The sequence below is a fragment of the Anoplolepis gracilipes genome, chromosome 1 (genome assembly GCF_047496725.1).
Source record: "Anoplolepis gracilipes chromosome 1, ASM4749672v1, whole genome shotgun sequence".
NCBI lineage: Eukaryota > Metazoa > Arthropoda > Insecta > Hymenoptera > Formicidae > Anoplolepis > Anoplolepis gracilipes.
This window is the reverse complement of record NC_132970.1, coordinates 11,175,618-11,303,285: the sequence shown is the minus strand read 5'-3', so window position 1 is coordinate 11,303,285 and position 127,668 is coordinate 11,175,618. Positions and strand designations below refer to the sequence as shown.

Genomic DNA, 127,668 nt, shown 5'->3' with positions numbered 1-127,668 from the left:
TTTAATGGTTGAGATATTTAATATACATATAATATCAATAATTTAATGAGAGTTGTAAAAATATGATAGCCGGTAAAAAAATTTTATTAGTAAATGATTAATACGTTTCAATTTCTCGAACTCACAATTTGAATATGCGATATTTGAATCTTATTTTAATAAAAATAAGCACAGTTTAACAAGAAAAGATGCATATCTTTTATTACGTTTTTTACATAAAGATTTCTTTGGACAATTAAATCCCTGAAAATGTTACATGACAAGCGCAACGTTCCGGTTTATGATTCTTAGCGGGACTTTAGCGCCAGACGTGCGATTATATTAACCAGCTTATTGTATATGGTGTAATATACATCTACAATACATTGTGCGAGTCATATTACTGCAAGTTTTCATAACATCTTGTCGTACATTTTTTCAACATTCTTTTAATATGTACAATATAATATAGCGATCATTTTGTTTTTATATATTTGTATATTATATATATATATATATATATGACAATTTAAAAATATAATAGAAAAAATATTATATAAAAATAACATACTAAAAGAATATTGAATGTACGACAAGATATTATGAATGTGCAATAAAACTTTTTTATCGGCTATCATATTTTTACAACTCTTGTTAAATTATTATATGTTAAATATCTCGGTCATTGAATTGTTTTCTATACACTTGCAATTTTATTTTACCGTAAAACTAACGAAATAAATTGTCTGGGTGAAATCGCAAAAACTCTTATTCTTATATAAATATATATAGAATAATAAAAAAGTTATTATAAAAATTTTATTGTACAATTATACTATTCTTGTCATATATTCAACATTCTTGTAGTATGTACAAAATACATACACACACACACATATACGTATCTATAAATAGTATCTGTATTATTTATATATTTATATATTTAAATAAGAATATGAAGAATTTTGTTTGAAGAGGAGATGAGCGTCTACCGGATCCAAGGGAAATTGTATGGATCACGTGATACACCAAACATTTCTCATTCAAACAAGTTGGCCTCCTTTCCTACGTCCGCTTTCTCCATCCTGATCCATAAGGATCAGAAGGAAGATATCCGCAAGAGAAGAGACATGGTGTGGCAGAAAGAGAAAATCGTTTATCTTGTACCGTTCAGGAAATCGACTTTCGATTTCCGACATACGAGGGATCCGATACGGATTTGACCCAATTTCTTCATTTTCTTTAATTTTATTTCCGAAAAACGTTCTTGTGCACACACGTGTGTTGCGGAGAAAGAAATTATAGTTTGGTGTGTCCAAAACCTCGTTCGTACACGGATATCGCTCTGGTATTTACTAATAAATATGTTTTCAAATTTGATTTAATTATGACTACTATCATTACTAATTTTTTTATTTGTAGATTTTAATCGTACACTATGTATCAGGCAAATGATTAACACTATCGTTATCGGAAAAAGAAGAAAACAAATGACGGATCTGGAATTAACCGTTGATTTCTGATATGTAGGTCGATCACTGCCAGTAACCTGGATTCTTGTTTATTTGAAACGCAATTTTACTTACAGGCTGGAAAAATTAATATCAAAACACAATGATAAAAATTAATAAATTTTATTACAAACCTGTTGTCGCCTGATGTCGACTTATTTTATAAATTTTGCTTTTAAAATGACAAATAGCTTCCTAATTTACAATTTTTAAAATAATGTTAAATTCTACTAATGTTACTTTATTAAAGCAGTAAAATTTTACTAATCATTATTTACAAATTATTCTCATTTTATATCAACAAAAGATTATTACAAAATATTCTTATTGTATGTACTTACGATTATCATACCTAATTAAATTAACTGCATTAATTGATATTGGTAGTATTTTTCATTTATAATTGTGTATTTTAATTTAGAAATTTACTACATTAATTTACAAAGGAAAAGGTTGCTCAAATTTTTAAAACGTTTTTAATTTAATTGCTATTTTATCAAATATATTTTAAGAAAATAAAGAATAATGAGTTGATAAAACAAAAGTGTAATGGTGTAGTTTTCCCTTTAAGCTAACGTCTAGTGTGAAAATCTCGTAATATGATAACGTCACAATAACACGATCTTTGATATGACCTCTTACATCCTTAATGTGATTGTTTATCGGAAGAAAAATTTGCAATAAACCTCAATCTCTTATGAATGGAGCGAAATACAATGTACGTATGGTTGTAAATCCTCGCGCTTTAAAATAAACAGAGCATAGCTTAGTGTGTACACTAATTAAAACTATCATGCCACGTGTGTACTTGAAAAATATACAGGCGATAGAGTACACGATTGCTCGTTCCGAGGACTAATTTTAATCGATTAAATTTCGAGCGACCTTTGGAGTTACGCGAGCTACGCTGAAGCTGGAAAATGGTTGATCGTCCGTATGCGATCGAGTCGTCCTGAAGAACGGAAGAATGATTTCGAATCGGCTGTAGTTATACCTACCAGCCTCTACTACGTATATATTGGTAGTATCGAGTAGTGCGAGGGGAAGTGGAACAGAAGAGAAAGGCATGAGATGAACTAGATTTGTAGATTAAATCATCTCTTCTTTTTCCTTCCTCAATGTTTCTATCTCTTTCTCGTTTTCTTCACAGACTCTGTCCCTTCCTTTTCCCCCTCCCTCCATGCACATTTGCATTTCTCACATTCTTCGGCATGGTAAGAGGTTGATCCGCTTGTTGTCCCGTGTATATTGACATGATCTACCTATCGGAATAAAGATCGGCAATAATTGGCTATCGACAATAGAAATGCGTAAAATTCTACGTTGGTTTCTTGAATATCATGTATGCTTGCGTGTATTATTTATGCGAAACGCTCCTTGCGTACGGGGATGTAATCACGATTCGAAATCGGCACGAATCTCTTCCGCTCCACTAAAGCACGGAAGAAGAGAAAGGATGGCGAACCGGAGGAGAGGCGCGGTATCGAATGATCCGGGAGGCGATAGTATGTGATCTAGAATGGCAGATCATGCTCTAAGCTCGTCAGGATTACGTCTGGTTGCACGGACTGGCTGCGAGAGACGGAGGGGAGGGAAGGCGTGAAAAGGCGTCGTTCGCGTCGATGATGATTGTCGAGCCTCGCTCTCGCGAGCCGACCTCGCCGTAACGCTCTGAAACACGTCGGAAATAAGAATTAAACGAATCGTCGAAGAGACCGACGTCTAGGTGAACGAAAAATTACCGGCTTATGCACAGCAAGAGCAGAGAACGGCAGCCACCGTACCGATGCTCTCCTTGCTTTTTTCTTAGTACAATCACCGACCGTCAAGTAGATCTATATAAATGGGAATTGCAAGCACTTACATTGCAGCATTCGAACCTCCGCCGTAGGTTCCACAGCTTCACGGTATTACACGCGGGATTCCCTTTAACCATTTGTTTTCCGCACGGCGGTCTTACGACGCGAAAGGGAGAGGATCCTCCAGTGGTCTCGACGGCGAGCCCAGACATTTCGTTAGGTGACATTCGTTTCCGGGCGAAACGATGCTTCGGTTAGGCATGCCGGCAATCGGTCGTCGACGTTTGCACATCTGTCTGACGTTGGTGATTTACGCGTTGTGGATTGTCAATACGATTGACGCCGCCACTACGGAAAACGCGAAGGACGAGTGGACAGGATTCTCAACGTCGTGCGTGACCGACGATTCGAAGAACGCGTCGCTTTCTTGTCATGGAGTGCGAATCGTTCGAAAGATCGTACAGCAGTTATTGGAGAACACCATCAAGGAACGAAACATCGAGTTATTCGACGGCGTATCCTTGGTCGAGGTACCGGGTTCTTTCCGAAAATCCAGAGTGTTGAAGGGCTTCGGAGGCCTTGGGCCCTTCGTGCAGTTTCTGGAAGGTAGAGAACTCAGAATCAAGCTGCCGTCTTTGTTCCCTCCGAATATGGAGACTGCATTGAAGGAGAGCTTGCCTTCTGATTTTGAAGGTTGGTAATTTCTAGTTAGAACAACACCAATAATATGTCGTGAGAATTTTGTGACGATTGCTGAAAATTTATATTTTACAGCGAGAAAGGAGGGAGGTGGTTTTGGCGGCGGCGGTGGTGGTTTTGGTGGCGGCAAAGGTGGAAAGAAAGGCGGCGGCGGCGGAATCTTAATAATGGCTCTTATGATGGGTAAGCATTCACAACTGTGATTAGCATTACATAAAGAGATGATTATGCGAAATCGATTGTTACATATCATTTACGTGTCTGCATATTAAATAACACGATCAATTTTATGTAAATATTTTGTACATTTTGTTAAAAGATTCCGCATAATGATTATTTAATTATTGTATTTGATTTATATATATATTTTTTTTTTTATATATATTTATTATATTCTTTAAAAAAATATAAATATATATACGTTATATTTTGCCAATTTTTATATCAATATTGTCAAAATACAATTTTTAATAAGTTTATTTAATATGATCAAGATATAATTAAGTTTCTTATTTAAGGCACGTTTACGCATATTAATTATTATTATTACGCATATCATAATTATTACGTTTTACTATACAATCGTTTCGATATAATCTTACGTTATGTTCTATTATAACTTAAATTCCCCATTAATTTAACATCTATTTTTTTCAAATTTATCCAGGTAAGATGATGGCCGCTATGGGCTTTGGCGCGTTGGGTCTTTTGGCCATGAAAGCGTTGATGGTTTCGGCCATGGCTTTGATGCTGTCACTAATCATAGCCGTGAAAAAACTAGCGAGTGGCGGTGAAGATCACGGTGGTCACCATGTCGTTTACGCGCAAGAAGTTGGTCATCATCATCGCAAGAAGAGATCAATTGGAGACGACGATTCCACACAGTTGCCTTACAGAGGATACGCTAATCTTTACGCTAACTTGCGAACATCTTGATACCTTTGCTAATTCCAGTGTTTTAATCACAAAATTGAATTGATTATCGAGCTTCTTAACTCTTCTACCGTATTATTATAGCTATTTATTCAGATAGACACAGCTAGACATATCACGTTGACAGTGGCGCGTTGTGTTCATGTAATTTGCATTTCAGTCACATCATCATTATCCCTTCATCATCATTTTTCATTCATTTAACTCAACGTATGCTTTTTTCAACGTGGCTCTTTCATATCTTCTTGGCTATAAAACTGTAAACGTTAATCACGTAGGAGGGTTAATAAGCACGGAAAATTGACCAGCGACGTGACGTGAGAAGATATTAGTGACAGTGACATCGACAAGACGACAGTGACGAAGAGAGACTAATTGACAGTTATATTAGAAAGTGATGTTTAACAAATGTTTACTCGCGAGAAATGCGATAATCGATCTCTATTGGTCTATTACTTTTGACAGGATTCTCAGTGAAATATCACAAAGACGCACCGAAGAAACCAAAGTATGTTGTTGGATTTTTTATTTATTTTATTTATTTTTTTACACACGTGTTTATTTATTGTTGTGTGCGACACATATTAATAAAAGCATACGTGTTTGGAATATATGAAATAACGTGTTTGCATTTATTACCATCTCGATTTTTGAGGCAAGATTAATCATGTTTTTCGGGATGATATTATTAATGACATGATAATTAATAATATTTTAATATAGAAAGAAGTAAAAAAAGAAAGGGTCTAAAATAATAAACCATGAAATCGGCTTAAACGAAGGCAGTATTTAGTGCATGGTTTTCAAACGAGCATGCGTAACGTCGTTATTACCGGGAATTAATAAGGCATTTAAAATAATAGACTTAAAAATGAAACGATACGGTTTGCTGAAGTCGAGCCGGTCGACACGATGTTTCCCGTTTGATCGTACACGGAACATTGGAAAATCGCAGGAACGAGGTAACGAATCGAGCCAATGAGGAAAGTGTGTCAGCGACCTGCCGTGTCGCATGTTGCATATTCACCTGTGTATGGATGCGCGTTTACCCAACTAACGTTCGTTACAACGCTAATAATAGTTCGCGCGGATCTCACTTAAGTGGATTAACGGCGATAGAGAGCGTGCACGCCGAAAGTTAAGTGTGTGCCTTCTAAGACACATCACGGATATCGCGCCGCAAAAAAATTCGATTAATGATACGCGGCTGACGTTCACAATCATGCATTTCATATATACATTCAGGTATTTTATGAGAGATCTAAATTCGTTTTAAACAGCAATTATTAATGTATAAAAAAATTATTTTTTAATTTCTCAAAACAAAATTTCTTATTGCGAAAATATGTCTAGGATTCAAATCGGCATCCTTTTTTTATTCGCAGCGTTTCCCTCGGATGCGTGTGTGAATCTCGGCCCAGAGCGAAGGGCTTGATGAAAGAAAAACACCGAGAGAGAAAGAGGTAAAGAAGAGTCGTACTTAATGGAAGGAAGGTTCAGCTGAGCGCGAGACGGCGAGATGTAAGAGGAACAGTTCTTTCTTTCTTTCTGTGCATCTCTCCGTCCTGTGCCTTCTCCGCGTCGGATTCCTCCCACTGCAACTTCTCTTGGCTCCTTCTTTCTCCACGTGGAAGGGGACGGAAAGAGCTCCGGCTATAAGACCCACTGGCATACATACCGATCGTTTCCTTTTTTACGTTTCGAATATCATAAAACCTGGAGAGCCGCATTGAAAGCAGCTCAGACGGCGATGCAGTCTCGAACGGAGCCGGTCGCTAGCGCAGTCTGCGATGCAGCTTGCTGCAACTCCGTTTATGTAAAATGCGAGAGCATTTATTGACAATTCGTTGCGTTATAAGATTACCGAATGTTTTACAAAATATTCTGTTATCAAAAATGTAATTGGGTATATCGCATTTAGTTTTCTTTTTTTTTTTTTTTTTTTTTGCATAAGATGCTACTTTCATGACGAAAAGGTACTGTATTATACGCATAAATAATTGAATATTGTCCACTTTATTATATCTAATAATGAAAGTTGTAATGAATCGTAATTATTCTGAGCACGATGATTAATGAAAGAGCGAATGATTCATTACTTTTTCTTTGATTCCTTTTGATATCTTTAATGAGTCTCTGCGAAGAATAAACGGGCAACGTATTTGTTATTACTTTAACGGTTTAATTTTCTTTTGTTCTCTATTTTTCTTGATAAATTATTAATTATTTAATATATATTTAATTAAATATAAGTAATTTAAATATAGTTTCTTTTGTCTATCATTAATAATATTATAATATTATTAATCATTAATGTAAATGCAATTTCTTTCTATCAACATGATAAATATGTAGTTCATTTGAATAGTACATTGCGTTACAATGTATGTTTAGTATTGCAAGGGTTAATGTCGCGTTTTCTGGCACACGAACCGCGTTATGGTCCATAGATGAGAAGAACCAGTTGGGCGCGGAAGAGTACCCCGTTACATTCCACGCTCATTACGAACCTCTCGTAAGGAAATTTAAAATTCAAATTCGAGTTGCTTCGGCTACCGGTCGAATTTTCAGGTCGTACGCATGTCGATGGCCTGCGAGGATCGTAGAATTAATCGAACATTGCATCAGAAATTCCTAGCACAGTTCATTGAGAGACATTAAACCAGTTTCTGACAAGAGTTTGAAGGCTAGAATATCGAAAAAACCGCTATGTAGTCCTTTTTCAATATAGGGCAAGTAACAATTGTGTGCACTTTTATGAATATTTATTGCCTTAATGATACGCTTTTTAAGTAGCTCTGTATTCGTTCACTGAATTCTAGATACCGTGAGAACATTTTAACCCATTAGCATATTTGTCTGGAAAAATACCGTTCGAAAGTTGCCGAATATCTTTGGCATAAAATTAAAACTGATAATATTCAAATTTTTTATTAAATATCATTAATTAAATATAATTTAACTTTAAGAATTATTTTATGTATTCTAATAATTATTTTAATATTATACATATAAATATTAATTTCGTTAAAAAAATTAATTAACAAATTAAGTTGGTATATAAGCTATATATATGTGTGTGTGTGTGTGTGTGTGTGTGTGTGTGTGTGTGTGTGTGTGTGTGTGTGCGTGCGTGCGTGTGTGTGTGTGCGTGTGTGTGCGTGCGTGCGTGCGTGCGTGCGTGCGTGCGTGCGTGCGTGCGTGCGTGCGTGCGTGCGTGCGTGCGTGCGTGCGTGCGTGCGTGCGTGCGTGCGTGCGTGCGTGCGTGCGTGTGTGTGTGTGTGTGTGTGTGTGTGTGTGTGTGTGTGTGTGTGTGTGTGTGTGTGTGTGCGTAAGATCTATCTAAATTTAATACAGTTTGTCTATTCAATTCTCTGTATCAATTTTACTTTTATAATGAAATTAATATTTATATGTATAATATTAAAACAATTATAGTTATTAAAAGCTGTATACATTTATATATATATTTATAGGATAAAAAATGTATATAATTATCCACATACTACAATATGTCGCTGTCTTATATACGTATACATATACATTTTACATATATTTAGCACGTTAGTATTTGATAAACTTGCGATGCGGTATACATCTATAAAAATTACAATAACAGTTCCTCTTTTCTCGCTTGTTATCTTACATTGATTTAATCTGTGTAACATGTTAATAACAATCTACATGACAAGAGCGAGAGTTAGCGCGTAATCCATTTAACGGAAATATTCGTTTTTAATTCGCGTTTCACTGAGCAAAATCATACGTTTGATCTGCAATGTAGTTATTCCTCGTGTAAAGCATAGTGATTTTACCGCCATAGGCGTACCCGTAGCTTAACGATCGTCGCTATCGTTGAGCGTAAAGGAGAAACTTTGGTTTTACTTTTTAAGGCTTGCTCTTCTGATGGGAGTGAAGGATCGACGAAAGGATTCTGAGCGCTACCCAATGACCGAGAAAAGATGAATGAGCACTGACGTAAGGTCGGGAATGGGAACTGCTGTTATTGCTTATATTTAACTTGCTTTTCATTCAATCCCTTCTTAAGATGAGAAGAATCATCGGCCGAGTTTAAGACGAGAATTGCTTCTTCGTTACTTCGTAATAATTATGTATGTGAACTAACAATGAAACGCGTGTGTGACTTTTAATAACAGCAGAGAATGGACACATAATAAAGCATAATGTACACAGAGTTCTTTCACTTCCTCTTTTCTATCTTGAATAATCACATTTTATCGAATATATAAATGATGAAGGAAAATAACGGATGTAATGTGTACTATATAAATAATGAAAGAAAAGCAAATTTTACAAAAGTTTTTTTACGGAAAGTTGTGTAATTATAACATATCAGACGTATAATAAATAAACTGCGCAAGGCCTTTGTTTTCAGTTTTAAGGATGTACAAACTTTAAAAAGAGAAAGATGCTGTGAGCTCCTTTTTATCCTCGTCTAATAACGCTAATATCCAATAAAATTTTCTTTGAAGAGGACGTCTTGAAACGTAATCTAAATCAGAAAAATAAAGATTCTTCAAGGGTAAATATAAATTTTATTTGTTATTGATTCTTAAATAAAACAAGTTTTGTGTATTTCGAGCGGATTCGTTCAATTTTAGTATTTCTCGAAGCAGTATAATAAAGAAAAAAAAATATTTTTTTAACAAAATTTGAACCAATTGAGTGCTTCTATGGTTCATCAACGGTGCTTAGTCGAAAGCATGCTCTGCTACTGTAAATAAATCATTAGTTAATAGGTTCATAGGTTAATAGGTTAATGTTAAAAATTTTTAATTATATACATATGTCACGATACTGTCTATGACTGTCTCACAAACTGTTAAAACCGCGGCCATTATTAAATTTCTACTTCTATCCCCTACTTTTATCCCCACTCTAGCATTGTTAGACAAAGAGAGCATTGATGTTCAAAGCATCTTTCTCTTTCTAAAGTTTGTACACTTTTACAACCAAACACGCAGTCTATTCATTATACGTCTATGAATCATAATTATTCTTATATCTTTATATTTTCATTTTTTATAAAATTATAATCAAAGTTATATCCTCTATATATTTTTTTTTCTTTATAACAATTTTCTTTTTAACACGCAGTCTATTCATTATACGTCTATGAATCATAATTATTCTTATATCTTTATATTTTCATTTTTTATAAAATTATAATCAAAGTTATATCCTCTATATATTTTTTTTTCTTTATAATGATATATATATATATATTTTTTTTTTATGTAAAAAGCGTTAGTTTTTCCAAACGTTTGTAAAAAATGTTTCACATTTATTTTTTGAGTCGCATACATTCAACGGTTTGTTAAAAATAGAAAAACTATAAATAGTATATAAGGAGAAAAAACACTGCACAAAAAACACTTATATAATCATATAATATTTTCAAAGTAAAAAAAAACCTGTATATTATATTATAATCAACAGTTCTCCGATGTGTAAATAAAACGCTGTATACATCCTTGTTAGATACTTGGATAGTTTTAGTCGCAGACCACCTACGTGATTTCACTTTCTTAAAATTTGACCTCACGCCGTTCGCTGAATACAAAGATTTCCTTGATTGTTGCGTGTCCGTTTCGCACCTTCCAGTCGGTAGGTCGGGAGGAACGGAATGAAAACGACAAGAGAGGTGTTATCCAGTGGCGTGGTTCGTGAGAGTCGCAGGGTCAGAGAAGAAAGTGGTGTCCGCGATGAAGGTCGGATCCGGGATGTTTGAATTTGATCTATACCAGTTGTCTGGTCATTCATGCCAGGATTGTGCCTCGTATTCGCATCGTACGGTAATCTAGCTACGGAGGCTCTATTATTATCTATACGAGGAGAGTACGATAATTTCAAGGCTTTTCTCCTTGAACTGTGATGACGATTGTCGTTTCGAATTGACGGCGAATCTAGTTGAGCTACTTAAGTTATCGCTCGTTACTCGCTTGTAGATACGATACGAGTTTCGTATTCTTGATTTACCTGAGGCGAATGAGGTTTTCAGTAGTAAGAGTGTGGGATTTAATCAGACGCGTTGAGGTCGCGCTTGATCATTTATGTATAATTATTTCGTTCATCATGATTCCTTTTCCTTTTTCCTTTTTTTTTTTTTTTTTTTTTTTTTTTTACGTACGCAATGCGAAAGGCTGTAACATGAGTTAATTAAATACAGTTTATTGCTATTTGTAGAAATTATAGTGTATGCATTATTGCCACGTGTTCTTTGCAACTGGTTCTTTAAATGTTAATTTATCTACGCTTTCTATCCAGTTGTAGTAACATTCGCTTAAAACGAATACACCGAACGATCCTTTCCCATCAAGTCTTTTATTGTCTTTCATTGAATATGATAATAAATACCAAAATGGAGAAAAAAATACACGTTGACATGTATTCAAAGTCGGTTAGTATTAAGGCTGGAATTTAAAATCGCTGAAACGCCGATTTCTCGAGAGTGTGTTTACATGAGATTTAACACATTCTTGAAATTCGGGTCCCATCCGTTTTTAGATTTTGCATACCGAAGTATGTAAAGTAATCAGGACAAGCGAAAATATTGTCAAATCCGACCAAAAATAAGTCTGTCTCACGGACATTAATAATTTATAGTTTTTTTTTTTTGTAACACCTGTGTAAGATTACATTAAACCAATTATATTATGTCATAAGATTTAAGGAACATATAAATAAATTATCTGTTTTATGAGAAGAAGAAAACTTTATTATCGAAAATATATAAAGTCAATCGTATCAGCTGCAATTTTCACTTATTCTAAAATAGAATTTCTCTGAGAAGTATTATTAAATTTATTATTATTAAAATCAAGTTATATTAAAGTGTTAAATTTAAGTGATAAATAAAGTGCAGTTCACACAGTTATAAATATGAAAATGGAAATATCGTATGGTTAATGTGCTTTATTCTATCATTTACAACCCAACCGCGTTACAACATTAGAGTTCTTTGAGATAGAAGTTTCTGTTTTATTACCCCACACATACTCGCATTTTTGGTCGGATATTCAAAGTGTATTCAATGAAAAATTGCATATCCTGTGCAATGCAAAGTTAGTCCCGTATGCTTAAGAAGTACGTTATTGAAAGAAAGCGTTTTTACTAGCGTTCAAGGCGTTGTCCCTCACAACTCCTATACACCCGGCCTCTATTTGCTCTGCCGTAGGTAGGTCGCAGGTCGCGTCGCGGTTGGCGGCGTGGTCGAACCTCGTCATAGGTATAGACCTATCGTCCATTGAACCAACACATCTATATACATTGGTTGTGTGCCGGTTAAATGGATACGCGACGCACGCGATGCTCACGCATTCACGCACGTCAAATGGACAGAAAAAAAGAGGCAGTGGGGCGGTCACAACGGTGGAGACGGTAGAGGAGGGGTCCGCCAAATATAAGCTAAAGAGATTGTCCGATGGACCACACGAAATTTCACTACGCACGGAACGGCTTTCGGAAAAGGGAGATTCTAAACGTAGATCCATCGAACGCGTCGTGCCGCGATCTAGTGCTCATCTTCATCCCGTTTTGTGGAATTTCTCGCACGCAGTCATGCAGATGCTGAAGAAGCTGTTGATTTTGACAACCGCGGTCGTCCTAACTGCCGGACAGAGCATCGACGAATGCCTCAAGCAAGACAGCATATCCTGCGTGCAGAAGACCCTCTACAGAACTGCTAAAGAATTCTTCGCCAAGGATAAACTTGAGCTTGTGAACGGAGTGAGCCTTGTGAAAAGTAATACCGATGACAGGAGTGCCAAATCCGGTAAGGGACTCGTGTACGATCAAGAAATTGACGCTGCCAACGATATCGTGGAGAGACAAAATACCCTCGAGAACTTTATTAGCGATGAAGCTGAACAGCTCCTGACCGGTCGCAGTCTTAGGGTAAATCAAGAATTATACTGAAATACACATAGTGAAATAAAATACGCTTACGACGATTAATTATTTCAAAAAATTTTACAGCTGTTTTACGTACAGTTATATTAACATATATATATAAATGTGGTTTAATTTCAATCAATTCTTTCAGATCAATCTCGCCCCCGCCTTCGAAAAAATGCGTGAATCGGCTCGTGCCATCAGCGAGTCTGTGCCACCAGAAATTCGTCAGGCCGTCGATGACGTTGTCGAAGGTAATGTCAGAATTAATAGACATTACGATTACTGATAATTTTGAAGACACGAGTCTTCACATTAATGTTTAATCGATGATAAAATTAATTTGCTATTATACATGTCTTACGCAACTATTTAAACAATTAATTAAATAATAAATCTCTTGTCTTATTTTAGGTCGAGGCAAGAAGAAAGGAATAAAAGCACTTATACCTCTTGTGATCGCCGCAAAAGTAAAGCTCGGTCTTTTAGCGACTCTCGCGTACTTTGCCCTCTCAATCATAGCGAAAAAGGCGATCTTCGCGTCCCTCATTTCCCTCGCCATTTCTGCCTTTATCGGTTTGAAGGCCCTCTGGGCGAAGAAAGGCAGCTACCACGATGTTACCTCTTACAATAGCGGTTGGAGCGGACCCGTTGCATCTGGTGGATGGTCTGGTCCTATCAGCGGTGGATGGTCAGCTCCCGTTGCGTCCGGTGGATGGGCCAACGGCGGATCTTCCGGTTGGGAAGATCCTCACGCTTACTCGCACAGCCAGGCGTACTCTGGATATCATCCTCATTAACGATAGTCGTTAATGTTTTCTTCTATATCTTTTCTTTTTTCTCTTCTTATTTTTCACCGAATAATGGACGACGAAAAGGGTGAGTTACCGACAAAGGTCGAGTGACTCAAGCTTCACTGTTGATCCTCCACTGTTCGCGATATTATGAAGATATTTATTTTTATTTATATCATTAAATAGTAAATAGGGTGTCTAACCCTTCCGCGCAATGTACATAAAGTTATATATTAATACTTGCTCGCATACGCGTTTGCGAATAGATCGAGCAAATGAAATGTGAAATCGCATTAAGCTGAGAAGCTAGTCGCAACACGTTCGATCGGCGGAGCCGTAAATCGCTAATTATGTCTTTGTGTTAATCATCGAGAGATATACAATGTTACATATTACCATTTTGCCATCACAACTTAGCGCGAGCTTCGATCACGATCACGATCTGTAGCAGAACTCACTTGAGAAGCAGTTGGTGAATCATGATTACATCTAGTCCAATACGATGTATATGCAACACAGTTACATTTTTACGAATCTGTATGTTTCGTAATATGCATGCTCATTAATATTAATTTATAAACAAGATTTTAATGTATCAATTATTGAGAAATCCTTTCTTTCCTATTTTTCCTACGCCGCGAAATACCATCTTGTAAACGTGACAGACATATGTTTTTTTTTTTTTACAGATTATAATAAATACATGTAGCAAAATATTTTCGTAACTAAATGATATATAATACGATAATCGTTAATCCTAAGAAGCAATCTAATGAGAGCTCTTTCATTTGATCAGTGAAAGTTTCAATAACTGATACATGAATGATTTGATCACTGATATTCCTCTAGTTTAAACAAGCACTTCTCGCGTATTATTCATTATGTTTTCATTCTTGATGTTGAATCCGCAAATCATTCATGAGTCGAGCTTCGAAAAAGAGAAATCATCGTAACGGCAGCAACAACTTTCCAGTCTTCCAGGAAGGTCCGAAACACATTTTTTTTCTTTTTTTTTTCCGCGAGCGAAACTCTTCGCGGCGGCCGCATTGCATAAAGAGTAAATTCGAAATCGTTAATGTATCGCGAGTATAATGTTCTGCTTCCCCGGACGAGTCATCCGGTCGGCGGCGGCTCGAAATCGAGCCGACGAGATGGAAATGCCGGCTGACTCTCGACCGCGTCATGCGGCTGCGGGGGAAAGTGCATGTCTCAGGTGCATCCGGCCGGAGTCAGTTGTTTCCTCAAGCCCGAGGTCGAGGAGAGGTCACAACTCACGTACATCATTCTCAATCGGGTCGAGGAGGCACTGGTTTACTACACTAAATGTTTCGAGACCGATGTCCTTAAGTCCCACATAGAAGAAAAATAAATAGCTGGAAAGGAGGTTGAGACAAAATACCGCATTTCTTCTCCACGTGCCACGCACTAAAATTCTACCGAAAACGGTAAAAAGAATTTTACTTTGACAATAAATGTGTCAATCTGATGTTTTCTAGGACGATATGTCAAGAAAAAAAGATGAGATAAATTGACAGAGTAAACCGGGAGATAGAATAAATCTTTGATTTTCACTTCATTATACTCTTTCGACAGGTACTATTATTATAATTTATTCAGGTAATTTACATCAAATGAGCGCAGATAGTGCGCAAACTCGCGCGAATAAAACACATCAAAAAACAAATTATTTGCAAGAGACAAAATAGTACATGAGCTAGAACTTTTTAAAGAAAAACGAAAATACGCTGCAAAGAGTCAATTGTCATGCTTCGTTACTCATTTCTCTGTAACAACGGTAATCACAACATTGTTGCCAACAAAAGAAAAAGATGCGAAATTACTTCGAGAGCAAGAGGAATTACTTTCATTTGCGGTAAAGCTGTGCTGAATGATAATATAACTATATTAATACCATAAAGATTGAAAAGCGCGAATGTCTTGATTCATAAGGAGTTTTACAAACAACAACAACAAACAGTTCTCTTTTTCAATTAAATTTTTGCAATTTATTTTGCACAGTTTAAAATTTTTTCTTTATTTTATATTTCAATAAAAAATATTTTTCTTTATATTTAGATTGTTTACATTTTTTTCACATAATGTGGATACTTTTAACGTTAATTTTCACTGTGTGATACATTTTTTGTTTTTAATAATCAATTTTAATTGTTTTTATTTTTTATATAATCATAAATTTGTGAAATATTTTATAAGCGAGAAAATAATTCCTCCCTCTGTGATGATAGATGCGTGGCGAGTAGAAATAAAAAATGACGTGAAAATTGGCACTGCTGCCTGTCACGGATGTGCAAGCGGATGAATAAAGCTGTTCTTCGAGCTCACAAAAGCAGAATTTCTCCGCGATTGCAGCGTCGAGTTGTTCGTCGTTTCATTATTAGAGAGTCGTAAAGTTCCATGCCGAACGCGTCTTTTACCGGCGTCTAGATCCAGGTACGCGATTCTCACATTATGATTAGTTTTAAGAGTCACTGGGTTACTAGATTTCCTAGCGATGGCTCGACTTCCTAAAACATTATTAAGAGCGTGTATCGCTGCATCGTCGCAATTCGTGTCATTTTGCATAATGACTTGATCAATTTTGCATACAATAAATATATTTTTTTTTCGGCAAAGTCACAGAGACATTTAGCTTAAAATATTCCAAATATTTTTCTAAATCTCTTCACGTTCTCTTTATTTATTTATAACATTAGAGATAATAAAAAATGTTTATTTTAATAAAATAATAAAAAGTAATAAAAAAATAACAAAATAATAAGGAATAATGAAATAATAAAAAAAAATTTCGTTTTAATACCGCTTGCTTAAGAAGTTAAGCCGCTTGATTCAAAATTCATTATACTTCATCTACTTTCTAATCTTCTATCATTACGCATCCAATCGTGCATATTTCATGAGATAAATTTCATTCATGAGATGCATTTCTACTTGGCAGATAAAATGAGCTACGATCTGCGGCACATGCCGCCTATGTTTCCATTATAAGACATTCGTATCGCACGTGCATACATACACAGACGTTACAAATTGGTCTGTGAGATGCTGGCTGGTATACCTTGAACTACCTAACCGAGCGCTGCGATTTTGAAACAATCAACGAGCGACCGTTACCTTTCTCATAACTTTCAACGTTCCACGGTCAGGGTCACATTGTTGCACGGAATGGATATATCTGCCACAACGAAATTTAATTGGTGCTCTTGTACTTAATTGCTCTCTGCGGCTGACTAATTGGTATCACAGGAGCATCGCGACGTTTGACTCCCTGGTTCTCCACGTCCTCTTCATTCGCCAGCATCGATCTCTCTTTCTGTTTCGCCTGCGGCATTTTTTGATTATTCTTAAAGAACTTTATCAAAACGCTCTGACACTTTCAGTAATTTTCTTGATGATTTGGTGCTCCGATTCTGAAGTAAAAAACATTAATAAAATATTTTGACGCATTTCTGTTTATAAAGCATCGTTTAGTTCCGATAATTATTTTCATATTACTGTCACTTCTGCAGATTTGACAAGTGAGTATCTGATGAATTGTTGTTCGCACGACAGTATTGCTTGTGTGAGAGATAAATATGTTGAATATTTATGTTGACTTTTATATGTACATATTTAAATTTTTTTATATAATATTTGTAATAAGAAAAGAAAGATTTAAGTTAGACAGTAATCTCTCTCTCTCTCTCTCTCTCTCTCTCTCTCTCTCTCTCTCTTTAGAATGAATTACAATGCTAAATGTGAGTTTAAATACGTCAATTATTTTTTTAATTATGCGAGACATTCGCTTTTGTTTAAGAGTGCGTGATTCTTGTTCATCTCGCTTGAAATTTTAAAGAACCCAGATCGCGTCAGGTGTGCGATTTCGCTCAAGGCGACATTCGCTCTCGCGTACCGGGGGATCTTGATCTCTTCCCGAGTGAAGTCGGGATCGAGAACGTCGTTACCGTGGAAAGGAGCAAGAAAACGAGAAAGAGAGACAGATGTAAAGAAGAGGGAGATAATATAAAAGAGAGAGAAAGAGAGACCAAAACGATCGCTCAACTCTCGACCTAGTTAAAAATAGGTTAGTGACCTCGTTCCAGGGATAATCTTGTGTTCATCATCTACCGATGAATTTTTCGGAGGTGGACCGAGAGATCACCTGCAACAATTAATCGCCGCTGATACTACGAACTTCCGTAGAAAACGCGTGTGTTTTGTCTCTATATATTTTGATCGATAATCGCCAAAACTGGACGATTAAATGGCAAGATAATTTCCATTGTACTTCCACAATTCACCATTGTAGTCAGGAAAATAATGTAAAGGAATGAAAAAAAGAAATTTTTAGTTTACCAGGTATCTTAACTCTTCGTGTGCTACATCGTGCCACTTCTAGCACAAAGAATTAATCGACCCGAAGTGATAAGATGAGTCACCAGTCGTTGCTAACAGAGGTTGTAAAATGCATCCGCCAGCGATTCATCATTGATCACGCGACGCTTCGTGTATCTATTGAAACTGTACGACCTCGTTGAATTAAAAGTATCTGGAGCGCTTCTCTGATTATTTGAATAAACGAAGAGAAATATCAAATATAGTTGTAATTCGTTTCATGAGCCTAGAAACATTCACATTCCGTGAATTGCATACCGGCAAATGACCATCGTGGAATCTCACAGTTGACCAGAATTTTCTTGATTAGCCGTCTCGAATCAACGTCAATGCACGGAACGTACGTGGACTTGGACTCCCGCACGCGCGATGGTCATTCAAGTCGCACAACACTCTCATAATAATCATAGGTGGGTAAACGCGGGCGAAGTGGTGCGGCAAATCATATAGGACCCACGTATACTTTTTTTGTCGTCCTGGATGTCTACAGGTTTCCCTCGTGTTGTAAGTTTCTCTCATCGAATCTGGTTTCGACTGTATTGGAGGGGCTTCCCTTCTGTCACCAGTTAATATGTTTTAAAGTAGGTCCACATAGCGTGAGAACATGTCGATGCAACAAGAAGCGTGGGCGAAGAAAAATACACGAAGAAGATACACATGAAGAAAGTATACATATTAATTCGAAAATTCGAGAATATATTAATCTTGTGTAAAAAATCTTGGATATCGTGAGACTACAGAAATCATTTCTTCTTCATTATATATTCCTCTTTCTTCTTTTTTCTTCGTGTTTTTTTCTTTCTCATAATTTGCAGTTTTTAATAAACGGGCTTTGCCGAAATAAACGGGCTGACAAGAGGAAGGTCGATGAAAGGGGAGGAAGCCAGCGTGGGGAATTTCTGTGATACTCGACACACTCGATAAAGCAAGAGAGAGAAAGGGGTGGGGGGGGTGACGAGAGAGGAACAGCAAAAGGAGGGAGACGAGAGAGCGTATGCGGACCCCCGATGGCCCGCGAACCCACGAAGGTTCCCCTCGTGCGATACTTTGGTATAAAAGCAAAGCAACCTCTTTTAGATGTAACACACGAGGCAGCATCGGCGCATCCTGGCGTGCTTGACTACGTACGAACGCGGCTGCACGTTGTTGGGCCACGAAGGAGTCAAGAAACGCACCGCACGTGAGGCACGCGACTGTAGGATATCTTTGGCTTCGTTCGCACAAGACGCGTAGAACGCGGTGGAGTCGCACACGGTGACCATGGCCAAGCATTTCGTGACGTTACTGTGGGTGTCGGCGGCGCTGACCGCGACCCTGGCATTGCCGACCAGCGAGAAGGTCAGCGGAAGTGAGAACGACCTGATGACGAACATATATGCCGATTGCCTGAAAAAAGAGTCCATCAACTGCATCAAGTACAAAGTATTTACCTTCGTCGACAAGATGCTGTCCGACAAAGAGGATATCACGCTATCCGAGGGCATCACCGTCGTGAAAACGTCCAGCGCCGAGGGCGAGGGTGCGCCCAGGTTGGTTGTCGGGCATTCTGTGTGAGAAAACTCCGAGAATTACGTGATTACGAAAATCTAAACTTTGACCTTCGTTCAATAATTCTTAGAAAATATTTATGATTACATTTTTTGCCAGATCTATCGAATCCACCGATTTTGATACGCTCTTATTCGACCGTCTTGGAAGATTCCTAAGGACGCACTCCGTTAAAGTTGACCTCAAGGGCAGCGACATTTTGGGAGCGATCGAGTCTGCTGGACGCAGTTTCGAAGACTTCAGCGATAACGCTGTCGAGAGCCGTGGAAAAAAGAGTGAGTATATTATAATATGAAACTTATGCAAATTTCATATAGTGATGTAAGAAGATCAATTTATAAATGCATATAAATTATGTGGTGTCAAACCGATTACGATATATAGTATTGCTAGTCTCTAATTGTATTTTATCGTGTTTATTATTCGCGAACAAATTTCGTTACAGCGATTGCTCGCACTTGCTAAATAGAAGATCGTCTTGAAAGTGAGACTAGCGTAATAATTGAGTACTTCTTATTCAAGGTGTAAATCAATTCTCATAACGTTGTTTGCAGTATTAGAACGCTTGCGCTTCTTACGAATATCAGAATTTTGAATAATCATGATCACTGATCTGTAATATAGCAAAAAGAAATTAATAACTTTATACGTTTATATAAATATATATATAAAATTATGATTTATATATTAATAATTATATTCATACATTAACATATAAATTTTATTGTAAATATATATAATATTATAATAATATTATACATATTATAATAATATTATACACACACATATATATATATATATATATATATAAATATATATTTATATTACTTTATTTATATATATTATTAATATATAAATCATAAAAATGTCATAAAAATTTTTCATATAAATTTTTTTTTGTTACTAACTTACATTTTGCTTTTAAGAAAGATTTTTACATTATAAACATACAATATAAAGAAAAAAAGAGATATACGGGCTTGTTGGGCCAACGTCAGCTGCGATACGAGAGTCTTCGGCGTTCATCGTCGTCGTGTGAACACGCGACGATGATGACGACGAAGCCAATACCGGTCGCAGACGTTGACCCACTGAAGAACTGGTTCCACTCCTCTTGAACCTCCTCGACTGAAGAGGATCGGGAGGAGAGTGCCGGGGATATTGAAAGATCGGGAGAGAGATACGCAGATATAAGGAGTGAGAGAAAGAACTCACCGCACGAGATTTTTGACATACTTTCCATCCTGGTACTTCGCCTTGACCTTCGGCGCTATTCCACTTTAAAAGTACTGTGCGTCTCCATATTTGGCGCGATGTGATTTACGGAAGACCATTATTATCGAATTTACAATGATTTACCTGCGTGTACGTGTTGTATTTTAGCGTCTGCTTATCTACTTACGAGTTGCTATACTGTTATTCAATGATTAATTACCGTACGAAAATAAAGTGAAATTTAAATTTTATACAGGATTAATTCAGGAGATTATACTATATATCACGTTATTTATAAATGCACTCACATTTCACTAATTATCTTGATCGTTGTATTATAATGTTATAATTAAAAAAAATTTTTTAGATATTTTTTACATTAATTTTTTCAATATCGCATTAAATTTATGAATTATTTGATCACCTTTAATTTATTGCTATTACATATCACGTGTGATATTATAGCCTTCCAACTCAATTTGTGCCAACGGTTTCTCCTAGTTATAGATTGGTATCTTTATCAAGTTATGTATAATTACAGCATAAAAAGAAGTGTATGTAAAACAGCATTTCTTGTCTAAACGAATCACTATATATCTTATAATTTTTTAGTTGTTTGATGAAAATATATGTCTTGATAGTCATCGCGTAATAGGATAATTGCGAGGCTTCATGGAGCAAAACCGTATATTCAAACATAAACCGACTACATCTCGTGATGTAGTATTCAAATTCCCGTTCTCCGCAGAAGTGTAAAGAGAGAATAATGATAGCATTAACCTCCGCGGCCCGAATCCTACATTTAGCGATAAGTGAATACGTAAATGTATATGCTTTACTTTACACAAAATCGAACGCGTTAAAACAATTAATTTGATATACAATATTATAATTAAAGAATCTATCAACATGTAGAGAAAAAACTTTTTCTTATCATAAAAGCACATTTTTAAGTATTTATTATTCATTAATGCGAAATGCAAGCGAGACAGGGCAAATTCTTGTGCGATGATAAGAATTGTATATTTAAAAAATTATTAAAAAAGAAAAAAAAAAATACTGACGGTTGAAATATACAATACAAGAACGTTTATTTTTATCTCAAAGTAATATGTTTGAAACGTTACAGAGAAGGCGCAGAAGATCTTAGGACCTCTGCTGCTCGCCATAGCCCTGAAAGCGGCCGCTTTGTTGCCTCTGGCGCTCGGCGCAATTGCCCTGATAGCCGGTAAGGCCCTGCTCATTGGCAAGATCGCTCTCGTGATCTCGGCCATCATCGGACTGAAGAAGCTCCTCAGCTCTCAAAAACACGTGACCTACGAGGTAGTCTCGCATCCGCATCACAGCAGCAGCCACGTTGTCAGCCACGACGATGGTGGCCACGGTGGTGGTTACGGCGGCGGTGGTGGCGACTACGGTGGTGGTTACGGCAGCAGCGGACACGGATGGGCCAGGAGTTTGCCGCAGGACGCCCATGAAATTGCTTATCGCGCCCACCAACCCCAGGCATAAGCTTAATCCGTACCATAGAAAGTTTCTCCATCTTGTTTCTTGCAATTCTCTCCAATGATTCGATGTTCCCTTTCGTTCCACTTATGTCCGCTTCACTCTCTCTCTCTCTCTCTCTTTTTTTCTCGCTCTCTCTCTATTTATCTCTCTCTCTCACATTTCTTCATTATTTCCTTCCTTTCTTACTTATACTACCGTCATGTACAAAACTGCCTAGTCTATCGTGTATTTGAAGAAAAATTGCCGAGACCTGTCTGCAGTTTCCTTGATGTCCGCTATTTTAACTGTAAAATTATCGAGCTTGAAATCTCTTCGAACCTAACCTTTCTATCCTTTTTCCTTACGTTTATATAATCTTTTATATTTTGATTCTATTCTTTTTGCTTTGTTCGATATTACGGTCGATTTATTCTACGGCCAGTCACTAGTACCTCTGGAAAATGCTCATTGTTTTATGTATGTATATTTACGCGAACTCGTTATTTATTCGTTACATCTTATATTAATATTTATTTAATGTTTGACTGTGTGCTTCCATTATGACATCTCCTGTTTTCTTTTATAATAAAAAGACGACAAATTGACGCCTCAGAGTCTTGTCCTAATAAAAGAGACTTCAATGCCCGCAGCCTCCGTCGACGAGAATCCAACGTTTCCTTCGGCTCTCGTAAGAGTGACCGCCGTCCGTGACCGAGTACTTCTATTTATACAACACCGCACTTGCACTCGTAATCGTAAGCCGTAACGTAAGACCGTGAAATACGGTCTATTGAGTTAGAAACAGCGATCGCGCACCGGATGCAACGATGTACCACATTTTCCATACATAAATAGATACGTAATGGAAAAATAAAGCTCAGGAACATGAGCGAAAGTAGTCGAGAACTCGCAGCACGGCCGCTTTATTAAGGAATGCAAATTGCATATATACTATATATGAGATTGTGAGTGATTTATACAACTTACGGTATATGTTTTCGGAGCTTTCTTCACATTCGTTACATTGCTCTTTCTCTTTATTCTTATAATCAAGTATTTAGAGAATCTCAAAACAATTTCTTTGGTCGAGAAAAAACTGGAACAAAGAAATATTAATATATTAAATTCAAATTAAATCTACATTATATTAGTTAAGTGTATATGCGTAAGGGAAAGTTTTGATTTATTTTTACAAAATCAGGACTTCATTTAAATTTTAATTTTTAGAATCTCTCTTTACAGTTTTTAAATTTATATATATTTAAAATTATATATATATATATATATATATATTCTTCTAAAAAAGAAAAAGACAAGTAAATACCATTAAAATTTGTACACAACAATTATAGCGAATTAATATTACATTATATTAATATCATAAATATTTTTTTCCATATCGCAAATGCCATTAACATAATTAACTATTAGTTTTACAAAGATAACAACTAAAACATTTGAAAATTCAGAGTAAAATTTTCCCCGCCAAAGATAATATACTACAATCTATCTAAATACTTGATAATATGTATCTAAATACTTGATAATACGTATCTCCCAATGATTGCCCCCCTCCAAAAGCGGGACGCACGCGTAGCCTAGGTACTGGTAACCTGCATACCGCGGGTTCCGTTCTTACCGAAGTGGCTTTAAGGAAGAAAAAGGAGGTATACAATAACGACAGTTTCATTGGCCGAGTAGTCCACGCGTATCGAGCCGTCGAGAAAATCACCGGTCGTACAAAATGGAATTCAGGCCCGATGGTTCCGCGAACCGGAAACGACAAAGTCCCAGGCAACACGTTTATTAGCCGCGTGACGTATGGTGGTGATCCGTCTCGCGAGATCCGTCGCTTTCGTCATGCCGCGGGGGGATCATTTTCACGGCACGTATACGTGTACGAGAAATCGGTAACGCGACATTATGCTGCAAATAAGTTCCGGCAGCATCGCAGTCGCGTGGATCCACGAGAACGCGAGGGGGGAGTGGGGGGGGGGGGGGAGGAAGACGCGAAGACGAGAAGAAGACCGAGAAGAAGACCGACTCTCCTTCTTCCGTATCCGTTAGCTGGTCGCGATGCTTTCTTGCACATTCACGTGCAGCTCAATGAAAACGTCATACGCCGGCAATCTCGATGCGATGTTAACGAAGGCGAAGGGAGTAGTAATACGGTAAAACAAGCTATGTTTTAATGATAACTCTGAATGAGAGATGACAGGATATTTCGCTTTTTTTCCTTTGCGTGAGAGTCTCCGTTTCGTTTCTCTCCTTCTGGAAACACGTTTTAATTCGTTAAATGGTCTAAGTGTATCTGCACGCAACGGCGTTTTCACTTGGTATGACCTAGTTAAAACCACGTCCGCTGGCGTATATCGAATTGAGCAGGGAATGAAAAGTTAAGGTTGCAAGGGATACTAGGAATGAAACATCATTGAATTAGAAGCATCAGTGAATTAAATGATTAATTGAATAAAGAAATTGTGCCTAACGCACGTAACGGTATACGTTAATTTGCCGATTCATCGTTTCTCCTTTTTCGATGACATGATTATGTTGGCGCGTAGAGGAAAACGATCTTTTATAGAAAAGTAGAACGTACATTGTCACATTAATTATAATAGCTGAAGACGTTTTAAGAAATCCCAAATTTAATGTCAGAAGTATAACTGCGTATCCAATCCTTAATACGCAATGAGAAATACAAATTACATATCCAATCGTACATATGTGATGATAATAATTCCGTATCAGTAAATAATTCTTTAAACCATCTTGATTGACATTCGAAAAGATTTTTTTCGTCGCACTCGAAAATTATATTCGGAAGCCTTTCTTATGTGAAATTTATTCTGAATATCATATTCTGATATAATCACGAAATTTGACGTAAATAATTAAGGCAGCCTAGAAAGTAACAGCTGGAACAACGGATCCTCCAGCTCGCGATCTCTCGCCACTTAACGAATGAACGATTTTACAGTATCGTAAATACAGGATAAATCTGAGTATGTATAAGCTCGTGCCAATAACACACTTTATATTTTATTGCGCTTCCTGTTATCAAATATATCAATGACCGTGAACGTTGGTTCAAAGCGCTTTCTACGCATTCGACGTTTGTTGTCTCAATATTTTTCGTTCGGTTCGCGCCGTTTCCGCGATACATCGTATTGTTTTCCGGCGCGCCTTTCATTTTCGATCTTATTCGAATCGAAGCAACCTCGGTGAGAAATTGGAGCCACGAAAATAAAAACGCCGAACGGCGGGAGCATCGAACCGCGTCGGTCGATGTGCGTAGACGGTCGGCCTACGCGCCCACGCGCAAAAAGGAACAACGGAACCACGATACGGACGAAAAATGCGGTTAGATCGGTCAAATTAAATCCGTATGAGGAATGAACATTAGGAAGACGAGGACAGCCCGTGTGTAAGAGCGGCAAAACTCGCTCGGATGCACCGCTGGTGGGAGATAAAATCCCCGGGGGGAGTGCCGCGATTATGACGCGCGTTCCGCGGAGATGAATTCTGCTCTCTACTTTCGTCCCCCGGGTGGTTGTCTAGGTGCAAAGCGACCGCTCTCAAATCAATGGTATGAAAATAGTCGCGATAGTGGTGTACATACACCGGCGCCGACCATAGTGGGGGGAATATCGCCCAGTACGGAGGTATACCTGGCTAGATATATAGAGCTAGGGCAGGGCTTCCGTTACGTACAGTCTACTTAGAGTGCTCACAGCTATACACGCATCTCGCAGTGATACACAGCGTGTTAAATTAACCAGAAGCCGGCAGCCGCGTGCGGACGTAAGGACTTTTCTCGAGGAAGAAGGAAAGGACGAGACGTTTGATTTTCCCCTATCAAGTGGAAGGTACAGTGTCTTGATTGAGGCTTTCGTAGTTTGAACCTTTGGTGACCGCATTAAGTGCTGGATTTTGTAGACTTTTGTGATAAAACAATATGTATGAAAAGATTTCTGTAAGAACATTTTAGAATCAATTGCAAAATAGACGAAAAATTGTACGACTAATATAATTTCGAGGAATTATTTGGGTAGAGACTATATTTTGAAAAGTCATTGTTAATTGTAAGTGGCGTAAACAACTTTAGCAATTTTAAAAATTGAAATTTTTTTAAGTTTATCAAATTTAAAAAAAATTTTTAATAATAATTTGTGATGACGTAAACTTTTTCATCTTTTCGGTTTGGTATTTAAAAAGCGGTTTATTAGCGTTTAATAAAGAAATAAAACATTTGTTTAATTATTTATTCAACTAATTAATTTAATTGATTTAATGATTTAATAATTTAATTCACTTACGCTATTATTTGCGTTACATGTTTTTGTTATGTACTATTTAATTATAAAATTAAATTGTTAATAAATTAATTATTTAATAAATATTTTTTTATCGAATTAATTATATTTCACAGATATTTACTTCAAAAAAAAAAAATGAAACAATTTGCACACTATTACGTATGCCTGGCTGTATTAGTGACGGCGGTCTATGCGAGATCGGCCGAAATTAATCCCACATCCAATTCCATTAATGAACAACAAACCGCAAGGTCAAGTGGACTGGGCGTATTTGGAGAGTTGCGTTACGTCTATCAAGTGTATAAAGAATGTGCCGGCGCGGAAATGAGTCCTTGTCTGAAGTTAAAGCTCTTATCGGCCATGGATAGGATCTCTCGAAACGTACAATTGAATGTAGCCGATGGCGTTACTCTGGTTCACGACGAATCAGCTGCTAACGAATCCGAGCCAGAAAAATCTCTGCAAGAAATTGAAGCCAGTTTACCGCGAGCATTAGCAGATAAAGAAGATGTTCTTAATAACATGATTTTCGACAGGATTCTCAAATTCTTCCAAAGTCACACTCTCAAGCTAAAATTGCCAAATGTGGAGGAAGTTCAACGTAGCCTTACAGAGGAAGGTAAGAAACTCAGTATTATTAATAAACAGTATCATTAATAATATTAACAAATGTATATGAATTAATAATAATTTAATAGATAATAAATATCTAATTATTATTAATTTTTTTCAAATGTAATTAATTTGATTTATATAATTTTATGAACAATTTAAATTAATATTCGCATTAATAAAAAGAGTTTTAATTTTGTTTAACGAATATATATTAAACAGAATTAAAATTTAACTGTTTTATTAATGCCTAGATTAATTTAAATTGTTCATAAAAATGGTTTACTATTTTATATTACTTTTCTTTAAACATAATTACGTTATTTTCTCTAGGTCGCAAGAAGAAGAATAAAATGGGCCTTCTCGCTATTCCTCTGTTAATTGGCGGCACATTAGTACCTTTAGCTCTTGGCGCTCTCGCATTGTTGGCTGGCAAAGCGCTGATAGTGAGCAAACTTGCGCTAGTACTTGCCGCTATCATTGGATTAAAGAAACTCGTGTCAGGCGGCCACGACCACGGACATGAAGTCGTTCAAGTCGGAGGAGGACACGGATCGAGCGGATGGGGAAGATCTGGACACGAGCTGGCTTACTCCGCGTACAAACCATCGTCAACCTAGGAAAAGAAAAATTGTACGAACGTCATTGTGGCATCTCTTCAGTCTCTCATCTCTTTCCCTTTTATCCCTCGTGAAATATTTTCTTCTCTATTGTCGCGCGTAACTTTTATTTATTTTCATCCTGTGAATAATTCGATCTCTTCTCACTGTATTCTCCCGTTGTGTTCACTTTATGATCATTGCACACACGAGAACGCTCCTATACGGATCATCCTCAGTATTTATTATGTAGCGATATGCTCATCGCGTCACATGTGTGAACACAATATGTATATTTATAAATATGCAAATAAATTAAGATTATAATAATCGAAAGATCGTATATTATTTCTTCATTTTATTTCGCATTAATGAAATTCTTGCGTTTCATGAATTAAATTTGCACGACACGTGCGTATGCATGTTAATTATTTCTAAAAATAGTTTGCCAACGTGTTAATTGCGTGCGATTATAATTTAAAATTTAGCACTCGCGTGCTGAAATTCCGTCGTCGTACCTTCCTTCGTTACGAGATGCTTAAAATTCGGGTGAAACTAACGGAAGTCACCGATACGCTAAAATCGTAGAGTCGCAAAGAGAGAGGCCCACGGACGAAAGAAAGAAGGAGCGAGGAATGAGAAGGATGCGAGAAAAGACGGCGGGGATGAGGCGTGCGAAAGAATTGGAGCCTGACCGACTGATGGCCCGTCGATTCGGGACTCGATCGAAAGTAAGGCTCAACGAGATACGGTGGAAGATGGAGGGGGTGTGCGAAAACCGGAGGTAAAGAGACGAGACACAAATATCTGAGACAGAGAAATGCTTTTATATAGACATAGATCCCGCCGTGTCTATTTGGACGACGATTTAACGTCCCGATGCAGACGACATGAATGGACATACGTCTTCGAGTGTCCGGTTAATTCTCTGAGAAAAATGAAGAGAGACCATCGATCTCGATGACGAGCGACGGTATAGATACTACATAGGTAGAGGGACCGAGAGATAGAGAGAGAGAAAGAGAGAAGAAACGGCATCACCTACATACGAGAAACGCACGAATGCGAAATCTGACGTTTTCGCGCGGGGGCATCTTACGCACTTGTTTGATCCGTCCACGACGGTCGTGTGCGTATTCGAGCGTGCCACCATACGCGCGCGAGCGCGAGAGAGTTTCTGCGTGTACGTAGGACGGACGTACACGCGGAGACCAGTCGGTGGACACACACTTCGGGAAGTAAACCAGGCCGAGCAGACCGATCGGGCCAGTCAGCATCCGCACGGAGTCTTTTCAAGGTGCGCCTAACACTCTCTACCGTATCGGAGAAAAAGTCGCTGCCTGGTCCTCCCCCCCCTCCTGTCTTTCCCAGTATCCGCGGGCCCATGTCTCTTCGTCTTTTTCTCTCTACGTTCGATCTCGTCCCGCAGACCCGAAAATTCGTTCAAAAAAATCTTCAAGATCGCATCGCTGGTGGTACCGTTTCTGATACGTTAGCAAGGCCCTTCTACATTCAAGTTCGGAAAGTCACCTCGATGAATCGAGATACCGAGATCCTTCGCCTTTTTTTTTTTTTTTTTTTTTTTTTTCTCATCTTCCTCGAGATTAAATGGTAGGTATTAAATGCATATTGTGTTTATGCATTTTTGGAGTAGGAGTATATTATTTTGTCGTAAATTTTCACTCTGTTCCATTATTCGTGCCATGATATTCCGTGATAGAAATTGCAGTCGTAATTGTACGGCAATGTAAAATAGGCTGAAGAGCGGACCGTGAGTGTCCTCATATGTAGGTCGTCACGCGGGAATTAGCACTAACTGAGTTTACATTAAGCACAAATTTATTCACGTGAAAGTACTAATATCGCTACTTTCTTCGGTGGCGCGTAAACAATTTAGAACAGTGCGTAGACGATACCCGTATTTACGGTATCATACGCGTTATTATTAAGAGGTAGTTATTAACCATTTAAATTACTCGCTTCTCATTATTTCTGAATTCTGGCGAGTGTATCATTCCGACTGGTTTCATTCATCCGTGCAGCTTCATTGCTTTTTTAATGACCCGACTTATCTTTCTTAAATGAGTCGTATGCAGAGAGAAGTTAATTACTAGGCAAAAAGCCACAGAATCCCGAGTGAGTGTGAACAAAAAGAAAAAAAAAGAAACGAGGTGAGAAAGAAAGATTCGAGAACTTTCGTTTCATTCATTCATTCATTCGTGCTTCCAGCGTGCAAAACTTCTTTTCTCTCTTTCTTCAAGTACTTACAACGATATGGAGAAAAGTAAGATATATCGATATACGGTTTTACTAACCCGCATAACGACATATACATATATATAACAGCTATACATAATAGCTGTGCAAAATCATACACCTGCATATATGATGTTTCACTTACTTTTTGCATTCTACTTAAAAGAAGAGGATACGCTCTAATGATGTAAATAATCGATGAAGATGAAGGCAGAAACGAGTTTCGTTAAACGTAGCAAAGACGTTCTCCTTCATTTTCCGTCGCTTTTTACGTCTTTGATTGCTTCGTAAGCATCAACGAAGCAATCGACGCACACATGGGACGAACAGAGTTGGTAGAACGAGGCGAGAAACAACACGAGGGGAAGCAGAACAAGCAGGAGATGGAGAATTCTCAGATACGAAGGCTTCGCTTCGTGGGGGCCTTGACCTGACCTCGATCCTCGGACGAGTTCACTCTCGCCGGCGTCGACGAGAGGAAAGTGTTCCATCACCAAGAGCGCGCATGGCTGCCACCCGACTCGACGTATCGCCGGATTAGCGTCTTAGTTTGCGATGCTGTATGTTTACGCGATTCGATTTGTTGTATATATGTAATACATGTACGAAGGGGACGGTAAAACTTTCAGATTCTTACTTGCTTGTTGTAAGTGAGGCACGTGGACGTTGACGCGTCTGCAATATCAAATCTGATGAGCGGATAGAATAAATACGCGATGAACACTGAGAAAAAACATAGCGGAAACAAAGTGAAAGTTTCTTGAGATCCGTCGTATATTATATGTATATCATGTCGCGAAAAAATCACGAATAGTTGAAAAAAAGAAAGCAACAGTATTTTTATTAGAATGCTAAAATATACGGATTAATTTACGTTTACATTATTTTCTTATATCTTGCGATAATTTTTATACGAAATTTCTGTCAAATTTCGACACTTTGAACATTTTCGTACTTACATTTTTAATAGAACTTTTGATAGAACACCTAAAAAATTAAATTAAATAATAATATTCAAGATATTAAGACATGAAAAAATTCTCAACATTTTAAATACATTATAGACAGCAAAAATGCTTTAAAAATTTTAATCTTTCAATCAAGTAATTCGAAAAACATTTTTCTTGATTTTTATGTTCATGAGATTACTTCAAAGTCACATACCATTCGTTAAAATACTTTGTTGCGTGTTAAAATATGACGTTTCGGCAAATTCTTCGATAAGACGCGTGAGAACGCAATCTGGACCGATGCAGAGATTCGGCTGACCACCTTCGGGTCCGTACAGGCGGTCAACACGGAGAAAGTCAGCCGCACGTCTTTTCCTCGCGTATGAATACATCGTCGCAGGCCTTAATATATAAAATATTTTTGCGTATGTCTCCTGTGTTTTTTCATCTTTTTTTTTTTTCTAGGCAAGAAATCATCAGGTCACGACGACGCGGAGGCGAGGCGAGATAAGGCGAGGTAAGGCGCGGCTCGCACTCCTGGAAGAAGTCTGGCTTAGGCCCAACTCACACACATGATGAGGACGTCGATGCGTCCACGCACATTCCATGTGAAAAACCGTTAAACGTTTCGCGCGACAGCCACTGGAATACATTAATTTCAAAGACCATTGACTAGTTGTATCGGCCGGCGTCGGCACCGTACCATCCAGAAGAAGATGATTTTAATTCAGCTTTTAGACTTAATATGATGAATGGAGCAGAAAGCGATGAGAAAATTGGAGGTGAACAAGCAGAATGAAGAATCGATAGGAGTGTAGAATGTCAAGAGCTACTTAATCCAAAAGTAACTGTTACTTACAGCCGAAATCGGGTCGTATTATTAGAAAATACATGGTGGTTTAAGTTAGGCTAAAAATACGATCCTGATAATGCGAGAAAGCTTTGATGAAGAGACAATTAATGATTGAAGTGTTTTCGGAATTTCATGTAATAATAAAATAATAAATCACGCGACGCTAGCTAATAAATGACGATCACGCAAGTGTTTAAACCATCGCAGGCTCGTGTAACATTATAAGCACGTTGGAAAGTTGTGTGGAGGCGTATGACCGAAGCATCTACGTGATAGTATAGATGTATCCTATGTAATATACCTTGTCGAAAGCGAAATCATAAACCAACTTATTCCGAGTGGTTGACCAAATAAAACACATCGCTTCTCTCTAAGAGTATGATATGAGATCCTTCGTTGACGTGACATTTTTCAAAGAATATTTCAAAAATTTCCAGGATAAACTACTTATAATTCGCAATGCATTTATAGTGCATAATCATGTAAGAGAAAGAAAAAAAAAAAGAAAGATAGACACAATTCAATAATAAAAATAAATATCGAGACATAGTCTCTTATCTTGTCCTAGAAACTAATTATGACAAGTGACTCAATTGAACAAGTCATTTCAAGAATCACCCGGAGAGATGCCAAATAATATATGCTACCGCAGATAATTCATCTTTAATGCATAAGCATTGCACATGTGTCTCTCTTTGAAAGTTCTGACAAGTAGGCAATTTCTGTCGCAGCTGCTGTATCTTCACCGATATATTTAGCATGTACAAAAGAGACATAATATCTAAATCCTTTTACGAGAGCAGTTTCGCGTAGATTTCCCGGATTATTTATGCGCATAGCGCGAAATTGTTAAATCAATAAGAAAACCTAATGTATGACAATACACCGATTGTACAAGATCCGTCTTCTTATCTCCATTATCGATTCGAATCTTCAAAGAGCACCCACATTCCATCTTCTACCGTTTAGTATCGGTACTTTTCGTGCCTTTGACCCATGTCGAAATAATCTCTCTCGATTCGATCGTGTTCCGATCTCGTCCAAAAGAAGAGGCCAGTGGTGCGTAGGCACACATCATCTTTCTCTCGTTTTTTCTCTCTCTCTCTCTCTCTCTCTCTCTTTTCTTTCTTGTTTTCTCCCTCTCGCGTTCTCGTGCGCGCGTGTGTATGTGTGTATATTTTACGCATACGCACAGGGCGGGTTTGTCGGGAGTCAACACACCCGTTGTGTACACAAACGACCTAAGTAAGTAAGCACACACAGGCACAGGAGAGGAGAACCAATGGAGAAGGATCGGTGGTGTGCAAAGACGCGTCAACGAGAGACACACACGACACGAACGGAATGACCGCCTGAAGGAGAACCAATAGCTCGTATGGATTGTAACCCGGCGGGGGCCACCCGGTGGGGGCCATCAAAATTTCAAAAACGTACGCGGGCCCCTTTCGCGACGAGGATAAAAGGCAGCAATCGTGATTCTTTCGGGCAGTGTCGATACGATCGCCGTACTCGTTCGAGCGTTAACGTGCAAGAGACGGAAAAGGGAGACGAGAATAGAAGAGAAGGAGAGGAAGTGAAGGAGAGCAGTTTCGACAAGTTGGAGTAATCGTCGTCTTCTTTCGTCGCCCGGAAAATCTCAAAGAATTAACACGTCAACATGTATAAATTCGCAATAATCGGCGCACTCTTCGTGGTATCCTCTCTCGCTGCACCGGCGTCGCAGGATGCGGCGGCGGCACCGCCGTCTTCGATCCTCGAGGAAGCCCTCGACGTGTACGCTTCTTGTTCCGGGGAATCAAGCATCGCGGTGTGTCTTAAGCTGAAGGCTCTGCGCTATGTTGACCGAGTCGTCCGTTCGGCTGACATCGAAGTCGTCGATGGATTCAAGATCGTGCAGACCGAGGAGGCTAAAAACAGGTAAGGACAGCGAGGATTTGCTCGGGATAGTGATCGCTACACTTGCGGTGATCGAGCATTAAAACGACGATGGTCCGCATCGAGTGAAATTGAGACGTGAGAAACGCGGCAGGTGATTCGTGTGAAATCGTGAACGCGTGAAATTGTATTTAAAGTATTGTATTATACTTTTTATACCATGCCAAAGTGTATGAGATCATCTGTACATAGTACATTAACGTAGACAAAGCGATTATTGTATGATTTGATTCAATTAATTAATTTCTTTATAAAATTCAATATTCTTGAGATTTTGGTTTACTTGAGGTATAATTTGAATAATTTGAATGATAGGTAATTTATAAACTTATCATTTAAATGATAAACTGTCTGGAGATAAACTCTCTTTAATCCCACTTTATTACTTTAATTGATGAAGGATGTAATGCTATTTTATTACAAGAGAGTTAAATGTCCAGTCATAAAATTAGCATAGAAAGTTGTTAACGAACATCAAAGGATATCTTGAAACGCTTATGTAAATGATAAGCGCATACTTCTTTCTTTTCAGCCGGGCTGACAATGCAAGGTCTCTTAATGACATTGAAAATACCTTACCAGCTGAGACCGAAGCTAAAGAGGCTGCAATTGATCAGGCCCTTGTCGACAGAGCCGCCAAGTTCTTATCTACACACACTGTTGAATTGAGTCTCCCGGAAGACGTTGCCCGTTCCTTTGACGAAGGTAAAATTAAATTAAATAAAACAGACTTATATATATTGTTTTAACTATATATTAATATTTATTTTAAATATATAAAAATATTTTTAAACTTTAAATCATAAACCTCCATCATATCGTATGTTCATCATTTACATAAAATGAGATATATCACTGAAATATATTTTAATATCAAAGGTGGAAGAAATTTTAACACGCACATTATTAAAAAAAATCAGAAGACTTATATTTCGGAATTTTATTTATGTTTTTCAGCTCGTGGTAAGAAGAAGAAGATTGTTAAATCTTTGTTGCCCATCCTTCTCCTTCTGAAACTTAAGGCTGCTGCCCTTATCCCGATTGCTCTGGGTGCTTTGGCTTTGATTGCCGTTAAGGCTCTCATCATCGGCAAGATCGCTCTTGTCATCAGCTTGATCATCGCCCTGCAGAAATTGCTCGCTTACAAGAGCCAAAGTTATGAGGTAGTCTCCCATCCCGTCCACGATTATGGACACGAGGTGCACCACGATCATCACGGCTGGGCAAGATCGGCGAGCGGCTCTGATCTCGCGTATAACGCGTACAAACCCGCTGAATAGCCCAATGTCACGTACAACTTCTCTTCTTTCTAACTTTCTACCTTTATTCGCCAAAATGATCGTCCTTAACCCGGCGATCACATCTACTTGAGGGAGGCGTGGCTCAGCTTCTCAGGGATCCGCTCGACAAGCTCAGCTCGACAACGTGGACACTTGTCGGTGCAAGAACAAATGCAATTATTACACGGACAAGCAAATTACGACTGTTAAACGAGGACGCTTACCGGATTTTTTGTGCGGACTGTATTTTTAACCATACGTGACTCGACGACTCGACAATACCGAAGCCAACGATCTATAGAGATGCTACCAATCGTCATAGATGAAAGTTTGACGTTACATTACGGCGATTTTACGACGGAACTCATCATTTTATCAACCACGACGAAAGACGGTATCCAGAGATTATGAGAATCGCAAGATTCTCAAAATAGTAGAACCTGACAGAATAGTAGAAATCACGCCCCCTCGATCACATACTCGTGCGGTATCCTTTCAGGGTCATCCGTGTCTATTGCACGCGGAACGAACTCGTAGTCAGTACTCGCGCGGGACCACCAGATTTAATCCAATGATTATTTATATATCGATCACCCCGTTGGGATCATCATGTAACTTATCATATTATTTATAAATAAATTGTAATTTTTGTATAATATTAAAAAATAAGTTTTTTAATTTTAATTTTTCCTCATATTCCTTTCCATGAGAATATCCTTTATTACAAAAAAAAAGTTTGTAAATTTTACCTAATATAAATATAAAACTATTATTATAAAAAAATAAAACATTAATATAAAAGTCATACAAATTATATAAATAGTTCAAATATATATTTCGAATTGTATATAAGGCTCTTAATATTTACAAACAAGTAACTATCAACTTGGCGAATAAGAGCCATACGCGAATGTTAATGCGTAAATTTCTTTTTAGAAATTAATTCTTTTCGCGAAAATTTTACCCCGATATTTTTTCTCGCCTACATTTCTTTAGAGCGGGGGGGGGGGGAGGGCGAGAGTAAAGAGGTTATTGAATTCTCAAAAATGAGACTCTATTTCTTGGTAAAAAATGTGCCCTGTGCACGTTTCAATTTTCGCGAAAAGAATTAATTTCTAAAAAGAAATTTACGCATTAACATCCGCTCTTATTCGCCAAGTTGATAGTTACTTGTATATAAATAGTATTTTTACAATAAGGAACTTGCATGCCAAAGAAAAAGAAAGATAAAGGAAAGATGAGGGATTTCCAGACATGATTTTACAATAGATTAAAAAAAGAAAGATATTAAAGTAGAACCTGCGTTTAAGCTCAGCAGTCTGTATCTCAACAGAAATTATGTATATTATCGCCGAAAATAATCAGGCATCCTGTCCAAATGTTGTATGATATCTTTAGATTTCATTTGTGCCCTAAATTCACTACACAAATTTGATAATTATATTCGCGCTACATACGCTGTCTCAATTTTCCTTGTCGAGCCAAGAAGCTTGTCTCTCATCAATCTGACGATATAACGATCTTTCCGACGCTCCATTCTTCGACTGGCGGAAATTATTCTCCCCGGTGCATCCGGTGTATCGACCAAGCGCACGAAATACGAACCAAGTATACTTTCGCTTCTGTAAAATCTTCGGAGTGAAACCAATTGTTCTGTCGTGTGTGAACGCCCCCTTGTCGTCTATATAGGAGAGCGACCACAGGTACCGAATGAACAGTATTTTGCGGGACCTTCATTGCTCTGTGTCCTTTAGGCGCGACAAAAACAGGGTTCTCTAAGACAGTAGAAAATATTCATGTTATGATAATTCAAAAATGTGAGAAATATTGTAGAAACTGAATTCTAGGTGCTTTTGAAACGCACGTCATTTTATAGTGTCGACGATTTTTTGTGCCTGCCACTTCAAAAAACGGAATAACTTCAGCTGTGCAAAAGCTCCCACCTGCATAATATTTTTCAGTTTATTTCAACTTTTTTATCAACTTTCTCCTTGATGTTTTATTTAATCTGAATATACTTATATACATGAGGGACCGGTTAAAGTCGGTAGGTCGAGGATGAAAAGCAAATTTCGTTATCTATGTCTGCTTATTCTCGTGTCGACGAGTTTTACAGTGATCACGGAGCCTAAAGAGCATGCCACTTTAGATAATGAATATTCCTATAGCTTCAATGAAGCTTTCGGAACATGTCTGTCGAAGAAGGAACACAACACATTCGAATGTGTAAATCGTGGTATTTTAAGTGTTTTACAATCCTGGCACGATAAGGACACCTTGGAGTTTGGAGAGATGCGACTGGACCGTTCGGAAGGTTACAGCAGAGATTTTTTGGATTTAGACTACGATCCGAAAAATTTCGGAAACATCGTCAAGGCAGCCGCCAGATTGATGGAGCGCCGAAACATCAAATGGAATCTCGATAATCTATATCCAGGATTGCAAATGCGCGTTGGACCAATATTAAACGGAGATGGAATACTGGAATTTGTTCTCAACGAAAGAGCTGCTTCGTATGACGACAGACAAGCTGGCAGTACAGGTAAACTATAATATTAAGAAATTAACTATTTTTCAGCATAGTTCAATTAAACAAGAGTTCTTTTTGATATTATTTAGAAATTTTATATAAAAAAATCATTCAAGTTTATTAACTTGAAAAAAATTTGTTCTGCGTAAATAATTGTGTGCTTTATTCAAAAATTTATTTTTTTTGTAAAATACACAGAGATAAATATAGCAAATTTTTGGAAATAATTTTCTAATAATTTTGTAATTTTTGGATGAATATATTTTTATTTTCTTTTAATCTATTCTTTTAATATTTTTCACGTATTATACATATGTCGTAATATTCTAACATAACTATGTGAATAATGTAATCTGAGTATTACCTGTTAGTATTACAGATTCTTTTATTCAAAAGAATGATGACGTAAAATAGAGAATGCAAAAATGGCTTGCTTTAAAAAATTGTAGCTTATTACATGCAGAATTACCTCTCTTGTTACCTTAGCAGAGAATCAAACCTTACGCTCAGGTTCTTGTCCTGGATAAGCCGTTACGTGTGCCAACTGGTTTCAAGAACGTCCTCCAGTAGGCAGCACGGCCAAGGCTACGCAACTGGTTGTAAATTCAAGGGCAATTTCTATCATTTCAGGAAGGCAGTTAACCAGACACATATTATTGCCATTTCTCTTGGGTTTCAAATTCAACTTGGCATCTCTAATTCCTCTTATATTTGGTTTCCTGCTGATTGTGACCAAGAAGGCCCTGTTGTTGACCAAAGTGGCGCTGTTTCTAAGTGGTCTTTTAGGATGGAATACGTTCTTTTCCGGAACACCTGTAGCGTCTTATCCGGCAAACCCGTTCAATGACTTCCATGCTTACGGACACGGAATACCGGCAGGTGTTTACTCCAATTATGACCATTATTATCCGCAACGACCTTACAAAACGCTACAAGATTATGCTCCTTATGATCAACACGTCATTAGAGAAGTCGTAAATGTTTACGAAGGAAATAATGATTCGGGACAGAGTAGACGAAATGCAAAGAATTTTGTTTGGACTGAAAATGATTAATTAATTGTACGATTTAAAAATAATAATGTAGTAAAATTTGAATAAATTATTAGTTTAGAAATCATGATTAAGATAGCTGCTCTAGATCTAGATCTAGTATTGTTTCTAATATTTCATTTAATTATTGTAAAATATAAGAAATGTTCTATCAATTTTTATGATATTCATAGAAACAGATATTGTTGAGAATTTTTATTTCTTAATGTAATAATTAATGTAATATTGATTTGTTTTATGACATTATGATTAAAGATCTTTTTTATTTATAGTATTCATTTGTTATATAAATGTAGATAAAAATGATTAATAATTGAATATATAAACAAGTTAAGTGTTAAAACTAATATATTTCTTTTAAATGATTAAATAATATTAAACAATAAAAAAAGAAAAAGAGAGAATAATTGTGGAACATTTTTTATAATAAATGTTATCATTATACTTCTACTTCTCATTATACATGCATTAATTATATAATTAAACACAGGATTTAATAAAAACTGATTTAAACATATCGAGTAACACTTTATTTCTTTTATTAAATTTAGATTTACATAATATGAGCACAGTGTTATATTTTTTGATATTATTTTCTTATAAATAATTGATTTATTTTATTTATATTATGAAACTCTAAATTACATATATATCATATAATATAACATTTAATTTTTAACATTTTTAATAATCTTTTGTCAAAATTATATTTTTATTTTATACATACATATATTATTATAGTAGATAGCTTTTAGTATAACGTTATAGTCTCTTGAAACAAATTATGCGAGAAAAAGGATGTATTGAATTATTTCAACCGAACGTTTATAATCACTTTTTTATCTGCATTATGCAATAATCTTTATTACGAGTTCACTATCGGTTTCGAATACCTGTCTATTAACAAGGATTGTCATTGGGATTCTGGCGTTTTCACTTAGTGATATCATTAGTCTCGGTCCATTATTGTATGATCCTTTCTTTCGGTCGTATAACTGTACCAGCAATTCTCTTTTTCTCCGTTGATCTTACCTTACACCATCCGCAGGAGCGGTAATGGTTACATCCGGGAAACGCATTTGCTCGTAAAGGAAAATACTACCGTGTCTTTACGGTCATGCGAATACATGTACAAATATGTACAACACGTGTTCATAACATCCTCATGTCAACCGTAACAACTGTATTGTAACAACTATATCGTAATAAAGTTAAAAAATTTTTGTTTGTTTAATTATTTGTACAATGGAAATGTATATAGTCTGAAAAATAAATAATAATAATGTTAATAAAGGAAACTTTTATTAAAAGTGCACGTTTGTAAATACAAACTTTTTTGACAAGTAGGAAAAGTGGATTATATGGAGATATAATGTTTTACATGGAACAGTAATGTTATTGTTGAGACAGTGCTATTGGGTAAAGAGACCATGACAAAACCTTACGTTTGTACGTACGCTTTCTTCTTAATAATTACTCCTACTATATCATTAGAATGGTGGAGAGTGAAGTGGATAATGAATACTTGACTTCGTATAATGAGCAATGTGTAATCACGGAATTTACCAAGATGATGCGGAACTGTAAAAACATGGACTGCAATGATAAGTATCGTATATTTAAAAGAAATTTCGAAAATTAAATGCATTGAACACAGTAGACAGCGTTAATAAAATCTATTACTGTTGTAATTGCTCAGTTTCTTTTTAAATGTAGCTCGTCACGGAGCGTAATCTGTGTCGAATTAACAGTACCCTAAGTGCTATGTTAAGTTCCTTGGCCTTGATTAATCATATTGTATAATACATGTAACTTACACTTTATATAATAATTTTATTTTTTCAATATAATTACTTAATAATTAATAATTTAAATAATATAATATATCTAATTAATAATTTAAATAATAATTCTAAATTAATAATTCTAAATTCATATAGTATTATAGTGAATTATATATATTTCCTTTTTTATTGGGCATTGATTTGAGTAAAATGCATGTTTCTTTTTACGTTAAAAAATATATAAAACAATATATTAATCAGCAAAGTAAAATAATTCTTCAACACATTTATGAATTGGCATTACAGGTGATTGTTATTCATATTCATATCTACTTGTATGACATTCGACAATCTCTTCTATAGCAAATGTTGTTGTAATACATATTTCAATGATTTTTTACGATCTATAACTAAAATCTAACCAAGTGGTCCTTATACTTAACAAGCTCAAATTTTGTTGCTTTTTTTATTACTATAAATAGGTTAATGATTATTAAATTACACATTATTTTAAATATCTGCGATAAAAAATATCTGAGAGAAATAAAGAAACGAAAAGAGAGAGATTTGATCTAAATTCCGAAATTAGTAATCAAAACAAATAATTGGTTTCGAAACAAGGGAAAATGATGTTATATGATTCTGTAGCATGTAAAATTACTCGTGCATGTAAATTAGTGGATTATCTTCAACTGTTTCTTTGGTTTTGCACTCACAGTTACGCCCGGGTAAATAATGTCGCTTGTTTTATCTACATTCCTATGTTCTTGATATGTAGCTATTAATGTTGGTGCGGCAGAGTTTTAAGGATCGTTTGACAAGCAGGTCAAAGCGATACTTACTTACGGGGCTGTACGACATTGTTTTGGTTGAGAGGGTCTCTTCTTCCGTTGTTGTGGCGTTAAACAGCGCGTGGATCAAGTACTAGTGTATACTAAGAATTTTAATGCGTTAGGTAGGAGAGACCAAATGGGTGCACACTTATATAAATCACAATGCAACCAGATTCTTCAAGTAGTCGGGATTTACCGAGCTGACCAGCTGACCAGTGGAAAGAACGTAGGATAGGACGTAATAGAGAAAAAAAAACCTTTGGTCATTCTGTTTGAGACAGCTAAAGGATAAAAAAAATCGACCACGTGAATGATACAATCGATTAGGATGGAAAAGCGACGTTCAACAATTTGGATATTACGTTTCTTTCATTTCGCGATTTTCTTCAACTTAGTGACCGCCAAAAGTGAATATACGAAATTGTTCGAACGATGCGCGAATGAGAATTACACCTTCGACTGCTTTAAACGGCGTGCTTTGGAGATCCTTGATGAGGCGATCTATGACAACTCTGTATATAAGATCAACGACTACATTTCGATCACCAAAGAAGCAACCGCGAGAAACTACAACTCGATGTCACCTGAAAATGATACAGCGTTAAGTCTTGATGAGAGATTGGATAATAAGTTTTACGAATATCTGTCATCGAGAAGTGTGAAGCTGACAGTACCTAACAATGTTTTTGAAGGTAACCATACGCACATTTAAAAATTATTATTAATAAATTGTGATATTAAAACGCTTTGAATGTTTTAAATTAGATTATTGTATGTGACATATATGTATATCATAATTTAAAATATCTTATTATTATCGTTTCATGCTAAGATAGTAAGCTACAATGAAAAATCGACAGAGAAAATTGTTTTAAAGAAAAAAATTGGCAATATTTAAATAAATATTTTATAATTTTTCAGGCAGAAAGAAAAAGGGTCGTCATGGATATTTACTAATAGCAGGTGCCGTATTAGCAGGTAAGCCTAGAGCTACAAAATATTTTAATATTGAGAAGAAAGAATTAACTTTGATATCAGAGTTGAGCTTTAATATAATCTAGAAAAACAAATAAAAAGTTTAATTAGTTTTATAAAACTTTTAAACAATACTGCTCATCTTTTTCTAATCAAAATCAAGGTCAGAGTAATGCAAAAATAATAAATAAACTGTCTTCTTCTATTGTTTCAAAAGGTTTTTATCTTAAAGGGTTCCTCATTTTGATATTTGAGAGAAACGAATAAAAATTCGAATTATTACAATTCTTATTTCTTATTATTCTTATAATATTCTTACAATTCTGAAATCAACCATCGTAAGGAAACAAAACTTTTTCAGTCTTGCTTATGGAAATATTAATTATTTGTTTAGGCATGATGGCGCAATTAGCTTATGGCAAAATAGCTTTCCTCGCCGGTACGGCTTTGTTGACAGCGAAAATGGCCTTAGTTTTAAGTGCGATAGTTGGCTTAAAAAAGCTCGTATCGAGCGGAGGAGGTGGTCATGAAGTAATCTATGCAACAGCATCGGAACATCATGGTAGCGGTGGTGGTGGATACGGTGGTTGGCAACGAGCAATGGAAGTTGTTCCACCAACCTGAATTACATTCGACTCATATCACAAATTCAAAACTTTATGATATAGTTACCGCATGTAATACGTCTTTTTTGATGTATCTAAAAAAAGTTCTGTAAAAAACATTATTTATTATAAATAATTTTATATTTTTAATATTTATTATTTATTATTTATTATTTATACATTATTTATTTAACAGAATTACACACATTATACATGCATATATATATTTTGTATATTATTTTCTTCTTCGACTCGGCATATGAACGTATTATTCCACAAAAAATAAACAATACACAATACCGTTGATTTATAAACATGTTTTTGTGTTTTTGATTATTTATCAACATTTCGTTAATCTACATTATTTATTTGTTAAAAATCTATTTACCAATTATTTACTTTATTAATCTACATTAATTAGAATACAAATGTAAAATTAAGAATAATAATTTTGTTTGTATATTTTTAAATTATTATATATTTTAAATTTATAATTTATTGTTATTATAATTTAATTTTAATTAGTTTATAAAATAAAAAATATAACATTATGATTAAAATAATATCAGATATAAAATAATGTGTTTATATTAATTATTTTATAGAAACTCAATGTATATTGTATAAAAAAATTTTAAATACATAAAAGAGAAAAATAAAGCAATACTTTTTATTTAAATATTGTTTGTGATTAATAGAATATCATATGTTACTTTATTACAATGTATCGATACTTTTACTCTTAAAAAGATTTACAAACTACTATGATGTACAATTTTGAATGTACAGATCAATTTTCTGTTGCACGATAATTACTACTTAAAGGACCCCGCAGATTTTATAGATGAAACACTTGCCCCGGTCAAATTGGCTAAAATTTTAATATGTTATAGTTTATATGGTGCTGATGAAAAATCTATAAAGTCTAATCAAATATTTTCAGACAAAAGTTGTTTGATTTGAAGAGGACCATAAAATGGTGCTATTAGTTTGACTTTCATTAGATATTCTTATAGTTTATATCGAGAGCTTTCCAAACGCCATAATAAATATTTTTTGTTAAGAACTTTTTGAGTTATAATATCTAATGAAAGATAGGTATTCTATTTAATAAATTAAAGGTAACCTTCACGTGACCTACAAATTATTCAAGGTCAAACCAATAGCACTATCTTATGGTCCTCTTCAAATCAAACAACTTTTGTCTAAAAATATTTTTGATTAGACTTTATTCTGCAAAGATATAATAAAAGGAATAATAGATTAAAATGGGACACTTTGTATAACATACGTACACGCATATTATATATATATTTTAAGCATTTACATCAAGTATATACATATATTTATATGTTAACTTAATATATGTATTGAGAAACAGGCATTTTTGAAGCTTTAATTTTACTCACTTTAAGCTATTTTATCTTTTATAGTTTTGATTTTTGGACTCTATGCTCGTAGATTTTTTTATCAACACCACCTAAACTGCAACATATTAAAATTTCAGCCAATTTGACCGGGGAAAGTGTTTCATTTATAAAATTTGCGGAGTTCTTTATTAAATATATATAAGGTGTTTCAGAAATAAGTAATCAAACTTTAACAGCTTTACTCTTTAAGGATAAAAAAAGTTATATAAACGTAGATCCGAAAATGCTTTTTTTTTCAAGTTATAAACATTTTATTTATCACAGATAATATGCCTTCTGCTGTTACTGTGGAAGTACTCCGAAATCGTATTGGCGCTTTGTATAACAAAATACTTCGCGAATTTTTGAACATCTTCGACAATTTATAAAACATCGATGCGAGGCATGCATTGATATGAAAGGAAATAATTTCCAGCAATTTTGTTATTGAAATATTTTTACCACAGTCGTAAATAAAAAATAAATACTTTTATATTAAATAATCTGGAAAAAAAAGTATTTCCGGATGTATATTTATATGATGATAATGCCTTTTTTCATCCGTACAGTGAGTGGAATGTGCTTTTAAAGTTTGGCCACCTTTCTGAAACACCCTGTATATTGAATTTGATAACTTGTTAACGTCAAATTTTTCTAGTAAAATATATTAAAATAAATAGTTTGTATATAAATATATAAATAGTTTGCCTTATACATATTTTTATAAATAATTTAATAAATAATTTACTTTATTTGATATAATATTTTTTGTTACAATCACACACATAAAATCTATTTTTATCGAATAATCCGACGCCGCTTTCGATGTTCATAGACATAATCACTACGTTCATCTCCATAATCATTCCGATGATCGTAATCAACGCTTGAGCTATGGGTTTGTACATAGCTAGTATGTGGATGTTTCACTACTTCAAGAGAAACACTTTCATGATCTGAAAAAAGTTCATTAAATAAGACATTTGATTTAAATTAATAGCCTATCTTTTTATTACATAATAAATGCATAAAATCATGAAATTTATATCGCATACAAACATTTTAAAAGTTTTTAAATTTTTGTGATCAGCAAAGTTTGCAAATATATATGTCAAATTTGGAAAATAGTTATAAAATATATTACTATCAAAGATTTTAAACATATGTGTTGCTGGAGAAATGATTATACATTCGGCCAGACAGATCCATCGATCGCGAGAGTCGACATAATAAGTCGTGATGAATTAATATTTCATGTTTGCTGTCGAGAGAAGAAGTAGAAATCGATGATCTATGATATACTGGATGAGAGAAGACTTGAGAGCTTTGAAAGAAAAGCGGAAGAGTTTCAATAAGAAGTATGATACAATTGATCGTAGTATTTTGGCAACTGAAAAATAAACATCACATAAAAGATGTATAAATTTATAAATTAGTATAAATTGATTCTCTTAAAATTTATTTTTTTCTTTAATTATTTTAATTAAATTTAATTGTTTTCTTTAATTATAATTTATAATAATTGTACTCAAATTTACAGCTTTTAAAGAAAAGTACGTTTCGTCATACAAAATGTTCTTTATGTACTTTTCTTTAAAGACTGTACATTTGAGTATAATTAAATTATAATTAAAGAAAACAATTCAATTCAATTAAAACAATTAAAGAAAAAAAATAGAATTTAATAGAATCGATTTATATTAGTTCACAAATTTATACATCTTTTATATGGTATTTATTTTCAATATTTTTCATATTTTATGTACGTTCTTCAAAAATTTAAGTAACTGTAATTTCATCATTTTCTATAAAATTACTCCTTATAAAATCGCTATAAAAACGATATATTTGTATGCATTTTTTTGATTATAAAGGTTCGAATTTGTAATAAATATAAAGAAGAATGTGAGCGTATAAAAAAATTGAATTATACATTTTAATTTGATTTACCTACCATATCTTTACGTACCATATCTTTACCTACCATTCTTTTTTAGAATTGCGGCAATAGCAACTGCTAAAGCTATTTTGGCAACCAATACTGCCTTTCCTGCAAGAACTGCAACTCCATGTAACAATCCATAAATCAATGCTGCTTTCATAGCTGCAAAAAAATATAATAATACTCTGCCATCTTTTTTATTTTTCTTCCGAGCAGAAACTGAAATTAAAAATTAGCGAATATTAATCACATTATCTACTTCAAGATCATAATATTATATATAAACATTATTAAATTATTTTAATAATAGTATAACAAAATTGAGATTAACATTGTAAACATCTTCTATATACATATACGTTGTTCTAAATATGTAAATAAATAATATTATTTTTTGAAAAAAATAAAAAATATTTGTTAAAATTATTTACAATTTATTTACAATTCATTTACATATTTACAATTTCTCGTTAAATATATTATCTTAATTTAATTATTTTATTTAATTGCTTATCTGAATTAAAATTATCGATGCTTAATATAAAATTAGTAAAAATTATTATTAAATGATAATTTTAAAAAAATTTAAAAATTTTTACTTTTTCTCGTATTTATAATAATTTCGCATTTTTTACAAGTTAAATATATCAAGTACAAAGTTTTAAAATTATGCACAGTGAATAAATAAAAACAAATACATATCTCTACACTTTTTTTAATAATATATTGTTTTTCTTTATAAAAAAAAAGAATGTTATTAAAAACAATATTTTTTTCTCTTTTTACTTAATATATTAGTATAAAGTATTCTAATCAAAATTCTCTTTGCAATATTTTTTTTCTGTATAAAATTGCTTCACGAAATATGAGAGATGCAAATACATTCATTTTCAATTGTGTTGTAGATAAACTTGCAAATTTATTTAAGGGCAAAATTTCTCGCTCACCTTCAGCTACGTTATCATCATCTAGGAATTCTTGTTTAATTTCTTTTATAATTTCTCTGCTAGTCCGTGTTTGATTTTTGCGATCGGACGTGGAAGTTTTGACCGCCTCATTGGTATCACACGTTTTATTTTCATGGTCGATACACTCGATTGTCTCCGAAGTTTTCTGCAAAAGCTTTCTGTTTAAGGGCTCGCAACCACAAATGGCGATAAAACCGCCCAATATAAAAAATCCGAGGAGCCGCCAAAGCATGTTCGACAAGAACTGACGGTTTGCCCAGATCGTCATCATTTATAGGCGCTAGCAATTAGTTGTAATGGCGGAGCAAAGTGTTGTTACGACATACAGAGCGTGAATGCATCTATGGTAAAATGCATCATGCGCGAAAAATTATTCCAACCAGTGCTACAGAACCGGTATTCCGTATGTTTTACACGCATGTGATGGCTACGTATATAGCCAATACATAATACCGTAATTATCTCAAAGTTAAAGTACGTGAAACGCAATGAAAGAATAAATTTTCAGTACCATCATTGTGTTGATCAATCCGAAGTATTGAATAATGTATACATGTGAAGATGTACGATATGTAAAAGTTTGGCTCGCATTCTGAACATTCGGTCGATTTTACGCTTAGTGAGATAGATAGATAAAGAAAGAAAAAAAACCAAGAAGAGAATATTGTAAAGAATGTTAAGTAGATGAAATTTTAAATTCGAAATCGAACAACAAGCATCAATGAATATGTTGGCCAGAGTAGCTAGTTTTATGCAAATATTATTATTATTGAGCTTTTCTGTTTACATAATTAATAATGATATAGACTTGTAACTATATGCAAGAAAGATAAGTTATTTTTGACATTAAATAGGCCGATAATAGAAACTTTACTAAAGAAAGTAGAGAGTAATTTGAAATATATAATTATAAGTTAGCTGTTATTTTAAGTGCTTAATTTACCCTAAACACGCAAATTTTCTCCAATATTTTTGAATTAATTAGTTAATTCAAGATATCTATTATTAAAGAAATATCAGAATTAATTAATTAACCTTTCAAGTCAATACTGACGTTACATCTCAGCGATTTTTCAAAAAATATTTTAATTGTAAGTAAATAATTTTAATGTTTACCTCTCACACACATATATGCATTATTCTCAATTATATGTCACCAAACAGGAAATGACAGAAGAAATCATTACGTTACGACAAAAAAGTTGCTCTGATTTTATTATCCATTCTGATATTAAACGCACGTGAACTGAATTAAACAGATAAGTAGATTGTCACCAAGTGAATGAGAAGCTTGCTTTTCACTAGTTGCAGCTCCCACGATTCTTGTGCGCCGGAAAGTGGAGAATAAGGTCTAAAAAGCATGATCTTTTTCTTCGACGAGTGTTTTGTATGCCACTGGGCCAATCGAGCATCCTCGATTCACCACTCAGAATGTGCAGGGTTACAGCCTCCGAAGGTTACCGGCTATACGCATCCTAACATGACATGAAGAATGCAACTGCCGCACTTTAGTATCTGGCGTCTGAAATTCTTCGTATATTCTTAACATTAATACAAGCCGCCATATAACTCAAACTGTGATTTTCTCTCAAATAAATCTTTAGTAATTAATAATATTTTCAACAATATTATCTTACACATCCATTTATGTTAAATTTTATTTTACGTAAATTTAATTTCTTGATATTATTTCCTTTTCGCTTGGTGATATCTGTGTCGAGTAATTATGTTTGAGATTATTAAAATAATTCTTTCAATTATATTCACACTTGTCTTTTTAATTACATTGATTCTAAGGATACTATGAATTGTAATATAAATTCCCTCATTCTTTACTCCTAAATCGCACTAGATTTTCGCGAACAAGCATGATCTGGTAATGAGCTAGTTCAGAATCCTCCGCGTGTGAATCGCTAGAACCACCTGTTGCTGATCGTTGACCTGAATCTAATAACAGGCAGAAACGTCCTATTCTTGTCTAAAATATCTCTCGAGAAAATCATGACGGTATAACCTATTGCCTCACTTTTATTGTTCCAAATTATGTTCTATCATTGACGCGCTTCTGCTCAGATAAAATCTTTATTACGTGAGTCGCTTTTTTTTTACTTGACTAGACTACTATTTATTTGTATTCTGATTTAGTAGGATTGATCCAATGAAATATGGAACTTATTTTAATTTTTAGTTTTCTGCAGAAAGAACAATATATTATCGTGATACACAATAGTGATTCAGAAAGTATTTCTTTCGACAAGCTTCCGCAAATTAGACGCCTAGAGACCGACCGGGATTATTAAAATAAATGTTTCGGTTGAAATGTCCTACTTTTAAACAATCGAAAGTCCAACGCGTTTCCGACTTAAAAATTGGACGGTATAAGATAATTAGAAATAATAGTGGGATCCAACCGTGCGTAGACTCATTGCGGTGGAATTCATTTCTCGCGCCATTCGTGAGAATATAACTGCGCGCTCGAATGTGGCACGGGCTTTAATACAGTTAAACACCGTCTATGTGGGCCCGTGGCACTGATTATGGGATAATCGCGAAGTAGGTAACAGTATGGAAGATGCATCGTTGGCTGTTGTCGCATTAGAGAAGCGCTAACCTCGATTGAGTTTGTCGGTGGTGTGTCGCACGCTCAGCTTCACGCACCTAACAAAATGTGATACAAGAAAATAAAATAAAAAATTTAATCTGGCAATATATATATATATATTATTAATCTTTTCGAATAATATACTTTTGTACTTAAAAGATATTTTTTACTGATATTTTTCACATCTTTTGTATATAATTTATATCGATTTGTTGCAAGGAATATAAAAGATTTATTTCTATTATGATTAATAATAAATGGTATTAAAATAATTGTGTGTTTTATAAGAAATATAATTTTTGTAAAATTCCTAAATTTTACTTTTTTAACTGCTTAAAAATGATATTTAGCTTCTTCTAATCGCAAATCGGTATAAAAGCAACCAATGAATATCTTAATGTAATCAATATACGAATGCAACGTACGTTAAAATTGACCACAATTGAGTAAATGAGCTAATTATATGCTATAAAGCTTGTGCTTTCATGTTTCATACTCGTCATTCGTTTATAGCAATTTCCATTTGCATTAATAATTTTCCATTTATTGCTATTGTGACGAAAATGAATGTTAGTTGATTTATATAACACATGCTAACGATTATATACAACATGTATACTGTATACAATTAAAATGCAATTTGTGCAAAAGTGAGACGTAATGCAATTATAAATTTACTGTTATGTAACGTAATAGTATCATAATTATAGAGCGTGTTATTTATGTTTCGCTCGTCTCAGTTTACTGTCAATAAATGCTGTTAATAAATTTGTGGAACAAAATATATTTCTCCTTTAAAAACATATCTAACTGAAGAAATAATCAGTGAAAATAATTTCTTATACAATAACTATTTATTTAAATTTAGAGTAATAATTGAGAGTTAGCTGATAAAAAAAGCAATCGATGATAAACCATTCGCAACGATTCGCTATATTTATATATTTATAAATACGTAACCGGTTTATTATTATTGTTTATACGAGAAATATCGTATAAACGAGAATGATGTACATATTCAGGGAAAGTAGATCATCCTTGTCGATAATTCTTCACCCATTTCGTGCCGCAGGAAAACCTACGATAGGAAGGTCACGGTTGTCCGCAACCTGGAACTAGTTTCTAGCATCCTCACGTTATGCGGGGGTCAGCGAGATCACGGTGCCAGGTACGTTGCCAATGAAATCCACGACGCTCCCCTCTGGTCTCATCTCAACTGCCTCTCCTCCCGCGTGAGATACGAATCTCGATGCGGTTGAATACAAACATCGCGCGGGAAAACACATACACAGAGCTCTTCTTCGATGTACATATGTAGCCGCTGCGGCGAAATTTAATGAACGAATCGCGTGGCGGCTGTTGAACAACGATGTCTCGATCTCGAGACGCGAGTGGGTCTCTGTGTCAGGAAGGGTCATATGCTCTTGGCGCACTACCATCATGAGAATTTTTATCCCGTCCCCATCCCCGTCCCGCGCCGCGATAGCAGCTGTCTAGCGTGCTGAAAGAGAAAGAAGAGGATGAAAGGACAAGAGCTCGCGAAGAGAAGAGGAGAGGATAGAAGAGGATCATCCACTCATACAGTGTAAGGTCGTGTCGTCACGTGTACTGACACATCCGTGTGTTTATACGAGACAGAGATACCTTCACCCCCTTCATGAAGGATGGCATCTAGATGGATGGCTTCTCGCTGGTATATATCGGTCCGGCGACTTCGTCCTGGTGCCAGTTCTCTCTAGTCGAGGATCCTCCAGCACGTGGGTGCGCGCAGCCTCTTGTAGTATCTCTGGCTGCGAATTTCGAGTCGCGTGTCCCGTGTGATCTCGACGAAAGCGAGGTGTCTGTGATTTAGTCTCCGACTTGTTTTTTGCCCAGTCAAGCATTCGCGAGTTTTGGGGTCCAGGATGTCGGCGATTAAGAATTTATCGAAGTGCGTGCTGCTCTTGTTAGTATGCAGTGCAATTATTCACGCCGATGAGGACAGCGGATTCCTTGAGCGAGGATACCGTGCTCTTTATCGCGTCTACGAGGAGTGCCAGCATCGCAATGTAGCCGTATCGCCGTGTTTGAAGAAGAAGGCAATCACCTTCTTCGAAAGGCTTGGTCGTATACAGACTTTACCGATTGGTGACAATCTCGAACTCGTTAGAGTCGCGCCCTTGGCGAATGATAGCTCTAAGGGCACAGCTTCTGATTTGGAGAAAACCTTGGCCAGGACCAACGGAGGTGCCACGGATGATATCCTCAACGATATTTTGTTCGAGCGCGTGGCCGCGCTGTTGAACAGTTTCAACGTACAGATCAGCTTACCAAAGACAACTTCCGGCGACTTGAAACGAAGCGTCGAGGAAGGTCGTGGAAAGATGAAGAAGATGATGGGCATGATGATGATGGGAATGGCAATGAAGCTCGCTGCGCTAGTTCCAATCGCCATAGGTGTACTTTTCCTTCTAGCTGGCAAAGCGCTCATCATCAGCAAGATCGCCTTAGTGTTGTCGTTGATTATTGGACTGAAGAAATTACTGAGCCAGAAACAGAGCCACGATCATGGCGGCTGGCAACAAGGAGGAGGCGGCTGGGACAGGAGTCTGAAAGGAATCATAAACACACCTGTTCCGTTAATGACGGAAGCCGATCGTGAATACGCTCAGACTTTGGCATATGGTGCGCGGCAGCAGCATTGAACAATTAACAGCTGAACTGAAAGGAGGAAGATCTTCAGGTATCCGGGAGAGAGCAACGCCTGTATCAAAGGAGCAGATAATACGCGATACCCGAGACAGTTTAAGACATTGAAATAGATTTATTTAATTATTTTTGCGATAATATATTTTATATACATTATGCAATCTGTCTGTAAAATTTACACTTATTCAGACGCAACCGCATAAATTGTGAGAAAAGAAAGAGTGTAAGAATGAAATGTGTGACATTATAATGTTGGAATAACAAATTGTGAGAAAGAAAATACGATGAAAATCTGAAAAATATTAAAAGTAAAAAAAGACACTCTGATGAACGCGAACTGTCTCATTCGTGTAAATTTTTTTTAGAAGTCTGATCGCTTTTTGGATGATTGTTGATATAATAATTGTACCGTAATTTTTCATATTTTCAAATTAACGGTTCTGTCATAATGTAATTTGCCGCAATGGAGTAATGTAAAAAAAATTTTCTGTAAATAGCGAAAAATACGTGAATCACAGCTGGAATATAAATAGCTGTGTCGAGCGAACGTAAAGCAAAAAAAGTTGTAACAGCAGGTGTTTGTATTTCCACTACTGACTGCCTCGGTAAATAGTCCAGCGAAATGATAGCGAAAGAGTAATTTTCGCGCACGCGAACTTCTAACGGCGCCGGTCAAGAATTTTTATATTAACAATCGGAACACGATCAATCTCGAGGTCGAGCAAAAAGATGATATAGACTTCATCGTTATTTATTAGCCGAATTTGCAGTCGTTTCTCAGCACTTACGATATTTATATTTATTTATTTATTTATAGTACTACCACGTGTAGGAGGCAAAATATTTATTTTAGAATTATATAAAATAACCTTAGAGAGAGAGAGAGAGTTTTTAGAATGTGTAGCTTGCGACAAGTACTTATATATTATACATATATATACATGAATATGTTTATCGACGTTACTAAAACCGTGTGTTCAGTAGAATAAGTATGACGACTAAAACACTTGAATATTAAAATGTAGCGAATAAGATATACTAATTTAATTTTCTCTGTCGCATATTTATTAATAATGCATATATATGTAACATTTTAGAAGACTTAACATACTTATTTCGTAATAGATGTGCTATCGTTTCGCATAGCGTTTCTTCACTCTTACGGTCTCTAGAACGTCGGAAAATAATTTTGGCTTAAGTTTATAAGTACACACTTGGCGATGCGACGCATTCTACGAGATGTATACGAGATGTATACGTTTAATTCCCGAGAAGCGATTATAAATTCGGTCTTGAGTGTAACTTTGTGCACACAGGCGTTCAATATTCTTTCTCAAAGGAAATATTAATTAATTACACAAGTTTTACCTGACTGTAAATTATTACGAAATAAAGTCATATGTCATTTCAGACTTCTTTATGCATTCTTGATGCGCAACCTCCCCAGAAATTATCTAAGAATTGGACTTTCTTGTCAGTGTACTTTTAATCCTAGAACAGCGGCGAATAGAGCGAAGAAAAATCCCGCAAGAAGCGTCGTCCCTTTGAGAAGAAACAGACCACCGAGTATTGCTGGTATCAGGGCAATGAATTTCAGCTTGTACGCCATTAGCAACGCCATTATTGTACGGTCATACCTTCGTCTACGTTGTCTTGCTTCACCTAAAACTTGTCACAAACAATATTATTAGAATATATAACGTGCAATCTAAGTTATTAAAATAAAGTTATTAAATTACAGAAACACTGAATTATGTATTTTTAAATATACTATTATTTCTCATTATTCAACTTTGTATTAAATAATAATTTTACGTATATTACAAATTTACATCTAATCATTGTGCAAATGTAATACTGATCGTTAACAAGGTAGTTGAATACGTATAAAGTTCTCTCTTTACCATATCGTTACGATAAAGTTAGAACTTATAAAATTTATATATAAACTTAATTGGCATTGATAAATTGTGATTTCTGAGATATCACTTATTAATGCGAAAATATATTCTGAAAGTACCGAGAAATAAGAACATTTGCCATATCATGTTTAATAAAAGCCATATCACGTTATAATAAAAGGCATCATGATATCAAAAAAACCGTTATACAACGGTATTGTTCATCACGCTTCGTCAAAAGACGACACGATTCAAACGTAATGCTTGCTACTATATTTTTTTGGTCAGCGTTATATAGCGGCTGGATAGAAGCGTTTCTGTCATTAAACACTTTATGACGCTGATTGTGATTAGTTACCTCGTTCCTCCATTCCGCTTCTAGGCTGTACACTATGAACATCTTGAACGTGCGTCTTGGCGATGCGATCATCAGTTGAAGAAATAAGATTTTCGAACGTGACATTGTTATACCTGAGGATCTTCCTGCTGGAAGTGACAGCTTTCTCCTCCTCCTGTTGCCGTTTCTCCTGCAGCGATCTCGAATAGTCTATCGTACAGCTGACACAGTTTAAGGTCAGCAAAATCGTAATCAGATTAACTCTTGATAGCATCTTTTCCCGCGTTCATGAAGAACGGGCTTGACGACTAAAGGTCCACTGACAAAATCTGCTCACGGTTTTGTTCACGATCTCGCTCCTTAAAAATCTTATTTTATCGTCATGGCATCATCACGCACTGGCTGTTTGTTCAGACTACGCAGCATCCGAGGAATATTTTCTCGAATCATCCGAATGGATAGACACTTCTTTTTCTTTGGTTTGATGATGCAGCGATTGACGAGAGATCAGTGCTATGGTTCGTCACAACATACCTCTTCTGTTAATCGTGTTGTAATTTTCTTAGTCTATACGTTTTATTCCGTATATATGCGGGATTTTCGAATTAATTTTTGACGCAGATAATGGGCACCAAGTACGAACAATGTAGAAAGATAGAATGAACGGTGCAACGAACAACCGTGAACTAACTGATTCACGGTTGATTCCTCGACGACAAACCAACCGGACCTCGTGGATACCGCGTCGGGTACGCTTCAGTTGCCGAGAAAATCGGCAGTCCGTGAAAAATGAGCTCCGACCAGCAAGCCAGCAATATATACGCGTGTGGTAAACACTATGATCCAAATTGTCAGTACCGATATATATATGTCGACTATACTGTAGAAAGGTACACGATGGAGGTGGACGTCATAGATAAGGAAGTCTCTGCGGGTGTTTTCGCCGTGCAAGAGAAAGGGAGTCGAGGCATATCTGCGACCGGGTGTGTCATAGGGGAGGAAATAGCCTTGCAAAATATAAAGCAACGCATCGGCGTCGTTTTGTGACGAATACGGCTTTTTCACTTACGCAGATATCTGGACTGATAAGAACTTGACGAATGATTCTCATGTCTCGTTAGATACTATCGTGATTTTAATTTCTGTTGAATATTCCTATCTCGAGAAAAGTCAGTTCATAAATTTGATTAGAAATAATTTTCAAACGTGATAAAGCACTGATAAAATTCTACATTTCTACACCGTTATATGCTAGGTGATATTTAACCTAATATTTTTCTCTGTTTAGATATACGTAAAATATTCTTCAATTTTCTTGTGATTAATTATTAGAAAATTTCAAATATTTGAACAAGTAATTAACGTCTTTTCCATAGATAAAAATTTCGAAATTGGTTAAAAGATTACATTTATATTTTATTGAAATGTCATTCAATTTTTTACAAATAAATAATTACGTTTTTTAAGTTAAAATAACCGATATTTTATTTAGTTTGGTTTTAAGTTAATTCTGTTAGAAACGACATCCGGTACTCTTGTAAAAACTGTATTCCGTTTCACTTCACTCTATCCGCTTTTTAATTCTATTACGTTACAGAACCTTTTCTAAATCTCATCGATTGCTTCTTTCAGAGCGTCTTACACTTATCACAGATCATCGTAGACTGCACTATTACCTACATTTGACTACATATTTATCTGAACCATCTGAAGTACTGAAGCACGTAGTTCACGTTTCAGTGCATACTAGGATGTTGCATATTACTGTAGTAAAAATGAGCATCTTGTCCATTGCAGGATACGAAACTAGAAATTTGTGTTTAACACGCGGAGATTAGAAATGATTGATCGTACATAATTTCAACGAAGTCTATTTTTTAAATTATGTTCAACAAACATGCTGGCTGCTAATAAGCCACAACAGCTTTAAATGATCCTTGTAACCTGAGCGTTCTCTTCTTGCGTTTAATGTACCAGTCTACGTATCTAGGTATATGGGTCCGAAAATATTTATACATATATCTTGTTTAGCCAGTCACTTTCCATTTGCGAGAGTTTAAAATAATGCAAAAAGTTACAATATATATTGACATATTAAGAAAATTGATTAACTAATTTATTAATTAGTTTAATAGATTTTCCACTTTCTTTCTCAACAAAATCATTCAGAATCTCTGTAATATAATAAAACATTGATATTTAAATAAAACGGCGATTATATTGTGCTATTAAAATGATAAAACAATGTGATTATTTAAAATTGTTTATAACTGCATTAAATTGATCCATACCAATAATTCCGCGAAAATTTAATTCAAATTATTTAACACTTAAATAATAGACAGATTTTCATGGATACCAAATTATGAAAAAGTGATAACAATATAACAACTGTGCATAATTAAGCTGAAACATTTGAATTATGTTTGCGCACGAGATTGATGAAATAGGAGTGTTGCGCAGCGTGAAACATTTGTATTTTATCATAGCCCAGCGTTTTCCAGCAATTATCACCTTCTTATCTGCTCTGAAAATCATGAGTCGCACTCTCCACATCGAACAACCGATGTTTAATAGTCATTATCACGCGTATATACTCTCTCCGCGACTTTCTTCATCCTCACAACAGATATTGCAGTCAGTCAATTTCACCAGTAATAAGCCTATATGTTTACAATAGTAGGAAATCTACATGCACTAATTATTACTTACCGGTGTTAATATTGTCTTTTATTAAATGCAACATTTCTAACTGGCATTACTAATAAGAATATCTCCTATTAATTAACAAAAATATAGTGTTACTTGTACGTTATTTTAGCCATATTAGTATTAGTTCCAATGTGCTTATCGCTCTTGAAACTGTCAGACTAATTATTTGAAGACAAATGATACCAGCGCATTAGTAGAGTCTCTCGTGTATGAAGCCGGGAAGCCACATATCGGTACAATAATTTTATTCATGTGCCACTTAGATGTATTACCTCAGATTTCTTAGAAAAAGAGTAAGGGATAATTTGACTGTTTCCTTTACAAACTTGAATCCAAATGACATTGGCCGCGACGAATAGAAGGGATACCGGAAGATAAAATGAAGAAGACGAATACGCTGTTGATTATATCTTTTAAATTGCTATTATTATAACACCGTTATTTTTTTTTTTTTGAGAACATGTTAAATTTATATAATAATTATTGCTACAGTTTGTAACTAATAAAATATAATAATGTTTTTACATGTATATTACTATTATAATTAATTTTGAATTATTATAAATTATAAATTTATAAATTTTCAAAGAATACCTCAATTATTAATTATTTTATCTTAAGCACAAAAAATATTATTTTTATAAATAATAAAAGAATTTTGCTAATATATCGATAAATGATATCGCAAATTACTGTAAATTTTATGATCATAATGGAAATTATTTGCCAAATTTTCTTACATAAAACGGTTATTATTGCTGCTAGTTATGGTCTTATTTTTTATGAATAGCAAATGTTCACAAAGGAGGAGTTCGTCATTAGCGACATAGTAGCTCTATTCGTAAAGTAAATTTTTTTTAGTATGTATAACGGTATAAAATAATGGTACTTAACTATAAATTGAAACACGCATGAGAGTCTATTTCAACTCAAAAAAATGATCTCTTGATAATGAATATATAAATATGTCTATATAAATGTCTATATAAATTGTAGATCGATTTACTAGTCATTTATTAATATTAATAATGACACTTTTTTTGTATGTCTTAGAATTATTTTAAAAAGTGTTGACTAATTTTAGTAATTTATCGATAAATAAAATTTTAACAAATTTTTTTGCAGTTTTTTTACTTACTAATTAGTAAATCTTATTTCCTAAAAGCATACTGTGTAATTAATAATTGGTACTTAATTTATCTATTGGAATAAAAATGATATTATTCAGCAATATATCAGTAGTATTATTTATTAAAATCTTATTTAGTAATTTATCGATAAATTCATCAAAAAATTTAATTTCTTTCAATGACAACGATGCGTTTGTGTCTAAATCAATAAAAGATTTATAAAAATAATATATATATATATATATATATATATATATATATATATATATATATATATACACATATATATAAATCTTTTATATACATATATATATATATGTGTGTGTACATATTATTTTTATAAATATTAATAAAAGAATTATAATAACATTTAGCAATATATATATTTACCGCTTCGATGTTTAACTATCATGGTCAGGCGTGTGCAGCATTATTTTTCTTATTTGATAAATCGATTAATCAGCATAGAGGCAGATTTTTTTGCAGCCTTTTTACGTACTAATTAGTAAATCTTACTTCCTAAAAGCAAACTGTGTGATTAATAATTGATAAATACTCAATTTATCTATTGGAATAAAAATGATATTATTCAGTAATATGTCAGTATTATTTGTTAAAATCTTTAATTAATATTATTATTTTAACTTCTGCGGCTATGTAGCAAATCTACTTTAAGTGATTTATAATTTGTGACAAGATTTGGGAAAAAATCTATAATATTTATAATTTTATGTGTATATAGATATTCTATAATTATATATACATATATGTGTATCTTAATATATATTTTATTTCTTTTAACATTGTGTTGCAATTATAAATCACTTAAATTGAGGAATTATACGACAGTATAATTTTTGTATAAAAATGTAGTAAATTTTTTTGATACATTGATTATTACTATTGCAATGTTCAATATTATTTAATTACCTTTAATAATAGATTCGCTTTCCGAATAAATTGGCGTAATTTGAATTATTTCTGGTTTACTTTTTAGATAAGCAGGCCGTAGGAAATGAGAATTAGCGCGTCTCTTGTGCTGTAACTACTCGAACGTGAAACAAATTTAACTGATAATAGGTGCCACATCCTCTCACAACAGAAAATAATAATGGTGAAAACGTTCGACGGGGAGAACAATCAATTTACTCCGGTCGAAATATTTCAGGGAAGATCCTTCGACGCAAATAACGACCCAATGATGGAGGTAGACTATAGCTCAAGTGGTACGGGAGTGGACGTTGGATCCTTCGTTACGCATCAGTACCAGGTTAGATGGACAGTCTCCTCCTCTAAGCTTTTCACGGTCCTAGTATATAAACTAATGGCCCGGTCTGGTATGAATATCAGTTAAAATATTATTAGCCAACAAGTCGGTTGCGATCGTGAGATACTCACGCAGTTGTCGTTTTTTTGGGGGGATAAAACGTGATAGTAGGGTGTGTTGCAAAAGAAGAAAAAGAAAAGAACTCCAGATGCTAGAATGTTACTGCCATACGTGATGCTTTTACTACCCGTTTTCGTCGCAGCGCAAGAATCACAATCAATGAATATGGTGGATCGAGGAATGCAACGAAATGACGGTTCTAAAGACGCTTTAAATCGGATTAGTGAAAACTTTTTAAACGCCGTTGATGAACTTTTTTCTAGTTTGAAATTGTATGGTGTAGAAGGTACATTGACAATAATTTAAATATTCGTGATTGGACAAACTTCTCTTTTCAATGCATCTTTGATATTTAGATTTTGTTTTATTCTAGATCGTTTAGTGCATGATAGATGATAAAATGATAAAATAATTTTTTTAATAAAAAATAACACTATTAAAATATACTAACTTATTATTGTTAAGTTTGATCAGCGTTTAATAATATTTTTAGCAAAGGTTTAAATCTTTTGCGTCCCAAAAAATTGACATTTTAACTTTTATTTTTTTATATCAAGCATCAAAAAGAAATACTAAGTTGATTTATACAAATAGCTAAAATACGTTAACATTGAAAGAAGAGATGTTATTAATATTTTTATATTAATATATTTTAATATGTTGTTACAAATTTATTTTTAATAAAAAATTAATTCTTTATTTTTACTATATTAATGTTAGACAGAATAAAATTAAAATTAAAATAATTAATTTATGTGCAATATCAAATAATTTGCGAAAAGAAATTATGAGACACCGCGTGTTAATCAAATTCCGTTAGAGAAGCGTGTAATTGCACATATTATCCATTAAATATGATGCTTTTAGATTTACGACATGAAGTCTCTCGGTACGAAAACATAAGTGCTCTCTTTCTACTCTACTTCCTTTTATTAACTTCCATGATGATCGTACTTAATGAAGAAAGTATACTTCGATAAAACTTACTATATATTATACATCCCGGTTGTCGTGAGAAAGCAAGAGATTCTTCTATAATATTTAATATAATATTTTAAACTAACGTGGTTAATAGAACGTTACAAACAATATAGTACAATACGTTGAGAGAGAGAGAGAGAGAGAGAGAGAGAGAGAGAGAGAGACATGTGATACGTGTACATATATGTTATACATGTACATTCTACCATGCTTTTTTTATACAATATAAAAAAAATGTAAATACAAAGACCTTATAATATGCTTACATACAATTTTTTGTTAAATCTATTTTTGTTTACTGAAATATTGATATATGAATATTTGTTTTATTGCAGAAGGTAAAAAAATTAGGGCTGGTCGGCTGGGTCGGCTGGGCAAGTATATTATTCCTTTGATCATTGGAATTATACTAATAAAAGCGCTTCTGCTGCCTTTGACATTGAAGACATTGGCTGTTTTAAGTGGAAAAGCTGTCGTGCTGAGTTTAATGAGTTTGATACTGGCAGCCATAGTCGGATTGAAAAAAGTTGCCCATGAAAGCAGTTACGAAATAAACAAGTATAGGCGACAGGACCCGTATGATGTCGTCGAACAGACTTCATATGATGTACAAGAGTTTGAACCTTACAGAATTTACACAAAACAAAATAAAAATAAGTGAAAAACATATTAGCATCAAATTTTGTCAGTTATAGTTCCTCATTCTTATTTTTATATTAATATTTGTCCTACTTGAGAATATTAATTACATATTTTAATACTTTGATCAAAGCAATAGGAAAAAAACAATGTTATATTAAAAATGAAGAATTATTTATTCTTCTTTGTAATTATTTATTACTTAATTAAGGTTTATTTATTTTTCTCTGTACTCTTAATATAGTATTTTTTAATAATTACTTTAATAATTTATTTATTTACTTTAATAGCCAAGTATAATAAAATTAAATAAAATTAAAATCAGATATTGTAAATATAATGTATACAGAAAAAGCAAAATATATGTTATCGAATATACCAAGTATTGTAAAAGTCTCTCATTCAAATTGATATCACTGAAAGAGAATTTCACGACGGAAATGTGTTACTTGTCCATGCTAATTGTGTTAACTGCAACATATGATAATCAAAGACATACATTTGTGAAAGTTGCGAGAAACAATGGAAATTTATAGAGAGAAACATACAAATACGTACAATGCACTTATTTATTTACTATGTCTCGATATAATAATAGAAATAGAGAAATTTTAAGATGAGTTATTCGAATGTATTCTGACTCATTTCACTAGCATGATGTAAGAAAGAGAGAAAGTTCCTTGATTCCGTAAGGAACTAGTTTGCAAGCACCGTATCCATTTCCTAGTGTAACCATCAAAGTTAAATTATTCAGTTATAAAAAAATAAATACGTTTTTAACATAAATTTGAGCTATACTTATAATGTATATAAAGTAATGTAATCAAAGTACAAATGTTAACTATATCAATTATAAAGGAATAATTGATTACAACTACAAAAAGATATTTATTTATTATCGTATAATATATGTTAGAATTGTTCTTTTTTGACTTGCGTATTTTTTATAGATATAACTTTAATGAAATATTAAAATTAAACAATATATATTGTATGACATTAAAATTAAACAATATACATTGTACGACAAAAGATTGAGAGAAAGCGAGAAAAGGAACCATCAGTTCTATTCATGTGAAGAATAAGACAGGAAAAAATAAAGATAAGGTTGGAACTCTCTTTTGACCCGAATATAGGTTGTCGACCTTTAATTCTCTAAATCTTATTGAATGCATTCTTAAAGGGATTTTATGTATTATGTAATCAAACTTTTCCATATCTACTTTATCATATTTATAATATAAATAAGAAGATGTGAACAAATATATAATTGTGTATATAATAATTTATATTAATTAAATGAGATTACGAAAATAAAAATTCTTCAATTATTATGTAAATACTTAACTTTCTATATCGTATTGCAAATAAGTTAGTAGAATATTTTTCTAACAAAGAAAAAAAATATATTTTTAAAATATCGATAAATTCCACAATTAACGATTGCCGTATGAATTCTTCTAAAGTATCATATTTTTTTTATTGCAGTAGAGGAAGTAAATGATGGTATCGACGATATTTGTAACCCAGAAAATTAATTGTAAAATTGTCTCTGCTCCTTTCAAGTCAGATACCGTTATACGAAGATGACGAAAGAAGTCCCCTCATACCTGTTAAATATTTAAAGAGATTCACGTGGAGCACAATGGAATGCCTCCCGCGAATAAGGTATCTGTTACCTTTCTAAGTAGTTGCTTAAAAAGTAACGTGATGATGACTTTACTGCGGATTATTATTTTGCATATGACACGAATTTCTATTAATTGAGCATATATTATTTTTAGAATAAATTTTAATAAAATCAATAGATGACAAAGCCAAGAAGAATATGTAATCATCACAAGAACCAATTATTAACTTCCTATTTTACAGTGAAAGTGTGTCACAAACGTCGCTTTCTTACATAACAATTTAAGACAAATTTGGATTGCTTTCTCTATTTAAATTTTAATTATTTTAGAATACTTAACCCACGATGTAATAAAATAATGGAAAAGAAAACAAAAAAATTAACGAATAAAAAATTTTATTAACTCGAGTTATATCAGAAAACCTGTCAAAGACGTAATCTGTAGTTCACTGTATTACCAATGACCATGTGTCTGGGTCAAGGTAAGCAGCTTGATGCACGTGGTTCTACGGGAATGCATCGAATCATTCTCCAAAGGAGATAGAATTCTGGTGCTTAAAAGAAATTTTAATTGGCGCCTTAAAAAGAAATTTTTAATTAAATCGATTTATTGAATTACAATTAAAGATATAATTTGAAATATTTTCATTAAAATTTAAAATTAAATATCCTAAAAATTAAAAGTTAAATATCCTGCAATACATGTATGTGTTTATTCTATTCACAGTTCTAAGAAAAATTACTACTAGAAATTGTCAACATTAAGTGTCACCTAAATGCACACGCACACTCTATTTGTAAGAAAATTGTATATTCGTGATCATGAAACGTGTGCAATTGTGAATGGTGGTGAGGCGCGAAATGTATGCAAATCTCTCGTCTCCATTGTTGTTGATTTTCTAAGCAATCTGTTAAATGTGTTAGAAAATATAGAAAGTGCCGTTTGTCAAAATGTTATTAATGCTACAATTTCGATAAAAGAAAGAAAGAAAATTTTACGTCTTTTAAAATAAAAAGCCATAATTATAAACAAACGTACGAAATTAAATTATGCTTTCCCTAATTGATTTATTGAAGATTCCATTAGATTTTACTCAGATCTTTCAAATGTTCTTTTCTTATATAGATAATCTCTGTAAATCCCTAATGGATATTATTTCCCCTATTGACCTGAATACTAAGTGGTTACTGTGGTAAACACAATAATGTCTACCAGTGATTAAAAAGAACGACTATACTAGGTCCGCCCAAACGGTGACGCGTCTCTCGGCGTAGCCGTGCGTTTGTTTAAAAAATTATCGAAGAAAGTTTTCTGGGGAGGTGGCCACAGCCGACATCTATAATGATGAGTCGTTCGTTTCATACGTCGTCATACACGTTGTCGTCCATCAGAGTGGGGGATATCGAGGAGAGTTCGGTACATGGTGCACACCTATAAAGATTGAAGCAACGCAGGGCCAGGTCACACTTTGTTCCGAAAATTTTCCGGGGAGTAGTTCGCTCCGTCTCGCCGACTGCTGTATCTTGGTGTTTTGTTTTACAACGACTTGGAGAGCGACTAGACAAAAAAGATGAACACATTGTTGGCAGTAATACTTCTCGCTGCGTGTGTCGCAGCTGGATCTACGAATGATTTCAAGGATTCGCTTTGTCTGAATTCTGACGAATCGTTCATCGACTGCGTCTTCATCAAATCGATCAGCGCTCTCGATAGAGCGAGTAAATCGAACGACATCGAGATCGCCAACGGCGTGACTTTTCTACGAGACGTACCGAGTAAGTTTTCATATTTATTTTATATCTTAACTATTTAGTTGTATTTTGAAGATTAGCTAAAATATTAAAATGTTGCTATATTTTTAGTGACATTTTATTTGACCATCTTTTTAAAAATAATATTAGAACGCATTACACATACTGTGTTAATTAATATTATATAACATTAATTTTAAGTGACATAAGATTTTTGTCATTGTGACATTACAATATAAAATATAACAAATATAATATCACACGCATATGTATATACATATACTATAATTTAATATAATATAAACAATACTTATATAAAATAAATATAAAATAATATAAAAATATATAATTACAAAAAATTATTTAGTTGCTTTTTCACGTATCTAATGTATATAATAAAATAAGCAAAACACGTACATGTTTTGGTTAATTAATGTACATTATACAGTATAAATATACGTTGAATTTTGTGTGAGAATATTGTAAAGAAAATAGCAGGTTTTATAGAAAATTGATACTTTATTTTACCAATAAAAAATGATTGTTATAGTGGAACGCACTGGCAGAAGTTCACAAAAGTCCGAGTCGGAGATCCTAAATGAATTACCACGCGATATGACTGACAGAACGATAAAACTTTTTAGCATGTTATATGATTCAACTGTCGCTTTTTTCAAGAGTCATAGTTTGAAACTTAACATGCCCGAGGGCTCGGTCTCTCGCTCTCTGGGTGAAGGTAAGTCCTTTCGTCTTTATTAAGTATTTTGATTACGCAATCATTCATGTTTCCATAACTATATCTAGACGATGAACGTCACGGATTCGCGATGTCATAAGTATAAAAGAATAAACATACCTTTCACCTTCGTGATATCTATATGTACGGCGTCAAACCTGTTCCGGGTAAACTCGTTCTCTTCGAGGAAGCTTGAGATTCACTTTCTTTCGCAAATATGTTTGAAAAATTGAGAAAATTATTGTTTATTAAAATTAGCATGTAATATTCCTATATTTGTAAAATTTCTCTAAATGTATTTAATTTTTTAATTTCCAAATTTTTCGAGCACATATAGATAATTACTTATCTCATTAATTTAAATCTTTCTTTTTCTTTATACATTAAAAATTTTAATATAGTAAATACAAATATAATGTTAAATTCGTAATTATATCTTTTTTATTTAGCAAGTGTTTAATAAGTTATAAATAACAAGTTTTGTCTTGTTACGTATTGAAGTATATATATATATAATTATTAATAATAATTAATTTTATCTCTTTTGAATTGGTTGTATATTTCTTAGATTATACAATAAAATCTCATAATTTTCAATATTAATTAATTTAACTTCTTTCTCAATTAGGACGTGCAAAGATCAAGAAAATGATTTTGCCGTTGATTGCTGCAGCGGGTTTCAAAATCTTTGCGTTAGTGCCAATCTTGTTGGGCGGTTTAGGTCTGCTGGCTTTGAAAGCCTTGTTCTTTGGTAAAATCGCCCTGCTGGTCGCCGGCATCATAGCATTCCAGAAGCTTTTCGGTGGTAGCAACGTGTCAGGAAGTTTCCTCAACAAGAATCCGGCATCTTTCTTTTATGACGCAGCAAGCGGCTCAGGAAATTGGCCTGCTGCTGGTTCCGCAGGGTATCATCAAGGATACTCGAGGAACCTCGACACTGCTGACGCAAAGGTCGACGCTCACAATTTGGCATATTCTGCTCACGCACCAGTTGCTAGCACAAATTAAACGAGGTTTCTTACTCGAGAGTGCCACGTTTATGAAATTATCAAAAGCCATATCCCGGGGAGCCAAAATATCTCCTCGAAGCCATTGGACCCACCTACGACTGCTAGATTAATATTTATTATATATGTACGTCGTAATGTAATTTATTGATTATATAAATTATTTAATAATAATCTTATATATTAAAATAATTAAATTGTTTGTACTTAATAAATTATTTTTAGAAAAAATATCTATATATTTGTAGGATTATGCTATTCCATTTTCTTGTGCAGATATAAGAATTTATCATATAACATAAGTTCGTTTTCTTTTAGAAGACATAAAAAAATTATAATTTTAATGTAGAGAAATTATATCATAACAAATACTCGACATAGTAAGGTGTATTAGAAAATGTCATACGTGATTATTTTCTGGTAGCGCGAAATGTTGACAATTCGCTTTGCAATCGAAGTCGTCCCGAGCTCATATGAGATTCCAATCGGATATGGACATACCTACAGGTCATTTACACTCCCACTTCTGTCTTGTTCGATCTTTCTTTCTCTTCGGTCGTCACCTCTGTCACTCGTTCCATTTCTCTTGTTCGAGTGACTTCCGACTACACGATTCGGGACACAAGTTTTACATACCATACCGTGTCACCAAGAGACACGGAAATCTAATTTTCACCAGAAAGTACGTGAAATGCGGCGATGCATGTAATTGTAAATATAAAGATGATATTCAAATCCAATTATAGCCCAGACTATTGTATGCATACGTAGTGCAAATAAATTGTAGATATATGTAAATGTGAAGTTTCTTAATGAGAAATTGCTTAACTAAACTCATTTTTTTCAGTAATTAATGCAAAGATGCAGAATATATATTGAAAAGAGTAATTGATTGATAAAATATGATTATACTTTTAAAATATAATTTTTTATTGCAAAATTTTAATCTTTAATTCTATAAAATGTTGTAGTTAGATGTTTATATACTCGTATGTAGATATATATTAAAATAAGATTTTGACTCAAATTAATTAAAACAATTTAAATTCTATATTTGATTTTAATTCAAATTTAATTTAATTTTAATTTATTTCATTTAATTTTAATTCATCATATTAAAGAATTTTTTTTTAAAATACCACGTTTTCACATAGGCTGTTGTGGTGTTTTTATATAGAATGTAGGTTTTATAGAGATGCATTTTCTTAATTACATAGTTAATTTTGTACATATAATTAATAAATATTGTAAATAATTGCAAAAAGATAAAAATTTACGTATGTCTATAGTAAAAATAGATAGAACTCATTTTTTAACAGAAAAATCTGTTTGAGTCTGAAAAATACGTAGAAACTCCTAGATCCGAAAGTGATCATGAGTAAAAGGAAAATTTACTTGTACTCTACGTCACGCGATTCTTGTGCGGTGCATGTTTATATTCGCTCTTCAGAGAGTCGGCAGAATTAAAATTCTTGACACTGCTGCCCTTGTACGTTGCTTGCCAAATAGTTCAGCATGGCCCCACCACCCATCGATTGCGAGTCGTATAAAAGAAAAATTGTCCTGGGGCCAAACAGTCAAAAACGTTTCTTCGAAGTTGCACTATATATAAAGCACTTCGCCGACAATGAAGACTAGAGTAATCATCCTCCTGGCGCTGCAACTCGTGACGTTGGTGGTAACTGAACCAATCCAAGAAAATGGAAACAGTTTGGAACATTTAGAAGGAAAGCTCACGAGGGCAATGGACGAACTCAATAAAAAGAACATTATCGACATTTATGGTGATATGGTTACTCTGCGGAAGATCCCGGACGACGGAAATTCGTCGCAAGAGAGTGCAGATCCGCTCGTGAGCAGAATCGAGAAATTTCTAAAAACTCGAAGAATAGAAATTAATTTCCCTAATGATGCTTCAACCGCCGGTTTATTCGGACGCGCCCTCGGCCAGAAGAACATCGACATAGAACTCAAAAGTCTGACAAGCGGAGCGTCTGAAGGTAAACAATACATCAGAAAAGAGTTAATATTATGCTTAAAGAGAAAAAATATATTAGCATTGTTTTATGTTTAATAGGTGAAGTAAATGTTTTCAAGTTAAAAATTAAAGAAAATTGGAGCACTTATCTCTTTGTAAATTTGCATAAAAAAATTATGATCCGAATAATCTAGGAAAATATACTAGTAATGTAGCAAATATTATCTTTTGATATTATTGAAACTTTTTCATGTGATAGTTTTGATGGCGTGCAATCCAAAATATTCAATATGAATAAAATAATAAAGATCGCATTTTTAAAAAATTATTTTAGTTAATTCAAGAAACAATTTCAATAACTTTCAATTAATAAAAAATAATAAAGGTCAATTACGAACACAATAGAGAAATGCTTGATAAAAAGTGTTATTTTTTTAAAACAATCAAATGATCGTGATATTTCCATATGTATTTTAAGAAAATAAAAATTTTTGCTTTTAATACGCACCTCTTACTGAGTTCAGACTCGTATTAGTTTATTATTTTTTATTATTTTATTTTAATCACGTGAGTCTATCTTATATTTTTGTTTTATTATTTTTAACTTTTAACTATTTCTTTTTAATTATATATATATATATATATATATATTTCTAATTATATATATATAAAACTAAAAAAAAAATAATTTAAAGTTTGAGGCTAACACAGATAAAAGAAAATGATAGTACGGAAAATAGAAAGGAAAAAATAATATAATTTTCACTATAGATTATTATAATAAGTAATATTTGCTCGCGTACAAAATATATTTTTAACCATTACAAATAATTTAAAATATTTGACAATATTTTATTAATATTAGCTTTATATAAATTGTTAGAATAATAATTTATATATATATATATATATATATATATATATAAATTTATTAAATCTATAAGTCTAATTTTGTTTAATGCTATAGTTACATTTTTCTACATTACATCTTCGTGTGTATTATTGGGTTAAACAGTATTTCTTATATAGTTAATATATAATTGTATAATTTAATTTTTTTATACTAGATGAATTTATCGGGATTTGATTTTGCGCTTTATTTTTTTTATATAGAATTAAATTTTTCCGCAAATTTTAATAACAATAAGCTATTAATAATAGCATTAAATCTAAGATTTGTGTTAGACCTTAATTCCAACACAAAAGTTTCTTGTTCTTGCCTAACGTACGGATCTGGTATGAATACATCATTCGACATCATGGGCGCAAACTTATAGCGTCTCACCTTTCTAAAGTCTTACCAATGAGGTTTAAGTAGTCCATGAATCTCGCTATTCATTGGTTGGAAAGTATAACTTGCAGCATCTTCCTTTTCGAATCAGTCGTGACCGAAATACCATTCACTCATTTTCTACATCTCTTTAGCATAGTTCCATCTTTTTTTTCATATTTCCTCAAATTCTTTTATTTGTATATTCAAAATATTTGAAATATGTGTTGTGTCTAAAAATATTCAAAAATTCGGATTGTATATATATTATTATTATTATTGTTCATTAATAGCCGGGCTGAGAAAGAGAGACCGAAACGAGAAAATACATATACATAGAAAGCTGTAACGATGTGTTCCACTTCTATCATATCCGTGAAAACAGATACCGGAGGTGGGAGTGGATCGAAGTGGGTTACCGTTTGATAGGTTTGGTGGGATTCCGGGTTTCTGGGACGGCTACTGCGAGATGTCTAAGAAAGACCTTGAACGAGAGTGTCGCGTGTCGAAGAAAGTAGATTGGAAGATGAATGTCAATTATAGTATTTTAGAAATGCTCCTCGTTTATTTAAACATCCTATATAATTATTAATATTTAAGTTTTAATCGATGTGCTCTACATTTATATCATATTCAATACAAAAAAAATTATATATGTTTCGATGTATTATGAATCTTTTTTTATAATATAATTTGCTATAATTTGATTTTTACACATTATCCTTTTTCTTCTCAAGTGTGTGTGTTTTCATTATAATTATTAAATATTAAATATATTATAACTACATGTAATTAATTAAAAAATGTTAATAAGGAATATAATTATTTACAAAATAAAATATGTGATATATATTACTTACAGCTCGTACAAGGTTGAAGAAGCTGATTGTACCACTCTTACTTCTGTTGGGTCTAAAGACAATAATTATTTTGCCTATCGTGATCTCCGCAATCGGTCTGATAGGCTTCAAGGGCTTGGGCGCAGGTCTTATGTCGCTTGTGCTTTCTGGCGCGGTAGCCTTAAGGGCCCTTATTACACCACCGCCTCTACCAAGAGTCAGCTATGGCATTGTGAGACCGCACGAAATTCATCACGATCACTGGCATAGGTCAGAACAAGAAATTAATCAACCCTATAAAGGCTGGACTCCGGAATTCAATGGAGAACAATATCCATATCAAGACATTCCATAAAATGCAATGTCCTTGCCACTTGTTCATTCATTCATTTATTTATTTATTACGTGTCTCTGACACATACTTGCTTTATATATAAAATAAAATAAATCGTTTTTTTTTTTATACAATTTTGTCTTGATTATTGTACAATATTATTGATTGAATTATCAAAGATGTCATATCATCGTGAATTATCGGCGCGAATTGTCAAAAACGTCATATCATTGCGACATCGGCAAATTACTAGACTCAGATGTCATATCTTACTAATGCTCGACCTAAATATGAAATCGACAATACGGATTATTTTTTACAATGAGAGGATATTAAATAAATAATTACATATATAACATATCGAAGGATTGAGATATATATGTACAGATATATATATATATATATATATATATATATATATATATATATTATATATATATATATATATACATATATATATATATATGTGTGTGTGTGTGTGTGTGTGTGTGTGTGTGTGTGTGTGTGTGTGTGTGTGTGTGTGTGTGTGTATATATGTGTGTATGTATGTATATCATATAAACGGGTTACTCACTCAGTCGGTTAGACGAGAAGGCTAATGACCTAGATGGAAGTTCACGGACGGAGAGAAGATAGAATGCTGTTGCGAGGGTGGGAGAGATAGCGGAGAAAGACCGGATCAAGGTGGGGAACTAGGAAGAGGAAGGAAACGAGGTCACTGTGTCACGCAAGGTAGGAAAGCGGATCGTAGCTATGATTGGTCTACCGAGTTCCCCCTCAACGTTGCGTACGTATCAAGGGCAGTGGGTCATTGTCTCCACGTGGTTCTCCACTTCCACTGCCAAGGTACGACCGTGGCCTTCTTGGTGGGAGCTGGAATAACGGCATCGGTTGTGATTAGTTGAGTCGTTCGAGAGGAGTGGGACGGGAAATACGGGTATATATGAACTGTATGAGAGGACAGCACCGTCGAGAAGTGACGAACACGATGAATAACGCAGGTTCCAACTTTCATGCATATTTTTTTTTAATGTATATTATTGTTTATAAGACGCCATAAGTTTATGTTTTTATCTCGCCAAAATCGTGGAAAGTTTTAACATGTATATTCTATATACTTAAAATATTAGCAATTATACATTATTTGTTTAAATTTATAATTAGTTTTTTGTATTTCTAATTATAATGAAAAAATGCAACAAAATATCTAGACTTGATTAGATTTGGAAATATTATTTTGCCTAAGTTTGTCTTCTCTTCTCTTATGTAATATTAAAAGTTACAAATATTCTATTACATAAGCTTGTCAAATCGCAAATGTACTTTTTATAAATACATTTTTGTGTAAGTAGTTTCAAAAACTTTCTCTCTTTACACGTATACTTCATTTTTATAATATTATTATTTACTGTGATTTTTTAAAAATATAATTCTATAAATATAAAAAATATAAAACTACATGTGTCTAATTAATGTTTTGAATATTGATAAGTATGTACTTTTAAAAAATAAAATTTTTTATGTGTTTTTTAATAGGTGCTCATTGTTTTCTTTATATATATATATTTTTTTTTTCTTTTAATTACAAATATTTATATGCAAAAAAGACATTAATGTAATAATATTTTATTATTACATTAATGTGTATTTTTTTAAATCTATGTATATATAAATAAACTATATACCACTTAAAACTTTGGCATTTTCTTATGTTAAATAAATTAAATTAATATATTAATTCACATATATATTACAGAAACAAAATGTTGAAAAAAGTATTTCACAAATATACTGTTTGAAATATAATTATATATCTATCTATATACCTCTAAATATAGTACTATTAGTTTATAAAAATCGAAAATTTTGTCACAAATATTATAAAATTTATATATATTATTTTTAATATATTACATTTTTGCAGTACAGAAAGATAGTTTGTCAGAAATAATCTTCTTTATTAATTAAGAAATTAGATTTAGATATCTCTAAATTTATTAATCTACATTAGTACAGTTTCTAAACATTATTTGAATGTAATATCAAGTAAAGATTATGATTGCGGCAATCAATTATTTCGCACCTTGATATGATTGGACCAACAACGACCCGACTGTTAGAAATGTAACTCATTGAGAAAACCACAGCGTAATCGTGATAGCAGATCACTATACTCTTACAAATTTCGCCGCGTAAAAGAAATTTGTAACTTTTAACATTCACTTCGAATTGCCACGAGAAAAATGCAAAAGTATAAACGCACGCAATGCATTTTTAGTACATAACGGATATGCGTTCTCGAATTAACGAGGTCTATGCAATCACTCGGGCAGCACCAAGTGTATCAGAAGCAGTAATTTCACCTTTCTTCTTTTCTTTTTGTTTGACACCTGACGCATAAATCATATATGCACTACATACATATGCTCATATTATACATTTCTCTAAAATGAATTCATGCATTCTTTAAAATTACTAAGTTTGAAATTTTCGACATTTTTGACAACAAATTGATGTAAATAATGTATATACAATAAGAAATATATAAAATTTTTATAATATATGTAACTAGCTGGACACATTTTAAACAACTGATTAACGAAAATATATAATATTTTTAAGTTTATTTATTAAGTATACATACTTCTTATCAAGTATGTTATATTATATCATTTCCTGTCTAATGATGTGTATCAAGAAGAGCAAAGATATTACAGTGAGATTTATAAAGGTTTTAGAGGAAAATAAATACAATAAAATAAATAGGTCAGATTTTTCTGTTAAAGCAATAGAATCTTATTTTTCCTAAAAGAAGATATCTAGTGACACAATATTATATAATTTATAGAATAAAACAATAATTTATATGCTTGTGCATACGTGTGTCAAAGTAAAGAACGACAAAGATTGTTTTCTTAGAAGCAAAAGAATCGTCTATAAAAATGTTAGAGATACGTTCATTAGTAATGCGGTAAACACACAACGTTCATAAACAAACAATGTAGTTTTTAACTTTCTAGTATAATTTTTCTAATTTTTCCAAGTTATGTGTATTTTTCTAAATTTTTAACAGTATCAGTATTGATACTTCAATAGTTTAAATTTTTGAGATTATGATTCGCTGTGATAACTGTCAAGGAGAAAAATTATTGACACATTTTCTTCGATAATCCTGCGTGAACGTTCCCTGAATTGTGGCAAATTGTTAGGTAAATGTGAGCGATTTTCTTGGAATAACGCCTGTCTCAATTTCAATTGAAAATAGGCTAATTATAGTGTTCTGGAACGCACAATCATTGTCTTTATACGAATTCACTCACTGCAACATTATGTTCGCACTTACAAATGCATACTATAATCTATTATTTTTGAAATATTCCATAATCAAAAAAATTTATATTTCTTTGTCATGGATTTCACATATTATTATCACGATAATAAGAATTTAATTTGAAAGATTCTTTTACTTTTATTCAAAAGAAATTTTAAGAGGTTATTATTTATTTTGTATATAATGTGCTCTATTTGTTTTAAAGTATAATATAAAAATTTGATACCTGGAAAATTTAAATTTAAGTGGAAATAAACGTATTAACTTTTCTTTTCTCTATCTTTATCTGTTATAGGCTATTTGATGATGAATCGTGAGATTAAATGGCATTATTTTTTTATCAGATGTCCCAAATACAGGATAATATTGCGGTTTCAGTTAATGCCTTTCTAAAAACCAGGAATCATAGATTACATTACGGATAGTTCTGGTTTAGGTTTGAAAAAAAAGACAATAAAATCATAATGTCAGAATGAGTGCATAAACGAACGTGAGTGAATCGAATCTGCATCAAATTTTTAAATATTTTCTTTCACTATAAAATTTTTTATTCAATTAGCGATGAAGATAAATGCAAAATATTTTGATTTTATTACAAAATTTTCGATTTAATTAGTGATAAAGATAAATGTAAAATATTTCTTTCCAATTTATCCCTTTCGTCGATGTTTACGACTGTAAAACGCCTACCATTGGCTCGATCTGTCGCACGTAGCTTAGCGAGAACAGGAACAGCGTGACGCGTTTGAGATCGTGAGATTATTAACGAAAGGAAGGCATCGTATGAAAAAAGAAGCAATAAATGGCGAAATGAATGCTTCGAGAAGAAGGCTAGTCCGTTCTAAGTCGACACACCTGCCGCGTGGTATGCAAGCGCGTCATATCAAGACGTGCATGCGTTCACCGCATACAGATACATACGTGCATGCTACGATAAGATCCTATCAAGTTGCTCGTGAAAATCGACTACGTACTTTCACATTGGCAGATCCGTCTGAAGCGCCGTTGCTCGAGCGTAGCGCGCGAAAATCGGATCTCCTACGAGCTAGCTAAACTGGACTGATTTAAAGTAGGACTCCCGTCTCGTTTCGCCTCGCCCGCAATAATATTTTCACGATATACTCCTATCGATCAATTTTTCAACTTGCAATTCTTGCTTGCTTGCGTCCGGCTCGCAAACTTCGTAAAATTTGGCCTCTTGGTTTCATTCATGAAATCGAAAGTGACCTTGCGCTGGTTGATTGAGCGTCCATGATACCAGCGATCATTGATCAAATAATTTATACGTGTTTAGGACGATTAATTCAAATGATTAAATCCTTATGTCATGTCATTATTTCTATAATAATTAGAGATTTTTTTTTGTTCTATTCTTATAAAATTACATTTTTGTAATAACGCAACAACAATTTCCAGATTATTTCGATTAAATATATAGACACTCTATACATATTATATTTTTTGCTTAATATAATATTATATATCCTATATAGTGGAAAATCTTATTATATTTCTTATTTTGTAAAATAAAAAATATTATGTGACAATAGATAAGAATCTATAAACATAATTTTATAAATTTTTATAAATTAAACTATATATAATATATTATATATTACATGTATATGTATATATATATACATCTATGTATATATAATCAGGTGAAAAGAGATAATATAATTAATATATTTAATTATGCAAAAATTTGATTTATATATTTTTTTCAATCTTATCTTATAGTAGTAAATAAATATATATAATATATTAAATTATATGATTATATGATAAATTATAAAATTATAAACTTTTCTAAATAAAAGAGATATGGAGAAATTCTCTATGGATTGTAGATAAAAAATGCCTAAAAAATAATTAATTGCAGACACATAACGTATTGTTAACAATTAAATTGATAATCGAGACGATGAGCATTTGTTCTCATTCATCATTTATCGTACTCGTTTATTAGTAGTTTTTTTCTTACGTTTAATAATAGTTTTTTTCTTGCGTAAATTTGACTCAGATTCGAATTCTCCGCTCTATTTGACGCTCCCTCTCGCTGCAGCTACTGGGCGGCTGCGAAAGGCCCCTGCCTCCTCTTCGGCATCCACAAAGAAGAGAGTTCCGTCGCTGGTACTCTCAACTATGGAGAATGTATGAAACGACCGAAAGGCAAAAAGGAAAAAGGACTATCTGTTGACTCGCTCTATATATACTGCAAGTATCCGAGGGTATGCCCAGTGCACGATACGCGTCTCATCCGTCAGCTTCCTTCGTCTTCGAGGATATCGCGCTGCTGGCGATCCGTAGACCTAGAACGAAAAAAATTCACAAATTCTTCTTACTCCAACCAAGTTTCAAGGGAACATCCAAAAAATCGCGATGAAAGGAATTACGCACGACGCCCAATTGTCACGTTGTCATCTTCTTCTTCTTCTGGTACTTTTTCTTTCGGGATGCGTCAGCGCCGAGATCGACAGACGCACTTCGAGGCAAACGGTGGAAGAAGCGCCGGAAAATCTGGCGTCTAATTTAAACAAAGATTGCGGAAAGTCATACAGTGCCACATGCCTCAAACTGGACGTGGTGTCTTTCCTCGATAAATTGTCGGAGCAGGAGAACATCGGTATCCTGCCGGGTGTATCTGTGATCAAGGAGAACAGTTCCGATGTTCCGGCATCGGAAGTAGTCGCCAACTTGGCGAGGGACTTCCCGAACGATGTTGAGAAAAGGTTGGATGCCTACTTGGTTCACAAGGTCCGCAGTTACCTTAACAGCCACTCAATCTCTATCAAGCTTTTCGATCCTAGGACCTTTGAAGCTGCCAGAAGCTTTAACGAAAATGCACTTTCGCAACTTGGCTTGGGTGGCAATCAAAATGTTGAAACAGGTTAGAATTTATTTTCATTATTTATTAAGTAATAAAAGAAATAATATCAAGAAGATTATTATATGATCAAACACTTTAAACTCAGAGAGCTTATCTTACAAAAATATATTATTCGAATTAGTATTTTATCTCAATCGTTCACGTTTTAAAATTTTAATTAACATTTTATATTCCACACAGGACGTAAAAAGGACAAAGGTCACGGTGGCCTAATGGCTGGTCTGCTGATGATGAAGGGCACTCTCGGCGCGATGGGATTCGGTGCGTTGGCACTCCTCGCCGGAAAAGCTCTGATGACCGGTCTATTGGCATTAATGTTGTCTGCCATTATCGGTCTCAAGTCTTTAAGCCACCATGAGAAAAAGACCACGTACGAAATTGTCAGCAAACCAGTGTACAGCAGCTCGCATACGCATAGCTCGGAGGAGCATCACGGACACGGATTCGGCCATTCCGGATACGGAAGATCCCTCGATTCCGTTCACGACTCGCTTCAACAGGCAGTGCTGAAATATGGCAACGCACGCGATCGCAGATCGATCTTATAGAATTAATCTCAGCCCGATGATCTAATCCGATGAGTAGTCCGCACTCGTCGGTACACGACAGAACCATTTTTAGCACATCTCTACCTCACCGAGTTTCTTCTTTTCCTTCCTGGTCTTTTAACGCTATATCACACTATCGCGTCTTGTCCTCATGTCTATATTTCTATGTCTCCTCATCATCTCGCTACGTCTCTTTCTCTCTCTCTTCTCTTTCTATCTCGCCATCATCATACTTTTTATCCGCCACTCTAAGATCTCATTTGGCTTCATTTGTCGTTTCATAAATTATCATACTCTTATTATTATTTATAGTTACCTACGTATATTTATTGCGGTCGCCCCGTTGCATTTTCGACCAGTGTCTATTGAGAAAGCGTACCATCGTCGTGCACGCGGATTACCCAAGATCATGTACATGATTTTTGAATATTTATTTTGTTACTGTTAAAGTTGTAATAATAAAGAATATTGTAAAGATATATATGTAAATGTCTTGTCATTATTATTGTAATAATTGCAGCAATCATCAAGAATGTATAATCGCGAAATACGTATGCTGCAATAAGAATATGCTTGTCATAGTGCTTAGCGATAATCATCAGGAATTTCGTTAATTTAAATGAAAAAGTTACGTTGAACTCTTTCTAACTAGCCCGCAGAAATGCATCGTATAACCGCATCACGCGCTGAAAAGTGTACATGTTTACTGTTACAGTAATTTAATTGCTATGATTAAACGTAGATATCTCTGAAGGTGAATGTACGGACCAATTAAGAAGTAATAAGGCCATCATCTTTACCACGTTAGACGACCATTAGGCTGGCAATTCTGCATCGGATCATAAAGTGTTGCAATTCTCAAGGCGCGCATCACACACACACACATATGTTTAATACATACATATAATAAAATACCAAGAAAATACCAAGTATTTCGATATATATTTTCAACAGCAAAAACAAAAAATTTAAAAATAATAATAAGAAAATATAATCAAACATTTAATAAAGTAATATATATATAAACAGAAAATTATTAAAAGTTTTAATTATTGGTTATTCTTGTTTTTATTTTGATTAATTAGTAAAATCTATAATCTTTTAAGTTAAACCTATAATCTTTAAGTTTTAAATCTGTTATTAATTTGTAATTAATTTGTAAGTGACACAAATTGTCTCATCTTTGAGATGATCTTATAAGCGTGTCAACTAATATAGCAGCTGTAATGCTGTATCCGGAAACGTTTGTTTTAACTTATTGTATGTACTATCTAGTTGTGGCTAAAACTCGATGAATGATTCCGATTTGCCTCTTCAACCTTATCATTACAAAATTACTTGTCTCTTGCTGCAAGTAATAACAATCGTGACATAGCGCCCCGAAGATACCGCCGAATGACATAAATCCCAATGTATATAAACGATCGCGATGATCCAAAGATCAGTCAGTGTCAGTCAGTGTATTTCTGTCAAAGTTATCTCCGTCATTTACTATCGTCATCGATCAGTTTTAACTATTCAGCGTGCAAAAGTGCGTGAACCTATGTTTATTCTTTGTCTATTGATTGCGTACGCGATCCATGCGAATGCGTACGAGAAGAATGAGATCCGAAACGTCAAGGATTACATTCTTGATACGGGGTTACGTAAGGCACCAGTTGAACGTCGAATATTCAATCTCAAGAAGAATGGCTTTAAAATTGACTTAAAAATAGTTCCATCGTCTAGAAATGATTCCATGAGAAACAAGGACGACGATAATTTCCCGCCGTTTCCCATAAAGGATTTAGGCAAATGCGTTATTGAATTCTCGCTCGGGTGTATCAAGAAACGTTTCGTTCGTTTCTTAGAAACAATAACTCGCCTCGATGAAATTACTTTGCTCGGACAAGACATGAAATTGGTAAAGATCAGAACAATACATAATAAATCCGACGGTCGAGCCATGAATAATACAGACGTTAGCATCGAACGCAGCTTGGATGATTTTTTCAATTCCTTCAGTCTGCGTATCACATTACCTAGATGGAACAGTAAGCGTGAAAAGAATCAGATCGATGTAATGTACGATGAAGTAGCTGTAGTGGAAGGTTAGTGTAAAAAAAATATTAGAACAAGATTACAGACACGCAATACAGACATAAAAGACATTAAAATCTTAAATCTTCAGATATAAATCTTAGGAACCTTCAAATATTTTTAAGTATAATTTTAGATATATCTTTAGATATAGAAGTTTAAAAATCTTCAAATATTTTTAGGATTTGTTGTGTTGTTTAAAAAATTATTATTCTTATAGTTAATTGTTAAATATAATTTGTTACAGGACGAGGTAAGAAAGACAAATGCGGTGGAGGTGGAGGTGGATGTGGAGGTGGAGGTAAGATGAAAGGTGGATGTGGAGGTGGTGGAGGGTGTCAAATGATGATGATGGGCATGCTAATGATGATCAAAATGAAGCTAATAGGTATAGTATAATTTTTTCGATATTGTACATATAATTTTTCAAATATTGTACATATTTCTATTCTAAAATTTTTTAAATTATATCGAAATACCTTATTATAATGAAACTTTTTATAATAATTTTAAATAACATAATTTAATATAATAATTCTTAATAAAAACTTTTAATATAATAATATAATGTAATATAATAATTTTTAATAATATCTTATTACAATAATTTTAAATATCTGATATACAATAGGTATGATGGCAATGAAAAGTATGGTGATGGGCGGTATGTCTCTGATGCTCTCCATGATGATGTTGATGAATAAAATTGGAAAGGGTGGAGGCGGAGGCGGAGGCGGTGGCCCATGGCAAGGTGGTGGAGGAGGAGGTATGATCATTTTTTTAAATATTGTTATGTTTTATATTTAATATTGTTGAAATCTACATATAATTAATCTTTTAATACTCACACTAATTTACATTGTAGGTGTCCTATTTTAAAACTTTAATAATTACAACCCAAGACAAAATTAACTTATGTAATTATATAAGATCTGATCATATATAATTATATCCGAAATTTGGCGCCACACAGTCATGCCATATAATGATATACATAATTCGGATATGACGAAATATGACCAGATGTATAATTTTGTATCTATTTTTCTCTCAAGAAACTTTGATAATTTATAATAATATGTAGAAAATCATTATAATAGCAATCTTTTAACAAAGTCTGTAAATAACAAAACTAAATATCTTTGTAAAACATTAATAACATCTATATCTTTAACCTGATAACACTTTCTAGGACAACTCAAAGAAATTGTACTACTTACGAAAGCCTCGGGTGGTGGTGGCGGTGGCGGTGGCGGACCTAGTGATAGTTATGGTGCACCTCCACCAAGTAGTTATGGTCCCCCTTCAGGAGGAGGCGGCGGCTACTCAGGCGGTGGCGGTGGCGGTGGATGGGGTCGCAGTTTCCATAAACGGCCGATGATATTATCGTACGACAAAGTGATTAAGAAGGAAACCGCAGATGACGGATTTAATCGCTCTCCGATGATAGGAGAAGTTATTTCAAACGCGGAGAGTATCGATTATCCGGACTACCAGGATTACCAAAAATCATCGTCAGAAATAAGCTCAAATTCCATGATTTCTAATTGGAACAGAGCAAACAATGTTCTCTATGAATATGGAAACACCAATGTAACTGCTGATTCGGTAAAAAATACTTCAAACATAGAAACAGCAGTAAATTTAGAAGAAAAAAGTTTTATATTCAACAGAAATCCATCTACAGAAATTAATCTCATTAATAAAACCGAAAAAAATGTTGACTTAGCAATAAACCCAAATCAACCTGATGTCACTCATAAAACAGATGAGACATATATGAATGAGTGGCAGGCTACAGCTGGAAAAGTAAATTCCAATAATGTTTCATCGTCAAATTCCAATATAAACGAATTACAGGCACAGTCGTATTCTAAAAATATTCCTTCCTTACAGGGAATTTAGATCCATTGTTAATTGTATAGCATATTATTGTGTATGAACGTTTTTAAATAAAAGATATTATTGTAACAATGATTGAAAAAAATGTATTTTAGTGATATATATATATTGCTTATGTTTTCAGTGTTTTTATAAAAAACATTTTTGAATAAATTAGATTAAAAATTATATAGAATATATATTTTTAAAAAATTGTTTAATTTTTTAGTAATTACAACAATTTAATTTAATAAAAATTAATGGTATTATATTGTTAGTTTAATAATAACCATTATATAAATTTTTTTCAAGAATTTGTTTAAATTGTTTATCGATTTTGTTCGTAAGATTGTGGCGCAATCTTCTGCAGAGTCTTCCAAGCTTCTTTCCATGAGTTTCTAGTAAGTAACCGACCTTGAATGTTACCGGAAGTGTACGGAATCCATTTTATCTGGTACACTTGACATATCGGTTGAGAGCCTTTGAAGAGTGTGAGGAACATCGATACCAGGTGTCGAAGGTTATTCGTGTAGTCGATCAAATTCAAGATTTAGCAGATATATGCAAATCACTTTGGAAAAATACAGATAAAACATATTTAAGGCCTATAACGGTTTTTTTCTTACGTCATGGTCCGTAAATTTCTATTTCTTCTACATTGCCCATTCATGCTAAAATCGACCGCAATTATTTATAGTCACTTCTATTTGAAGAGACATTTCTCACATCGACTTTTTAATGTTAGCATTTATTGTCAAATTTCTTAATTTGTAGGACATTTATCAAGCATATTCAGCAAATAAATTTGTGCTTTATAAAATAATAAATTGTATAGTATAATGTTAAAAACTTATAACATATCGGACAAATTTATTGGATTTATAAAATATTTTGTTAAGTCCGCAAACTTAGCCGGTCGAATCTGAAATTTGAAGAAAAATTAATATAACGGTCACAAGAATAAAACGAAAATCTTTTGCAAATATATATAACTTTTATATAAATCATTTCTTAAAAAAAGTATAGTAAAATATTATTTAAAATTAATTAATTAATTGCTATATACATATATACATAATAGATATTATTCCGTCAAATATTTCTATCGCTTTTTATGCAAAAGTGTTCTAATACAAAAACACAGAGTTACGCTTTGGTAAATTTTATACACGACTAAATTCTTAACTCGTGTAATGCCGAGCTTTTTACTCGCGCAATGATCGACCTACATTAATGTATTGACTATCTACTTGAAACTCTCAACACGTAGCCTTTTCGGTGGCAACGTGATCTGATTTGAAAAGAATAACGGCAAGTGAATTTATCCTCAGTCTCCGTGGACAGCGGCACGAGCATGCCTTTATGTCGCACATTTGATTTTCTCAGGATGTTCTCCTTTAGCTTCTTTGATGAGGAAGCGCCTGCTTAAACCACGAGGTCATCTGTCGATTACCGTTAGATAGCCCACTGATCAACGGGATCCCGCTCCCTTTCGCGATCGGGAAAATCGGTGAAAGTGTTCGTATCGTCCAACAAAAAGAGGGTTTTCTGTTCCGGAAGTAGATACGCCTGAGGATCGATTGGTTCACTTTCCTATGTTACTGCATTTTGCGATCTCATAGTTATCGATAGTTATTGCAAAGATTAATATACGCGATGACTTAAATCTATAATTAATGAAATATATATACATCATTTAGATAGCATATTATTACTTTATATGATATATTATACTATATATTATGCGCGATGATACTTAAATCTACAATCAAATAAAATGCATATATCATTTAGATGGCACATTATTATTTTATATTATATATTATTTATTATACATTATACATTATACATTATACATTATACATTATACATTATACATTATACATTATACATTATATATTATACATTATATATTATACATTATATATTATATATTATATATTATATATTATATAATATATATTATATATTATATATTGTTTATGACATTATATTGTCTTCTATAAAAAATATAAGAATGTATAATTTGTTACCAAAAAAGGAATAATAAAATCACAGAAGTAATATTTATTTTTTTTTACGCTATCACAGAGCTATGCTTGAGAGAATGAAAAGATTTTATAATTTTCCGTTATATATACTTTCCCTCATATTAACTCAAATAATATTACAGTTACAAGAATAAGGTCATTTGTTTTCAATATTTATTTTTGTGTATATATTTAATATGATATTTCCGTTTACTTATTCTTATATTATATATCTGTCACAAAAGCCGAAAGCCATTTCACCGTCTCACTTTGTCAATTGACGTAATGACAGACTGGACGGCGATCTATGCTGCGTAATATGAGGCAATGCATAATATGCTATTTGTTCCGTCAGAGATAGTGCGATAACTATGCATGCTGTCTGATTCGTAGGAAGAAGTGTAGGAGATAGGTAAGTGGGTGAATAAATGTCATCGCTCTTTGTCAAAATATGAGAATGTGAAAAAAATTATAATTAGTATTTTGACAATTTTATAATATTTTATGCCATCTTAATATATTATCTTAATATATTATCTTAATATTAAAACTATAATATCTTTGTTATAAGTAAAATTTAGAATTAATGTAGGATTAAAATTTTGGACGTATATTATATATGTATAAAAAGAACATTATAAACTTAAAAATATTTATAATAAAATTAAAATTTTTAAATATTGTACGGATAAATAGAGCATTATATAATATAAAAAAATGATATAAAAAATAATATCCATATGCAATTGAGAAATAAAAAATCTAAAAAAATAAAAAAAAAAGATATTTTCTAATATTCTTTTTAAACTATTATTGAATGATAAAATTTCGTTAAAACCATAATCGTCGATTATCATACAATATATCTTTTTTGTGGTTTTTTTAAGGCCATAAAGCTTAAATTTTATCGCTCACCCAATATGTGACATGTCCCAGTTGCTTGGTTCACTTTGTGCACGTACAAACCAGTTTTGATGCACTGCAAATACTTTCCGTTGGAGCTACTATCGTCGCTAAAGTTTGCGTTTCTGGTTTACGACACTAACAGTTTCCAACTATGTCTACCATCCAAAATACTTTCCAATGACATTGAGATATGTCAGTCGCATGTTATGGGTGACTGATATATCTAAAATAATAATCCGCTACAGTCAGACCGGCACAAATTGCTTCCTCTTTGTAAGATTATTGTATGCTACAAAATATTTAAGAAAAAAATGAGAAGTTGGTTAATTTAGTATCTAGTACATCTATAGATTCTAATACATTGTAATGTACGTAGATTTATTAGCAAGTCTTTCAATTAAGTTTCATCAAATGTATATTTCAATGATACAATTTACTGTAATAACATAATAACTCTTAAGAAAATTAGAATATTTTTAAGAACAATTGTTAATCTAATCTCTGTAAACTATGTAAAATAGGTTTCTTAATTAATTAGTTCATTTATTTTTAATTAGAAATTACTTTAGTGTTATAAATAAAATAAAATAAATATATTCGCAAGTAGCAAAAGTACTCTTTCCGTCAAAATGACTTTTGTTACTTGAATTCTTTTATTGCTTAATCACAGTAGAATGTATTAATTTACACCGAAGTGTTAATTGTTTTGTAAACTGATGTTTTCATTTAAAGTTGAATAATAAACAAAAGCGTGCATATTTCGAGATAATGCTGCTTTTATTTTCGCAAGATGGAGAAATCAGTAACTGTTATTGCTCCCATCACTATATGATAAATTATGGTCAAGACGTAACTGGGTTACGTTGGAATGAACCTCTTGTTCCTCCATGGGTATCGAGAACTCATAAGAAGTGAGGTAAAATAAGAGTACGTGCACGTTATATTTTGTATTCGTCAACGAAGGCTAGACGAATCTCGGCGCGGTGGAACAAAATTCTCAGCGTGAAATTTTGTTTCCTCAAATGCGACTTGTGCGCGTGCGTGTGCGTGTGCGTACGATCGCTTTTCGGCAGTGAACACGTAAGCCGGTCATGCACCTCAACCTACCTACACAGTATCTTCCATTAGTAGGTCAATGGAATTCATCCGGTCCACGCGCTTTGGCTTGGCCCGCCCGATAAATTGCTTGGTCAACTTGTCCTGCAAGATAATATTTCCAGAAATATTGATAATCCTTCGATATTAATTCGACCTTTCTACTCTTGGACTCGGGTCCTGCTTTTGACTGATCAACGCGCTACTTCCTAAAACTAAAACTTATTTATATATAAAAAACTATTTGTGTGTAAAAAACTTGTAAAGTAAATGGTAAACTAAAATGTACGAAAAAAACAATCTGTGTGTGAAAAACTTGTAAAGTAAATTTTAAACAAAAACTAATGTTATGTGACCTGTGTAAAAATGTGTTAAAATTTTGAAATACAAGAAAAAAAAATTATGATAGATAGCGACTATGATAGATTTTAATAACATTTTATATCTCGAGAGAAAAATTGTTTTTTTTTTTTTTTTTTGCAAAATTGAGAATAATAATTTTTAAAGGACACATTGCTTAGATGTGACGCATCTTTATATTAGTCATTATCAAAATCAAAAATATCATTAGATGAAAAAGATACGTCTGACTGTCACTTGAGTAACTTGCAGGTTAAACATGGATTAAATGCAACACAGTCGCTGGAATAATGAGAACACCTTCACCAGAAATCTATCTAGTGAAAAGCCTAGAGAAACGTGATTGACGAGTTAAATGCAACAAAATAATGCTTATTTCCTGTTTTCAAAGTGTATATAAATAAAGATCATAAAAGAACATTTCTTTTAAGATTGTAAAATTATCATTTCCTTATGAATTTATGGACTACGTTATTTTACAAAGTAAAAGTATATTACATTGTTGAATTATAAATGATTTTTTTCTAGAATATTATTTGCGTTGCCATAATTTTTTACTCATTATAATAATGCTTACGAATGAGAAATTTACTATTATCTCACACAATGTTGTTTCAGTGTACCAATAAGAAAACGTAGTGTAGTATATGTATGACGCGATATTCGCGTACGGGAAAAGCTATTCATTTGTGATTCATTCATGAATGTCTCGCTACATTCACGGATCTGAAAGTGTGTTTCCATTAGTATTTAGTGTATATGCTTATATATAAAATTTGAAAGAATTCAATTTATCGTTAAACTAAGTACAAATATTAATTGACTGACGATTTGTTGCTGTCTCCTTATTCTAAAAACATTTTAGTTAACATCTTAACTACCGTTATTGCTGATTTTTTTAATGTAAAAAAATATTATCCAGAGATACATGTCAGAGAAATTTATATGTTGAGAGTATCTCTTTCAAGAGTTTGAAAAAAAGAATCTTTTTATTGCGTCTTAGCTTGATATATGTACATATACACGGATTACATGCAAACAGTAAACTACAATTGAAAAAGCATACTGAACCATTTATATTCGCATATAATTGTTTTTATACACGGTAAAAAACATTTTGTATTTTTGTTAAAATTTTCTCGTGTAGAAATTTTAGCGTTAAAAATTTTTAACATACTCTTATGTTAATATAACATACTGTCGTTATGTTAGTTTGACTTTTCTACATTGAGTTAATATTCACCGTTTCTAAGAGTTAAAACAACACAATTAACAAGTAAATCTTGCATTAATTCACATTTTTGTGTTAATTTTTTACATATTATTTGTGTTATTTGTTTACATATTAGCTTTCTGTTAAATTAACATTAAAATTAGAGTGGATAAATTGCAACACAAGAAATGTGTTAAATTTAACACAAAATTTTTTACCATGTACTTATATCTAAATGCAATGTGCAATATGCTTTCTTTCATTAGATATGTGCATTTAAATCCATCTTGTAATTAATTCTTACTGTATTTAAATGACTTTAACATATTATTTTTTATAACTATAATAATATTTTAATTCCAGCTTGAATTTCTCATTCATTACGTCGGCACATGGATAAGGAAGTTGAACTATATTTTCACCGGAACACGTAGTAGACGTACATATAATTCTGTATAAATGGTCGACCATGCGACAATTCAACTATGTACTTGCTTGCGGGGAAATTTCTTGCCATCATCATCTTTCGAAGAAGCGAACTACGACCGACAATTCATGAATGACCATAATTAGTTTTTTTTATATGAAAAGTGACATTTCATGCCACTACGTAATATACGTTATTTATATCTTAATTGTATCTCACAATCTCACAAGTTTATCGTGATGCAAAAAAATTAATAAGTTATCCTACAGAGAATATAATCTTGCGCAATATGTAAAAATGTAAAGCAAGCCTTCCTATAATTTGATAAAAGTTAATTAAGTCTTATCTCGGTGAAAGCATATTGCATTTGTGTCAATTTTTTTAATTTTAGTGAAATTTGAGATTATATATTACATTCGACTGTACATATAAACATGATAAAACAGAAAAAAAAGCATAAAATGTGGAGCTATCTTTTTTGTATTTTCACAGTGTTATTAGAGATATTTTAGAGATCCTTTAACACTGACTTAACGAGAAAAGATATTCAGATTTGATGGGAACATCATGTCTCACCTGTTTGCTGCATATTTATGCATCTGACGAGGTCTTTGGCCAGGAGCCCAACGGTCTTAAACTTGCGCGTGTACAACCACAGGTTGGTCGGTTGCAGTCCGAGAGGAGACGATAATGACCTTCCACGGAGGAGCTCACCAAAGAAGGAGTAGGAGGGTATTTGACACACTTGAAGCTCAGGTGAATTGTAAGCAAGAACGGAAAGGCCCGTGGTTAGTGTGGAACGAGAGATCGAACGGTGCGCGTCTCGACGGAGGAGAGTGGGACAGAGAAAAAGAAAGATAAAAGAAAGACAAGACAGGTTGAAAGATGTGATATGTGATAACAGTCACGAGCATATTAGTAGCATGACAATTGACATTTGCGATGCAACGTGATTGCAACGGCAGAGTCTGCCGATTGTATATCGCGCCGAATCGCCGAAGAGGCTCTCGCGTGGAGAAGAGGATTATCTACAAGGGGTGGGAGAAGGTCAGGTTTTCGAACGAAGAAGGAGGGAGGGTCGACGTTGAGCGGCGAGATCTCCAATAAGTAGAAAGAGCATGTGATGACCACGGGTAGATACCAAAGAATTCGACGTGCACGTGGACGAAGTGATCATGACAAGTTCACAAAATGTAAAGTGCACCGGTTTCAGTTACTAGATAAGTAATTGGCCAGTGGTACCACCGGTGGTGTACATTCAGAGCGTGCAGTGCTTCCGGTACGCTACCTCATATTTCTGGTCATACACGTAAAAACTGAGTCAAATATAAAATATATACATTAAACGTAATTAATCTCGGCAAAAGTGCTATCGAAGATGCATTGGAGATCAACGTTGTTCCTGTTATGTCTCTCGATAACATTATCATACTCGAATTTGTTCAGTGTCGAGAAACTCAGATCGTATGCGAAGATCTTAAAGTTGGATACTTTGAACATCAACGAAACGGGAAACGAGCTTTGGCACGGACTCTTCAGGGATTGCGACAAGAGAGTGACGTTTTCCTGTATACAAAAGAACGCGTACACGTATCTCGACAATGCGTTCATCGAGAAAAATAATATCACGGTTTTCGACGGTCTGATACTTACGAGAAATAACATTACCTACGATACGTGTTCTAAAACAGAAAATCCCAACGATCTTCGTGAGAATCTCGTAGATGATGGCGACACGAACGGTTGTGAAAAGAAAACGGCTGAAGAAGCAAAAGAGGAAAATCGGAAGTTTAAGGAACCGGAATCACCACTCGAAGAAATTACGAACGCTCTACGACATAAAACAGTGAAATTTTTATCAACACGAAATTACGAAATTCAACTTCCGCAGTTCTTTTTCGAGGGTACAACTGTAAAGATAAGCCCGCGGGAGATAGATGAAAATGGAGCTCTTCTCAGAGTAGATTTTGGAAATCAACAGGTTGCACAAGAGGAGGGACGAATCTTGTTTAAAAAAATTAGTAAGCATCTTTGACAATTAATAAGTACGTGATGTATATTTAAAATATTAGATAAATAATATTTATATTATTTTATGAGAACAAAAATTGTAAATAAAATTGCAAAATTTACAATATGATATTTTGTTTCATTTTAGAGAAATTTGTACAGAATAAATTGTTAACCAGCTTCTTGGCGCTTCTCTTAATTATCAAGCTAATTAAAGTGAAGTTCCTGTTCATCATTCCGTTCCTTTTCGGTGTGGGCGCTGCGAAGAAACTTTTCCTGAAACTACTACTGTTCTTCATTCCTGCGTTCGCACACATTTTCAAGCTCTGCTCCAGCTACTATTCGTCTCACGCCACCAAGTATCACCATCATCATCATCAAGTATGCGAGTGGTTCTCACTTTCTCTCATCTCATTTCTTTTTTTTTAACGTATATAAAGTATTTTATTCATACTCTTTCTTTCAGATAGCGCATCATCATCATCACGTGCCGGTTCCGGTACCTGTTCCAGCTTATTACGACCATCATCATCATCGCGATGACTTCGACGGTTACGATTACACCATGCCTCATGTTCAATACCGAAAAGATATGGAAGAGTTGAAAGAATGGGGTATCGAACCTGACAATGAGTACGAAGAGTCCAATCAGCAGTTAAATCGCGTAGTCCCTTCTCCAAACGCAGTTCCTGGTCTCATATATCCAGGTTAGTCGTAATATACGTCAAACATAAATCGATTACATCATATTTATCCAGATAATTTAATGACAGCTGGCGCGCATAACTTGGCCTATTCCGGATATCTCAACGATATTAAATACAATCGACGACCTGCGGCGCAGCCAACTGCGGCAGTACTTTCGGTAAATCCCGTAAATCTCGTATCCGGTACGAAGACATCGGCGAAGAATCCTTATACCGTGTTCGCGCCAAACGTACGACCGACTCATCAGAAACTCTTGACACCCGTCGCAAGCCCCAAGAGCTCGTCCGTGTCGATTTCGCGACAAGAAACGGAAGATGAGTATTATGGACCGATAATCGAACGACTGGACGAGATCTTCGAGCAGCTCAAGTTCTACGAAGAGACTTGCAGAGAGATGCTCGTCTGCAGTATGTACAAGAACCCGGCGGGCTACTCGCCGCACAGTAACCTCGTGTCAAACGAGCTTTCCAGGTATGAATGCGGCAACTACGTAGCTTATCGATTAAATGTAATTTCGTGCATCACAAAGAGAAAGGTGCAGATCGCTCGTGTGCTCCAAATCACGTTAATCGGGTCAATGTTGGCTTTAACTCTTTCTCTCTCTTTTTATTGTATCGTTTCTTAACGCTACGAATTCGTACGTTGTATCAGACTTATCCGGTGTTGTGTTGAGTTTTGCTTAGTATTCTACTAATAATAGACATGAGCTATAAAGTGCTTTCACCGAGTCAACTATGCGACGGACTGGAAAATTCTCGTTGTTGAATAATTAGCTTATATAGCACAATTATAGCCTTTCTAAGATTCATTTTATGTTAATTAAGTTTTATAGGATGCGTTTTTATATCAAGTAGCTGTGTTCATATCAAATTATTTCAGTAACAAGCAAAAATAACGCATGTTATCAAGCATATCGGACGTGGCTTAAAATATGTATATTAATTAAGATACATAATTATCATATTTCTATAAAAATATCATTGTTACTGTTATGCTATATTGGATTAATTAAAACAATTATATTGTATTTTCAGAGATCCGCAGGAACTCATGAATAGCGTGACAGAAAGTATGTACAGTCAGAGATTTTATAGATATGTGAACGCAGCCAGGCACGGTCAAGATGGTGGAGACTGTCTCAGCACATATCCTTGTAACAATACCGAATAAATAATATTTCGTAATATATACGAAATTCATACCGATTTATATTAATGCGATTAAAATATGACAGATGTTGTTACTATTGAGATTGTCCGTTACTAGCAAATGTTAGATATATATATTTGCTCAATAAGCTCGAAGAACTTACATCAGATAGATTAATGTTGTAAAGTTGCGTTATGTAATATCGGTATAAAAGAGTCCGACAAAGTACTGCCATGTATTAATTTATAAATATATAATTTATCAGATCTAATTTTCCTATTAGAAAAAAAGCTGGAATGTTCTGCGGATAAATTTGTTCGTCACGAAAGTTTTAATGATTAATTTAGTTGTGGAAGCTAATTGTTTAGTGTAATATTTATTGTTTTTATGCTCCTTTTTTAAATTTTAGCGATCGAATTTAGTGAGGAGTTAATCAGTGGGTTTTGTGATGATGTGTCAAAGTTGAAATCTATTGACACGTTGTCAACAAGATCACTCAAGAAATAATATTTTATATTATCATATAGCTAGATATGGTTAAATAATAAGATTGGATTTTGTGACATTGTATGGGTTAAATGTACTTTATAACGTTTGGTGTAACTTAAAAATGTGGAGTATTTAAAAAAGTAAGGATTTCTATTAATTCTATTAATTAGTTCTGCTTTAAGAATACATATTTAAAAAATAAAGAAACATTTTTGGAGAACAATATTGTACGACAGATAATATTTTTTTTGTTCACTTTTGTATAATTACTCATATAATGGCATGAAAAATGTTTAAATATTTATTCTGCAATAATTTAAAAATCCGTTGTGTTTTCTGCATAAGAGAGATATTTATGTGATGCTATGTAAAAAATTAGTTAGGAAATAGCGCTTGTTGCATAATTTTAAAATATTTATTCCGCTAGAGAGATAATTAATCAGTTACTATCAAATATTCGGGTGCCATACCCAACAACTGTTATTTTCAATTTAACTTTATCTTAAATAACTTTTTAATTAAAAAAAGTACATCAAAATATAATGTAAAAACTAAATAAATACTTTTATAATTAGTTATACTATCTAATTATGTGTATGTAAGTTATGTGCAATAAAACATTAAATAAATCTTTTTTTACATTATTATAATTATCCATATATTATAACTCTGATATACTGTATTTATTATATTTTTAATATATACAAAGGACTTATTACATAAATCTAAATATAAACTATCATGTAAGCAAATAATCAAATAGATTATCATATAACTATTGAAATTTAATTTCATGAATATTCTGAGAGATATTATTGATCAAATATTTTTCCAAAATAAATATGTAAGAAATAAAGTAGTCTTTTTCAGTTCTTTATTACACAGTTTCTCTTTTTTAGTTTTTTAATAATATCAGTCTCAAAAATACTATAATTAATTTAGTTCTAGTGTGATATCACTATTTTATTTCTTTGTTGACGGAGATAAGAAATTGTTAAACTTGGAGGAATAAAAAGAATATTATAAAGAAAGAAGAAAAAGTGAATATATAACATTTTCATTATTATGCTATAATATAATTATATATATTTTTTATTAAAAAAAGAGAATTTAATAGCGTACTATATATGAATTACTTTAAAGAACTCTTTGATATCAAATTATAATGCATTTATTTTTCTTCACATCTTTTGTATATATGTATATTTATGCTTCTTTCGCTTAAATTTATATTGGCATTAAAATTTAAAAATTTTGACAAACACTAACGAAGATCTCCTGAATCAATATTTTAATATCTCATTTTATAATTATGTATTTTGTATCTCTTGATCCAATAAAAATGTAAATTTTTTCATAATTTTATATATATAAATATATAGTAAAGGATACAAATTTTTATCGTGGTAATAAAGAAAACCATACTGTGAAAATGTCCAAAAATATCATAAGTTTATCGAAACTGTTATGCGAATACAGTTGCATGTCAAAATATTTATCAGAGTATTCTTTGCATGGATGGATTCCCAAAATGGAAGTAATATTTGGTGTGAATGTTAAAATCAAAACCATTCCAGAGGGACGAGAGGGCGCTTATACTTTGTGAAACCATCGACACCCTAGATAATAAGGCTTTCTTCTTTTCATTCCGCCAGTCGGCAACATGTCTCTAATCAAAATTCATCAAACGTACGCGAATGCCATCGCCTATAAAACCCCGTTGACTTCGTTCGTACTGGCATTCGGTGTTTAGTCTCTAACCAATCGGTGGTATCGCCATGAGGCTCTTAACCACTTTTGTGTCAGTAGCTCTTTTGGCCACCCTCACTGGTGCGCAACAAACAGAGACCACCGTCAATGTCTTGCAAAAAATTTATCACAGGTATGTTATAATTATATTATAATTTTCTGGTATTTTATAATTTTAATTATTAAGAATTAATTACATCGTATAAGCTATCATAATTACAAATTGTTTAAATCAAAATAGTAATATATCACTACTTAAATATTTCATTTTTTATATAAATTTTAAACGTTACAGATGCGCAGATAGCGAATCCATGTTATCTTGTGTTAAACCGAAAGTATTGGCTTATCTCACCGATGCTGTGAAACAAGACAGATTGGCAATTACGGAAGATTTAACGTTAGTTAAATCCCGTGACGTAGCGGCAGATAATACGGACTACCCCTCGCAATATAATGCTGCAGATCCATCCAAGAGGAAACTCCTGCGAACATTGATGCTCGAGAAATTGGACGCGTATTTGTCAAGCCATCAGCTTGAGGCTAAACTACCGGAAGAAATAGCAGAATCGAATATTGTTCCTAGATCTTTAGTCGACAGCATGCCAAGGAGTCTTACAGTCTCTCTTAGTGATTCTTCCAATGAACAAGGTAATTTAACAACGAATAGTAAATATAGATAATATACATATTTTACCTATAATTTTCATTTGACATGGAAGACGGTAACAGAAAAAAAAAAATAATAAAAATATTACATTTTTAATACATAATACTTTTTAAGAAGCACATTAATTTTATATATATTTTTAGGGCGTGGTTTCGTCAAGAAGGTGGTGATACCATTCTTACTTGGTCTGAAATTCAAAGCCACCGCTATAGTACCCATTGCTCTTGCTCTGATCGCTTTAAAGACGTGGAAAGCGTTAACTCTGGGTCTTCTATCAATGGTCCTCAGTGGAGCGATGTTGATCTTCAAATTAACTAAACCGAAAGTCGCTTACGAACTCGTTCATTACGCACATCCACCTGTCGAACATCCACCTCACTGGGACACCGCACCTCATGGACCTTACAGAGCCTATAGAAAATAAAAGAACGTAGAAAAATTGATCGTTTCATCCGCATAGACTTTTTTAATATTTATTGATTACACATTCTAGTATGTATGTATGTTCCGCCTGCGTTACTTACATGTAATAAAAGTTTTCATATTGTTTTATCAATCGAATCTTATTTATTATTTTTATCTCAATCTTTTCCGATTTAATGTAACTTACATTCTTTTTCTTGAAGATGCTGTAAGAATACTATCACTTTAATATTAGAAAATGATACATTTTGTGAAAAAAATGATAGAAAAATACGATTATAAAAATACATTAAAATAAAAGAAGTAGCATGTTTATTAATACTTTGTTTTATATTTTTCAATTATATTTTTCAAATAATATGCAATGTGAACTTGAACGGGATACTTAAATCAATTATCAATAAACTTGATTTAATAAATTAATATTAACAGAGAGTATGTGTAATATATAAAAATACACAACTGTGTATAAATATAAATAAAAAATAGAATAAAAACAATAAAAGATTATATATAAAGATTTTTATATAAAAATGTTAAGATTCACAATTTCTGTTAAAAATTTTATTACGTAGCTATTACATTACTCCTATTACCTATTAACCTATGTGATCTGTATTATTAAGTAATTTTTGTATTTGCATAAATATTTGTTATATCTGTAAAAAGAAAATACAAAGATACAGAGATATCTAAATATAAATGTCGCGTGAGCTTAACAAACTCTTGTTGTCACACATAAATTTGATTTGTCAACAGTAAGTAAACTAAAAACAGATACAAAAATAATAAACTGATTGCACGAAAGATGTTGATCGACATTTCGTCGGCTAGACGGCCTGAATGCATATGTAAACTCGACCCAAAATTCCAGTTGCCGTTTCATTGTTACGACAAAGAAGTCGGGCAGGGCAAAAGTGTCTCTGATGGTACACGGTGCGCATTTTCGTGCGAGAAACTTGCACGCAACTCGCATCACTGATGTACCGTCGTGCTATTTTCCTTAAGCTTGAGCAGGAGCTACAATTTAATAAGCTCTAACAGGGTGAAATTTATAGTCCTAAAGAGGATAATGGCATAAGGAGAGAGAACATAGACAGAACGGAACGTTGTATAGAAAGTGGTATCATGATCGTGGTATGAATGAATGATCGATTCAATGCCAATGTTACGGTGACTTTGATATCAAGGATAAAGAAGTTTTACTACGTGTATATGAGAGAGGGAGAGAGAGAGAGAGAGAGAGAGAGAGAGGTTTCCGGATATTTGCTATAAATAAAAGAATAATAATTAATTTTGAAATGTTATATGTAGCTCTTTAACCTTCTTCTGCTTAATAATTTTTTTAAAAGTTCCATAATGTCGATATATTTATTTCTGTTATTTTAATTATAAGTTATAAATACTGATTATAAAAACAATAAATTAATTATCAATTATCAATTTAAAATAGAAAATAATTAATTAATTTGATAAATAATTAATTAATTTAATTATTAATTATATATTTTTGAAAATTTATTAAAAACGTTCTAAATATTTTACTAAGAATTTTATAAATAATTTATCTCTATTGCAGGTAAAATTTTATGCAATTGTTGATGCTTTATAATATTTTAGAGGACGAAATCCTTAACAGATTAGTGTCCTCTCTTTTTTTAATGTTTTCAATAACTTTTTAATTCTATTTATTTTATTTTTATATCACGACGGACTAACAATAAGTCCAATTATAAAATCCGGTTGCGTTCGTTATTAAAAATTTAATTTCAGACCATGTGTCAAAAAATATTCCACGAACGTTTATCGCCGCAAGTAGGTCTTCTGATATCGTCGGTGGAAAGCAAACTGCTACTCATTAATATCATAGATTCCATCGCGTTTCATGATCGAAAAGTATGACCTATTGGCATATTGACGGGACCGCTACTCTGATTTGACGTCGCGTGCAGCGTGTCGCGCGATCTCACGCTCGTCTATCCTCCCTCATCAGGTAGTCGTGGCATGATCCATGGCGAGGCCTCAATAATCGAAGACCATACTGAACGAAAAGAAAATTCGCACTTGAACGGAAGTGGGGGAGTGTTCGAGAGCGCCGCTACGCGACTCTTCGATGTCGCATTGTACGATTCAACGTGATAGGCCTTCGTATAAATACCGTACTGCCCAACCCATTGGCATCAGTCGTCGTGTTGCGATCATTCTCATACATTATCCACGAATCAGGAGTACAACGCGAGTCTTCACAAACGGATATAACTGACTGCCAGCGCCATGAGGTTCTTCGTTTTGTGCGCCCTATTCGCGTTGGCCGTCGCGCAACCAGCCAAGAATGAGAACTGGAAGACAACCATGGACGAGATGGTCGATCAATCCAGGTCCGAATGTTCGCAGAAGAGCGACGAGATTGCTTGCATGAAATTCAAGGTGTTTAATTTGCTCGACCAAATCTTCAGCAAGGATAGTTTCAAGGTAAGTATCAGTGATGCTGGTAATGACTTTTCAAAGCGATTCACATAGTTTTCATATTTGTATTCTAGTGTTCTTGTTTTATGTTTTGTTTATCGAAATTGAAATTTTTTAAAATTATTTACTGCCGTGCAATATAATATCCATTTTTAAAGATTTTATTTTAATATCTTAAATCCGTTAATGTTCACTGTCTTGATTTAGGTGTCCGAAACGATGGAAATTACACGTAACTCGCATCCTATCGAAGAGGTATCTGCTCGCAGCGAGAGTTCCTTCCTTGATACAGTACAATCCTACTTGACCTCTCACGACGTGACCTTCAAGCTGCCGCTAGATTCCACTGTGAAGGTGAGCTCGCGCAATATCCAGGACGATCAGCTCACCTTTGACGTCAAGTTCGGCCAAGGCCGTGCCGTCGATGAGGCTCGCAGATCCAAGCTGAAGAAGGTCATCATCCCTATTCTCGTGTTCGTTCTCCTGAAAGCGATAACTTTGATCCCCTTGGCCATCGGTATACTTGGTCTGAAGGCCTGGAATGCCTTGCAGCTTTCTTTCTTCAGCTTTATCGTGTCCGTCGGTATGGCCATTTTCCAACTCTGTAAAAAGATCGCCGCTGATAGCCATGCCGCGCCGATCGCTCATGGACCTTGGGAGTATCAAGCTCAATACAGATCTTTCCAAGATAAGGATCAGATCTCTTCGTCGCAGTTTGCGCACAATCTTGCATACACCGCTCATGCACAATCGTAATGTTACTATCGGCCTAATGACGCTTTTGTAAAATATTTAGTTTCCTATTTATACTGTTTATTTAATAAACTATTATTGCAAGTCATTTCACATTATAGTGTCTATTTAAAAACCTGCTTTCCCAATACTATTTTAATAGTGACGTTTAATAGTAAAATTTATTCAAAAGAGAAAAAAAATTAGAAATTAGTTAATCTATTTAATAAATTATTATTACAAGTTATTTCGAAATCATGTTTATTTAACAACCTGCTCGACACCACTTGTTATACAATTATAAATTTGTTTAAAAAAATAGAAAATTTAAAAAAATATGCAAAAAATTTTGTGTTAAAAAATGCAATTACACTAAAAAAAAATATTTTACTAATATAGATAGATTTCTAGATGTTTCAATTAATTACTATTTCTTGTATCTATTAAAATATTGTTTGTCACATATTGAATTTATGACAGCAATATTCTAGCAATACCTGTAGAAAATTTAAATCTCGTTGCCAAATATTATAATTACAAATATAATTGTCCTTAACAATAGGCCTTAAAGATAGGCACCACAGAAAAATTTTCTGTCTAAATTACACTAATGATACAGATATAAATTCTGTCTCTGTTATTTAAATTGATTAAGTACAAAACATATGCAGTATCACAGTATTTGTTAATCATTTATCTGTGTTAGTTAATTTTTTACATCTAGAAAATTTTTGTCGAAGTTGCAAGATCATTTTTTTGATTGTACGTAAAGATATTTGCGATAGTAATATTTTGTAATTTTTAATAATTAAAGTAAAATTAGAGACAGAAACTTATTCATATAAAAAAAGATATATTAAACTCTGTCAAATTCGTTCTCTTTCTTTATTATTAAAACATGAATTTGTTTTATAATTTTGGAGAAAAATGTTGTATATTGTGGATATAAATTATAACTCTACATGATAGTTTCCTGTAATTTATTTTTATTCCCTGTTATTTTTAATGTGTGTGTTTTTATTGATTCGTAAAATAAAAAATTAAATAAACATATATATACATATATACATATATATACATATATACATATATATATATATATATATATATATATATATGTATATATGTATATATATATATGTTTATTTAATTTTTTATTTTACGAATCAATAAAAACACACACATTAAAAATAACAGGGAATAAAAATAAATTACAGGAAACTATCATGTAGAGTTATAATTTATATCCACAATATACAACATTTTTCTCCAAAATTATAAAACAAATTCATGTTTTAATAATAAAGAAAGAGAACGAATTTGACAGAGTTTAATATATCTTTTTTTATATGAATAAGTTTCTGTCTCTAATTTTACTTTAATTATTAAAAATTACAAAATATAAAAATATATACAATATACGTATATACTTATATATTTTACAACTGATTTGGTAACATAAGAAAGCTTTTAAATTTATATGTTCAAGATTTGTGCAACATACTTTGTTTCTTTTATTTATAATTTTATAATATTATCTTAAATTAGCATTTTCTTCTAAGCGCAAGCACGCTTTTTGCAATCTAAATTAGTCGAGAGACTCATAAAATACTTAGGAGACCTACATACGAATGTGATCACTTTCGTCTTTTACGAAAGTTAATTAGAAGTCACCACTTTGAAAGTCATTTCACTGCTTTAACATATTATGTGACTTGAAATTTCCATGGGAACAAAAAAATGTTATTTTAATCTACATACAAAAATCATGACTCAGTATTAATAATTGATATAACAAATTGTGATACTATAAAATTAAATTATAAAAAAGTTATTAAATTTAAATTTAGGCTCTAAAAATGTGGCACAACAGTACGTGTGTCTGCATTTTAGAAAGAGAGAGACTAAAATAGTTAATATAATAAATTAATATAAAGAAATAAGAATAAATAAGTAAATGAGATCTTTTTTTAATTTTATTTGCAATGCTACTTAACTATAGCTGTAACTATAGTTAAAGATTTTATATGACAATAGTGTGATAATAATTATTTTTTTACACTTAACTATTGCTATATAATTATTAAATTTAAGCTCTTAATATATTTAGTAAATAATGTAACATTATTATTATTTTAGAAACTAAAAAATAAAAATATCAGAAACATTAAAATAAATTTTTAAAAATTTAATTAAAGAGAGCAAATACAATATATTATATAAGCAACATAAAAATAAAATAACTTCCAAAAATAAAATAATGCAATGTTTTGCATATATTATTTATAAGTTAATATTTAGGTAAAATTTATTTAATATTTTATAAGAAAAAAATAAAAGTGCATAAACTTGTATCTAACGTTTCATAAGTAAAAGATTTTATTTCTCTCTCCTTCTAATATAATAAAATTTACACATATTTCGCTTCTTTTACAATCGTTGTGATTTATGACGTTGTACATATGCCAAGTAATACAACACCATAATGGCAACGCGTAAATCACTATAATCATCTGAAAACAATGTAAGAACGTAGCATGATATATAGAAGCATTACATGTGCATTCCTTTAAATTGCCATATGGTGCTTGCGGTTTTCAAGAGTATATTATAAGGCTGACAGTTACTCATTCTGTTAATCTCGTAATCATAGAAGGCATACGGGCCGCTAAACGGCAGTTTACGATGAGCCAGGTAAGAAGACAGGCGAAAAGAGATGCGAGACTCAAGTTCCGTTTCCTGTATGCGCTGCATGCCATCGTGTACGACGTACGCGTCGCGCAACAATCGACACTACACACTTGCGTTTGCCTAAGTGAATGGGCGCGAGAAGACTCGCGGAGGTTCGACGGAGAGGGTGATGGTACGACGCTCTATGCCAGTGAAATTTGAATAATTTCCCTTCGATCGTCGATTCCCGGCATGCGTGACCGAATAACATAGTTTCAAGGGGAACAAATTAAATAAAAGGGGCAGGCCACTCCTCCGTCAGTCGCAGTTCGATCATCGGTCGCTCGCACGGGACGATCGATTGTTTTATTGACACGCGATATCACGCGGACAGTGAGTGGAAGCTACGAGAAAAAGAAACGATTCAAAACATTTTCTGTAAAACATCGAAGAAAGGAAAAGGATCCCGATATGCGACCGATAGCATCGATAGGCGCGATCGTTCTATTGATTGGATCTTGCGCGGCCAATCAAGACTTCTTAACAAACTCCTTAAATGAGTGTACAAAGGCAGAATCATGGATGTCCTGTCTGAAACATCAAGTTTTGAGTTGTCTCGATGACAAGTTGGGAACTACCACGGAAGCGAAATCGTTCGAAACCGTCGACGAGGCGATTGTTACCAGAGCCATCAAGTATATGAAGAGTTTCGATTATAAGATGGATTTACCCTTTGTCGATGCTAGTTTAAAATATAGACCTAGCAGAAGTTTCATCGATCTTGATGTCGAATTCGAGAATAATGACGTAGCTACCAGTCAAGCTCGAGGACTTTTGAAGAAAAAGCTTTTACTACCGTTTTTGCTGTTGCTGAAATTAAAGTTGAAAGCTCTAATGCCCATTTTTGTCGCCATTATTGGATTAAAGGCGTTAAAAGCTCTTCTCCTGTCGAAGCTCGCTCTTCTTGTCGTGATCGGATTTGTCGCTGTACAACTCTTTAAGAAAGGCGGTATGATGATGCCGTTAGGTATGTACTTGTACGAATATTTCTAATGCTACATCAACAGAATTGTGTAATTTTTTATATATTCATTGCTGTGTGTGTTACGAATAGTAGACGGGCAACTACTTTACGTTGCATAATCTCTACAATAATTTTACTTTCTCTATTTAATATAATAAAAGTTATTTAATTTTTTTGTAAAAATATTAAATAATTTCTAAACAATTCCAATATTTTATATAATATTTATATTAATAATATATTTAAAAAATTACATAAACATTTATGCTCGATTTTAAAGATAATTATGACAAGATAAAGACAAATATGTATCTTTTAATTGTTACATACAAAAAGATTTCACACATGCATTGTTATCTTTTCATTCAATATATATAAAAGTAAAACTTTTTCATCATAGGAATGTCCATGGAACCGGCATCAACATACGGCGCTCCAGCTTTGCCCTCGACAACGTCGAGCTACGACCCCGCCAATACGTGGGACGGCAACGGTCCGTATTCCCGTGTTTGGACGCCGACCAATGGTGTGGAAGCCCAAAATCTTGCTTACAGTTATTATTCACCCGGTAGCAGTTCGAGCTCGTACAACTCGGTAGGCGGCTCTTCGTCGTCCTCTTCTTCAAGCAGTTCAACGAATTATAAATAAAGTCGTTCTAATACCCGACCTCGATGCCGCATCGATCGCCCGATGTTGCCCTCGAATGGATTCTCGATCACACGTCGGCAAATAAGACACGACCAAAGAAACGCCAAATAATTATAAAGTAGATCGCGATCGATACTGACAAGATGTCAATTTTGTATTTAAAGACTGTCGACTCTCCGCGTCGACTATAAGAATTGTTTTACTGATTTAATAAAAAACCTGCCTTGAGCTCGGATTAATTTGTTGAAAAAAAAGAAATTAATTGTGCTAAATTTTTTTTTATAAAGTTTAAGAAATCAAAATATTTATTTTCTTATCTGCGTCTAATGAAAAAGTTAAATTAAAATCTTTTAAAGAATTATTTATGACATCGCTATTTCTCTTTTAGTGTATTACGTATGCGTCGAAAAATAATTAGCAGTCATCAGTTTACATGCATAGAAATGTATAAGAAAAATATTCGCGATGATTATAATAATTATCAATATATCACCGGATATATTTGCGAGAAAGCGCGAAATTATCACATTCTTCGACGATCTTTTTTATTTTCGGTGTAACAGGATTATTATTTTCGTATTTGTTATGTTATGTAATAAAATATATGTTATATATAATCTCTTGTAAAATAAATTAAAATTTTGTATATACATATATTTTCAATTTTAATATTTCTGTTGACATATTTTTAATATCCTCAAAAACTAAACAAATATAATACGTAATATAAAAGATTTAACATAAATACTTAAAAAACAATTCTTTTTATTACTTGAAGTTAATCATATACTTTCCTACAATTATGTTCAACATTCATAAAATTCTTATATTTATCGTACTCACACACATGTAACACACGTATGTAAAGTCTTTTGAATAATTTAACTCATCGAAATGTTTAGAGTTCTTGAATAGGATACAGTGAATGTGAGAAGTTGAAAAGAAGAAAGAAGGGCCACAAATTAATAATATGAACGAGATGAAAGACTTTACCGATTCTTAATCGATGTACTACCGCTCGTGGTTGGAGCAAGAATACTTTATAACGTATACGCGTCGGGAAGGACACCTTCGACTTGTTGTCGAAAAAAGAACATGCGCGATTCAAAGGTAACGTTCAAGGACGGGCTCGAATCATGTACATATTTCTGAAGACGCGCGATTGTAAACACGAAAATATATTTAATATCTATATTACAGTCGGACCTCTTATCCTACGACATTTTCGGTCCGGAATCTTCCCCTTAAACCCCTGATTCTACGACAAAAATTTGAGAGTGGAGGTATAATTCCTCTTTCGCGGTCGTAACATGAGAGGATTTTTTGTCGTAGGATAAGAGATAAGATAAGAGGTTTCGTAGCATAAGAGGGTCGTAGGATAAGAGGTCCGACTGTATTCGTAACAGGAACATTCTTTAAGAATTCCAAAACATAAAATTCATTAATAAACTAAACAAATAATTAAGTATATACATATATAAATTGAATAAAATTGTAATAAAAAACGCAAATTCTCGATAATTAATTAAAAAGTTAAAAAAGCATGGAGGTTCCAAAAATTTTATCAGTATTATGTGTGCTAAAAAAAAAGTTGAAGTTGTTCAAAATAATTTTTTTTAGAATATTACATATGCATTATATTACATAATAATGTAAAGCGAATCATTATAACTGTTGGCTTTCATTAACTCAATTTATTGCGATTCTTCTTCGGAATATTGACAATTTACGAACGGAGACACGCGATAGCACCACAAATCGCGTGACGTGATAGTGCTCAGTCTTCTTCTACATATTTAACTCATCATCGGTCTCGTAGGATGAATAAACACTTACAGATTTTTTCAAAAGTCGAAATTTTCTAAATTACAATACAACGCTGTAACGCTCTGCAGTTGTACGCAATAGACGTGATATCTATTTCTTCGAATTTTAATATTGAACTTTAGTGTAAGTGAAACTATTGTAGTGATACTAATAAATAAATAATAAATAAAACATAAAAAATTAATAAAATTTAATTTTTTGACAATATAGCAGTTCTTAGCTTGGAGGCGTTGATTGACCCCATGCGATCGACGGCGTTACAAAAAGTAACACGACCGACGGGTTAATTGGTCTACATTAATCTGAAAAAAGGTGACCTGCAAGAAGGTCTATTCTAGTCGGCTATCAACAGGTGAAAATGAATAGAAAAATGAATGAGTGGAAAAAAATAAAAAAGGTCTTCAAAGTTCTGTTAAGAAAACTTTGAAAAAAATGGAACCCACATTAAGGACACGCATCCCATCTTGTCTATGGGTGGCAACAGACTCCACGCTTGCCAGTCATATGATTTGTTGTAGCGTCGCCCGACGCACGTGGCCGCACGTTTCACGTGACTGATTGTATGTATACGCTACTATTCCACTCACCGACCTCACGCTTCCTCTCTTCATTCATGAATCAAGCGACTTAATAGTATAGTTATATATATTTTTAATAATAGTTATGTACTTTTACAGTATTTTTATTTCCTTGTGCGTCTCAATATCAATTTTTTTAAATTTCTTTTTTTATGCAGGTATTCTATATACATAATAACAATCTATCTTGTGCCAAATTGATTAGTAGCAAGTTTTAATTGTCATAAATAAAAATTTTAATTTTGTTTATATATATATTACATATACAAGATTGGGAAGTAACGTGTTACTTGTACAAAATTTGTAACAGAAAAAATAACTTTGTTATATATTTTGGTAATGAATTTAATAGTTACTTTTATCGTTACTTTCCAAATTTACTCAGTATAATTTTCATGTAAAAGAGAGTGTTGGAATGCAGTACTACATGTAAACGTGTTATTAGACACATGTCGAAGAAAAGCTTTCGTGAACAAAGGCTTTCCGGAATTCACCAATTCTGGCAGCGAATTTCGAAATGCACAATTGAAATTACCAAAGAAAAGAGAATCAGAGCCTGAGTCGATCTCTCATTATGAAATCAAGTTTCGATTTTTGCTTAAAAACTCGAAGTCAGTACGAGCATTAAAGCATTACGGCTCAATAATACGGTTCGTCAAGATTAAAACAGAATTATAATTTTATAATTAAAAAAATCTCTCGTCTTTTGTAACGGCTTTTGATTCTTATTTAGATTAGTCACAAAACAGCTTGCATAATATTCAGTTTGTCAGCATTATACTTGTTTTCCACGTGGCATACGTGGGATATACATTAATAAAGAATTTCGATAAAATTTAGAAATGTTTATTTTAAAATAAATCCTGTAATATTTAACAAACTCATATAAAAAAAGTAACGGAAATTGTAACGAGTCGTTACTTTTTGAGTAATGGTACCGATAACAAGTTATTTTTATAAAGTAACTTTTCCAATCCTACTAGTATATATAATATGTGTACGGCCTGTCCAAAAAGTCTGTAGACTAATTTTTTATTTCCCATTGACCAACACTGGTGCGTTACAAACATGCAACGCTCACAGTTGGATACCTTGTTGACTTCTAGTTCAAAATTTATCGCGATAGAATGTGCTTAACGTTTTCTGCGTTCGGTTTTGTAAAGTTTTTGTCTCTTTTTCAACAACGTCAGAATTTGTGTGACATAGAGGATGAGTTATTGTGAGACCAACGAATTAGCGACTTGAAACGACCTTTTTTATGTTCTCTAAAGTCAAAGTGGTATTTAGGGAGCATTATTTGAAGAACGTGAATTAAGAAAAAAACGACAAGGTTCTTAAAAAGGTTTTCAGAAAAGGAAAGTTGCTTGTCCGCTAATAGAAATTATGCTGTACTAATTGTAAGTGTAATATTAATATATGTAACATATATATATATATATATATATATATATATATATATATATATATATATATACACACACATAAAGAAATTTTCTCTTTTATTTGTCTAATTATCTTTTAAAACTTTAATAAATTTTAATTAAAAACCTGCCTTGAGTTCGGATTAATTTGTTGAAAAAAAAGAAATTAATTGTGCTAAATTTTTTTTTATAAAGTTTAAGAAATCAAAATATTCATTTTCTTATCTACGTCTAATGAAAAAGTTAAATTAAAATCTTTTAAAGAATTATTTATGACATCGCTATTTCTCTTTTAGTGTATCACGTATGCGTCGAAAAATAATTAGCAATCATCAGTTTACATGCATAGAAATGTATAAGAAAAATAATCGCGATGATTATAATAATTATCAATATATCACCGGATATATTTGCGAGAAAGCGCGAAATTATCACATTCTTCGACGATCTTTTTTATTTTCGGTGTGACAGGATTATTTATTATTACTTTCGTATTTGTTATGTTATGTAATAAAATATATGTTATATATAATCTCTTGTAAAATAAATGAAAATTTTGTATATACATATATTTTCAATTTTAATATTTCTGTTGACATATTTTTAATATCCTCAAAAATTAAACAAATATAATACGTAATATAAAAGATTAAACATAAATACTTAAAAAACAATTATTTTTATTACTTGAAGTTAATCATATACTTTCCTACAATTATGTTCAACATTCATAAAATTCTTATATTAATCGTACTCACACATATGTAACACACGTATGTAAAGTCTTTTGAATAATATAACTCATCGAAATGTTTAGAGTTCTTGAATAGGATGCAGTGAATGTGGGAAGTTGAAAAGAAGAAAGAAGGGCCACAAATTAATAATATGAACGAGATGAAAGACTTTACCGATTCTTAATCGATGTACTATCGCTCGTGGCTGGAGCAAGAATACTTTATAACGTATACGCGCGTCGGGAAGGACACCTTCGACTTGTTGTCGAAAAAAGAACATGCGCGATTCAAAGGTAACGTTCAAGGACGGGCTCGAGTCATGTACATATTTCTGAAGGCGCGCGATTGTAAACACGAAAATATATTTAATATCTATATTACAGTCGGACCTCTTATCCTACGACATTTTCGGTCCGGAATCTTCCCCTTAAACCCCTGATTCTACGACAAAAATTTGAGAGTGGAGGTATAATTCCCCTTTTGCGGTCGTAACATGAGAGGATTTTTTGTCGTAGGATAAGAGGTTTCGTAGCATGAGAGGGTCGTAGGATAAGAGATCCGACTGTATATCTGTACGACGTAGTTACAACATATAATATACTATGTTTAATGTACGAATGTGACAGAAGAATAATAATCGGTCTCTCTGCGCATCAGTCCTTGTCCTTTTACCCTTTCAGTATCGTTTGTGTAGTGAGGCGTATCCCCACTACTGAAATACATCTATCTACTACAGAGAGCTATCGAGAAGGGAAAAGGATAAAAACGCGATGAGCAGAGAGATTATTATTCTTCTGTCAACATTCGCGCGTACGTTAAGCAAGATATATTTATATGTTGTCAAGTTTGTCTAACTTGATAGTTTTCAATAGTGATTTAGTTCAGTTTTCTCGTAAAACTAGTTTTCCTTACAGTTACATAACACTTTATATAATTTATTTTATACTCTCGAGACATTTATGACACACAACATGCATTTTATTTTATATTATGACAGAAGAATAAGACGAAATGGAGAGTACACGTAATTCAGTAGTAAAATTAATTACTCGCGCAAATTGATAATCGCGACAACTGATAAATTTCAATAATTGTATAAAATAATTCGTATAAAATAATTAAATACATTTTTTTATATTAGTGTATATGTACGACCTTAGTGATTATACAGTAGTGAAATTGGGTACATAATATATTATTCATTAAATTTTTAATTAATTCCATTGATGTATTATAATTTTTTGTTACTTGAATTATTCGATTCTAAGATTTACTTATTACCGAATGCGAAAATTATTACATTTACATTTAAATAGATGAAAAATTCAAGAAATGCGATACAAAATATATCTGAATGCACACATACATACAAGTATCGTTAAAGAAAACAATAATTTGTAAAGATCTTAATAATTCATAATACCTATTTTATGTCTCGCTTCGATTTCTATTGTAAATATGTATGTACATAAATAGAGTAAAATAACTTTGATAAATAATTGTTGTCGCAGTACATTTTTCATATTCAATTATCTCTTTTGTTAAAATTAATTAATAATATAAAATAATAATTTTTAATCAAATTATCTTTTTACGATTGTCGTTCCTTGTAAAGAATAATCACATTAGACTTAAATTCAATTCTCGTCTTTTGCAATCTTTATATTCGCGTGTTCTAAACACTAATATTTACGTTAATGTTTTCGTCTTGTTATCATTTGCGAGAATGCTTCTACATCCTTTCTTTCTACGATTGTCATTTCTTGAGACATAATTGTGATAAATAAATAAATAAATAAGTAAATAAATAAATAAATATATACATATATATATATTATAAATTTTATTCGAATATAATAAATAACAAAAAGCTGAACATTGCTTATAATTAAATTAAAATTCAATGAATATTTTGTATGTACTTATTTTGTACAATATGTGCGTTAAATATTTTGTCAAGAATCTATTTCACATGGAATTTGGCACTTATCTTTTGTGATATATATAATATTGATACTATGTTGATACTATGTTATTTATATGCCCAGTCACTTTATTATCATTCATATCAATTCATGCAAGTAGAGAATATAGATCATAAGAAAAAAGATTGTGTAAGTGTGTGTGTGTGTGTCACAAGTACTAAGTCATATATGTATCATCATATTTTATCTTTCGTAACAAATACTAGAAAATACCAAAAACAATCATTACATATAATTTTTACAATGCAGTTATTAATTTTGCGTGCGATTAAATAATTCTTGCTATTTAATTGTATCCTAATATTACTTTGATTTATATAATATTCTTCAGTATAAAGTTGCTAATATTATTTTCTCAAGCATTAATAAAATAACACAAATAAAGAACAGATTAGCTTTAAGCAGAGTAGCAACATATTTAATGATGAATACAGAGTATTTAACCGCTTAACTACTTTAATACTTGTCAATCATCTAATATAAAAATTCAGTGTTTATACACACACACATAATAATTTGTTAAAATATATATTTTGCATGATTAATATCGGCAACATCGTGCAAAGTTTTATTTCATACAATTGTCATAATAATTAGTGCAAGTGTAATTATAATTGATCGAATAATTGTTTTTTTAAATGTTTTGTAAATAGAATCAAATTCTGTAAACCGTGAAGAAGCAGCAGAAAAAAACGAAGATAGAAAGAGAACAAAACCTAAAAAGATATTACAAGTGATTATGAAAAAATTGTTTGAATAAGAAATTTATATAACTCTTTTAATTTATTATTTATTATTTGTGTAAGATTGTTTTTATTTTTGTAGTAATGAATTATTTTAAATCATCTTATAATATTTAACGTAAATGTATGTCTAAAATTATCTAAAATTTATTCTAAAATAAACTCAAAAATATTTAATAAATATTTATAAAAAAAACAATTTTATAAAAAAACATACATGTATATAATATTTTAACATTGTTTAAAATTTATAATTATATATTTAAATTATTTATAAGAGTTATATTTTTATTTATCACATTTTTATAAAATTTTACATATATAAAAAAAAGCTTTATCGGAAGTTATCCAATTAGTCTATAAAATATCTATATATAAATAAAAAATTACCATTTGCAAAACAAGTAAAAAATGTTATCAATTGTATATTATAATTGTTTTTAGAGATATTAATTATTCTAGACCTTATATATTAATTTTGATACATATATTTTATCGAAGAGATATTTATAAACGTATTTATAAATGTTGCTTTAAAATTATGTTTAAAACTGTAAGTTCTACAGTTGATAGTACTGTTATATTATCATGAACAACTGAAAAGAACAGTATAAGATGGCGCTGAAGATGTAAGAAATCATAGGTGATCCATGGATCATACGATGAACCTTCTTTATCGATTGTTACAGCTTATTTCTATTATGAATCATTTAGCATACCTTGTAAGGAAACAATTTCAAAGTTAAATTAAATTAAATTATATATATATATAAATTAAATTAAATTAAATTATTGTTATATAATTTTAGTATAATTTTTTATTATAATTAAATTAAATTTCATTATTGTTATATTATTTTGATATAATTTTTATTATAATTAAATTAAATTACATTATTGTTATATTATGTTAAATTATATATAATTACAAGTTTATTAGTTTCTTTAAATACATTATAAAAATGATACCACGTGTTCAATTTGCAAAAAAAATAATTTTTATGATAGAATAAACAGGAAAATGATTTTATATATAGACATACAACAAGTTTGCAAGTTATAAGATCTTTTTGAATATTGATAAGTAATTAGAATAGCCAAGGTAGCAAGTACATGTTGCGTATTAAGCTTTACCGCACTGTCATAATAATTAATTATGTATAATTTGTTTTTTATGATAATATAAAAGAATATAAAAAATGATAGATCTTTACGTTCTAAATAAAATAAACTTAATTCTTTATTACTTTATTAACCCAAAAATAGATCAATATATTCTGTTGTGCATACCAAAGCATTTTTTGACTGTCCTACGATATATTTTTTGCATATTTTTTTGCATTAAAGCAAGGACCTTTCACTTTATTGCGGTATAATGGGAAAAAAGCCGTAATGGCCAAAAAAATACACTAAAGTTTATATCTTTTAAGACCTATTAAGATCTTTTAATACCAGGGAATAGAACAAAAAAACTTTACAGTAGTTGTAGAATGGGTGAAAATATTTGCGCAATATAAGAAAAGGGATATAATCCGTTTAAGAAACTAATTCTTTAAATTTGTCTGCTTGTAAAATATAAAATGAACAAATAAAGATTAAAATAAATGTAAAATAAGGTATATTATAATGGTGGAATTTCTATTTTTTCCCTTATTTTTTTTTTTTTTTTTAGAAGGAAGACTGCCCTGCATTTTTTGCCATGTCATCGTTGTTTTACATTCGGACTAAGTAAAAGCAATCAGTGAAAGCGAAGAGAATTCGTATCAGCCTGATTAATCGAAAGCGCGATTTCTCTTCGCTCGAGAACGCCTAGAAATAAGTGGGATCTATAAAATCAACAGCAGGATGCGCGTCTACTTTGCTTACGATCCCTTTTTACATAAGCAATTTGCTTCTGCGCACACCAATATCCTGCGCCGAGTAGGGCACATATTCTTTAGAAAGTGTGTTTATCGCATCTACAAGATCATACACGATGTATATGTGAAACCTTTCATTACGCTAACAATATTGCTGAAAGTAGTCGTATTATTTTAATAATTGCATAGTATGGATCTACAATGATGAATGGCGTTTCCGGGTACCCGCATTCGACACTATACGGCGATTACATAGAAAACATTACTCGCATGGTGATCAAGTTGTATGCGCAATGATTGGTACCATTAAATTCCGACTTTCTTTCAAATACACCTTCGATTACATTTCCGCGTCGTAAAACATAATCGGTTTTCTCCATCTCGTCAGATGATATGTATATATGTATATACATATATGTATATGGTATAGGAAAAATTTTGCGATCGGAAAAATTAATCTTAATTAACAGATAATTATTCCTTGCGATTCATACATTTATTTATGCGCTGTATTATATTTTTGTCAAATCATTTACTCAGACAATTAAAATAATTTTAATATAAAAATAAGTAAATAAATAAATTAAGTTTATAATAAACATAAAGTCAAAGTAATCAATCAATTAATTAATTAAGATAAATAATAACTGACTTAGTTTGATGTGAATGTTTGACAAGATGTTTGACATTAGCATAAATTTGGTATTATATTTTTTATAAGTTTTGTCATGCTGAATTCAAATCCGTCCTGGCGTGTCAGTATTTTGAGAAAAACTCAATTAAATCTGCTAAAAAATGATACTTTTTTAGTTTTTATCAGTTACAATTTCCTATTATGATGTGCTACATATGCCAGCTTAAAATGAAGCTTGAAATTTGTACTTTATATATTAAATGCTATTTATATGAAAAATCCCTTTCCAAAAAAGATTTTTTGAAGAAAACGTGTGGAAAAATCTAAACCAAACGATAGTAGAAAAAATTAAAAAGTCAAAATTAAAAAAGAATACATAAAAATAGGTAAATGCAAAATATTTTTAAATAAAAACAATAAAAAAAACACACACACACACATATATAAAGATCAGATATGTTGATCCTAGGTAAGTCAAGACCGGGGATCTAACGTGACTATTAGAATCCAATTTTATAAAAATCTTATTAGAACTTTGTACATTTTTTATATAAAATACAAGTTTCAATCTTTATTTTGAGTCATTTTAGCTATGTACGTTGCAATAGAAAGTTATAAGTGATGGAAAATGATTAAAACTGCTATTTTTGGCACTTTTAATTAAATTGTTTCAAAATTGCTATTTTTGAACTGACAAGTTTTTTTTCAAAATCCTCTGACGTGCTAGGGTATTTTTGCAGACGAATTTAAACTCAACAAAAAAAAATTACAAGAGAGATAAGTTTCATTCAAGTACAAAAAAAATTCAATTTTGTCGAATAGTGTAATTTATACCAGGCATTCATTCTTTTTTCTTTTTTGGATGTAATAAAATTTTTTTTATTTTTTTTATAAAATTAAGATAAACTTGCCTATTCATCTTTCCTTTCATGTTGAAATTTGCACATAATAAATGTGTTACCTGAAAAAAAGAGAAAGTTTTCTTTAACCCTTTCCCGAAAAATATCCTTCTGTTTTTTCTTAACCCTTAATATACTTCAAAACTTCTCAAAAAAAACGATAAGATTTTGTCGTGCGACCACATTCTCACGGTCGGTCATAACCGCGTTCAATCTTTCTCGATTCGTATCCGATTCACTTACGAGCCAAATTACACAGACCTGTAAATATCAACATGACGATATCGTATTAAATAATTTCGCAAGAGACGATTATCGATTATGACTCATTTTTCTAGTCGCTAAATTTTTCTTATATACAATTAAAACAGAGATAGAGAATGAGAGAAGGAAGAAATGCATGCTCCAGTTTCGCGAGTGATTTACAATTTACATACAAGCGCTTTTCTCATGAACGCAAGACTTCCTGCGGAAAATGCAACGATACTTAACGACGGCACTTCACTTTGATACGCGTAGCGCGATGCATCGTTGTGCATGAAGTATCCGCGTGTAGCACACAAGAGAGTATTATACAATTAAATTCTCTTCCGATTTCTTCGTGTATAGTATAAAAATATTAGAAAGAGATGCCTGCAGTTATGCAGATGGTCAAACTGATTGATCTAGACGAGCGTGTCTGCATATCGCAAACGATCCTTAAGCGATCACTCTCACAGGATACGTTACTTCCTGCATTCGTATTCCCTGTTTCTGGTATATGGACAGTCGACCGAGCAACTGAAAAACTGCCTACGTTTGTCGAGGCATCGTCAAGCTGCGTGGGTTCTTTCTCGTTCTCTCCCTCCCTCCCTCCCTCCCTCTCTCTCTCTCTCTCTCTCTCTTCCTCTCCCCTACTCCCTCTCTGTCTGTATCCTCTGCCTCCCTTTTTATACGGCTTCTATTAAAAAAGTTCGTACATATAAAACTGACGATCTTTTGTAAGAGGTATACATACAGCGTGCAACGAGGGTGTCGAGTGCGCGCGCGCAAAGGACAGCGAGAGCGCGGAAGAGGAGAGGACGATACACACACGCGGTAGATGCAATGTGCAGCGTAGGCGCCTGTTACACAACCGGAAGCGAGACTACAGGGCGGAATAAGAAAGTTTGTGTGGACTAGCTCGGGTATACGGGACCGCACTTCGATTACGTTCGTCTCTGTCTCTTTCTCTTTCTCTCGCGCGTCTCCCACTTCTCTTCCCTCTTGATTACGCAACGCGAAATTGATACTCGATGTCTGCCGACACTCGGTAAATGCATTATCCAGCGATATATATATTTCGTTTGTTCGTGAATTTTTCAATTTTGTACATATTGTGTGGCTCGTTTGTTAAACAAATGTTTCTTTATGAAATATATTCATAACGCGCGCGCGATTGGATTTTTTAATAAAGTATGGAAATTTATTTCACATTTTTAATATCTGTTGCATACTTAAAAAAGTCATGTTATATAATTACCACAATTATACAGCTAGTTTGAGTAATATTATTCCTTTGCACATCACGGCAATATTTAATCGTGCGTGATGTGACATTTAATGCGTGTTCTGCCGCGAATTTTTCTTAACAGGCGCCTTCTAATGCTATTCTTTCACAGAAATGTCTTATAAGCCAGGCATAGGAATAGTTACATTCAATATGGCCTTCGAAATAGCATGTGTAATCGTAATCGACAGTCGAAGTATTTTCTACTTCCTTCTCCGTGACAAATGTAATTTCTACTTTTCTTTCAGGATATATGATACATTAATAATTATATTGAATCTTGTGTATGTGTATTTCTTTCATTTAGAAAGAGTTTTACAGAACCTTAAAATACTTAAATCTATATCAATTGATGCAATAGAGTATATGAAATTGAGAATTATAAATTATTGCTCTATTGATATATCTTTATAAACATTTATTTATTTCTTTATATACTTTTTATATACATATTTTATATACATTTTTATATAGAGTGTTTTCTATTATCGAGAAAGCAATTGCCTTATTTTATCTTTATCTAGATAATAATGGTAATATCTACATCTTTATTTTAGATGAAAAAATGGGTTATCTACTTTATCTACTTTAAATTACTTAAGATAATGGCTCACATTCTCAGTCCTTAATAATCGCTTTATGATTCTTTAATATGTTTAGTTTTTACATTTAGAAACAAAGATAAAATATAATCATATTAACAATTCACTAAGCATTTACTAAAATTCTGAACATAGCCAATGCTTTTTAAACTGCAATATATCCATATATTAATTATTCTAGTAAGTGGTGTCAGATTCGAGACGTTAACAGCACGCTTCTCAATACGATTATAATGTGTTTATTTTTTCCTTATTTTCTTTAAATGGTCTTTTAATGTTATTTTAACATTATCTACATAAGATGTTTTACAATTTTATCTATTAGCTAGATAAACTTAAAATAAATTATCTTTACTTTATCTGAGATAAAATGTTATATGTCTTATCTTATTCTTCTAAATTTTATCGTCATCTACGTAAAACTTTGCTTATATGTATATATTTTTTATATAATCTCGCAAAAGAAATAATAATTGATCGTGATTAATAATTAATTTTTGATGCATTGAATATTTTAAGTATTTGATTATTACGCACATTTATATTATAAAATTTATATTATAAAATTTTACAACGTATCTTGTAATTATAATCGGCATTTGATACTTTTTTTAAAAACATATCTACATTGTATTATTTTCGTTGAAGAAGAAAAGGAATACGATATAGATAATAATCTTTTAATTATAAAATATAAATTCTTCAAATTACATTGTATTATATTACAAAAATATTTAATATACTCTTCCAATGGGTAAACCTTGACGTGATAAAAAAGCTCCGTATCTGAATGGTTCTTTTATCCTAAAAGTTTAGTCTAAAAAGAAAGCTACGGACCCACCATATGGCATTGTCACCAATCGCAAATAGTTCATATGTGTGGCGCATGCATTTGAAACAACCTTATTTTTGATCGTCAAATTCAGGAGTGATCGTTTACGTGTTACGCGTTTAAGTGCGGAAATATATCATTTGAAGTATCACACGTCCACGGATCTTGACAATAAACGGAGGAGGAAGCTTCAAGCATCAATGGAGCAACTCTGTAATAAATAATTTAATAATTTATGTTATTTATTGTATTATATATTAATTATTATATTGTATATTAATTATTTATTAATTTTAAATGCACATTAATCTATTTTGTTTATTTAAACAAACGATTAAAGAAAAAGATTTTATTAAAATCTGTAATCCTGTAAAAAAAAGTTTACAATTTTATAAATTTTGTTGAATGTACTTATTGTATATATTGAAGATATAATTCGAGGGTAATACAATAATTATTTGTTCAAAATATTATTTTATTAATTATTATTTTAGATACTGCTATAATTTGGATTTTCTCTAAACATATTTGTACATATCTTTAGAGATCATCATATAGCTTCAATGCTATCAATTCCGCAATTACGCATCGGTGAATGGCAAACTTTTATTTTTATGATACAAAAACGCCAAGTATATATATAAATATATCTTAACTTTTTATTTTTTTAATTTCTATTTGTTGCATATAAATTGGGATACTTTTTTATGTACTTGATGTATCTTATCTTGTTTTTTTAGGAAAAATTTATAATTAAATACATATGTTCTACTTAGATTTTGTATTATTATCTAATAAAGAACTTATCTTATATTAGACTAAATAATTATTTTTTATTTAATACTCTTTTTTATCAAAGATATAATCTTATGTCTCTTGAAAATATCAGCTTTTATTATGAAATTTTATAACATTTTATTTTAAATTATTTTTAAATTGTGTAAAAAGAAACGTCAAAAAACCAATTATTAACTTTCTTTGTAAATAAAATAAAATATAGATACAATATATGTGTGCAGAGAAACTTGTCCATTATGTGATTTCTCCGGATAATATTATTGCAATTGCATAGTACAAAACGACATTTAATCCCGACGTGGCATTTCGTGTGCTACAGAATTTTTTCTCAAGAGAAACACTTTCGAATGTGTTTTCTTTCCCATTATGTAACAGATGCGGCAAAATTGGCCGTCGATTTCACGGCCAATATTTTGCCCGCTAGATCAAATACCGTCGATAGCGAACTATCGAAAGAAAGCGTAAGGTAGGACGAGTGTCGGATAATGGGATCTGTGAAAGAAGGGTGCACATCTTTCAAGAGACAGGTAAAAGTGGACGCGCGCGGACAGCAATTTAAGTTATTTATTTTGGCACCCGCTAACGATTCTATTCTCTCTTGATTCGTGCATCGATAAATTTTGGGACGAAGAGTTGGTCATAAAGAGCTTGCAATCTCTCTCCCCGGCTTTCCCGTATTTTTATAAATAGTACGATGGGATGAAAACGCGTGTCAATTTTCTCGAAGGTTCCTCGAACTGAGTCATGATCGCTATCTGAATGGAGATGGACGATGGACGCGCGAGAATTCAAAATGAGAGGTACATTGTTGTTTCGGAAGACCTCCCTCATCAGAAATGCGTGCGATTAGTATCGAAAGCGGTTGACGTTATGGAAGGACACAAAATTTACTTGACTCTTGATATAAGTAACGGCCTTAGCAAGAGCGGCTTAGCTGTGAGCAAGCCGCCTAAATGCACTCTATCCCGCAGTGAAAACGAGTGCCTGCGTGTGTCGGCGTCGCGAAAAGAACAGTGATGTGGCTGCTCCATTCTTTTTCTAAATTCAATTCTCTTGCCTATTGTCTCGGTTTTCTTTCTTCAAGTTCGTGCCACGTTGCGACTTAATAAGCTGCCAAAATTTTTCATTGGAGGTAACCATTTATATAAATTAATAATATTTTAAAAATTTATTTTATTATTTTATAATTAAATTAATTTTAATAGAAATTTAACTTTTCATAAATAATTTTAAAAAGTTATTTTGTCATTTAAATATATAAAAATAAATAAAAGGCTATAGCCGGATAAGCATACTAAAAGTGCCTCCGACGAATTTTCAAATATTTGGCCTGTCATGCCTTCACTGTAAAAAAAAATTTCCTCAAAATTTCAGCTTTTTAACTCTATTATTTCTTGAGTTATCGAGAAAAACGTCATTTTCAGTTTTTATTTTTTTTTAGTTATAATTATACTGCAGAACAGAAATTTTTTTTATGCAAAAACAATTTAAAAGTTGTATTTGCGAAAATTGTTCTTGTATAAAAAATATTTCTATTTTACACAGTGTAATTATAACTATTACAATTATTATTACTATTATAATTATTAGAGAAGAGATCACAAGAAAAATAAATAATTTTTCTATTATCAAAAAATAATGAAAAAAGATTTTTATTTTTTTTCACCATGTTGCACCAACTCGAAAAAATTGAAAAAATTTTAGAGTATTGAGACATGTAAAAAAAATATTCTCTAAAAGTTTGACGATTGAACCTCGAAAGAAACATGTTAAGAAGGTCACTTCTTAATTTTGGTCTTTTTTAAAAAATCGAGTTTTTATTTGAGATTAATGAAAAAATATTTTTTTTTGTATCTTTTGTTAATAAGTATTCAGAAAAAAATCGATATGGGATCATCTCAAATATTTATAGAAAAGTAAAATTAAAACTATAAATGACATTTTTCTCAATAACTCAGGAAATAATAAAGTTAAGGAGCTGAAATTTTGAGAAAATTTTTTTTTACAATGAGGAAATGACAGGCCAAGTATTATTTGAAAACTCGTTGGGGGCACTTTTTGTATGCTTATTCGACTGTATAACCTTTAAAATGAATCTTCGTACGTGATTTACGTAAATAGGTGCAAATTGCGAATGAAATTATTTTTTTTGTCCGATTTATTTTAATAATGAAAAATAAGAACATTTCTTTTTGTAAATATATATTAATTATTATCATTAAAAATTACAAAAATTAAAAAGAGAAAAATTATAATTAAATACTTTAGTAGTGTATAAATTTTATAACAGAATTATTCCGTTTTATAAATGTGAAAGTGATCGTTAAACAAACAAGCGTAGAAAGAACGAACGAATTGGCGCCGTTAATGAATGACCATCGATGCCTCCCGCTAATCGGGAATGTCTAGACGCGGCGATACGCACGATTAGGGATGGCCGTGTATTTACGCCACCGGCCGATCAATGGACTTCGTGTTTGCTACATGTAATCGATGCTTTCTGAGGTGCTCCCCCCTTTCGTGGACCACCAGTAACATACGGATCGGTTCATCGAGTTCAACTCGTCTTCGACGAACGTTCGTCGATCCTCGCGAGGTCCGTGTTCGGCGATGATAAATTGCGAATCGTAAGTGAATCTTCATCGTAATTCATCGTACTCATCGGTCAGGCAAATTAATCGGACGAATAAATCGCGACTGTTATTCAAAGAAGCCGCTCGTGAACGTCTTTATTTGATTCGATAGAATTTAATTGTGAGATCGATGAACGGACTCGATCTCTCGTTACGAAATGAAGATCGAGAAAGTATCGCGTCGAAACAGGAATTACTTTGTTACCGCGGTTCTTATAACTGCGATGCGGGTAAATTAATAAGGAATATTAAACGGCATGATTACCATACAATATCGCAATACGCTCGTATCTCGGCGATTAACGCATCGCGCGCGAGCATCGGTACGTCATGAAAAGTCGAGGTGCTTAGGATACTAGAGGATTCCTCCGTTTATCCGCATATTTTCAAGGGTCAGTGAGCTCGCTCGCGGCGCGACGCAGTTCGTCGCGTACTACCTGCGGTTTAGACAGTGGAAAAACAGACGGAATAAAAATTATACGCCGCGAACGGAAAGGGAATAGGGGCGAGAATTGCAGGAGAAGAACAGAGAATCGTGTATCTTTTCATGTAATTAGTCATCATTTTTTATCAATCGACTCGGTGATAGAATCGCAATCTTATGAGCAAATGCGAAGCTAAGCGAGCAGCAACCTTTGAGTCAACTTCATCGTCCTCGCTCTTCGAGAATTTGAAAGGAGATTCCTACGTGGTGCCGTCATGGATTTTATACATTCTTGCATTCGGACGCTGTAGGAGGCTTCCTTAAAACCGAAAGTGATACAGACCACACTCATTGGTTATCCGAGGAAAGATTAATGAGTTGAGCTTAAATCATGTTGCATTCTGAAATAAAGAGAAAATAAGGAATTAGAAATATAGATGGTACCGAAGAAAATGCGTTTTGACGGCTAAATATCACGATAAAAAAAACTGGGAGGGCTAAATTTCTTCAAGTGACACGTGTATCCATTTCCTTTGAAAATGTATATTCGAAAATGAGGATATTTTTATTCGCGAAATTTGTCATCGCTTGCACGAATCGAATGAGAAAATATTGATATATCAAACTGACAAACGCAATGTGCATACCGTGAAATCCGGTTTTCAGCGACGCGCATGTAATTATTACGAATTAACATTAGTCCCGTGCCATATTTGGATGAGACGCATAAGATGATGTTTTAATATTGATCAACGTCCTTTACATCAGCTATCTCGCAACTTCTTGGCCATGAGCGACGATTGAGTCGCACAGATTAATCGATAGCGTAGCACTTAGACTATTACACTGTCATTACTTTTTTGCATCTCGTTAATTCACTATATTCAGTGTCACGTAAAATATAATTAACCCTGTTTTATTATTCAAGTTGTGAATTTTTTATTTATATAAAAATCATTTTTCTATTAAAACTTTATATTATCGATGTTTCTCATCATTAAGAATCATTCAAAATAAAATTAAATTAATACATAAGCAACAGCTATACAATATATAATATATAAATAAATACATAAGCATGAGCAGCAAATATTTGGTGGTATTGAACAAAATTACTTCGATAATAGTTAAAAGAACTTTAAGTCATAAATTTTTCGAATTCTTGTCTTGGATAGGCATACATAAATTATACCCTCAATGAAAATAGAGTATAAATCAATTAGACAATGCGAAGCGCCGCAAAGGACTAAAGTTTCACAGCGTCAAGGTATTTTCAAAATGATCGTTTCTTGGAGCAGGAAGTGACGAGGAGCACACAGCTGGCGAAATTTCAGGCACCTGGTGAAGGAAGAGTAGTCTTTCTCGAGTGGTCTGGAACCGCGATCTGGAAGAAGTGGTTTGTGTAAGGAGACGGCGGTGGAAGAAGTTGAAAAAAATCGGTGATCCCTCCTCGAATCCGGGGTAGGGGTGTTGCGTGGACCAGCGGGGAAAGCAGAGGAAGGGGTTGCCGGGAATTGGATCAGAGAAAGGTGCTTTCCAAATGGCTCGCGATTAACACTGGTATGCGGAAGGGTTGAGGGTACCTCCAAATCTTTTTTTTTTCTTTTTCATCTCGCTTTTTTAATCCTCTACTACGGCGCGAGGGGCGGTTACGATAGTCCCGTTAGGTCAGCTCGCCGGCAAGCTGCCCCTTAAGCAGCGATGGTGTACTTACGGCGTTCCGTTTTTTTCTTTCTCCCACTTCTTCACAACCCTCGTCTAACTGTGGTCCGTGTAATCTACGCGCAGCTTCCGCGTTTCGGAAACGGGGATCGTTTCCAAGGACTCGATCGTTCTCACAGTCGTCTTCAGTGACGAAAGAACCGCTTCTTCTAGACAAAGAGTTTCGATATAGAAATATACTTATAATGTACCATAGGTATCAACATTTCAAATTATAGATAGATATGTAAAACATATATTTTTTATCATTATGCATTTACTTTTTAAATCTTTTTTACTAAATTTAAATTGTACTGTAAATTTTTGTATGAAATTATCTTGATCTCGATGATAAGTTTGCTACATTTAATTTTTAATATTAAAGCTTTTAATTTTTTTATTTATTAATATTATAGTATATACTTAATTTAGGTCAAATAAATAATTAAAATTTAAAGATAGTCCATTAAATAAATGCATAATAAAAAAGAGTTTCTTTCAACGAGTTTTTAACATATATCTATTATATAGCGAGTTGATATATATCAAAGACTAATCGCTTGCGGCACGTATGATGTTAACATCAAATAAGATGTTAATAAAGACTAACAAAAAAGCTCAAAAAACAATTAATGTGTGAGAAACTAATATACGATGTTATATTCGACGATGTCTTATATCTCGACGTATCTGAGAAATCAGGTTTTTATGACAGTCTATTTATGTTACATTTGTAAATCAAGTGTTATTCAAGTTTATATTAGAATATGAGAAGAATGCATTAAGATCAATTATACAAAGAATATTTTTCAGTGGTTCTAATTAATGTTCTCGAGTTATACAGATTTATGCTTACACTTTAAGAAAAACTGAAACTTGTCTAACAAGAATATTGATTAAAATTTTCCAGAGTCTTGAATTAAAAGAAGAGAAAAACTGCATTTGTATGACGTCTTTGAATTTTACTATGCATCGTAACGTTTAGTGTATTATTATTTCGATAATTCAAATAACGTCATTATATTACATTTAGTAATATATTTTAAGTTTCGAAAAATAAATCGTGTGTGAGACATTGACGTATTGCTAAATTTCTAACTATTCCGAAACAACTAGGTAGAACTGTCATGCTATGTTTTACGATACAATGTTTGTGCGTAACGCTAATAAATGCAGGCAATATATTAAATGTTTACTTCTGACAGAAAAAGAACACCTAACGTGCTATTCAAAGAAACACAAAGATTCTAAGTCCTTAAAACGTAAAGTCCACTATAATTATCATAATGTGGATAGTTTAATTACTGTCATAATATAAACTCATTGTCCATAAACATTTGTGTGTGATGATTGATTTTCTCGTTTTGACAACTTAAGCTCTTGCTGCGAACGAATTTCAAAGGATCTGCATTTCTATATAGGTCACGTGTGAAAGCGTAGCTTTTTGTAAAAGCTATGAACACAATACTCTTAAAAAGTTTTTGAAAAATTTGTAGATATATTAATTTTGTCGAAAGAGATTGAAATTTATTTATATTAATATATTATTATATATATAAACCATTTTATTGAACATGCGTGTAGCCTATTTCTATGAATCTTACTAAAATTAGTAATCGATTTATTTCTAGCTGAAACTCTAAGTCGTTAAAACATAAAGTCCACTATAAAACCATCATAATGTGGATAAGTTTGACTACTGTCATAGTATAAGCGCATTGTTTATGAACATTTGTGTGTAACGATTGATTTTCTCGTCTTGACAATTGAAACTCCTACTGCGAGCGAATTTCAAAGGATCTGCATTTCTATATAGAAACTGATCAGTGTTTGACTTTTACATGTTTTATGTATTGTTTCATGCATGTATCTTCATCTTTTTGCCATAGTTATAAATAGCTATGGCAAATCAACTATGATAAAAAAATCTACGTTCTAAATCATTTATTCTAACAATAAGTTCATTTATCAGTGCAAATTCTTTTTAAGAGAAAACGAAAGCGAGACAAAAATGTACAAGGTTGTGGACCGTAATTTAACAACATTTGCAAATTTATTAACTTTCTCTTTTGAATATTTATGCGTTCATGACACTTCAGGGTCGTGAAATGCTTGCCAAGATTTTTTCTTTATAGGATTGTATGGGATCATGCAAAAACCAACCCTTACCTAATGCGTATTAAAAGTAGAGCATATATTATGCGAGAGCAAACATGAAAATTAAGTGTATAGAATTGTAGCCTGACCGTGAACGTGAACTATATAGAAACGCAGCATGACCATAAAAGAAAAAAACTACAATTGATTCAGTTTGAGGACAAAACAAATTGTAGCTATTAATCTTTAGTGTGCACGCGCATTGAAACAAACTTTTATACTTGCTGTTTAAGATCTTTAGAAAAGCGATTTACATAAACACGCAATTGTACAGTGTTATATAGAGAGATCCATTAATAAAATGCAAATATCTAAGCAAAGTAATCGTTTCTCATCGTGATTAAGGAAAAACTTTATTATCTTGTGATTATATAGTTTCTCTACAAGAAATATCGCAGCTGACCTCGACTTTGGTTACTACAATCATGCATTACTGTACTCTGTACGCCAATTATGACTAATTTTATACTAGCTATGTGTGAAGATATATTTGCTTGTAAATAATGCTGTAAAATTAATTAACTACAGCAATTGCAATTCTACGTCCGCGAAACACTTCCTTCCTGTCACTCTATTGTTTAATATTTATCAGGAGAACATTGTTTAACGCAATAAATATATTATCCCAAATTTTTGCAGCCTCTATTTTAATAGCAAAAATTCTTTAGCCAAACAATCAGATTATCGATCGAATTGAATAAATTTCGTATTAAATTATGAACGATTAAAAATGAGAGATTATCTACAAAATTAAATTTCTAGAATACAATTAAAATAACTTTATTTAACTTCACTTTAAAAAAGGAAGAAAAGGCAGGATTGTGCCATAGATTTCAAAATTACGTTTATATGAATTGTTTATGTATTGTCTGCATATGCTTATATTTTTTTCATAGACAATGCAAACTATCCGAGCTATTATAAATTAGATGTGAGAATGAAAAAAACAGTAATTATTATAAAATAAAGAGAGAGAAACTATTAATATAATAACATCAATGTACATATATGTACAATATGCTATTTTATAATACAATAATATTTATTTTTTTTTCTTAACAGTATGAAATCCAGTTTGTTGAATCTTTTATTGATTTTTCGTGACATCATGAAATATTAAAATGGTGTTGTTATATATTTCATCCATACGCAACATAAACGAAACATCTTTGATAAGCCATATTTATTATTGACACAAATGACGTGATAATTTACATTATTTATGCATAAACGTAGACTATTATAGTTTACGTGTAATTGCTAAACCCTGAGAAAAAGCCATACAAGAGTTTGCTATTGGAATCAAGATCAAAGGTTCTGTACACGTCAAACATTTCTTTAGCGAATGCAAATGTGACACGTGACTCTGTGAACGTTTCAACTTGTTTTGCGAATATCAGAAAAATTCGATGCCACGTTATAAGCTCTCGCATGACCGCATTGCAGACATTGTTGCGGAGAAAAAGAAAGCAACAAAGGCAGGCAAAAACACGCGAGATACGGATTAATCTCTGTATCCCGACACCGCGTGTCGGCCTGATACAGACGAAACTGCATCTCGTATCTGGGATACCTTAGATTGCCTTACGTCCACATACGAGAGAGCATCGAAGGGAAAGAGAGCCGGCGGTCGAATAGCGATGGTGGGGGCAACGGCAGAAGGGGAAGAGCAGGCAACCTGAGAAGAGAATCCAGTAACCTAGTGCCGAGTCGCCTGGAGGTCTGCAAAAACAAAAGAGATGTGCGTGCCACGTGCCCCATGCGCCGCCGATCTCCTCGATATCTTGCGATTAGCGCCGGTGCTGTGCTCGCTGCTCGCAGCGACAGCGCCTCGGAAATAGGGTTGAACTGCGACACGAGAATCTTAATAGTCGTCGTTGTAATTAAAAGAATGATGAAGCAGTAAATTGCAAGATGCGAGAACGTCATCAGTCGAGACGTCATATTACAATTCGTAATTTTCTATTAAAGGTTAAGGTTAATCGCGGTCTCTCTCCCTCTCTCTGTCTAGTCGTAACTAATGATTACGAGTAAATCAAAGTCTGCAAATATGCTTCTGACCTATGAAAATATATCTTGGTTTCTATAGATAGATAGTCTGATGTATCTTAAAAAAAATTCTATCGCTATACTTATCGCGTGGAAAGAGCGAAAAATATGTCTGACATCGTCTGTTTGTTTGTACGATTGCATATGTGACGTTACATTATCTTTATACAATTTGTGTAAAAATGAAAAGAACCATTTCGTTAGGTAGCAATACGTTAAAATAAAACAAAATAAATATTCTCTCTTACTTTGAGGAAAAAAAAACCTCAAAAGAATTGAGAGGGTAGAAAAACTACCGCTTTTAGAAATGACTCAATCATATAGAAAGTCATTCACGGATGGCGAAATACTTATATTATGTTATTCTTGAAGGTTAATATAAAGGAAGTGAAAGTAAGAAGAAGGTGACAAAAAGGACTATTGCTTATTGCGGTAGTTTTATATATACTTTTTTTATTTTTTTTGCACTTGCCATTTTTATTATACAAAAAAAAGAAAAACAAACAGCTAATACGATTTACCTACGATTCGCACGAGAGCGGAAGGAAAAATTAATTTAAGAGACAGCTTTTGGAATGAAAAAGTTGGGACTAAAACCTTGAATCTTACAATTAGTCGGGGTAACGTTCAGACGGGTACGGCGACACACAATCGCGGCGATTCACGATTAATAATAGAAAACTATTGACGCGCTTTTCCGAACGTGACCTCAAGTAACGAACTCTTATCGGTCTACAGATCGTTGCGTTCCAATAGAGAAAGGTCATGAGAATCATGACGAGGAGAGAGAGAGAGAGAGAGAGAGATATGATATAGAGATGAGCTCGTACACGCGAGCTTCTGATTATTAAAGCGTCGATTTCTCGAGGAATAAAGGGTACAAAAATATATATTTATTTGTATTATATATGTATATATATATATATATATATATATATATATATATATATATATATATCTCTTATATATCTCTTTCTTCGCGTCTTCTTCAGTCCCGCTTGTCTCTCGCACACGCATTTGTACTAAAAAAAAAAAATGAAACATCATCCTTCCCTATGCGCGTTTGTCTCTTTACTCACTAAAAAAAAGGCGCGTTTTCGACTATTTTCTCCCGCTCGCTTTTATGCTCGCTATTTCCATTCCGGAAGTCGGTGTAACGATTAAAAGCTGCGAGAGAAAAAGTCTCAAAACACTTAACAATAGAAAACAAAAGACTAATATCAATAATAATACAGAATAATCAAAGATACAATAATAATAATAATACAATAATAATAATGATAGAAATAATAAGAGCGGTAAAAAAAAAATGATAATAATTAAAGTAATAATTAAGAAGTAAGGAATAAAGACAGAACGTTTACCTATGTGCTACTCGATCATGTGGTAATTAAGAAAAATACGGTAACTCGTACACATATACGTAGGTGAACAACACGCGCTCCAACTCGCAGCGGAGCACGGTTAATGTTTCGGTCCGTGTATAATGTATGCGTGTGTGTGTGTGTGTGTGAGTGTATGTTTGCGATACGTCAGTGTGATATATGTGTGTGTATACGTACGTGCTCGTGTGCGTCAGTGAGTTGCAATGAGCTTGCGCACCAAGCGAGTCGGTGTATGTGAGGAATGCAAAGTACGCGGTCGTGGTGGTTCGAAACGCGCGGATCGC

General features: G+C 33.0%; 17 protein-coding genes across 19 annotated transcripts; 15 read left to right on the top strand and 2 right to left on the bottom strand.

The window, feature by feature from the left end:
- Positions 1-3,534: 3,534 nt before the first annotated feature.
- Positions 3,535-4,924, top strand: LOC140672876 (uncharacterized). The gene is made up of 3 exons (XM_072905336.1): positions 3,535-3,982; positions 4,064-4,171; positions 4,656-4,924. The coding sequence occupies exons 1-3, from the start codon at positions 3,535-3,537 to the stop codon at positions 4,922-4,924; spliced, it is 825 nt and encodes a 274-aa protein (XP_072761437.1).
- A 7,460-nt stretch (positions 4,925-12,384) lies between these two features.
- Positions 12,385-14,214, top strand: Osi6 (DUF1676 domain-containing protein Osi6). Its single transcript, XM_072893736.1, has 3 exons — positions 12,385-12,838; positions 12,987-13,089; positions 13,250-14,214. Exons 1-3 carry the CDS (start codon positions 12,503-12,505, stop codon positions 13,633-13,635), a joined length of 825 nt encoding a protein of 274 aa, XP_072749837.1. The 5' UTR covers positions 12,385-12,502; the 3' UTR covers positions 13,636-14,214.
- A 4,903-nt stretch (positions 14,215-19,117) lies between these two features.
- On the top strand, positions 19,118-23,103 carry LOC140666447 (uncharacterized). The gene is made up of 3 exons (XM_072893623.1): positions 19,118-19,550; positions 19,669-19,844; positions 21,914-23,103. The coding sequence occupies exons 1-3, from the start codon at positions 19,282-19,284 to the stop codon at positions 22,294-22,296; spliced, it is 828 nt and encodes a 275-aa protein (XP_072749724.1). The 5' UTR covers positions 19,118-19,281; the 3' UTR covers positions 22,297-23,103.
- Positions 23,104-25,998: 2,895 nt separating this feature from the next.
- LOC140666461 (uncharacterized) lies at positions 25,999-28,112 on the top strand. Its single transcript, XM_072893666.1, has 3 exons — positions 25,999-26,141; positions 26,705-27,210; positions 27,537-28,112. The coding sequence occupies exons 2-3, from the start codon at positions 26,727-26,729 to the stop codon at positions 27,821-27,823; spliced, it is 771 nt and encodes a 256-aa protein (XP_072749767.1). The 5' UTR covers positions 25,999-26,141; positions 26,705-26,726; the 3' UTR covers positions 27,824-28,112.
- A 5,226-nt stretch (positions 28,113-33,338) lies between these two features.
- Osi9 (DUF1676 domain-containing protein Osi9) lies at positions 33,339-35,745 on the top strand. Its single transcript, XM_072899232.1, has 3 exons — positions 33,339-33,778; positions 34,329-34,501; positions 34,754-35,745. Exons 1-3 carry the CDS (start codon positions 33,519-33,521, stop codon positions 35,074-35,076), a joined length of 756 nt encoding a protein of 251 aa, XP_072755333.1. The 5' UTR covers positions 33,339-33,518; the 3' UTR covers positions 35,077-35,745.
- A 1,135-nt stretch (positions 35,746-36,880) lies between these two features.
- Positions 36,881-38,661, top strand: LOC140675374 (uncharacterized). The gene is made up of 2 exons (XM_072910159.1): positions 36,881-37,618; positions 38,237-38,661. Exons 1-2 carry the CDS (start codon positions 37,135-37,137, stop codon positions 38,659-38,661), a joined length of 909 nt encoding a protein of 302 aa, XP_072766260.1. The 5' UTR covers positions 36,881-37,134.
- A 2,827-nt stretch (positions 38,662-41,488) lies between these two features.
- LOC140666961 (uncharacterized) lies at positions 41,489-42,874 on the top strand. The gene is made up of 3 exons (XM_072894908.1): positions 41,489-41,967; positions 42,197-42,253; positions 42,645-42,874. The coding sequence occupies exons 1-3, from the start codon at positions 41,586-41,588 to the stop codon at positions 42,872-42,874; spliced, it is 669 nt and encodes a 222-aa protein (XP_072751009.1). The 5' UTR covers positions 41,489-41,585.
- A 2,188-nt stretch (positions 42,875-45,062) lies between these two features.
- On the bottom strand, positions 45,063-47,442 carry LOC140674789 (uncharacterized). The gene is made up of 3 exons (XM_072908962.1): positions 47,154-47,442; positions 46,249-46,425; positions 45,063-45,220 (listed from the first exon to the last, which is right to left on the bottom strand). The coding sequence occupies exons 1-3, from the start codon at positions 47,440-47,442 to the stop codon at positions 45,063-45,065; spliced, it is 624 nt and encodes a 207-aa protein (XP_072765063.1).
- A 4,088-nt stretch (positions 47,443-51,530) lies between these two features.
- Positions 51,531-53,272, top strand: Osi12 (DUF1676 domain-containing protein Osi12). Its single transcript, XM_072893650.1, has one exon. It carries the CDS (start codon positions 51,681-51,683, stop codon positions 52,458-52,460), a length of 780 nt encoding a protein of 259 aa, XP_072749751.1. The 5' UTR covers positions 51,531-51,680; the 3' UTR covers positions 52,461-53,272.
- Positions 53,273-53,938: 666 nt separating this feature from the next.
- LOC140672494 (uncharacterized) lies at positions 53,939-54,979 on the bottom strand. 2 transcript variants are annotated; one of them, XM_072904702.1, is made up of 2 exons: positions 54,724-54,979; positions 53,939-54,126 (listed from the first exon to the last, which is right to left on the bottom strand). In XM_072904702.1, the coding sequence occupies exons 1-2, from the start codon at positions 54,974-54,976 to the stop codon at positions 53,939-53,941; spliced, it is 441 nt and encodes a 146-aa protein (XP_072760803.1). In that variant the 5' UTR covers positions 54,977-54,979. The 2 variants fall into 2 exon arrangements, with proteins under 2 accessions (XP_072760803.1, XP_072760795.1); XM_072904694.1 differs by having other exon boundaries at positions 53,939-54,132; positions 54,724-54,978.
- Positions 54,980-64,662: 9,683 nt separating this feature from the next.
- Osi14 (DUF1676 domain-containing protein Osi14) lies at positions 64,663-66,887 on the top strand. Its single transcript, XM_072893433.1, has 3 exons — positions 64,663-64,957; positions 65,484-65,669; positions 66,298-66,887. The coding sequence occupies exons 1-3, from the start codon at positions 64,753-64,755 to the stop codon at positions 66,675-66,677; spliced, it is 771 nt and encodes a 256-aa protein (XP_072749534.1). The 5' UTR covers positions 64,663-64,752; the 3' UTR covers positions 66,678-66,887.
- Positions 66,888-68,267: 1,380 nt separating this feature from the next.
- On the top strand, positions 68,268-71,199 carry Osi15 (DUF1676 domain-containing protein Osi15). The gene is made up of 2 exons (XM_072892579.1): positions 68,268-68,676; positions 70,787-71,199. The coding sequence occupies exons 1-2, from the start codon at positions 68,304-68,306 to the stop codon at positions 71,116-71,118; spliced, it is 705 nt and encodes a 234-aa protein (XP_072748680.1). The 5' UTR covers positions 68,268-68,303; the 3' UTR covers positions 71,119-71,199.
- Positions 71,200-76,580: 5,381 nt separating this feature from the next.
- On the top strand, positions 76,581-78,219 carry Osi16 (DUF1676 domain-containing protein Osi16). The gene is given in 4 exon segments (XM_072899204.1): positions 76,581-76,625; positions 76,627-76,797; positions 76,799-77,318; positions 77,499-78,219. Coding segments are annotated over 4 exon segments (1,104 nt in total). The 3' UTR covers positions 77,867-78,219.
- A 10,393-nt stretch (positions 78,220-88,612) lies between these two features.
- Osi17 (DUF1676 domain-containing protein Osi17) lies at positions 88,613-92,842 on the top strand. 2 transcript variants are annotated; one of them, XM_072899315.1, is made up of 5 exons: positions 88,613-89,878; positions 90,016-90,248; positions 90,334-90,574; positions 90,641-91,046; positions 91,610-92,842. In XM_072899315.1, exons 1-5 carry the CDS (start codon positions 89,236-89,238, stop codon positions 91,743-91,745), a joined length of 1,659 nt encoding a protein of 552 aa, XP_072755416.1. In that variant the 5' UTR covers positions 88,613-89,235; the 3' UTR covers positions 91,746-92,842. The 2 variants fall into 2 exon arrangements, with proteins under 2 accessions (XP_072755416.1, XP_072755408.1); XM_072899307.1 differs by having other exon boundaries at positions 90,626-91,046.
- A 1,100-nt stretch (positions 92,843-93,942) lies between these two features.
- Positions 93,943-95,188, top strand: Osi18 (DUF1676 domain-containing protein Osi18). Its single transcript, XM_072894231.1, has 3 exons — positions 93,943-94,095; positions 94,258-94,613; positions 94,776-95,188. Exons 1-3 carry the CDS (start codon positions 93,992-93,994, stop codon positions 95,054-95,056), a joined length of 741 nt encoding a protein of 246 aa, XP_072750332.1. The 5' UTR covers positions 93,943-93,991; the 3' UTR covers positions 95,057-95,188.
- A 2,037-nt stretch (positions 95,189-97,225) lies between these two features.
- Osi19 (DUF1676 domain-containing protein Osi19) lies at positions 97,226-98,362 on the top strand. The gene is made up of 2 exons (XM_072892516.1): positions 97,226-97,527; positions 97,729-98,362. Exons 1-2 carry the CDS (start codon positions 97,330-97,332, stop codon positions 98,275-98,277), a joined length of 747 nt encoding a protein of 248 aa, XP_072748617.1. The 5' UTR covers positions 97,226-97,329; the 3' UTR covers positions 98,278-98,362.
- A 2,873-nt stretch (positions 98,363-101,235) lies between these two features.
- Positions 101,236-103,212, top strand: Osi20 (DUF1676 domain-containing protein Osi20). The gene is made up of 2 exons (XM_072893636.1): positions 101,236-101,950; positions 102,348-103,212. The coding sequence occupies exons 1-2, from the start codon at positions 101,395-101,397 to the stop codon at positions 102,593-102,595; spliced, it is 804 nt and encodes a 267-aa protein (XP_072749737.1). The 5' UTR covers positions 101,236-101,394; the 3' UTR covers positions 102,596-103,212.
- Positions 103,213-127,668: the final 24,456 nt, after the last annotated feature.

Bases quoted from the DNA above. Each gene is read 5' to 3' on its own strand.
- Osi14 (XM_072893433.1), top strand. From the start codon at position 64,753: ATGAACACATTGTTGGCAGTAATACTTCTCGCTGCGTGTGTCGCAGCT. The intron at 64,958-65,483 runs GTAAGTTTTCAT...TGATTGTTATAG, and splicing joins TTTTCTACGAGACGTACCGA to TGGAACGCACTGGCAGAAGT. The intron at 65,670-66,297 runs GTAAGTCCTTTC...TTTCTCAATTAG, and splicing joins CTCTCGCTCTCTGGGTGAAG to GACGTGCAAAGATCAAGAAA.
- Osi9 (XM_072899232.1), top strand. From the start codon at position 33,519: ATGTATAAATTCGCAATAATCGGCGCACTCTTCGTGGTATCCTCTCTC. The intron at 33,779-34,328 runs GTAAGGACAGCG...CTTTCTTTTCAG, and splicing joins ACCGAGGAGGCTAAAAACAG to CCGGGCTGACAATGCAAGGT. The intron at 34,502-34,753 runs GTAAAATTAAAT...TATGTTTTTCAG, and splicing joins TGCCCGTTCCTTTGACGAAG to CTCGTGGTAAGAAGAAGAAG.
- Osi18 (XM_072894231.1), top strand. From the start codon at position 93,992: ATGAGGCTCTTAACCACTTTTGTGTCAGTAGCTCTTTTGGCCACCCTC. The intron at 94,096-94,257 runs GTATGTTATAAT...TAAACGTTACAG, and splicing joins TTGCAAAAAATTTATCACAG to ATGCGCAGATAGCGAATCCA. The intron at 94,614-94,775 runs GTAATTTAACAA...ATATATTTTTAG, and splicing joins TGATTCTTCCAATGAACAAG to GGCGTGGTTTCGTCAAGAAG.
- Osi19 (XM_072892516.1), top strand. From the start codon at position 97,330: ATGAGGTTCTTCGTTTTGTGCGCCCTATTCGCGTTGGCCGTCGCGCAA. The intron at 97,528-97,728 runs GTAAGTATCAGT...GTCTTGATTTAG, and splicing joins TCAGCAAGGATAGTTTCAAG to GTGTCCGAAACGATGGAAAT.
- Osi12 (XM_072893650.1), top strand. From the start codon at position 51,681: ATGTCGGCGATTAAGAATTTATCGAAGTGCGTGCTGCTCTTGTTAGTA.
- Osi20 (XM_072893636.1), top strand. From the start codon at position 101,395: ATGCGACCGATAGCATCGATAGGCGCGATCGTTCTATTGATTGGATCT. The intron at 101,951-102,347 runs GTATGTACTTGT...TTTTCATCATAG, and splicing joins CGGTATGATGATGCCGTTAG to GAATGTCCATGGAACCGGCA.
- LOC140666447 (XM_072893623.1), top strand. From the start codon at position 19,282: ATGGCCAAGCATTTCGTGACGTTACTGTGGGTGTCGGCGGCGCTGACC. The intron at 19,551-19,668 runs GTTGGTTGTCGG...ATTTTTTGCCAG, and splicing joins GAGGGCGAGGGTGCGCCCAG to ATCTATCGAATCCACCGATT. The intron at 19,845-21,913 runs GTGAGTATATTA...GAAACGTTACAG, and splicing joins CGAGAGCCGTGGAAAAAAGA to AGAAGGCGCAGAAGATCTTA.
- LOC140672876 (XM_072905336.1), top strand. From the start codon at position 3,535: ATGCTTCGGTTAGGCATGCCGGCAATCGGTCGTCGACGTTTGCACATC. The intron at 3,983-4,063 runs GTTGGTAATTTC...TATATTTTACAG, and splicing joins CTTGCCTTCTGATTTTGAAG to CGAGAAAGGAGGGAGGTGGT. The intron at 4,172-4,655 runs GTAAGCATTCAC...AAATTTATCCAG, and splicing joins AATAATGGCTCTTATGATGG to GTAAGATGATGGCCGCTATG.
- LOC140672494 (XM_072904694.1), bottom strand. From the start codon at position 54,976: ATGCTATCAAGAGTTAATCTGATTACGATTTTGCTGACCTTAAACTGT. The intron at 54,133-54,723 runs GTAACTAATCAC...GTTTGTGACAAG, and splicing joins AAGCGGAATGGAGGAACGAG to TTTTAGGTGAAGCAAGACAA.
- Osi17 (XM_072899307.1), top strand. From the start codon at position 89,236: ATGCATTGGAGATCAACGTTGTTCCTGTTATGTCTCTCGATAACATTA. The intron at 90,249-90,333 runs GTATGCGAGTGG...TCTTTCTTTCAG, and splicing joins ATCACCATCATCATCATCAA to ATAGCGCATCATCATCATCA. The intron at 90,575-90,625 runs GTTAGTCGTAAT...ATATTTATCCAG, and splicing joins TCCTGGTCTCATATATCCAG to ATAATTTAATGACAGCTGGC.
- Osi6 (XM_072893736.1), top strand. From the start codon at position 12,503: ATGCAGATGCTGAAGAAGCTGTTGATTTTGACAACCGCGGTCGTCCTA. The intron at 12,839-12,986 runs GTAAATCAAGAA...CAATTCTTTCAG, and splicing joins TGACCGGTCGCAGTCTTAGG to ATCAATCTCGCCCCCGCCTT. The intron at 13,090-13,249 runs GTAATGTCAGAA...GTCTTATTTTAG, and splicing joins CGTCGATGACGTTGTCGAAG to GTCGAGGCAAGAAGAAAGGA.
- LOC140666961 (XM_072894908.1), top strand. From the start codon at position 41,586: ATGATACAATCGATTAGGATGGAAAAGCGACGTTCAACAATTTGGATA. The intron at 41,968-42,196 runs GTAACCATACGC...ATAATTTTTCAG, and splicing joins ACCTAACAATGTTTTTGAAG to GCAGAAAGAAAAAGGGTCGT. The intron at 42,254-42,644 runs GTAAGCCTAGAG...TTATTTGTTTAG, and splicing joins AGCAGGTGCCGTATTAGCAG to GCATGATGGCGCAATTAGCT.
- LOC140675374 (XM_072910159.1), top strand. From the start codon at position 37,135: ATGAAAAGCAAATTTCGTTATCTATGTCTGCTTATTCTCGTGTCGACG. The intron at 37,619-38,236 runs GTAAACTATAAT...CTATCATTTCAG, and splicing joins CAGACAAGCTGGCAGTACAG to GAAGGCAGTTAACCAGACAC.
- Osi15 (XM_072892579.1), top strand. From the start codon at position 68,304: ATGAAGACTAGAGTAATCATCCTCCTGGCGCTGCAACTCGTGACGTTG. The intron at 68,677-70,786 runs GTAAACAATACA...TATTACTTACAG, and splicing joins GACAAGCGGAGCGTCTGAAG to CTCGTACAAGGTTGAAGAAG.
- LOC140674789 (XM_072908962.1), bottom strand. From the start codon at position 47,442: ATGACGATCTGGGCAAACCGTCAGTTCTTGTCGAACATGCTTTGGCGG. The intron at 46,426-47,153 runs GTGAGCGAGAAA...TTTTAATTTCAG, and splicing joins TGATGATAACGTAGCTGAAG to TTTCTGCTCGGAAGAAAAAT. The intron at 45,221-46,248 runs GTAGGTAAAGAT...AACTTTTTTCAG, and splicing joins CGCAATTCTAAAAAAGAATG to ATCATGAAAGTGTTTCTCTT.
- LOC140666461 (XM_072893666.1), top strand. From the start codon at position 26,727: ATGAAACAATTTGCACACTATTACGTATGCCTGGCTGTATTAGTGACG. The intron at 27,211-27,536 runs GTAAGAAACTCA...TATTTTCTCTAG, and splicing joins ACGTAGCCTTACAGAGGAAG to GTCGCAAGAAGAAGAATAAA.